The sequence below is a fragment of the Blastomyces dermatitidis genome (genome assembly GCF_000003525.1).
Source record: "Blastomyces dermatitidis ER-3 genomic scaffold supercont1.9, whole genome shotgun sequence".
Lineage (NCBI taxonomy): Eukaryota > Fungi > Ascomycota > Eurotiomycetes > Onygenales > Ajellomycetaceae > Blastomyces > Blastomyces dermatitidis.
Window position 1 is genome coordinate 1,724,499 of NW_025544782.1, and position 140,156 is coordinate 1,864,654.

The 140,156-nt window shown below is 38.4% G+C and overlaps 22 protein-coding genes and 1 non-coding gene across 32 annotated transcripts in view; 13 read left to right on the plus strand and 10 right to left on the minus strand.

Moving 5' to 3' along the window:
• Positions 1-1,580, plus strand: part of BDCG_07646 (murein transglycosylase) — a 3,418-nt gene extending 1,838 nt beyond the window's left edge. The window contains exons 2-5 of one of the 3 annotated variants that reach the window (XM_045423428.1): positions 1-96; positions 179-415; positions 500-561; positions 679-1,580. The exon at positions 1-96 is cut by the window's left edge and continues 456 nt beyond it. In XM_045423428.1, the coding sequence (XP_045278830.1) occupies positions 1-96; positions 179-415; positions 500-561; positions 679-930 (647 nt within the window). In that variant the 3' untranslated portion in view covers positions 931-1,580. Of the gene's footprint in view, positions 97-178; positions 566-678 lie in introns of all 3 variants that reach the window. The other 2 variants (XM_045423427.1, XM_045423429.1) reach the window with 2 other exon arrangements.
• Positions 1,581-1,819: 239 nt separating this feature from the next.
• Positions 1,820-3,475, minus strand: BDCG_07647 (annexin; the record flags this gene model as incomplete). Its single annotated transcript, XM_045423430.1, has 2 exons — positions 1,820-3,240; positions 3,433-3,475. 2 exons carry the CDS (start codon positions 3,473-3,475, stop codon positions 1,820-1,822), a joined length of 1,464 nt encoding a protein of 487 aa, XP_045278831.1.
• Positions 3,476-39,036: 35,561 nt separating this feature from the next.
• BDCG_07648 (cytochrome P450 alkane hydroxylase) lies at positions 39,037-42,095 on the minus strand. Its single transcript, XM_045423431.1, has 4 exons — positions 41,770-42,095; positions 41,129-41,692; positions 40,380-40,953; positions 39,037-40,250 (listed from the first exon to the last, which is right to left on the minus strand). The coding sequence occupies exons 2-4, from the start codon at positions 41,289-41,291 to the stop codon at positions 39,341-39,343; spliced, it is 1,647 nt and encodes a 548-aa protein (XP_045278832.1). The 5' UTR covers positions 41,292-41,692; positions 41,770-42,095; the 3' UTR covers positions 39,037-39,340.
• On the minus strand, positions 42,015-45,559 carry BDCG_07649 (N-acetyl-beta-glucosaminidase). 3 transcript variants are annotated; one of them, XM_045423433.1, is made up of 3 exons: positions 45,259-45,551; positions 42,113-45,189; positions 42,015-42,038 (listed from the first exon to the last, which is right to left on the minus strand). In XM_045423433.1, exon 2 carries the CDS (start codon positions 44,988-44,990, stop codon positions 43,179-43,181), a length of 1,812 nt encoding a protein of 603 aa, XP_045282239.1. In that variant the 5' UTR covers positions 44,991-45,189; positions 45,259-45,551; the 3' UTR covers positions 42,015-42,038; positions 42,113-43,178. The 3 variants fall into 3 exon arrangements, with proteins under 3 accessions (XP_045282239.1, XP_045282240.1, XP_045278833.1); XM_045423434.1 differs by having other exon boundaries at positions 42,113-42,650; positions 42,754-45,551; XM_045423432.1 differs by having other exon boundaries at positions 42,113-45,559.
• Positions 45,560-45,801: 242 nt separating this feature from the next.
• On the plus strand, positions 45,802-48,702 carry BDCG_07650 (nuclear polyadenylated RNA-binding protein Nab2). Its single transcript, XM_045423435.1, has 2 exons — positions 45,802-46,569; positions 46,641-48,702. Exons 1-2 carry the CDS (start codon positions 46,139-46,141, stop codon positions 47,863-47,865), a joined length of 1,656 nt encoding a protein of 551 aa, XP_045278834.1. The 5' UTR covers positions 45,802-46,138; the 3' UTR covers positions 47,866-48,702.
• A 262-nt stretch (positions 48,703-48,964) lies between these two features.
• On the plus strand, positions 48,965-51,660 carry BDCG_07651 (protoporphyrinogen oxidase). The gene is made up of 3 exons (XM_045423436.1): positions 48,965-49,660; positions 49,743-50,420; positions 50,485-51,660. The coding sequence occupies exons 1-3, from the start codon at positions 49,289-49,291 to the stop codon at positions 51,229-51,231; spliced, it is 1,797 nt and encodes a 598-aa protein (XP_045278835.1). The 5' UTR covers positions 48,965-49,288; the 3' UTR covers positions 51,232-51,660.
• On the minus strand, positions 49,053-52,874 carry BDCG_07652 (RNA binding protein Pym). Its single transcript, XM_045423437.1, has one exon. It carries the CDS (start codon positions 52,613-52,615, stop codon positions 51,950-51,952), a length of 666 nt encoding a protein of 221 aa, XP_045278836.1. The 5' UTR covers positions 52,616-52,874; the 3' UTR covers positions 49,053-51,949.
• Positions 52,875-54,174: 1,300 nt separating this feature from the next.
• BDCG_07653 (E3 ubiquitin-protein ligase UBR1) lies at positions 54,175-61,522 on the plus strand. The gene is made up of 2 exons (XM_045423438.1): positions 54,175-60,767; positions 60,865-61,522. The coding sequence occupies exons 1-2, from the start codon at positions 54,505-54,507 to the stop codon at positions 61,130-61,132; spliced, it is 6,531 nt and encodes a 2,176-aa protein (XP_045278837.1). The 5' UTR covers positions 54,175-54,504; the 3' UTR covers positions 61,133-61,522.
• Positions 61,523-61,712: 190 nt separating this feature from the next.
• BDCG_07654 (uncharacterized protein) lies at positions 61,713-63,557 on the plus strand (the record flags this gene model as incomplete). The annotated part of the gene is made up of 2 exons (XM_045423439.1): positions 61,713-61,873; positions 61,976-63,557. 2 exons carry the CDS (start codon positions 61,713-61,715, stop codon positions 63,555-63,557), a joined length of 1,743 nt encoding a protein of 580 aa, XP_045278838.1.
• A 1,752-nt stretch (positions 63,558-65,309) lies between these two features.
• BDCG_07655 (uncharacterized protein) lies at positions 65,310-66,098 on the plus strand (the record flags this gene model as incomplete). Its single annotated transcript, XM_045423440.1, has 1 exon — positions 65,310-66,098. The coding sequence occupies one exon, from the start codon at positions 65,310-65,312 to the stop codon at positions 66,096-66,098; it is 789 nt and encodes a 262-aa protein (XP_045278839.1).
• Positions 66,099-66,491: 393 nt separating this feature from the next.
• Positions 66,492-68,955, minus strand: BDCG_07656 (WD repeat-containing protein). Its single transcript, XM_045423441.1, has 3 exons — positions 68,110-68,955; positions 67,882-68,045; positions 66,492-67,811 (listed from the first exon to the last, which is right to left on the minus strand). The coding sequence occupies exons 1-3, from the start codon at positions 68,633-68,635 to the stop codon at positions 67,008-67,010; spliced, it is 1,494 nt and encodes a 497-aa protein (XP_045278840.1). The 5' UTR covers positions 68,636-68,955; the 3' UTR covers positions 66,492-67,007.
• On the plus strand, positions 68,824-71,379 carry BDCG_07657 (sphingomyelinase). The gene has a single exon (XM_045423442.1). It carries the CDS (start codon positions 69,018-69,020, stop codon positions 70,593-70,595), a length of 1,578 nt encoding a protein of 525 aa, XP_045278841.1. The 5' UTR covers positions 68,824-69,017; the 3' UTR covers positions 70,596-71,379.
• On the minus strand, positions 69,384-74,451 carry BDCG_07658 (thiazole biosynthetic enzyme, mitochondrial; the record flags this gene model as incomplete). 4 transcript variants are annotated; one of them, XM_045423445.1, is made up of 4 exons in its annotated part: positions 72,791-73,373; positions 72,622-72,705; positions 72,003-72,355; positions 70,797-71,920 (listed from the first exon to the last, which is right to left on the minus strand). In XM_045423445.1, exons 3-4 carry the CDS (start codon positions 72,340-72,342, stop codon positions 71,247-71,249), a joined length of 1,014 nt encoding a protein of 337 aa, XP_045282242.1. In that variant the 5' UTR covers positions 72,343-72,355; positions 72,622-72,705; positions 72,791-73,373. The 4 variants fall into 4 exon arrangements, with proteins under 4 accessions (XP_045278842.1, XP_045282241.1, XP_045282242.1 ...); XM_045423446.1 differs by having other exon boundaries at positions 71,247-71,920; positions 72,692-72,705; positions 72,791-72,824; XM_045423443.1 differs by having other exon boundaries at positions 69,384-71,920; positions 72,003-72,705; positions 72,791-74,451.
• BDCG_07660 (uncharacterized protein) lies at positions 73,080-77,228 on the plus strand. Its single transcript, XM_045423447.1, has one exon. It carries the CDS (start codon positions 75,195-75,197, stop codon positions 76,425-76,427), a length of 1,233 nt encoding a protein of 410 aa, XP_045278843.1. The 5' UTR covers positions 73,080-75,194; the 3' UTR covers positions 76,428-77,228.
• BDCG_07661 (retrograde regulation protein 2) lies at positions 76,646-79,840 on the minus strand. Its single transcript, XM_045423448.1, has 2 exons — positions 79,112-79,840; positions 76,646-78,978 (listed from the first exon to the last, which is right to left on the minus strand). The coding sequence occupies exons 1-2, from the start codon at positions 79,168-79,170 to the stop codon at positions 77,277-77,279; spliced, it is 1,761 nt and encodes a 586-aa protein (XP_045278844.1). The 5' UTR covers positions 79,171-79,840; the 3' UTR covers positions 76,646-77,276.
• On the plus strand, positions 78,768-82,957 carry BDCG_07662. 2 transcript variants are annotated; one of them, XM_045423450.1, is made up of 5 exons: positions 78,768-79,732; positions 79,800-80,221; positions 80,294-80,557; positions 80,629-82,299; positions 82,367-82,957. In XM_045423450.1, exons 2-5 carry the CDS (start codon positions 80,159-80,161, stop codon positions 82,382-82,384), a joined length of 2,016 nt encoding a protein of 671 aa, XP_045282245.1. In that variant the 5' UTR covers positions 78,768-79,732; positions 79,800-80,158; the 3' UTR covers positions 82,385-82,957. The 2 variants fall into 2 exon arrangements, with proteins under 2 accessions (XP_045282245.1, XP_045282244.1); XM_045423449.1 differs by having other exon boundaries at positions 80,629-82,957.
• A 1,290-nt stretch (positions 82,958-84,247) lies between these two features.
• BDCG_07663 (uncharacterized protein) lies at positions 84,248-85,332 on the minus strand (the record flags this gene model as incomplete). The annotated part of the gene is made up of 3 exons (XM_045423451.1): positions 84,248-84,555; positions 84,825-85,131; positions 85,238-85,332. 3 exons carry the CDS (start codon positions 85,330-85,332, stop codon positions 84,382-84,384), a joined length of 576 nt encoding a protein of 191 aa, XP_045278845.1. The 3' UTR covers positions 84,248-84,381.
• A 296-nt stretch (positions 85,333-85,628) lies between these two features.
• Positions 85,629-87,914, plus strand: BDCG_07664 (sphingolipid long chain base-responsive protein PIL1). Its single transcript, XM_045423452.1, has 3 exons — positions 85,629-86,333; positions 86,456-86,972; positions 87,105-87,914. Coding segments are annotated over exons 1-3 (879 nt in total). The 5' UTR covers positions 85,629-86,331; the 3' UTR covers positions 87,465-87,914.
• Positions 87,915-87,956: 42 nt separating this feature from the next.
• On the minus strand, positions 87,957-88,054 carry BDCG_17605. The gene has a single exon. It is a non-coding gene; the product is annotated as a tRNA-Leu (tRNA).
• A 67-nt stretch (positions 88,055-88,121) lies between these two features.
• Positions 88,122-90,217, plus strand: BDCG_07665 (proteasome component PRE2). The gene is made up of 3 exons (XM_045423453.1): positions 88,122-88,456; positions 88,568-88,789; positions 88,966-90,217. Exons 1-3 carry the CDS (start codon positions 88,325-88,327, stop codon positions 89,461-89,463), a joined length of 852 nt encoding a protein of 283 aa, XP_045278847.1. The 5' UTR covers positions 88,122-88,324; the 3' UTR covers positions 89,464-90,217.
• On the minus strand, positions 89,887-95,070 carry BDCG_07666 (DNA-directed RNA polymerase I subunit RPA2). Its single transcript, XM_045423454.1, has 2 exons — positions 93,674-95,070; positions 89,887-93,559 (listed from the first exon to the last, which is right to left on the minus strand). Exons 1-2 carry the CDS (start codon positions 94,169-94,171, stop codon positions 90,326-90,328), a joined length of 3,732 nt encoding a protein of 1,243 aa, XP_045278848.1. The 5' UTR covers positions 94,172-95,070; the 3' UTR covers positions 89,887-90,325.
• BDCG_07668 lies at positions 94,451-98,137 on the plus strand. 2 transcript variants are annotated; one of them, XM_045423456.1, is made up of 7 exons: positions 94,451-95,810; positions 95,924-95,996; positions 96,103-96,122; positions 96,194-96,256; positions 96,330-96,401; positions 96,556-96,881; positions 97,184-98,137. In XM_045423456.1, the coding sequence occupies exons 1-6, from the start codon at positions 95,758-95,760 to the stop codon at positions 96,827-96,829; spliced, it is 555 nt and encodes a 184-aa protein (XP_045282247.1). In that variant the 5' UTR covers positions 94,451-95,757; the 3' UTR covers positions 96,830-96,881; positions 97,184-98,137. The 2 variants fall into 2 exon arrangements, with proteins under 2 accessions (XP_045282247.1, XP_045282246.1); XM_045423455.1 differs by having other exon boundaries at positions 94,508-95,810; positions 96,556-98,137.
• A 419-nt stretch (positions 98,138-98,556) lies between these two features.
• Positions 98,557-100,420, plus strand: BDCG_07670 (uncharacterized protein). Its single transcript, XM_045423457.1, has 3 exons — positions 98,557-99,493; positions 99,578-99,691; positions 99,801-100,420. The coding sequence occupies exons 1-3, from the start codon at positions 99,471-99,473 to the stop codon at positions 100,114-100,116; spliced, it is 453 nt and encodes a 150-aa protein (XP_045278849.1). The 5' UTR covers positions 98,557-99,470; the 3' UTR covers positions 100,117-100,420.
• Positions 100,421-140,156: the final 39,736 nt, after the last annotated feature.

The following is a 140,156-nucleotide window of genomic DNA, read 5'->3' on the forward strand; positions in this document are numbered from 1 at the left end:
CTGCAGAGGCTGGCGCTTCGTACCCGCAGACCCCTATGCAAGTTAAGGCTGGTGTGTGGGCTGGTGGTGACCCTACCAACCCCCCTGGAACTATCGGTATGTAATCCCCCCACACAATATCATATATGTGCTAAAGTACATTACTAACATGAACTGATTCTTTTTTCTGCCCTTTCAGAATGGGCTGGTGGTCCAACTGATTACAGCGCTGGTCCTTATGTCATGGGACTCAAGTCCATTGCCGTGACTGACTATTCTACCGGGACTGAATACCGGTACACTGACACAAGTGGCAATTGGGGCTCTATTGAAGCCGTTGGTGGTAAAGTTAATGGCCGTGGAACCCCTGGATCAGGCCAACAGGTAGAGTCTTCAATCCCCCCTGCTGAAGCCACCCGGCCCCCTCCTACCAAAGGTATAATACATCCAAGCGGGTATCCTTGGGTCCCATCTACCACGCACAAACCTAAAAGTACACCCTCAATAACCTCGTATCCAGGGCTCCCCAGTGACTGGATAGTCACCGACTCTGGGAGAGCCTCAACGCCGTCCACGGCTTCTGTGAGTGAGCATTCCCCTTTGCCTTTCGTTATATACGTATACATATACATGTATAACAGTCTCTGTTGTGAGTTCGCATTTTCTAATGTGGCCCGTCTTCATCTTCCTCCTTCTCAGAGAACATCCCAGCCTACTTCGCAGTCGTCGCCTTCATCTTCGGCCTCTTCTTCCGCTCGTGGCCCTGAATCGTCCCCTTCTATCACAGCAACTGGCTTTGTCACCTCACCCACTGTCACCCCTTCACCCAGTGCCACGGATTCAGCCGGCGCCACCGTTGCTCCTGGAACGGGTGCAGCCAATGGCAATTTCCATATGTCATATGGGGTCGCTGCCATGTGTGCCTTGATTGGCGCAGTGGTCGCCTTCTAATAGCGAAGGACATTCCCATTGAACAGTGTCAGCCCCTTCAGAATGAAGTTGAGTGACAGATGACTTGGACCATTTCAGCGGAAACGAAGAGATGATTATATTTATCAATATATTTCAAGACACGACGATCACGACTAAGCTTGGGGATGTTAATAGGCGCCTGGTATGGCGAAGCGGCTTTGTTAAGGAACATAATTTCTTTGGACAACCTAACCTTTTCTTTTGCATGTGGTTTTTCTTCTCAACACAGAATTAATAGCTTAAAGCTTTGGTTTCTATGTTTTGTTTGGGTTTTGTATGGTTTTTTTGTTTGGGTGGTTTGTTGGGTTCGGTTCTGGGCTGGCTTTTGATGATGTTCATTCTTTCATTTGTATTAGATGGGGCCAGGATGCACATAACAACTAACCCCTTTTGCACTCTACACGTATACATAGACGGTGCTCGATATAGATAAGACAGATTTCATTAATGATGAGAAGAACGTTCCTTCATAACTTTCTGCTGCATTGCTTGGACTGGGGTGGGGGTACGAGTGGTGAGTAACCTTAACTTGCTTAATAGGATATGTATGGATAGCATAGCTCATCCCAGGGATGATATCGCGGGTCATCCAAAAAAGTGGACATCGGAAGGTGATGAGAGAGGGACATTCGTTTTCAGCATTTAATTAATAAAGAGCTAGGACAATATAAAATAGTGAATGTAGCCTGTAGTACAAATAAATAAATAAAAATAAGAGAGAGAGAGAGAGAGAGAGAGAAGAAAGTTGAGCAGATAATACGGAAAAGAGCCACATTCCACCTTCATCACGAGTCGATCCTAACCACCCCCTTTCCCCTTTTTTTTTCTTTCCCCTTCAAACTTAAACAACAACAACTACTACTACCACCTACCCCTCTAACAATGCGACCAACACCTTCTCATAATCCCCACTCGTCTCCTTCTCCACAACATCCACAAGACTCTTATCAAACCGCCGCCTATACGCCGCCTTCACCTCCCCAACCCGTCCCCGCTGCCAATGCAACTTCACCACCCGCGCAATCAGCAGCGAATCCCTCGTCCCCATCCCCTTCATGCACTTGTACAGCAACCACGCATCCAGCGCTGCCGCATCCAGCGCCCCGCGCACAATATGCAGCGCACTATACCGCAATCCCTTCCTGTCCGCCCGCGCCCAGATGGCTTTCACCTTCTTTTCGAAGGTGAGGGTTCCGTCCCGGAAGGCCGGGCGGGTGGCGAGGGCCGCCGCGACGGCGCGGAGGTGGTTATCGCTGCGGGTTACGAGGAGCTGGATGAGATCGTTCTCGTGGGAGCCTGGGTCGATGTTTTTGGGGGCTGAGTCGAGCTTGGCCGCGTCGGCTTCGATTAGGGCGTGGTCGAGCGGTTGGGATTCCTCCATGCGCTCGGCTTTGAGGGTCTGGGTGAATAAGGAGAGGTGGGGCCCGCGGAGGTCCGGGCAGTTGCTTAGCCGGGTGCTAAGGTTGGTTTTGTAAGTGTCATGGAAGGCGGTTTTAAGGGCTGTTATGTCTGCATTTGTGCGGCGGAGGAGGACATCATTGAGGAGGATTGAGGGGGAGGTTGAGCTGGAGGCTGCGCCGCTGGATATGCCGGTGGCCTGCAGGGCGTTGTGGAGGTATACTATGTCATTTTTCAGTGGCCCGCGGACAAGGGTGAGGAGGGTGTCACCAAAGTCACGTTTTACTTTGTCCGCGATGATATCTTCAAGGTTCTTGCCAATGTTGTGCCGGTAGGTTTTGCACAGGAGTGTCATCTGGGCAGCATCAGGTTTGGAGAGGACTTGGATTAGTTTGGCTTCATCAGTGTTGAAGCTGCTCAATGCCTTTTTGAGCCCGCGCGCTTCTTCGCTCATGTCACCTGTGGCAATGTGGGATGCATCATAGCCCAGGGAGGGGAGGGCTTTGGTTGGAGCTCCGGCTGGTGCGCTGTATCCAGGTTGCAGTGGGTAGCCCCCTAGGTATCCCGCTGCGGGCGGATACTGACCAGCAGCCGGCTGAGGAGGGTACTGTCCTGGCGGATGAGCACCGTATGGCTGTTGCTGGAGAGGGGCATATGGCTGTGGTTGTCCTCCGGGAGGCAGTGCTTGGCCCGGTGCCACCTGGCCGGGTGCACCAGGGGGATACTGTCCCAGCGGTGGGTAGTAGCCCGCCTGAGGAGGATATTGGGCTTGCGGTAGATAATATCCCTGCGGAGGATATTGCCCCTGGGGAGGATACTGTCCCTGAGTACCATGAAGAGGGGCTTGACTGTAAGGTGGATAGCCATAGCCAGGCTGCTGCTGAGGGGCGGCTAAGTGGTTTATGATAGAATAAACGTAAGCGCGTGTTTCTTATGCGGTTACAAAAGTATTGCTTTTATCATTTGGGTATATATTTGCTTCCAAGGCTAATTTTTTCATCCTCATCCATTCTGCTTGGATATGAGGAGCCTTGGGCTGGTGGATTGCTTAAAGAAAGAACAGGAATAAAAGTAACTACACACGTGCGGGCGGGTTCTGCTGCTGCTGCTGCTGCGATGGATCCATCTTAATCTTCTCTTCTCACAACAAATAACTAGAAGAGGAGTGATGTTGTTGCAGCAGATGGGTAAAGGGGGACGGACGGGTATATCAAGTCTTCGCTATCGGAAATGGCAACAGATGAGTGCGAATAGAATCAGAGGTTAAAGAACTGCGCTGCGAAAACAAAATTTGCTCGGGAAAGGGAATTATGGTTTTATAAAACAAAAATGAGAAGAAATAATGGGCATCCAGGAGCGAGGGTACGAAGGAGCTGAAATAGCTTCCCCCCCCCCCCCCCCCTTGGGCGCAGATATATAAAACGAGAACTATCTTTGTTCTCCCACCCCTGCAAAATGCGCCCGGTCCATTCCCATCCTCTATTTTCCAAAATGCCTACCCTTCGCTCGTCAGGAGCAACCTAACCTGAACCTCTTAGGGAGTGACAAACCCCTCTTTCTCGCATTCTCAGTCCGCACAGCCCCTGGCCAATGATTGGAGGTGAGGGGAGGGAACTTGGAGGGGTAAGAGTTCAGCCACTGCTCGCATAAAACAAGCCAACTGGGCCCTTTCAGCCACATAACCGGGCTAGGCTCAACAGTCTGGAGGGCGGAATTTTGAGTTCTACGCTTGTGAAGGTGGGACAAGGCTGGGTTTTTACTTTTTCAGCTTGATCTTGCCAACGCGGACAATACAAGGAGAAACTATGTAGTTACAGCAGCAGTCTATACGGAGTAGTGACAAATGAGTCGAATGGGCAGATCCGAGCTCGTTGGCAAAAGAATGTTCCCCCTGACTGAGTGCGACCCAGTGTAACTGTAATATCACTATTATCTCCTCTCTCTATTTAAAATGTTTTTGTAGCACACAAGCCTTGATGTGTTAATTATTATAGAGCTAGTCCACATTAAGAAACTGCAATTCTACAGGTGAACTGCAATATAGTAGAATTGAATATTTTCATCATTATTATCATTCTTCTCTGTAAATCATCAATTTAATTACTCTGTAATAATTAATTTTTTTTTTTAAAAAAAAACATAATATCTACACAGTCTTTAAGCTATCTAATTATCTTTGATAAATTCAACAGTTATTTCTAAGAGATATTAAACATGGTTTAATTTTCTCTGAAAAGAGATGTTTTTTCAGTACAGATATTCAATCTCAACTTCTTTAATATTGAGTAGACTGGCCGTCAGAACTATGAATTTCATGATTAGTCTTATTTAATCTGGTCTCATACATTTCTTGATGTGAATTCTGCTGAGACTGACTATTAAAAAAACATATAAAGTGACTATATATCAGATCTTAAAATGAAATCATAACTTGAAAAAAATAAGAAAGTGATCTCATTTAGTCTTATTTAGTCTCATTCTTAGTATAAAGTTACTGTTTTTAGACATTTTAAGGTTTTTTTTAGACTATTTTTAATTTTTTAAAAAGTAACACTTTTTGATAACACTTAAATGAGATTTAAAGTTATTTAAAGTAATAAAAATAATTTAAATTAAGAAGTGAAAATCATAATCTTATTTAGAAAATATAATAAGAGTAAATAGTAAGTCTTACTAAGACAGTATAAGACTACTATCTAATGTTAAAACTATGTAATAAGATTAGTTGAATTGATAATAAGACTATTAAAAAATCTAATTCTGGTCTCAGACATAGTCATACAGTCAGTTTAATATTAAGTAACTTAATACTATTATCTCTGATCTAATATTTGATGAGATGAGCTGAGACTGTAACAGCAGTAGTAGATTGTTTATAAGAAGAGAGATTCTGCTTAATAACTGTAGTAGGCTTTTTTTTCTTCTTCTTCTTTTATTTTTTATTTATCTCTGTCTTCTTCTTTATCTTCTGCTTCATCTCTGTCTTTTTCTTCTTCTTCTTCTCTTTCTTCTTCTTCTTGAAGTTGATAGTTTGATGCTTAATTATATATTAGTTTATATAAGAGGTCTACACTAAATAGATTGATATGATATATATAGATCTTATAATACAAAAGTGAAAAATGTTAAAGAAGGAAAAAAGAGAAAGTGCAGAAATCAGTGATTAGAGTAGATATTTATACATATACGCAGTGAAGCTTCATATGTGATGAAGCTTCAGAGTGAAAGAATAGAGATTCTATAAGTTTTTCAGCTAAAAATTAGTGACTGAAAATCGGAGCTTTTAACAGAAATCTATGAAGTATAATGAAATAGTCTATATAATATAATTGATTAAATGCAGCCTGTCACAGTTTATTACTAATTTGCACTTGAATTCATAATATAGACTAGAGTCACTAGACTGATCACTGAAACTATGAATTTCACATTTAATCTTATTTAATCTGATCTTATACATTTCTTGATATGAATCTCACTGAGACTAATTATTAAAAAAATATATAAAGTGACTACTTATCAGATCTCAAAATGAAATCATGACTTAGAAAAAATAAGAAAGTGATTTCATTTAATCTCATTTAATCTCATTCTTAGTATAAAGTTACTATTTTTAGATATTTTAAGGTTTTTTTTAGACTATATTTAATTTTTCAAAAAGTAATACTTTTTAATAATACTTAAATAAGATTTAAAGTCATTTAAAGTAATAAAAAGAATTTAAATTGAGAAGTGAAAATTATAATTTTATTTGAAAAATATAATAAGAGTAAACAGTAAGTCTCACTGAGACAGTATAAGACTACTATCTAATCTTAAAATTATGTAATAAGATTAATTAAATTGATAATGAGATTATCAAATATTCTGATTCTGGTTTCAGACACAGTCACACGGTCAGTCTACTTACACGCCTTGATTTCTCATATCAAGATGCTATCAGATGACCGCATTAATCATTCAGTCACTGAGACACTTTAAATGCAGTGATTGCAAGATTTTTTTACAGTTATTCTCTGTAAATATAATTCGGAAAAACATGTAGCTGAATAATAACACAGCTGCTTCTGAATACACTTCTAAATATAAGAGACTCTAGTAGTCTTACTAATTATTTATCTTATATATAAGAAGCTGATAGATATTTATAATTCTATATTAACTCAAGTAATCTTTGAATCACATCTGATAGCATGTTTAAAAACTAGTGAGAAGTATAAGCTTCTCAGAGACATAATAATTCTGTTTACAAAGTAATTTATAATTATTATATTAGAGTGATTTTAAACATTTTAAAATAGAAGTATATAAAAGAGTAATAAATAAAAAATTATTTAATTAATACTACTTTACTTATTGAGAGAAAACTTCATACTCTGATAAATATTATATATATGAATATAATAAGATAAAAAAAGAGAAAAAAGATAATAAATACTGATTTAAAAAAGTTTACTCTCTACTCAGAAGAATAAAAAAAAGATTATTATTATTAAAAATATATAAAAATAATATAAATTATATAATTAAAAACAGTATATAATGAAAAAAAAATCTTTTAAAATGAATATTTTTTTTATTTAATATAAATAACACTTTTCTCTGTTATTTAAATTAAAGAGTATATAAAATCTCTCAGAAGATTTATTTAAAATAGTAAAAAAAGTTAATTAAAACTACAGAATCAGAAATAAAACTTTATATATATATAAGAATTTTAAATGAAATTGTAATGAGTCAACGCTGAAAAGACCGGCATTAGATATAGAACTTATGTAACAAAAATACAAAACATTAGAGAAGAAAAAGAGAGAAGATATAAGAGTATAATCAGAGTGAATATTTATACATGTATAAGATAAAGCTCTGAGATGAGAAAATAGAAGCTCTGTAAGTTTTCAGCTGAGAATCAGTGACTGAGAATCAGAGCTTTCAGTAGAAATCTATGAAGTGTAATAAAATAATCTATTAATTAAGTGTAGTTTACTACATTAGTCTCTCTCTTTCTGAAAGTGAGCTTTAAGTAATAGAGTTATGAGTAGACTGACTGTGTGACCGTGTCTGAGATCAGAACTAGATTTTTTGATAGTCTTATTATTAATTCAACTAATCTCATTACATGATTTTAATATTAAATAGTAGTTTCATACTGTCTCAGTGAGACTTACTGTCTACTCTTATTACATTTTTCAAATAAGATCATGATTTTCACTTCTCAATTTAAATTATTTTTATTACTTTAAATAACTTTAAATCTCATTTAAGTGTTATCAAAAAGTGTTACTTTTTAAAAAATTAAAAATAGTCTAAAAAAAACCTTAAAATGTCTAAAAATAGTAACTTTATATTAAGAATGAGACTAAATGAGATTAAATAAAATTACTTTCTTATTTTTTTAAAGTCATGATTTCATTTTAAGATCTGATATATAGTCACTTTGCATGTTTTTTTAATAACTAGTCTCAGCAGAATTCATGCTAAGAAATGTATGAGATCAGATCAAATGAAATGTGAAATTCATGATTCTAGCGGCCAGTCTAGCTGTGAGTATATAGTTATTATTAGACTGACCGTGTGACCGTGTCTGAGATCAGAATCAGATTTTTTGATAGTCTTATTATCAATTCAACTGATTTCATTACATGGTTTTAACATTAGATAGTAGTCTTACACTGTCTCAGTGAAACTTACTATCTACTCTTATCACATTTTTCAAATGAGATCATGATTTTCACTTCTCAATTTAAATTATTTTTATTGCTTTAAATGACTTTAAATCTTATTTAAGTGTTATCAAAAAGTGTTACTTTTTAAAAAATTAAAAATAGTCTAAAAAAAACCTTAAAATGTCTAAAAATAGTAACTTTATGCCAAGAATGAGACTAAATAAAATCAAATGAGATCACTTTCTCATTTTTTTCAAGTCATGATTTCATTTTAAGATCTGATATATAGTCACTTTACATGTTTTTTTAATAGTCAGTCTCAGTGAGATTTATATCAAGATGTGGTTCGGAAGAACGTACGACTGTTGAATAATACCGCGGCCGCTTCCGAACTACTAGCGTACGCGTACAAGTGTAAAGGGGCCATAGCGGCTGCTAATTAAATTAGTGTACAATATTACAATATATAAGAAGCCGGTGTATGCCTGTAATCATACACTGGCTTAAGCAATCTTTGAATCACATCTGATAGCATGTCTAAAAACTGGTGAGAAGTGCAGGCTTCTTCAGAATGTGATAATTTCATCTACAAAGCAATTCATAGTTATCATGTCAGTGTGGTTCTAGAACATCTCAAAAGATAGTGTACAAAGAGCAGTGAGTGAAAGAGCATCTGATTAATGCTGCTTCACTTGTTGAGGGAAAACTTCATGCCTAGGCAAATGCCACATATGAGACATGAATAGATGAGATGTGAGAAAGAAGATGAGAGTGATGAACCAGATTCAAAGAAGTTCACTCCCTACTCAGAAGAAGAATAAAAAGAGAGAAGTGATCATTATCAGAGTCATACAATGATAACAGAAATCATATAATAATATAATGATACAGTAATATAATGATAGACATTGTACAATCAATGAGAAAATCACTGAAATGAATATCTCTTCTAGCTAATACAAACAACACCCTTCTCTGCTACCTGAACTGAAAGGTATACAGAACCTCTCAGAGAGATTACTCAAAGCAGTAAGAAAAGTGACTGAGACAGCTGAATCAGAATTGAAGCTCTGTACACATACAAGAATTCTAAATGAAATTGAGACCTTGTGTACACAGTGACAGACTGAGACAGAAGTCAAACAACAATTGATATTCACTGCAGATTAAGCATTCACTATAAAGAGCTTCACTGATGCAATCACCACTATTAATAAGAATAGAGAAAACCAGATCTTAGGTCTGTAGTGAGAGATTGAACATTTACACAGACAGATAACTACACTGAATCTGAAGATCTCATTATAATTATTCACAACCTCTTCAGAAGTGTACACATCATCAGAGATCACTGCACAGAATGAGAATCTAAGTATGAAATATATCAAGCTGAGAGATCTGCTGAAGCTATCAAGCTTCAATGATAACTGAAAAAATGATGCTGCAATTAGCTGACTAAGTCAGATACAATCATATTATCAGATTGAACATGAACTCACAGACAGACAGTTAATGAAATTTCAACAAGTCTTAAGATCTGCTATGTTTCTACACAGAAAAGCAAAGTTATTATAAATGACTGATGAAAAGATAAATCTCACAGATCTGAAGTAATATTCATTTTCATAAACATGAAATGAGTTTTTCAAGTGAATCTTGTACAACTTTGAGAAAGTAAATATGTGAGATAAGCATTATGAATACTTCACTGAGTGTAGATAAGTGAGTAATCTTACATTATACTTCACACACTTCAGCTTATACTATCTTGTATTGAATGAAGAGCTTTCAACATCTTTCTATTTACAGATCTTCATTCATGATCTTACACCTGAGTTAAGAGCAGAATGAAAATGCTTAATCTCACAGTCAGACACAGTGAAGAAAGCATATAATATTCTCATTGTATGAGAATAAGTGAGTCAATTGTAACAGAAAATACTGCAATCAAGTATATCTCAGTGAAGAACAGATAATCAGACTTCTATAATACAAGTCACATACTCAGACATGATGAATCTAGATCTGAATGTCATTGCTAAAGCATCAAATTCTCTGAAAAAGAAATTCTCTGAGTGAAAACCTTGATATTATAAATATCAAGCTTACTTCAACTGCAGACATTAAAATCATGATGCAAAAGATTGCACTCAGTATACACAGTCAAGAGAAGCAAGAGAGTCAAAAAACTAGCAGAATCAGTGAGCTCAGAGACACTCACTGATATTCTATGAAAAGTCTTCAAAGTGAAAGAGATGCTTATATTAGATAACTCTCTGAATTCTGTGAATGCAAAGAAGAAGCAGGCTTCTGAATGAAATACAGGTGAGAATGATGAAGTGAACACTCATCTCAATACCTTGAGACCTGAAATGTTAATGTATAGAGAGCACTTGAGTAAGAATTAAGAGATAGCTGTAAAAGTGTTAGCAGATACAGAAGCTTCTACACAATATATTAATAATTATATAATCTGAAGATTGAAAGAGGTCTGCTGAGTGAAGAATTCTCAATGTATAAGATTATCTGATAACTGATATTTGATATCACCTGTAAGAGTAAGAGTTCTCTTGCACTTCAGAGAATGATCTTGCTATATTTGAGCATGAGAGCTGCAGAACATGAAATACAACCTTATTCTCAGACTCAATTGATTTCAAAGGTTCAACCTGCAGATTCAATGATGTACATGCTATATATAGTTGACTGATAGAAAGAAAATAGTTCATATGATTCTACTAACTGATATGAGAAGAACATTTCACATCTCTGATATAGAAGGATTAAATCTGCTTACACATTAATAAGTAAAGAGAATGATTTGCAAGATCTCATCTGAAAGCATTCTGTATGTTATACAGAACTCAGAAGTGAAGAAAATCAAGATAAAGAATATACAGAAGGACAAGCATATGAAGAAGCTTCTGAAGAAGTATGAGAAGGTCTTCTGAACAGATCTTTCACTGAAATTGCTGTCAGAACAAGGATTTGTACATGAGATTGACATGAGAGATGCAAAACCAGTCAATCAGAATGCATACTCTCTGTCACAAATGCATCTTGAAGAATAGAAGCATCAGATTACCAACCTTCTAGAATATAGTCTCATACAACTCTTATCAAGCGCGTGAGGCTTTTCAGTCCTATTTATGAAAAAGGCAGATGAGAAGTGACAGATGTGTATTAATTACTGAGCACTTAACAAGCTTATGATCAAGAATGAATATTCACTGTCACAGATTCAACAACAGTTAAATACAGTTGAAAACACCTGATATCTATCAAAGATTGATCTTCTCTCAGAATACTGATAGATTCATGTAGATGAACTGTCAGTCTCATGAACTGTGTTTAATACATAATGAGAGAAGTTTGAATTCCTAGTAATATTATTCAGTCTGATAAATGCATCTGTTATCTTTTAAATAATGATGAATACAATTCTTTATAAACAGAATGAAATCTCATGTCTTATATATCTCAATAACATTCTAGTCTTTTCAAACTCATATGATGAACATCTGAAGTATCTTGATAAAGTGCTTACAACTCTGACAGAGCATAAGCTCTATATCAAATCAATCAAGTGTGTGTTTGAAATGAAAGAGTTGAAGTTCATGAGACATGTAGTGAGTGATGACTGTATACATCTTATCTCAGAGAAATTGAATATTATAGTAAATTAACTGTGACTGAGAAATGTACATCATGTACAACAGTTTCTTGAGTTGATCTCATACTATCACAGGTTCATCAAGGATTTTGTACAAATATCTGTATTACTCTCAGATCTCTTAAGAGAAACAGATGCAAATCTGCAAAAGAAGAAGTTTCATTCAATCATCTGAAATGCTGTGTGTGAAGAGGCTTTTCTCACACTGAGAGAATGTGTAACAACATTCTCAGTGCTTATTCAATCAGATCATGATAAACCTTTCTACATTGAAATGAATGCATCTAAATGAGCTATTGAAGACACTCTTCTACAGATGAGTAAGAACAGCAAGCTGCACTTAGTGATATACAATGGTAGAAAACTATTGAACACTGAGCTCAATTACTCAGTGCATGAAAAGAAATTGCTAGCAATCAAGCACACACTGATGTTATGAAATAGATATATCAATAACAGACATACAACAACAGTGATCACAGATTACAAAAGTCTCATCTATCTACAATCAATGATAAAATCTTTTAAATACTTAGTATATTGAATCTCAGAGTTTCAAGTGTATAATCTTCATATCAAATACTGAAAGAGATTGAATGCAGTAATGTCTGACATAATCAGTTACAGATCTGATTTCATGAGTGAGAGTTCTGTGAACCAGGCATAAGAGATGTTCATGTTAAATACACTGAGAAAATGCAAGAAATTAGAATGAGTGAATGTCATGATCTCTCACTTGAAGAATGACAAGATATCAGATGATAAGTATCTTGTGAAAGTAGTAGAAGAGATGCTTCTGAACTTCAAGCTGAAGAAATTGAGAAAGAAAAACAATGTTATGCTTTACTGTGATCTAGAATACATAGAAACTCTCTATCTAGAATCTTCATTTCAATGTGATTTGATGACTCATATGCACAAAGAATTCAGTCACTTAGAAAGCCCTGAACTCATGAGTGTACTCAAATCAAGAGTATACTGGTCAAGCATAGCTGAGAACATTCAGATGTACACTCACAAGTGCCTGAATTGTCAGGTTACAAAAGAATCTAAGAAAGAATTAGAATATGAGAAAGTATAACATCAGATGAAGTGTATAATACAATCATTTGAATGATGAGAGATGAATCTCATAGACATATTACTGTGAATATCAAATGAAAATCAATGAATAATCACTGCTATTGATTACACTACTGACTGATCAGTCACAAAAGCAGTTTCAGAGATGATAGAGAAGGTGATAATGAAGTTTCTACATGATGAGATCTATGTCAACTATGAAATGCCGCGCGAGATTCTAACTGATAACAGTGCAAATCTTGTAGAAGAAGTGATGAGACATTTCATAAGCCAGTTACAGACAAGACATCATAGAACAACATCATATCATTCACAGATGAACAGAAAGATGAAATGCTTGAATGAAATCTTGAGCAACATGCTGATAAAATATCTAGTGAGCAAGCCTATAAGATTATGAGATGAATATCTCGGCCAGGCACTATTAGCCACGCGAATTCAGCAGTATGCAGTCTTCAAGTGTTCATCATTCTATCTGTTGTATGGATTGCATCTGCGCATTCTGAAGAATGCTTTGGAAAAGGTGAGAGAGAAAGCAGTTGCGGACACAGCAGAAACAGCAGTTGCAGACACAACAGTCATGAACACAGAATCAAGATTGAAAGAGATCAGCCATGCACATGTAAAAGCTAATGAGTTACTCCTGAATCAAGCAATTCAATTGAAAAGAATATGAGACTCACTTGTTAAGAAATTGAGTCTTAAGATAAGAATGTAAGTTCTTGTACATAACAAGAGTTCTGAGAAGTTTTAATCTAGATGATTTGAGTCATATAAAATACTCAAATCACATTCTCTGAGAATGTATGCATTGAAAGAATCAGAGAGATGAGTCTTATGCAACTTAATCAATAATTCATAACTTGTGAAAGTAAAGATGTAAGACCTGAGCAGATTATAATCATTCACAGCACTATCATCAGTGTTGAAAAAGAAGAAACTTACAATTGAAAAGTCTTGTGAAGTAAGAGAAATCATAGATGCTTATAAATCAGATAATCTCACTTATTCTGATCTTTTCACAATTATAAGAAAAGAATGAGAAGAAATGAAGAAATCAGACAAATGTCACACTTTAATAAGTGATGAGACTGTAGTCAGTTGTATGATAACACATCACAGACAGCAGATGCAACACAGTAAAGAGTGATCTCAGAGTGACAGACTTGCACATGAATCAGATCACAGAAGAAAAAGAAATTCAGAGTTAAATTTAACTGTTTACATCAGTTCAATTGCAGAGATTACAGAGAATGAACTATCTGAAACATCTGTGAATATGTGAGATCAAGTCATCTCAATCTCTGAGAACACTCAGAGATCAGATAAGATTAGTTTCAATGAGCTGTTCACTGTAGTGATCTAAGTGAGTGAAGAGAGACAGTATAATGTGTGAGACAGAATCATAAAAGATGAAAGCTGCTGAACCTAGTCACTGAATGCTGTATTATATAGAGATTACATAAGAGTAGTGACTAACAGATAAAGAAAAAGTGTAAGAAAAGAGATAATGAATTGATCATTAACTGTAAGAGTCAGCTGTAAAAGACAAATATTATCATACACATCTCATTCATTTTCATATGTCATATGTTTAATCTATTTTCAATGTCACATCACTCAAAAAAACATTAAAAACAAAGGAAATCTTAAAACTTGAGATCTGCAAGAAATTCAAGAGCTGCAAGCTGCTCTTATAACAATGCTATACATGCCTTCAATTCCTCTATCACTCTGTGTACAACATTAATGTCATTTATCACAAGATTGGCTGGAATGTCAATATAGAAATGTGCATGTATATATGTAGAGAAATTGAAGAAGAGCACAGAACCTGCAGAATCAGAAGTCAGAGCAGAGAGAGCAGAGACAGAAGAAACAGAAGAAGAAGAAGATGCAGAACTGAACAAATGATGAAAGTCACTCAAGATTAAACACTTATGATCTGGTGTGCACATGACCTTCTTCACAGAGAAGAGAGAAGAAGTGATGAGAGAAGCTTGAGAGTGAGAGAAGGTAGTCTCAGCAGTATTATCATCTTCAATTAAAATGACCTCTGATGCCAGAGTAACTAAGAACTATTGTTAGTGTATGAAACTGCAAAAACAGAGATAACAATTACTGAATGAACACCTGCTGGCCTTAGAATTGTACATGTAATTACAACACATACAAGGCTTCTCAGAAAGAGAGAGAGAGACACAGAGAAATACAGGAAGCAGAATGCAGTGTGTGAACAGCTCATTCTCACAATGACATCTCAGACAAGACATACAAGCCTCACACTTATAAGTGTAAAAGAGTATGATATCTGTATTCCTGTTTCTGAAAACATGAATATCTTTTGTCTGCATCATGAAGTTGAATGACAGATATCAGAGAATAGACTGATATGAATCTATCATTCTGAAGGAATTTGTCAGAGCAGATGTCTTCATAATATTGAACTTTACAGTTGTAAAAAGCTTCTTAATGTCTGTGAACACTATGACTTTATACACAGCAAAACTCATCATGATTTCTTCTAAGAATAGGAAAATCAGTGTTAGAAAGAAAAGATGAAAAAGAAAAAGACTTACAATCTTGACACTGTTGAGAGAGAGAGTAATTCTCTGATATGAATGAATAATTGTCTCATTATGAATATTTAAAATAAATGTAATAATCAGTGTCTGCAACTGAGCTTCAGATAGTCATGTTATACATCATCTTTATATAATAAATTATTCTGAAAGTCAGTAAGAAGAGTGAGAGTGTACACACTGAGAGATGTGATTCATTAAGTCTATATAATATCTTCTTGAAATGAGAAGAGCTAGTAATGAAAGCAGAGGCAGTAAAATCAGAGATCACAGGAACAGAGGTAGCGGGAGCGGGAGAATCAGACACAGAGGTAAGTATAGAAGATTGAGAAGCAGCAGAGAAAGAAATAGAGAGAAGAGCAGCAGAGAAAGAAATGACAGAAGAAGTAAGAGAGAATACAGAAGACTCAGTCACACATGACACAGACAATTTCTTCATTATCACATTCTTCAAGTTCTCAATCAAGAATGTAACATCAGATTCACTATCATCAGTGAATGCAGATCTGTCAACATGTGAAGATTTTATATAAATAAAAACAAACATATTAGCATCTGTATCTATGCAAAATCATGTCAGAAAACATGATCAGAAACCTGCTGAGAAGAAAACAGTCAGAGGTGTATAAGAAGATGAAGAAGATGTGTTATTATTCATAATAATACATTGTTTTAACAATCATTAGAAGATAAACAAGTTCTGATCATGTTTCACAACACATTACACTTACTACTAACAAACTGCCTGATATGAGCACTATGATGATACTTGTTATGAGAATGAGAGGTCATTGCCAGAAACGCGTATAATGTGATAGAGAGACAGATGAAAGAAGTTGAACAGAAGAAGAGATAGAAATCTTGAATGAGATAGTGATATTCAATGATGATGAAATGAAGAAGATGATTGAAGAATGAGAAAAGTTAGTGAATAAGTAATGTAATATAGTGAAAGTTTCTTTGTGAGAGTGTATGCAGAATACTAGCTGAATCAGAGATAGATCACACAATTGTGAAACACTAGTGGCAAGCTAATCTGCATGAAGCTAGAGTGTACAACATGGTCATGTGAGTGTGATCAAATCTGGTGAGAGAGAATGTGATTCGGAAGAACATACAATCATCGGATAATACTGCAGCCGCTTCCGAACTACTAGCATACATGTACAAGTGTAAAGGGGCCATAGCGGCCGCTAATTAAATTAGCGTACGATATTACAATATATAAGAAGCCGGCGTACGCCTGTAATTGTACACTGGCTTAAGCAACCTTTGAATCACAAAGAAATGTATAAGATCAGATCAAATGTGATTAAATGTGAAATTCATAGTCTCAGCAGTCAGTCTGGTTATTATTAGTTAAAAGCTGCTGTTTCAGATAGTACAGAGTCTGAAGTTCAGATTAAATAATTATAACTAACTTATTTTACAAGATATTATCAGTTACAGCTGCAGAGTCTTTTATTAAGAATATTATCAATCTCTTATTCAAGTTTATTAACTTCTTCTATAATTTCTGATGATTATTAGTCAGAAGTCAGTTAAGAAGAGAATGAGTTAGTAGCTGTGACAGACTGCATCTGATCAATGATATAGACTATTTTATTACACTTCACAGATTTTAATCACTTTATTCTTAAATGTGTACACTCCGATTCTCAGCCGTTCTCAATCACTGATTCTTAGCTGTTATAAATGTGTATAGATTCTTCTACTCTGAAGCTTCACTGCATACATCATTACATACATGTATAAATATTCACTTTAATCACTGATTCTCACACTTTCTCTTTCTTTTCTTCTCTAATGTTTTTCTCTTTGTTATATAAGATCTATCAATATAATACTGATCTATTCAGTGTAGGCCTCTTATACTAGAAAAACATTCATTGTCTTCTTATTAGAAACAATTACTCACTGAGATATTCAAATGTGTAATAATGTGTAAGAAATATAGAAACAGTTAAATAGTTAAGCAGATACTGAGTTCTTAGATAGAAGCTTACTCATCAGTCACTCTGACTCTGTAATAAAATCTTATAAAGAGAATATTAGTGAAAGATCTGAGAGTTCTGACACTCAGATATATGAGATATTTATACAATTACACTTCTTTAGATTTCATTAATATCATATATCTGATAAAATAATATAATCATGTTTAATAATAATATAAGAGAATTCTTGAATATGAGAATAGAAGTGATATCACAGTGACTCTGAGTAATGTTAAAATTATAACAGTAATAGATAGCAGATATACATGTAACTCAGTAACTTTAATACAAAGAGATTCAATAATTAACTCATATGATTTCAACATCTACAGAATTGAATACAAAAGTACTGAAAGAATACTTAAATACTTCTGCATATTTCAATACTTCTGATCTCACTCTCTACTCATCATGAAGAATGAAAATGCTTGCAAAACTGAGTGTAGATGAAGATGTCATTGATTCATTAATTAATCAAGATTGATATATCAATGAATAATTGAAGAATCATACAAAATAGAAGTTTTATTCATGAATAAAAGCATGTGAATCAGTGTTGCAAACATCTGATAATATTATGAAACATCTTGATATTCTGTTCTGAGACACTGCCATGCAACAGAAGACATTAAATTGATTATAGAGTATTTAACAGAGAAACACTTCTCTTATAATATTCATCCCTGATTTTGATATCAAGATTCTAGAAGCAGATGATCAATCTTGAGAGAATCAAATGAAGATTAGTATACTTAAGAAGATATTAACTTTCAAACTCTTACAGACTCTTATAAGTGTAAATGAAGACTCAACTTATAAAGGCTTCTGTACACAGCTTCAGACATTGAATGATCATCTTATCAAGCTCAAGAGTATACAGAACAGTAATAGAAGATATTACATCTGAGTCACTTATACATCTGTACTAAAGAATAACAATGATGCAGATACTATGAATTGAGTAGACTTAAATGTCTACACATAAGCAAGAATCTCTGTTATTTAAACAGACTTCTGAGTTTCTGAGATCACTTCTGAAGAAGTTGTCAATCAATATTAATAAGAAGTGTGTATCAACTGTAACTGATCAGAGCATATTACTTTCAACTGCTGATCAGCCTATGTATCTTCTTACTCAAGAGATGAATTAGCATCTGTTCACATCAATCACATTTAGACTGGTCACCGGAATCATGAATTTCACATTTAATTTCATTTAATCTGATTTCATACATTTCTTGATATGAATTCTGCTGAGACTAATCATTAAAAAAACATGCAAAGTAACTATATATCAGATCTCAAAATGAGACCATGACTTAGAAAAAATAAGAAAGTGATCTCATTTAATTTCATTTAGTCTCATTCTTAGCATAAAGTGACTATTTTTAGACATTTTAAGGTTTTTTTTAGACTATTTTTAATTTTTTAAAAAGTAACACTTTTTGATAACACTCAAATGAGATTTAAAGTCATTTAAAGCAATAAAAATAATTTAAATTGAGAAGTGAAAATCATGATCTCATTTGAAAAATGTGATAAGAGTAGACAGTAAGTCTCACTGAGACAGTATAAGACTACTATCTAATGTTAAAACAGTGTAATGAGATCAGTTGAATTGATAATGAGATCATTAAATATTCTGATTCTGATCTCAGACACGGTCACATGATTAGTCTAGATACAAGCATATGCAAGAATATGCAAAGAATAAGAAAATATCAGACTTTATCAATCTTGATAAATCTAATATCTTCTCTGAACTAGAAGAACCTCTGAAACCTGAGTATTCAGAAGAAGTCACCGCGGAGACTAAGATAGTATATAATATCAAGATCACTGCATTAAAAATCAAATATATAAAATATGAGAAATTGAATGAAGATATGACAAAGATATAAGATGTTATATAAAGAACAGTGAATATCACAGAGTTATAACATGTATACAGTGAGAATAGACTGACTGTGTGACCGTGTCTGAGATCAGGATCAGATTTTTTAATAGTCTCATTATCAATTCAACTGATTTCATTACACAGTTTTAACATTAGATAGTAGTTTCATACTGTCTCAGTGAGACTTACTGTCTACTCTTGTCACATTTTTCAAATGAGATCATGATTTTCACTTCTCAATTTAAATTATTTTTATTGCTTTAAATGACTTTAAATCTCATTTGAGCATTATCAAAAAGTGTTACTTTTTAAAAAATTAAAAATAGTCTAAAAAAAACCTTAAAATGTCTAAAAATAGTAACTTTATGCTAAGAATGAGACTAAATGAGATCAAATGAGATCACTTTCTCATTTTTTTCAAGTCATGATTTCATTTTAAGATCTGATATATGGTCACTTTACATGTTTTTTTGATAGTCAGTCCCAGCGGGATTCACGTCAAGAAATGTATAAGACCAGATCAAATGAGATTGAATGTGAAATTCATGGTTCCAGCGGTCAGTCTAAGTGAGAATAATAATATGAAGAAGATTATTTATTTATTAAGAGATTATCTCTTCTTCACAACTGCAGACTATCAAGATAATGTGAGAACCTGATATCATGATCTCTGCAAAGCACTGAAAAACAGAGACATAGAGAAGTGATTAAATGACTGATCTCTCATTGAAGATAATATCAAAGAGACAGATATAGATGAACAGTTCAACTTAAAGAAAGATTTCTTAAATGTGAATCTAGCTATTAATGCAGATTATACACAAGCATGAACTAAGAATGTCTGATATGATAAAAATGTCATATCTTTGATAGAGTTAGTTAAGAACTTCAAGAAACAGTATAGAGAAATGAGTATTCTTAAAGAAGATAAATTTATAAACTTCACTACTTTTAATGAAAGATCTCAGCAATCATTATCAGTGATATTCAGAAACTGCATCTGCAGAGCCTGTCACTGATACACTCAGTGCTACTATCTCAATTCATCAAGGAAGTCACATGAATGAAAGGAAAATGAGAAGAAGAGAACTCAAATTAATCAATCTTTTAAAAATCAAGAATTGAAGAGATGCATTGATTATATGATATCTAGAGATTCATTCATAAATACAGATATGATAGATGTCAATGAAGCAGTTTTAAAAGAAATGATTCTGAAGTAATCAGATTATCAATCTATTGATCAACAGATCTGAAAAATATTAATGAACTCTTTAAATTCTCACTTCTATCTCTGAAACTTCTGGATCTTTGATACTGGCATGAAACAGTATATATGCAATAATTGGACACATTTCCTATTCTTTACACCTGTGAATGAGAATGTGAAAGTCTATACAGATAATTTCAGCACTAAAGTTGAAGATTATAATACTGTTAGAACAATCATGATAAATGAAGCAGATAAGCATAGACTGATCACTGAGATTATGAATTTCATATTTAGTCTCATTTGATCTGGTCTCATACATTTCTTGATATGAATCCCGCTGAAACTAGCTATTAAAAAAACATGCAAAGTGACTATATATCAGATCTTAAAATGAAACCATGACTTGAAAAAAATAAGAAAGTGATTTCATTTGATTCTATTTAGTCTCATTCTTGGCATAAAGTTACTATTTTTAGACATTTTAAGGTTTTTTTTAGACTATTTTTAATTTTTTAAAAAGTAACACTTTTTGATAACACTTAAATAAGATTTAAAGTTATTTAAAGTAATAAAAATAATTTAAATTGAGAAGTGAAAATCATGATCTCATTTGAAAAATGTAATAAGAGTAGACAGTAAGTTTCACTGAGACAGTATGAGACTACTATCTAATATTAAAACTGTGTAATGGAATCAGTCAAATTGATAATAAGACTATCAAAAAATCTGGTCCTGGTCTCAGACACGGTCACACGGTCAGTCTAGATAAGCAGTTCAATGTCAACCTCATTAATGTGACTTACATTCCGAATTTTCATTCAAATATCATCACATGAAAACTGTGTTTTCATATAGAAGATATCTATTATGATGAAAAAGACTTCAGATTGTGAAAATGTGCAGATAATACAATCTTTGCATGTATTGAAGTATTTGAGAAGTTACTAGTTACAGAATATAGTAAAATAGCTGTTTTCTCAACTATCTCAGAAAAATTCACTACTCAAGCTGCTGCAGCTATCACATCACACACTTCTAACATTACTATATCTGAAAAAATGATATCTTCAAATTCTTCAACTTCTACAAATTCTTCTTTTAACCTGTTAATACGCATAAAACCTTCTCAAAAACCTAAGATCTCTATAGCTACTCAGTCTACATGATATAAGAGATTAGAACATTCATTGAAAATTATCATTTAAAAGCTTGTAAATGATGCAACTGATGTTTAAATTATCAATCTAGAAGATACTGCAGATGAGCTTATCACTGAGCTTTATAAACTCTACTATCTATCTAATGCAAAAAATTAAATATCTAGATATTCTTATATTAGATTATGAATATCATTTGAATATCTACACGCGGATATCACACATGACTCTACACAGTGCTATAATGATGAGTGTTATCTCATACATTTCATGTGTGATTATCTTCATTTTCATATAGCTATAACAGCTATCTGAAAATCAGAAATCTGAAAAGCTTTTAGATAAGCTATCAATTGAATTAAATATCAATTCAACTGTACTATAAAGATCATTCATATTAATAATAATACTGCAGTAAAGAAAGCAGATGACTTCATAAATTAAGTGAATAATGAAGATCTAGAGATGAAGTATTCTTCAGAGTATATCTATGAGTAAAATGATACAGCAGAGTGAGCAGAAGCAATATTAATAATAAAGATAAGAACTCTACAGATAGAATTTCTTCTGATATAATCACTTTTTCCTGAGATTGCACTTACTGCAATCTATCTAGTGAATTAAATCCCTACTAGAATTCTAGATTGAAAGTCATCTTTATAAGTATTGAAAGAATTTCTACAAATCAAATCTTACTTCTGCACTTGTCTTTGAATCTACAGATATCACATCTGTGTAAAGATACTGAATAAAGTTCTCAATAGAAACTGCTCTCAGAAGCTAGATCTCTGAGTATATATTAAATATCTAGTTGAATATGATTCTACAAACATCTATTAAATTTGAATTTCACACTTAGAATAAGTGATAAGAGTAAGAGATGTGATGTTTAATGAGAATAGAAAATTCAACCCTGAAGATTTCTATATTGAAAGACAACTAAGAGATTGAGTATTTAAGAAGATGAAGCTTCTACATATGAAAGTTTGAGAATCATTGATAACTTCTATTAATCAATTGAAGAAGATTATAGACACTGCAGATATTGATGTTTTCTGTCTCAAAGAAAATGCTCAAAGCTCTGAAAAAATAAGAAAGAAAAATAATAAGTATAACAATTCTTTCTACACCAGATTCAACACCAGAGTCAACAGATTTCAATGTTAATATTAATACTTATTCAGCTGTGATAGATAATTGAACATGAAACATTGCATCTAGAGCTCATAATATCAGTACTAACTTTGATAAAGCAAATATCATTGATAACTACAGAATCTGAAAACACAGAGCTGCTCATTTTATAACAGTTTTAAATGCTAAAAACAATCTATTTCAAATGATCAATAATGCATTCTCTTATTCACATTTACACACAGACTTTAATAAGTCTCAAAATTTATTTTCTAATACTGTTTTTACTGTTATTATTATTATTATTATTATTCTTCAATTATAGATGTATACAGTCAGAGACTATGACATCTACCTGAGAACTTTTAGTTCTCAGGGTTTTTCCTATATCTGTAAAGTTAACTATTATACATTCATCAATTTCAGATATGCAAAATCAGAAAATTCCAGCTCAGAATACAAAAACTGTTTACAAATTGCAGTGTTTTAACATCTTCTGATACTTTGAAATCATTTGACAATATCATGACAAAGGAAAAGAGAACACAGTCTTAAAGATAGACACATTAAATAGATAGATAGAAAGAAATTGAAAGGAAAAGATAAAGTAAAGAAAGACTGTAACAAAACAAATTATTAAAAGATAGTATATAGCTGTTTTAACAGACTATATCTGGTTGATTTCCTCCTCTTCATATTCAGATAATTCTGAATTTAGTCATTTTCTTACAGCTGCTTGAGTTTCTGATAGAAAGTCTATTAAGTATTTAATTCCTGTCTCAGTTGAGAATAAGAATCTCATATTTAATTGATTTAAATCATACTTCTCTTTCAATCTGGCTCTGAGACTATTGTATAATGCACAGTGCATTACAATATACTCAGGATTCTCATTTGTATTGCAGAATGAGTATTCTATTGAGTCAAATCTATCATCAAATCTTTGTATATAAGATTTGAAATAGCCATGTTCTAGTTTCAGCTGTATTATAGATGAGAATATTTTCTTTTTACATTTAATTGAACAAGATTTCCACTTGAGTTTTATTTCAAATCTTGAATAATGTATACTCTTCTTTTGTTTCTGTCAGCTTTCATTTCACTTATTTAAACAAGATTCTTTTATTTTTCTCTTTATAAAAGATCAGGACACAATTTTTTGAATAGATCTGCTTAATTCTGCACTCTTTTTTACAGCTGAATCAGTCAATTCATTGCTATGAATATTCATATGAGCAGGAACTCAGTGCAGATGAATTATCAGCTTTGATATTCTTCTCTTTTGAATTTTCAAAACAGAGTTTAAGATCAGTTCAAGATTCATTTAATTATTATGAATCTGACTATTTCTAAGTCTTTTTAAAGCAGCTTGACTATCAGAGAATATTCATATCTCTTTCAAACAATTTTCTCTTTTATGAGATTTTATTTCAATGAGTCTGAAAGCTTTCACTATTACAAATAGTTCAGCATCAAAGACTTCACATTCACAGCCTAGATTTCAGAAATCTGAGATAAAATTGATATTATCTTCAGTATAAGCAATGCCTGCGCCTAATTTATTCAAGTTCTCATTTTTTGAGTCATCTGAATAAATCAGAATAGAGTCTTTTATATTAATTATAGAAATTCTCTTCAAATGCTGTTCATATTCTTTCTCTTTTAATAGTTCATTTATTTGTAAGTCTATAAGAGATTCAAGCTTTTCTCTTCAGAGAGATAACTTCTCATGATCAACTTTTTCAATATTTAAAGAAGAAAATTGATTTTTAATCAGAGAGCATAGTCTGTACAGTTGAGAAGACATTTTCTTTGAAGAATTATTTTCATTTCAATCAAGAAATCTATTTCAATCCAGTTCATTTCCAGAGTTAATTGATGAAAATGAAGAAGAGACTCTTTCTCTGATTATATGATTTGAGCTCATCTTTACAACTCTCAGAGTATAGTTCATACAGGCCTTTTCAAATCTAATAGCAGAAGAAGGAATTGAAGCTTCAATTTCCATTGCTTTAATAGAAGATGATTTGAATGCTCTCAGAATTCTTCTCAAGACTCTGTTTTACAGACTTTGAAAGAGTTCAGTGAAATTCTCTTGATTATTTCATCAAACTTGAACTTCATAATCAGCTACTGATGTAATACAGGCTATATATAACTGTCTCATAGCCTGAAAGAATAGACCTCTCTCTGTATTTGATAGTCTGATTATGTTGTTTAATAGTCTTTCTGCCTTGACAGTTCTTTGTTGAATGTAATATTTAAAATTCAACTTGGAGTTTAATCATACTTCTAATCATTTGACATTTACACTGGGTTTAATCTCTCTATTTAAAAGAGTTAGAAATAGTTCTTTCTCATTGAATCTAGAAAAGAAATGAATTAACTCAGTTTTATTCATATTAAATTGAATTTAATTGATATCTGCTCTAATAAAGATTTCCTTTGCAGCTTCTTCAATTACTTTCAAATTCTCTTTAATAGTTTTTAAGCTGTAGACTAGATCAATATCATTCACATAACTCAGAGATCACACTATTCTCATATTTCTATTTTTGAATAGATATGCAGTGTATATTGCAAATAAAATGAGTGAGATTGAAGATCTCTGTGATACTTCTATTTTTATCTCAGTCTTGTCTTGTTTCATTTCATCAAAGAAGAGTTGTATAATTCTTTTAGATATAAAACAGTTAACTCATTTTATTAGAGAAAGTGACAGTTTTAATATCTTCAATGTCTGAATTAACTTTGACTTTGAAACATGATCAAATGCTTCTTTTATATCAATAAAAACTGCAGTTAAGACCAGACTCTTATGCTTTGCTATTTGAATATTATAAACAACTGAGAGAACAGTATCAATTGCAGAACACTGTTTTCTATCTCTCATTTATTCACTGAATAAAAGAGAATCATCTATAGAGCTTATAAAAGATAGTTGAGTAGCTATTATCTTTTCTAAAACCTTTTCTAGGCAGTTCAATAGAGATATTACTCTATATGACTTAGAAATTGAAGTTTTTCTATTAGGTTTTGCAAGAATCACTTCAGTGGCTTCTCTCCAGCATTCAGAATGATATTCATTTTTCAAGAGATTGAAAAAGAGCTCAAAATATTCATTTCTTAAGTAGAAATATGTATTTTGAATAATTAAGTGATTAATTGAATCAGAACCTGCAGTAGTTTTAACAGAACTTGAGAAGATAGCTGACTCTAATTCATCTTGTGTAAGATCAGATCATTCCCAGTCATTTTCATCAATGTAGTTGAGAAGTGATATATTCTCTTTCTCTGAATCTGAATCTGAATCTGGTGAGTTCTGAAAGAGAATTCTCATGAAAGCTTGACATTTTTTCTCAAAAGAGTTTGCTATATATGATTCATTCTGAAACTCATATTCTAAGACTGGAAGTTTTGCTACACTTCTTGTTTTAGTATAGTTAAAAGCTTTAAAAACTTCCTTCTCTTATACTTCTTCAAGAAATTTATTCTAGCAGTCTATTTTAGCTCTTTTAATATCTGAAAAATATTCATTTCTGACAGCTTTGAACTCTTCATCAGATATTACATCATTCTTTCAATCTCTTCTAGCAGTAGCTAATTCTTTTCTTTTAGATGAGATATTCTCATTTCATCAAGGTTTTGAATACTCAGAAGATTTTCTCTTTGAAATATTATCTCTAACACTTGTTAGAATAATAGATGTAATAAGCTTCACTCTATTCTCAAGCATTTCATTTGAGATATCTTGATCAGAATTTCAATATAGCTCATTCTATCTTTCAGATTTTAACAGTTTTATACTTTCTTCAACTGCTTCTCAATCTGCTTTTTCAAAGTTATACTGATTAGAGAGAAGAGGATTTTCACTTATTTATTTTTCACTCAGTTCAATATCAAATTGAATAATCTCATAATCTGATTCTGATGTCTCATTTAAATTAATAAATCAGTTTACAAGTCTTCTTTTCATTAGATTTTATGATATGAAGATTAAATCTATAATAGACTTCTGTTTCATGCCTTTTCTAAAGAATGTTTGTTGATCAGACTTATTAATCAAATTCATTGAATGCTCAAAGATTCATTCAATCAGATTATCAGCTCTTACTGCTGTCTTGCATTCTGAATTTCATCAGAGATAATATGCATTGAAATCTTCTGCAATTATAGAGTTTCTTGATGAAGTTATATTCAGAAATTCTCTATCAATTATTCAGATATTGTTATTTTTCTTCAATGACTTTTCATTATAGATATTTATGAGCTGTATAGTATTAAACTCATTTTCTTTATCTATAATATCACTCATCAGAATATCAGAGTCAGACATAATATCAAATCTTAGATTAAATTAATATCTTGATCTCTTTCTTTCATAGATCACTACTCTTGACTTTATCTCAGATTTTTGAGGTAGAAAGCAGTAGTAGCTTGAATGAGAAATGATGTAATTTTGCTCAGCATTAAAATTCAGTTCCTGAAGTAGTATAAAATCAACTTTTTATTCAAATGCAATTTGAAGACAAGAATAAATACAATTTGAGTTTCTATTCACATTATTTTGAATGAATGTGATTTTTGAAGAGTTTTTAAACTTTTTTTGTTGTTTTTATTGTATATTCATACTAAAAGAGAGTAGAGTAGAATCTAATCACTATTATTAGATAGTAGATTATAACTATTTTGAAAAGTAGAGATCTCAACTGCTTACATTATATCTAGTTTCTTATCAGAGTCATTTCTCAATTCTCTAATCTTGACAGAAGTTTGAGAATTCAAATTCTATTTACATTTAACTGAAGAATTGAAGTTTGAAGATTTAGATAGTTGAGAGTTTCTTCTTTTTGAGCTTGCAGTTGTAAGTCTACTGGCTTGACTCTTCTCTTCAGTTCTAGATTGACTTTGAGCTTCATCTTTTCTCCAGTTCTTTTGAGTTCTAGAAGTAAATATACATTCTTTTGAGCTAGATGCATGTTTTTCTTTGCAATTCAAGCACTTAAGCAGAGTATATTGATAAATTTCACCTCTTTTTGAGCATGTTTCACATTTATGCTCACTAGTTTTGTGATCTCTGGCACAGAATGCACATTTTGAGTCTCTAAAACATGAGATTGCAAAGTGTTCATATCTTTGACAGTTTGAACACTGTGTTTGAGCTTTGAGATTCATTCTTGAGTCTTTGTATTCATGAACTCTCATTTTCAAATCTGCTACTCTTACTTCAGAGATTTTTGACTGTTTAAGTGTTTTTATATATACTAGAACAGAGGCATTTCTTCTGCTTTGTCTGAACTCAATTGAATTTAGTCATACAGGCTTCTTTCTCAGTTGAATAGAGTTGTATTCTTCTAATTTATTTTTGAGAAGTAGTATTACTTCTTCACAGTCAAAAATTTCAACTGAAATATTATGAAGAATGAATTTGTTTCACTTTTCATCTCTTTCAGATAGAATTATTGTGTTTAGCAAAGATTCTACTGCTGACTTTCAGAGATTCTCATTCTGAATAAGGAATTCAGCACTGAATTCAGGCATTGTAGTCAGAATAATGAAGTTTTCAAAGAATAATAACTCAATTGAAGCTATAACTGGTTTTTGAACTTCAATATCAGTCATCAACTGAGAAAAGAACTGCTGATTAATTTCATTTCTAATTCTGAAAATGAGATTTGAGTTTAGCTTGTTTCTTTGCAGAATGTCCTGGTTTGAGACTTTGAGAATAAGTCTTCTATTTCTGAAGATTTGGAAGTTTTTCTCTTTTTACATTTTCTTTTTCACTTTTCTATGAATAGAGACATGAGCAGTATTCTTCTCAGTTTTCTCAGAATTATAAGCAGGTTTTGAGACAGCAGGTTTAGAGACAGTAGATTCAGCTGCTTGAGCATATGTTTTCTTCTGATTCAAAGAAGAAGAAGAAGTAGGAAAAAAGAAAGAAGAAGAGCAAGATGAAGAGTCAGTGATTGTACTAGAAATTTTCAATGTTTTTGAAACTGTGTTTGAGATTTCAAGTTTGAACTTGATTATCTTCTGTAGTTGTCTAGTCTGAGCATGAAGAATTAACAGAACTTCTTCATTCATCTCACTCAGACACTGCTTTTCAAGAATCTTGCTTGCTTTTTCAAGTTCCTGTATTTCAAGAACTTATTGTTTCTCTATTTCTTCTTTCTTTCTTCTCTTCAGAATTTCAATCTCAGGAATAGCATTTGAGAAAGCATCTTTTTTCACATCAACTGAGTGTACTTTTGAACTCATTGTTCTTACTCAATGAAAAGTTGATCAGACTAATTCAATTGAGATATTTATTAAACTCTTTTGAATTGAAAAGTTGGTCAGACTGTTTCAATTAAGAGGTTTCTAAGTCTGTTTTCAATTGAAAAGTTGATCAGACTATTTCAAAAGAAGAATAACAGACTTTTGTGTATAAAACACCTGATTTTTTTCACACTAGTTCAGTAACTAGGTTAGATTTTTGAAGAGAATCTAATAAACTTAAATTGATTTTTAAGATAAATCAATAAAATCTTTACAATCTCTTTCTTGAGATATAGTGAGAAAAAGTATGATATCAATTGATAGTAAATCAGATGATATGACAGTTTTTAAGAGAAAAACTGACAAAAAATAAATCAATTTTTTGCAGAGAAATTGATTAAAACTATTCAATTTTATTCTAAATCATTCAATTCTCCTCACACAACAAGTGTGCAACTCAAATCAGTTAATAAAGAGTGTAAAAAAGAATTAAGTATTAATGAAAGCTCTTCAGTCACTGAAAAAGTAATTCTTACTTAGAAGAATATGAAATTATGACAGAAAATAACTCTGTTTTTAATTCTTTGTAAGAATATTGTGTAAAACCCAGAGAAAAACACCTTACTTTTTCAAGAGAAGTAAAAAACTATTTCTGAAATCTTTTTTTTGCATTAACTGCTGCAGAAGAATGAGATAGAAACTGCTAAGATATGCACTACTAGACTGGCCGGCGGGACCATGAATTTCACATTTGGTCTCATTTGGTCTGATCTCATACATTTCTTGGCGTGAGTCTCACCAGGACCAAGCCTTAAAAAAATCTGAAAATGGACCATTTCTGAGAGAAATGACGTGAAAAATAACCAGATTTAATTCAAGAACAGTGAAATGAGAGTAATTTTTCAGAATAAACTGTGAAAGATAATCATTCTTTCAAAATCAGAATGAGACTGAGACTGAAGATTAAAATCAGTCTCATTCAGTTCATTCAGTGATTGCTTATATAATCAGAATTTGATAATGATTATTGATAATGCTTATGAAACAACTAAATACATTCTTGTGTAAGTTTATTCTTCACTTTCTCATGAAAACTACACTTCTCTGATATACTGTGATCAGAGGTATTAAACTGTCTGATAATTTCATGTTTTACAATCATGAGTTTCTTGATTATTTCTCCTTGTAATTATCTCTGATAATAGTAATAAATATCTTGACTTGAGTTGAACTTTCACTTCATTTTCACCTCTGTCAATGAAATTGTCAGAATATTATATATCATCAGTGCAACAGTTAAATATGTACTCTTAACAATTTTTCATAACTCTAGAATTGATTTGATGTGTAAATTCATCAGATCATCTTGAAGATAGCAGTCAAATTCAGTTTTATAAGCATGTAGTTTTGCCTGATTTTCAGTTGTAATCAATATATGTAAGTTCTGTTTCAAAGTTAGTATTATAGTTCTATGTAATATAAAGTGTTATCAAAGATTATTACTTACTAGAGAATTATATTTCACTATCTTCACATCTCAAACATCTGCTCATTCAAATCTCTGATAGTTGACATTGTAGTAGTCTCAGACTAATTTGACATATAAGTCTCATTTCTCCTCTGTTCAATCTTGAGAAGTGTAGATATTAACTTGATAAGAGAGATCTAGTAGAGCTGCTACAGTATAGTACTCTGTAAAAGATTGTTTCATTTTACTGTAGTAATATGCCAGTTTATCTCTTATAGCAACAATAGCCTGCGCTATAGCATCATCTCAGACTGAATTTCTTTTTGAGTGATTTAACTGCTTCTCAAGATGAGTAAATAAACTGTTATACACTCATCAGACTGACTGCAGTATTGATGTACAAGTGATTGAGACTGTCTTTATTGTCTTATAAAACTGAAACAGTAAATCAATCATATATTTCAACTGAGTTTACTTTATATCAGAAAGTTTCAATATCTGAATCTTTTCTCAATCAGAGTATTGCACTCAATAATCAATCACTGAATGCAATTGAAGAGCTCAAACAGTCATCTTATATGTTGAACTTTATCATATTCTAACATTCTGTATCATATTCAGTGATGTGACTGATTTGTTTATTTATTGAATATCATGAAATTGTTATTATTGTTTAGAAGAGGTACAAATCACATTAACAATGTTTCAAATCTATGATATTTAAATTATTAGTCAATCTATTCAAAATTAACAGTAGCATTACTAAAAAGCATTATCAAAAAGCAATATTAAAAAGTGTTGTTAAAAAACATTATCTTTTGTAAAGTGAATGCAAAAGTTACTTGAGTAATCACTTTCATCTCATTCTCATTTCAAGAATCAGTTATCTTATTATTCTTCATCTTGATATTAAGATTCTTTATCAGTGTTTGTATCACAAGTTGAACCACATGAGCAATGCAGAGAATATGACCTTATTTATCATTCCAGGAATACAAAGTTAATTTTTGCTTCAAGCTCTTCATCATAGTATAGTTATTCACAGCATTATCAGTTATAATTGTAAGAAGACTGAGACTAATATCTCAATAGTCATTTTTAATCACAGTCATTAATATCTCTGTTATATAATTCTCAGTATGACTACTGATCAATGATTCAAATCTAATTAATGTCTCTTAATAAGTTCAGTTCTCATCAATGTAATAACATGTAACTTTTATAAATACAAGATTGTTTATACTAGTTTATGCATTCACTGTGAGAGACACTCTTTGATGATTCTTCAACTCTGATTCTAGATATTGCATATTGACTTTGTAGTGTATCTCAAGATTGAACTGAAGACAGAATCAATGTGAAATATGAAGATTTAAATTAAGTATTTGAAGAAGTGTTCAGAATTCGGGGTTTTCAATTGATCAAAGAGAAAGATTCAGAGATATACATATATAAAGTAATTATTCACAGAAGTTATCAGATAAGAGTTGTGAAATCAGAGTATTAATACAGAGTTATTTTCACATAATTTTCTTCAAATTAGAAAGTTAGTGTTATTAAAAATCATTATCTGATAGAGTAACTTATCAGCTTAATAGTAATTTTCTGATTATTTTTCTTTTATTGTCTGCATTCTGATGACTTCAGATATTGAGAAATTTCTTCAGAGTCATGATCAGTTTATAATAAATGTTTCTGAATAAAGTTGCAGTGATTGCAGTAAAGAGATGACTCTTCAGTAATCTGCAATGCAATCTGTTAATAATTATTTCATAGTTCATCTCAATATTTATATTGAGTTTTTCATAAATTTCATGATCTGAAATCAGATGTGAAGAATGAAGTAATTATTTATCATGATTGAAAGAGAGTATTCTGTGTTGAATTGTAAATAATATAGACTTTGTGATTCATAGTGATTTCTTAAAGAGTTTATGAATCTTTAATAGAAGTAAAAGAAGTGAAAGAAGTGAATTCAGAAGATATAATAATAATTTGAGAAAGATGATAATTTATTTTCAATAACTGATCACTGATGTATGTAAGAAGAATTAATATAAGAGAAAATAATCTTATTTCTTAACTTAGTTATAATTTTAGTACTAACTCAGATTGAATATCATTGATGTATAAAAGTAAATAAACAATCTTGATTAATCTCTGTTATATTTCTTGAAATATATTAATATTGTGAAAGAGAGTGTTATCAAATTATATTATCAGATAATATCATTAAAAATATATTAATATTGTAAATATCAATGTTGAAAAAATATTGATACTTATACATTATAGTGATTTGTGAATCATGATAGTTAAATATATATATATATATATATCATTTCTGACTTGATTACAACTTGTACAATAATTTTTGAAAACTCAAAATCAATTTTAATTATTAATAATTAAAAACTTAAACTTATAACTAACTAATATAAAAAGAAAGAAATCTACTTCTTCTCTTTCTCATTCTTCTTATCATTCTTCATAATTCACTTCTCATTCTTCTTCTTCTTTTTCTTCTTCTTCTTCTTCTTCTCCTTATCTGAGATGATAATTATCTCAAAATCTCTCTTCACTGCCTTCTCAGAGAAGAATTCTCACTGCTTCTTCTCAGTCAGGTCAACCTGTGTCTCAAAATCCCGCATTTCCTGGTCTGCTGCCTCAGGTTTCATTTCAGTAGTAAGCAGATTGACATGCTCAGAGAGCAGAGCTGTCTTCTCAATATTCTGAATCATGAAGTGCATTCAAGATCTGAACAAGGCCTTAATTTCCTTCTTCTCTGTCAGCTTCTGCTAATCAATTAGAGAACAGAAGTATTATCAAAAATTGTTATCTTTTAATAAAAAACTTATCAGTTTTAGCTTCTTTACTTTCTACTTTAATATCTTCTTAATCTTCTTCTGTCACTGCTTATTTGCAGTAATACTCTTCTTCTCTCTCTCTCTCTTTATCTTGATCTTAAATCATTCTCACAACTTCTTCTGATTTCATCACTACTGTATAAGACTCTTCACTGTCTTTTTTTTCAATCTCTCACAGGCAGTGCTATTTACATTATTTCTATACTTAGTTCAGTCTAAATCTATCAGAAGTGTTACTTAAAATTGTTATCATTCTACTCTCTTACAGAGTCTCTTCAAAGCATTATAATATGTCTTACAATCTGTCTCTCTGCGCTTGAACACCTTCTTCTTCTCTTTCTCTAATCTGTGACAGTGCTCACGCGCCTTGATGGTCTGCAGAACCGCAGAATATTTGAAGAGAAATAACATGATTGATTTTGATGAGTATTGAGAGAGAAGGTGAAGACAGGCAATGATATGATAATAATGATAATAATAATAATGATGATAGTGATAATGATAGTGATGATAATAATGATGATAATGATGATGATGATAATAAAAGAGAAAGTGCATCAGAATATAATATTGACTTATCAAACATAAAGAGATAAAGAAACTATTAACAGCTTTCAGAGATATACAGAAACAGCTACAGTGTTACATAGTAACATTATCTTCATTCAATGCATATACTATTGATATTCTTTGTATACATTTATCATATAATCTATATCAGAAATACATGCAGAAAATAGATCTTTATTACTAGAGAGAATGATTACAGTGATTCTCTATTTTTATATTATAAAGATAAGTTATTCTCATTTCTTTCTTCTCTCTTTTCTCTTCTTCTTCAATTCATCACTAAGTTCAAGCTGATATGAAAACTATTAAAATACTCATAGAAATCCTCAAATTGAAGAGTATAAACTAATCAAATTTTAAATGTAGATGAATCAAATTAATTCAATAATACTAATTATTCATTTTCTTCTTAATAAAACAACAGTTGCATCTTCTTCTTTCTCTCTCTTAAATAAAACATAGCTCATGAAAAGTGAGTATCACGCCAGGTCATAATAATCAACACAGCCTCAGCATGCAGAGTTATATACACACAGTACATGCTGAACTGAGAGACTGTGTGAATTGCAAACTGACAGCAGTATCTCAGAAAGAGCTGTGCAGTGTGAGAAAGCTGTAACTCTCAGTTACATATGCAGAGAGTGAATCACTGTAGTAAGTGCATATGCATTACATAGAAGTAACACTTTTTAGTAACACTCAGTCTCTGATATCATGAAAATAGAGTCTCTCTGTGAGATCTGTTTTTATCAGAAGTTGAAGAATCTTATATTTCTCAAGATCATCTTTATACATCTTATCTGTGAAATTGATGAGAAGAATCATCAATTTCAGTATTCTGTTCTTAATGTTATTCAAGTGACAGCAGAGTTCACTCTGACCACACTTTTTAAGTGTATATTTTCTAATTATTCATATTTATACAGATATATACTGATTATTTATTAGATGATGTTAAGATAATAACTTATTACAGCTGTGTTACTCTCACTGTAAGAGATACATAGTTGATAATGAATATTACAAAGACTCTGAAAAGTGAGTATTTTAAGAGTGCTGTGACTCTGCAATCTTGATTTTTTTTATTTTTATTTTTTATTTTTTTGTTTTTATTTTTTGTTTTTTTCTTTTCCTTTTCTTTTTTTTTTTAAATGTGATTTTTTCTTGTGTTTATTTTGTTTTTTGTTTTTTGTTTTTTTTTGTATTTTATATTTTTTTCATAATTAAAATTATATGAATTATGATCTGTGTTCAGAAAAGTAATGATATTTAATAATACTCTCTATTGAATTTTCAACAAATGAGTACTATGTTATGATATTATGTAAGTGAGAAGTGATTTCATAGTCTCATTTAATATCATTCTCAATAATGAGATCAGAATGAAAATGTGACTAAGAATTCAAATATATTCTTTATTCAGAACTAGATTTTTATTTGAAAAGTGAATCTGAGATCTTTAATATTTGAAATAATGTGATTTGAAATTAATGTGATGAACACAAATCATGATCAGAAGTAATGCTTTTAGATAATATGATAACTGTAAAGTTTGATTCTGATCTCAGACACGGTCACATGATCAGTCTATACACTACTGTATACTCTCTATCAAGACTTTCCCTCTTCAGAGTCTTGATATTATAGAGAATATAAGTCTGTTTCTATATAATAATGTAAATATTGCCAGCAGGATGTAGAGAAACTGGTTATTTATATCTCAAAATAAAAGACTTTATCAATGATTATATTAATATAGAGTTAATTCTCAAATTCAATAGAAATCTAGTGTTGCTGTTCTCAATCTCTTGCAGAATCTATTGAATATTGAGGTATTAAAACTAGATTTAATATATCTCACTATGCAGGGATCAAAGGCTCAGTCAGATCTTGAGATATACTGATTTTATAGTTGTCGTGTCTGCTGATTATGTATTGAGTACAGTTGCTGAGGTATCTTTTTGTACTTTTCTGTCGGGGATGGGCCAGATTGAGAGGGGTGGTACGAGGGTGAGACTTGGCGTTGATGTCTAGACTCTAGATACACTGAAGACAGACCGCGGAGGTTGCACTTCAGAAGTGGCCATTGGTTATGTGCTTGATATTATCGCCGAGGTATCTTTTTGTATTTTTCTGCCGGGGATGGGCCAGATTAGGAAGGGCGGTACAAGGGTGGGACTTGGTGTTGGTGTTTTGGAACATCAAAGATGGACAGGGTTTTCGCGGAGGTCGCTCCTCAGATATCTCCACAACTACAGATTGGGGATCTTCCAAAATCGAGAAGATTGATGCATATGGCTAGGTCTCTTCACCTTACAATTTGTATGGCAATTTGGCCCGGGGTTGTGGTGTGGTAGGGGAGAATGGGGGATAATCCCACGCAGGAGTTCCGAACGACGTCTGGTTCACATTTGGCTGGATAACTCCACCACCACACGGGGTATGCGGTCGGCGATGGGGTCAAAATGCTTGTATGATCGAGGGCTTTTTGATGGATCTATCGGCGGGTTCTTATTCGAAAAATCGAGCGAGTTCGTGGTGGAGCGGTTGAGTGAAGCAGTATTGTTTTACTGTTATTAATAATACAGCTACATCAACAGCATTCATATCAACTTTAAGAATTTATAGATCTTAACTGTCAAATTCATTAAATCACTGAGCAGATGTTAAAAAACACTCACATTATAAAGAATTTAAAAACACTGTTAAGTGAGAATGAGATAGTATATCTCTGCAGAATATATATAAAATTACTAGTAAATTATAGAGAAATATTTCAGTTATTTCTCTATAATAAGTATTCATCTATAAATTTAATGATGAAGGTTTTCTTTTGAAATACAAAGCTTATATCTGTGTATATAAAGATCTTCAATCAATCACAGATCTCACTATAAAAGCTTATATACTAGCTATCAGAGATCTCTGAATCTTATTAACTTTAACTGCAGTATTAGATCTAGATATAGAACAGCTAGATGAAATTAATGTCTTTATTAATAGTGATATTAATGAGTTAGTATATGTGAAACTATCTGATAAATGATGAAAGTTGAAGAGAATATAAAATTTGAAGTGTATAAATCATGTACTAAAACTTTTATAAGCACTATATAAATTATATAAATTATCTCTTCTCTGGTTAAATGAACTATCTTTAATATTGAGAATACTAGACTTTATCTCTATATCAGAGAATCAATATCTCTTCTTTAATAATCAATTAATTATCTTCTTCTATATAAATGATATTATTATTCTATTGTGATGAGAAGATTTAAAAGAAAGAGATTAACTAATTAAAAATCTTAAAAACATCTACAAGATCTGATAAATAAGAGATTTAAAATAATTTCTTAATATGTGAATAATATATGATTATCTTAATTTAAAGCTCTGACTATGTCAGAATGTCTATATTAATAAGATAGTTAATATATATTATCTTACACATGTCTGTAAGATATATATCTCACTAACTGATACTCTGTTAAAGTCTTTTAACAAGTCAGTCATATCTATAAAAATTCATTATTATTAATAATGTATCAGCTTCTGCATCTACTCAGCAGTGATAACTTACTCTAATATTATATATATAGTGAGTAAACTAGCTATATTCATAATAAATTCATTAGAACATTACTTATCAGAGATGAATAGAATAATATTTTATCTATATAATATAAAAAATCTCACTATTTAATATAATAATAATATTGACAGATCTTTATAACTTAATCTCAAATCTGAAATTATTAAAGCTGTCAGTAATATCTCTTTTCCAGATTATCTGAATCACTGCTCTATATAAGAATATATCTTCAAACTATTCAGTGAGACTGTTGATTAAAAATTAAATAGATAGATAATTATAACTATATCTATTACAGAAGCTGAGCTTATTATTATTTTATAAGCTGATAAAAAGTCTATCTGATGAGATAGATTCTTTTAACATATTTAATTTAAATCTGATTACAAGATCTGTATTTAATGTGATAACTGTCAAACTATTAATATTCTTATGAAGAAAGATCTCTCTATAATCATGAAGCTCTGTCATGACTCATATTAATATATATAAAAGCTGACTCTGAGAACATGTTCAATTCAGTGATATTACAGTTGATTAAGTGCCTACAGCTCAGATGCTAGTGAATGACCTCACTAAGGCTCTGCCATGCCAGAAACATATGAAATTCATCAAGATGCTAGGCCTAGTTGATATATCAGATATTATCAAGATATAAGCAGAATAAATAATCTATCTTGATGTAATCTTTACAGATTCATCTACACTCTTTATACTACAGATTCATCTATACTCTTTTTGTTACAGCTTCATTTACACTTTCATTTACATGTTACATTTGCTGAAGAAGGTGTGTCAGAAAAAAGAGATTATACACTACTGAACATTATCAATATTGTATTACTACAATGTTTCTCATCATTATCAGCTTACTATAACACTTGTCTAATACTTACTTATACTAGCTCTCTTGGCTCACACATATATTTTACTATAAATAGCTCTATCTTTTGTATGAAATAGATATATTAGAGAGTGTACAGATAATATAACAAGCAGATCTTGATACACATAAGATTCATATGTCTCCAACATATTCATCCGTGACACCCATTCCGACACATCGAATCCTGCCTCGTCACGGTATATGGTGCCCTCCTTCTGGATTGACCCAAAGAAAGTGTCTGACATGGATGAAAGAATTTATATGGATCATATGTAAACTGAGTGGTACCTGATACTGATAGATTGCTCGTATGGGCAAATATGCGAGGCTGGATGTCGCTGATATTGGGGTCAACGTCCTAGGTTATATACTTCCGTAAAAGCGAACCTCAACAACTCTTGAGAAATCAGCTAGCCAGGCTGTGTTTTATAGGCCGTCGGAGGGGGATATTGGATCACGACATATTGCTGGTCTTAGACAGCAACTTCTTCCCACCTCTAGAGCCTAGGGTTCTCGATTGCTGGAGCACGCCAAGTAATCTACATGGTGTTCAATTAAGTAGAGTCAATATTTCAGATGTGGAGCAAAATTGTTTATCACCAGGGATGCTATACGCATACGCATAGTACGGAGTAGTATGTTGAGAGATAGGATTATGTGGAATTAAGCTTTTACATTGAAAAACATCGAAAAAGCCGAATGGCTCCTTTTATATTTTGTTATTTATTTATTTTGCCATGAGAAGATCATATATACACGAAAAAGGTATGATAAACCCAGGTTGTTCGTTCACTCAGTAAATCATCCCCTTTACTTCTGCAAAGAAGTTTCGCACCTGCAATTAACAAGAAAAGGGCATCCCCCCCAAAAAATCCATCCGTAGAACATCAACTAGACATCAAGTACCTATCTACTCCACTCAACCCTCCCCTTACAAATATCTAACTACTCCCCCTTATCCCCCTTCACAAACACCATATTCAATTCCTCACCAGGGCTCAACGTCACATCAAACTTGAACGGCGGATCCTGACCCACAGGCGCCGCCCCAACAGCCTGAATTTCACTGAAATTCTGCAAGATTCTCGCAACCGTATACCCCATCTCCAACATAGCAAACTGCTGTCCCAGACAGATGCGCGGCCCGCCATTGAACGGAATGAAATGCCACGGCTTCGGTTGCCAGCCTGACGTCCACCGCTCTGGGATCCAGAGCAACGGGTCGAAGTAGGGGATGGACCGCTTCTCGTCGCTACCTGTAGTTGCTACCCCCATTCCTAGTGCGGGCGGGGGCGGGGGCGCGTCGTACAGATCGCGCCGCCGCTGCATGTTCATGGTCGAGTAGAGGATGCGCGTGTTGTTGGGGATGCCAATGGGGGAGCGGCCGTCGGGCCCGCCGCCGCGGGGAAGGCTGGTGTCTGTCAGTGCGTGGCGGACGTTGAAGGGCACGACGGGGTACAGGCGCATTGTCTCGTTGAGCACGGCGGTTAGGTATTTCATCTCCTTGAGGTCGGAGTAGCTGGGTTTACGGCTGGTTCCGAGACGGTCGATGACGTCTGTGCGGAGTCGGCCGACGACTGTTGGATTGCGGGAGAGCTCGAAGAGGCAGAAGGAGAGGGTGGCGGCGGTGGTGTCGCGTCCTGCGAGGAGGATGGCGACGAGTTGGTCGCGGATTACTTTAGGATCCTTGGTGAAGCGGGCGAGGGCGTGGAGGAAGGTGTCCTTTTTGGAGAGCTTCTTGTCGAGTTCTTCGGTGCTGAGAGTGAGGACCTCGTCGATGAAGGGTTGCATGAAGTCGTCCATTTTCTTGAGATTTATGCGGAACTCTTTGCGGGATAATAGGGGGCTGATGGGTCTACAAAAAGGGGGGAAATATTGGGTTAGCTAAACAAGCAATAGAAACACCCCTTTCCTTCTCCCTTTTTTTCTTAAAATATAAAAATTTTAAAATAGATCAGTGAGCGCAGGGCATGTTCCGACTTACCCAGCTCTAAACAAAGTCGACTGGCGATGGAGGACGTATTGGAAAGACTCTGCGAATACAGTTTTCGGGTCATCCAAGCTATCAACACTCTGGCCGAGGAGGTAATCCGTGGCTGCATCGAGAGTAAAGCGGAAGAACAGTGCTGCGACATCGACAACTTTTCCTTTCCCAGGCTTATTATTATTCCCTTCTAGATAAGGAATGAGTTTCTGGATGTGCTTTTCGAAGTTCTCCGTATCGACAATTCTATCCCTTGCAAACATGGGTCGGATCAGATGGCGCGATCTGGACCACAGCTCGCCGTCCGTAGCGAAGATGCTGTCACCCAGGAACTCCCTCCATTCTTCGTGGAAGCGCTGGCCTTTCCCGTAATCAGCAAATTGGCCGGTCAGGACAGCCTTGATGTTCTCTGGGTCGACGGTGTATATAGCACGGAAAGTAGAATTCCCGTTTATCTCTAGAGTAGATGACGGATCACCGTTGGGTAAAGGTAAGGCGGCAAGCTGGTCCCGCCAGAATTTAAGCTCCTCTCTCTTTCCTGCCGCCTTGAAAGATTTATATATGAAATCGAGGCCTGCATAAATTTTTCAACGTTAGCGATTTAGTTTTCACTTCCCCACATATTGATATGCTAGTACAAATAATTCTCCATCGCCCCTCTCCGCATGACAACTCTTTATCATATCTCCAACGTACAGGATGGAAATAACAGCAGCAACTATTTGAAAAAATCGAACATATTAACTCACCTACTGGGAGGTATGTTGGAACAACCGGGGCATGTGATCCCAAGCGCCTAATTTTGCGCTCGATCTGGATTCTGCGAATCCAGTACACAATGAAGGAAAAACCAAATATGCCCACGACAGCCCTCGCCGGCGTTAAGTTTTGGATCAACTCCGCAACAATCATCTTCGCAGTGGATGTGCTCCCAGCACTTCAAACACTTGTATATATATTTACTTCCACGGCTTGGGGAAAGGTGAGACTTTTCAGGCGGATATTGGAATGATATATGTTCCACACGCACCCTTATCGGGTCGTCCACCTATAGGGGGGGGGAACCCTATGCCCCGCCTTCGTATGGCTGGGGGTGATTTCAGACCAAGACAGCAGGGAGAGAGAAGAGGTTTCAATAATTAGAGACGGTGTTTTGCACCACTGCGGAACTATTCCGGCCGATCCAAACGAAATAGAGTCTAGAATGATACCTCCCAGCTCTATCAGACGGGCGAATCTCGGCACTGGCGAAGGGGAGAGCTCCTTGGACATGAAGAGAATGGAAGGAGAAGAAAGAAGGAAATGACAACATCCTAATAATCATCCTATAAGAATATATATCACGGATGGATCAGACAGAGGTCCAACAGCGGGGGAAAAACCATCTCACCGGGCCGGCTTAACTCCACATATCGGCTTCACAGGGGGTTGACGGAGACTGGCTTGCTTGTTGATGTTCACAATAAATAATATCAATTGGATGCATTATTATTCCCGACGAAAGTGAGGTCGGTTCGGTTCTCATTCGTTTTTCTCCACCTCAACTCCTAGTTAGTTAGTAGTTACACGTATCAACTTTCTCCTCCTTTCAAGCAGCTTCCTGTTGCTGGACGTACTCGTACTCGATTTCGCTCAGCAATAGACCAGACGCTATGTACTCTATATGTTGTCAAAAGTGATTTTTCTTTGAATCATGCATATGCGCGGGCTTTTCGCGGGTTATTCATGCTTACTCCTTACTACATATATGCACGCTTGCTTGCTTTGCTTTGCTTTGCTTGCTGAATGGTCCATTTATTAGAGTGCTTAACTACAGTTCGCCTACTACCTAGGGTCATCTTATCGCTGGCACATACATACGGAGTACACATCTACATGTCATTGAATGAAGGCCAAATCAGGCGCATCCGATTCCTAAAATCTTAAGAAAGACGTTGCCATGAGTCTACGCGGCGTACATAATTTACATGGTCAAAGAAAAGAAGAAACAACTTTGATATCATCATTTCATGTTCCCCAGATGCAGTCTCGTACCAAAATCCTCACACAAACCCAACCCCTACCTAGCAGCCGGCGGTACCTCCTCGCGCACACACAACTAAATGTCCCATCCCTGAGTAAGTTTGAAGGCACGGCCTGCAAAAAAGTACGCCGGGGGTGCTTTGGCTCGTTTAGCCCTTCCCCGCAAACCCACGATGGTGAGTCGTGACGCCGTACGATGTGCCCAATAATTGGCTGGAGCAGGACTAACCAAGACGCGCTAAAATGCTTCTGTATCGAGGCCTCGGTGTCAGATGAAGATTCTGGGGCTCTGGGACGGGGACCGGGGGAATGTTGATGTCCGGGGTAAAAATAATTTTGGTGATGGTTTAACCTTAGAATAATATCCATGATGGACGTGGAAGTGCGTCTGCTGGAAGTTCTGCCCCTGTCTATTTAAATGTTTTTTTCCCCAATGGCTGAAGGGGTGTGAAAGGTTGTGTTTATTATTTTGTGAAATAAATTAAAAGTTGCCTGACGGCACATATTTTTATGATTGATTGGTGGTGGATATTTTCATCCTTGTTTCATTCATTCATTTCCCTCATAGACATTTCTTTTAGCACGTGAAAGATTTCCTCGAGGACTCGCGGGGTTACAATTATTCAATTTAATTCTTCATAGCCGAAAACCAGTAACTGGTCATTACCCACACGCCCCCACCACCACCGTTTCCTCCCCCCAATATGGACGTCTTCAAAAACCCTAAAACGTCACAAGTGAAACCCGAGGAGGGGAAATCCCAAATTCCGCTCCACTTTACAACTCGCAGCTCCCCTCCCTCATGAGACAATACGTCATCTGTGCCAAGCTGGCTCCAACACCCAAATCGATCACAGCGCGCTCGCGCCATTCGCTCAGGCGATACGACGCATCCTGAATCTGATTCGTGGTCCGCGGCCCGCTCCAGAGTACCTCTGCGGCTGCGGCTGCCCGGGGCCAGACCATCATGTCAAGGACGATCGGGTCAACGTGCTCCGACCACATGTGCGTCTCCCCGCCTTCAATCAGATGGTGCAGATCCTCTGAAATTCCCTCCAGGGGGTTATACATGTACATGTGCTTCCAGTTCTTTTTCGGGCTGCACCAGTCGAGGAAGGGTTCTTTGATTGCGGTCGAGCCTGGTTTGGGGTTTACGTAGATTCCCTGTCCACAGTCGAGGTACCAGGCGTCGCCGGAGCCGAAGATTGTGCGGTATCCGCGGTCCAAGAGATGTTTGACGGCGGATGAGTTGCGCCATGCTTGTACGATTATATCGGTTTTCTCGGTTGGGGAGGGAGAGAGTGTTAGGTCCCAGTCTGCCACGAGTTCCTCCCAGACAATTGGCGTGAGCCCTGCTTCGCGGATGGCGGTGTGAAGACGTGTTACGACAGCTTGAAGTAAGGGGCGGAGGACGGCCTCATCGCTCGACCCGATTGCCTCTTCGAGAAGATATGTATTGAGATTGAATTCATCACCTCCCGTGTGGAAATAGCGGGTAAATGGCGAGACGCGAGGAAGCAAATCTGCCATCAGCTTGTCGAGGAACTCATCTACGTCTGACGAATTTAACTTGATTTGCCCGCTCGGGGGTTGGAGCGCGTACTTGTCCCATTCATCGGCTAGGAAGGCGGACACCAGTTCGGGAAACGCGTATCCAATCGAGCCCGTGTGGCCGGGCATGTCGATTTCTAGGAATACTGAAACACCCCGTTCGAGGCCATAAATTTGGATATCCGACAGCTGGGAAGACGTCAATATTAGACTGGGATGGTAGGCCCCCTTGGCCGCTAATTCAGGTATGGAGGGGATATCCAACGGCCATGATTGGGAATCCGTTGCGTGGATGTGAAGACGGTTCATCTTTGCAGAAGCCATGGTATCAATTGTTCGTTTAATATCCTCTGGCGTGTACGCGTTTCTAGATATATCAAGGTTCAAGCCACGGTGACTCCATTTAGGGGCGTCCGATATGGAAATGGGTGCGTACGGGGTATATACCCCCGGCCCCGAAGAATGTGCATAGAACAGCTGGCTAAAGGTTTGGAATGCACGGATAGTTCCGATGGCGGATTTTGTCGAAATAGTTGCTTCGCCAGTGGCAGATATTTCAATCTTGTAGCTTTCGTCTTCATGTATGTAGTCTCGCGTTTCCGCCCCTGGCTTGCTTTCAGAGCCTTGGTTGATGACTACTTGGCGGATAACTGCATGTTGTCCATCCAAGGCAGGTTCAAAGGTGCTATTCCGTGGATGGAATTTCCAAGGTACGAATTTGGTGCGGTATATTTCTTTCCCAGCGCGTTTAATAGCCTTCCGGACTACTTTAGCAACACTTGGAACAGGTATGCCTGTAGCCTTAGGTTTTCTCAACCAGGGTGTCTGGAAGAAGTCTAGGACTTCCGCCAAGTCCACATATGTAGAGAAATAATCCACATCTCCAGGGGCGTTGCCTGCACAATTAGGCTGGTAGGAGAATTCCGCAGAAGAGGCGAGCCACAAGGTTGTGTTGCCATGCTTGAACTCCTGCGGCTGAGGCCAGAGCGCCAGAGAAAAGGGAACGACAGTGAGTAAGGTCACAAAAGAGAGCAGCATTGTGAGATAAACGGCGACGCTGGAGTGGAGAATGTCTGGCAGTACAAAGGGAGAAGAAGAAATGAATGAGGATCACAGCTGGTAGTACTTGAAAAGAACGACGCGGAAGAGTCAACAAAGATTACGTTTATTTCTCTTCAAACGGGCGATCAGCTTAATTCTTGTCAGAAGTAGCTGCAGTCTCACTTATGGAAGTGTCCTGAAGAGGAGAATCCTCAGTGAATATCACACTTCGTTCGCCAATTCTCGTCGTACTGGCAACACTTACGAGGAAAAGGAAGGGTGAAACACATGCTGTATAGCAAGCGGGAAATTCAAGCTGGACAATAGGATACTTTGCTGATGCATCTCCCCAATTAATGTAGGATCCTTAAGTAGCTACATATGCATGCCACTTGGGTGGAACCGGTGGGAGGGAACTTATGGAGCCATCACAATGAAACACTGCATTACATCTTAGAGTTCCTTTACAAATGAATGAAATAATGAAGACACATAATCTGAACCAAAGCTAGTGATTGAAGATACAAAGATGTACCTAGCATTGGAACTGTTTTGAAACTTGAGTCTTACAAAAAACCTTCCAACAAGGAAATTGGAACTTCTGATTACCTGTCTAAAACCACTCCCACTAATACCTTTGCTGGGTTAAGTTAGGGGTTAGAATAACCTTGAAAGGGCCTGGGAGGAACCCTGGAGCTTGAATTGACAAAGACGGAATCCGAACTAGCGTGATTAATTTTAAATGGGATCAATCGTGGTCGTGCCTGACTCAACTCTGACTCAGCATCCTGGATGACGTTTGTGGCTTCTTTGTGCTGCCGTAACATGTCCCAATCGGGCAAGTCTCGACTTCACTGCGAACTTTCACCGTAAGCTTTTATTCAACGACGCCATGTTGAGCAGTAATAAGTTCACCATCCTCAATATTCATCGTTTGCTGCGGACCCTCCTACTCCGGACGCTCTCGATGCTGCAAACCTCTCTGCGCCTATTACATACCAAATAGAGATATTGCCCCCCGTCATTTACTTTACCCCCGTGCTTCTCCACCATTCTTCTATTTCACAAGGCCTCTATCCCGTCCACCCTTGCCACATCTCTTAGCTACCGGGTACTATCTCCACACGAACGCGCGCTCCGCGACCATGTCGGTTTCCATCAAGCTCGGAACTCCCCTTGCAGAGGCCCTTAACGAGGCCGTGCAACCGAAGCTAGTGGAGGTGGGTTGGAGCACCGGCGGGGGCGACGACTCCGCGCTCGCAGAATACGTCATCCTGATGCTTGTAAACGGGAAAACTCAGGATCAAATTGCTGCAGAGCTTGCAAACGACCTCCTAAGCCTAGGCCCGGAAGATACGGAAGCGGTTGATTTTGCGAAATGGCTATTTGAACAGGTCCATGAACTAAACAACAAGATAAATGGGGCCCCGGAGAAGACAGCGCAACAGGCCCAGTCGCAAGCTATTCCTTCCATTTCAGAGCAGCAGGACAGCTCATCCTTACCAACCGGAATGGGAGATATGGGAGATTCTGAAATGGGCGGAGATGTCACCAACGCGGTGCAGGATGGTAATATGTACGATGCCGCTTCCTACCTCTCCTTTTGTTAATTTTCATCTGTAGCTAATTAATTTTGAACTTGGACAGTCCCACTGGTCCCAAAGCTGCCCGAAACCTCCGACACCAGCAGCAAGGCGGACGAGGCCGGATGATGGGGCAAATAAATAAAGCTATGGACCGACCGAATGAGTCAGTTCTGCACAGGGTACGCAATCACCAAGGTTCAGAAAGAATCAACAGTCACGCGAGAGATCTCCCGAAAGGCCCAAGAGGGTTTCAGTGGAGAAACGGACGTATGCTTCCGGGAAGGACTAGCGCCCCGATGGGAATGGGAATGGGAATGGGCATGGGCATGGGCATGGGAATGGGAATGGGCGGCGCTCAGATGCCAAACACGGCACCAGGAATGGTGTCGTTGAGTCCTCAACAACAGATGCAGATGATGGCTATGCTAGAAGAACAAGCTCGAATGATGGCTCAGATTATGCCCGGGATGGTTCCACCGGCGATTAACCCCGCATTTCAGAGCGGCCCGCCTCCGGGCCAACAAGGACGCTCCCTGTTTGAACGAGCGGAGATCAACCCGAACCCGAACCAGCCCTTCGGTCGACCGGAGCACGCGAACGGCCATTCTTCAAAATTCCACCGACCAGCTGCAAACGTCGACGTTGAAATGGACACATCACAAGGTGCTCCAGGTTCTTCCATGGACGTTGATACTGCACACGAAACCCAAGCCACAGAACCAGGCCCCAACACTGTTTGCCGATTTAACCTGAAATGCACACGGAAAGACTGCCCTTACGCGCATCAATCCCCCGCCGCCCCTGAAGGCATGGTCGTCGACGTGAATGACGAATGTCCGTTCGGAGCAGCATGCAAAAATCGGAAATGCGCCGCCCGACACCCTTCCCCCGCCCAAAAGATCGAACACCAATCCGAAGAACTCTGCCGATTCTTCCCACACTGCACGAACCCAAACTGCACATTCAAGCATCCGAGCATGCCTATGTGCCGAAATGGCGCGGACTGCACGACACCAAATTGCAAATACACACATCTGCAAATCTCCTGCAAATTCAACCCGTGTCTTAACCGGATATGCCCGTATAAGCATGCGGAGGGCCAGCGGGGCGTGTTTGCGGATAAAGTATGGAGAGCAGGTGATGATGCGAAGAAGGAGCACGTTAGTGAACGAAGATTCGTGACCGATGAGGATGGGGAGGAGGAGCTTATTAAGCCTGGGACTGCTGCGGCCGCCGATACATCCATCGATGCAGACGAAGCGAAGGGCCACGAGATTTTGACTTGATACACCTCCTTTATAATTTTCCGGTTCAATTTCGTTTTCATTTTATATATATCGCGGGTTTTTTAATTTCCTAACCGCCACCCCACACCCGTGCGGCCGCTGTTTACCACCTGTTTATAAAGACCACCATATTTTGAGAATCTCGTTTTCCTTCTTGATTTCTTTCTTCCCGGGGTTTCCTTCTTCCTTCCTTCCTTCCTCCCTAACCATGTATTCAACCTTGCCTCGCTTCCAAGTTTTAACTGGGGTTGTACCCCCTGGCATGATCGGCGTTTGGATAAGGGGTGCTGCAGTCGAGGGTTTTTTTTTTTTTTTTTTCCCAAAAAGGGGGATTTCAAATGGTAATATGGGGAATATGGGCGTTCAAACATATTGGAGAATGATGAGAAGTTTTTAGATCATGTATGATTATTTTATTTTATTTTTATTGATTTTCTTCATTCAGAAACGGGGTTTTCTCTTTCATGAGGAATGAAGTTTCCTTTTCCTTTTCCTTTCCCCATTATTTTTATATATAACTACGGAGTATAGAAGGGATGTTTCATTATCCTCTTACCTAACCCCTATTTTATGCCATCTCGTCCGATGAAGAGGAAAGAAACAGATGGCCAATAAATTTAGTATCAGATGAACCGTATTTGTTCAACTACTACTCCGTACGCGGAACATCGTCTTGAAGCTTATTAACTCTTATTTTGTATGTCAGATTTGATTTTGTACGAGGCGTTGATAACCTTGCAGGCTATGTAGTAGCAAAATATATCCTGGAGAGTGAATAACAATGGACGTTCAAACGGATTTCTTTTCTTTTTTCTTCCCCACAGTACATCACTGTGCACATTATTATTATATTCTCTGATTTTTTACAGCAACCCAGAAAGTTCTGTGCTTTGAGTTTGTTTCGCTATTCGACCCCTTTTGAGGCCCTGACAAGTTCCTACGTTACCAACTTGGCTCAGTAATTTTTTGCTCTCCTCCTACCCCCACGGCCCGCCCATAGGACATCGAGACGGTTTCTTATCTGATTGAGTTCTATGTATGTATGTAACATCTTCTACATAGTGCTCCATAAAATCCTGTCACCATTTCCCCTGCAATCCGAGCCTGTCTGGCTTCATCCACATTACCCTCATTTATTTGGCCGGGGTTGGCGATGGTTTTCGAGATGATTTGGTAAACATTTAGCATCTGGAATTACGATTTTCGGATTGTTTGAAAGGAAGTATAAAAAAAATACCATGAACAGTAGAGTTTTTGGAACTCCGATAGAAATAATGTGCAAAACATGGGGAGAGATTGAGGCCCAGAAACCTAAATTTTAGCTCATTTCCAAGACCAGCAATCGCCGCAAACAAAACTGCCCGAGCCAGCAACCCTCAAGGACTGAGGCCACAGTACATAAATACCATAATTTCTCATTGCCATGCGTCCACGATGTTTACATTGCCGCACCATAGACGAGCTATGGGCGCATGCTCGCCCCGGAATACGGCCATTGCCTCGGCCTAGACGATTAATCACATCCCGCACAGCTCCAGTTCGACGCTTCACCTCCGATCCGAGCATACATCAGAAAAACGTTGCTGTAATAGGGGCCGGTGTTACTGGCCTGTCAACTGCATTCCGTCTCTCTCAAGATCAAGATGCACGGGTTACACTTTATGAGAAGGCTCCGAAGCTTGGTGGTTGGTTGCAATCGGAAATAATCGATGTTGATGGTGGGGAAGTGCTCTTTGAATACGGACCTAGAACACTCCGCGCGGGATTGGAAGGCAGCATGTCGACGTTGGAGCTGGTAAGATAGCGCACAAATCCCCATTCTGAGTTTACCAAAGATATTCTCGAAACTAATGTGTATGTCATTGTGAGCGTTTTAGTTATTCGATCTAGGCCTCAAAGACGATATTATCTCAACCAAGACAGATTCCCCCGCTGCCCGCAACCGATACATTTACTACCCAGACCACCTCGTGCGTTTACCGGGTCCGTATCCCGGCGCTGGCGTACTGGGAAACGTTATTATGAATGTTATGCAACTAATTTCAGAGCCCGTGCTCAGGAGACTTGCGATGGAAGTGATTTTGGAGCCTAGACGGCCCGTCCGCGACCCAGCAATATCTGACGAGTCCATCGGCGATTTTATCAAGCGCCGTTTTGGGCCGAACGCGGCAGATGTTGTTGGGTCTGCGTTTTTCCATGGCATCTATGCTGGCGATCTATACAGACTCAGCGCGCGGTCGATTTTGCGCGTCGCCTGGGATGAGTTCGAGCTCTCTGAACGAGGGTTTGCGACGGAGTTGATGGATCAGGCTAACCAACTAAAACTTTCTATGCCATATGATATTGCCATGGCTCGTCGGTTGGTTGAGAAGGAGAAATATAATGAGATTCGTCGGTTTGCAAAGGGTAATAATGTTTTTACCTTGCGGCGGGGTATGGGGCAGCTCTCCACAGCATTAGAGTCGTCGTTAAGGGGTGCATCGAATGTGGAAATTAAGACGGGTGCCGAGATTAAGTCTATCTCTAGGAGGGGGGAGGATTCAGCATCTATGACTGTACGTCAGATACCACACCCGATTCCTCTCCATTTCTTGCTAACCGCATGTCACTATTCTATAGGTTGGCCTTGATGATGGTACCGCTTCCGACTACGACTATGTAATATCCACGACAACTTCCGCAGCCCTCTCCCAGCAACTCCTTGCCTCAGGAACGAACCAACCTCCAACATCCGTAACCGACCTTCTCGATGAAAATGACTACGCTGTTACCGTCATGGTCGTCAACCTCTACTACAAAAACCCAAATCTAATCCCCACCCGCGGCTTTGGCTACTTAATCCCACGCTCTGTCCCCTTTGATCTAAACCCCGAACGCGCACTCGGCGTTATCTTCGCCTCAGATAGTAGCGCCGGGCAGGACACTGCCGACCCTCCCGGTACAAAGCTTACCGTCATGCTTGGCGGTCATTGGTGGGATGACTGGCTCCTCTCAGACCTGCCGAATGAAGAGAGCGCCATCGCCATGGCCAAATCGGTGCTGGCGAGGCATCTGGGCATCGCTGACGAACCTGTTGTTGCCAAAGCGCGGTTGCAGAGGGATGCGATTCCCCAGCCGACGATTGGACAAGTGATGCGGATGGAACAGCTGCATGACGCTTTGGAGCGCCGGTTTGAGGGGAGATTGAAGGTTGCTGGGGCGTGGTATACGGGTGTTGGGGTTAATGACGCAATACGGGCTGGGAGAATTGTGGCCGCGGCGACGCTAGAGGGGCGGGACGGGACTACGGGATTGGAGAGATATACATCAGAGAATTTTAAAGGGAGGTTTCCTGCTTTGAAAGTGCAGGAGGAGGAGGAGGAGTGAGTGTATGATTATTTGAGAGGGGTTTCTTCTTGTGTGATGTATATTAAAGGTGGAAATACATATGGTTTTGGTCTTCTTCTCCATTGCGGCTTCGAGCTGAACTTATTGTCAGATAGAAATAGAGATTAAAATTCATATACCCCTTTTTAGGCGCGAAAAGTCCGATTCATTGACTATATGCCACCGAGATATCAGGGTACGCTCTTGTTCGTACCTGTATTGTTTGCCATCTCCTATCCGTCGATATTTCCCCTGGGTTTGTTTCTTGGTGTTGCAACTATTCATTCAATTGCATGTGCATAGCCCTTTCAAGCCCAGGACTTCACTCATATTATTCACCATCAAAATGTATCCCTCCCCAATCTCCACATCTGAGTTGAACTTGTCTCTCCAACATGCAATCAGAGGCCCTTCACAAATCGGCATGGCTAATGGTAAGAATGGTAAGAATGGTGTCATGCCGGTAATGGTATCGATGGCCTGTCGACAGGGTGCGTAGCTGAGTCCACACAACGATGGCATGAGGGTTCTGTCACACCGTTCGGGTGCTCAACTTCGTATGATAGTATCATAGGATCTTTATCGTTAACTCCCCCTCTTTCCTCCTTCGAAGGCGTCCCGAAAAACATCCGTCGCATACCACCTTCAAAAACGAAAATTTTAGAAAGAAATCACACAAGAGTACCGTAGCCTTCGCAGACAGGATATTCCCGGCCATTCAGGGATTTAGATCCCCACTCGTCTTCTTCTTTTCCCCCTCTGTATCAAACCCCAACGCATCCAATTGCCTCACCAACTCCTGAATCTTAATAACTTTCTCAAACTGCTCCGGAAGCAGATTCTCGCCATTATCCTTCTTCTCCCTTAGCTCCCTTGCCTGCCTCAGTTTTTTGCGTAGGTTGCGCGCTTTCCTCTCCTTCTCAGCCTCAGCGTTCAGAACGGTGTCGGTGCCAGAGCTAGGTTTTTCTTCTTCCCTCCTTTCTCTCCAATTATCGTTCCCCATTGCCTTGTTTGTGGTCGCTCCTTCTGTCTTTCCAGAGTTTGTAGTCATATCATTCTCGCCCTCCGCAGCCTTCGCCCTTCGCTTTGCCTCCCGCTTCTTCGCATTCTTATTACTTGCAGCCGTAGCTGTAGTTGAATTGGTAGATTCCTCTTTTAAACCCTCTGCACCAGGAACACCGCCCTTGCCGCGATTCTTCCACACCTCAGCTGTACGGTTTTTGTACACCTGGATATCCTCGGGTGGTCGGTAGCCGGGGCGAATTTTGATTTCACGGCGCTGGGAGCCGTCAGGGCGTACGGAAGCGGGAATGTGGCGCTCGCCAGTTAAGGCATTGACTGTTATTCCTGAAGAGGAAACGGGTTCTGTTTCCGGCTTTGGCATGGTGTGCAAGACGAAGATGTATATATACGTGGTATCAGGTGGTGTTGTGGGCGTGGGCGTGGGCGTGGGCGTGGCCCTCCTCGCGAAGGGGTCGGAATGAGAGTTCAGACAGAGATACTTATATTAAATGGATATACGCGTCCAGCAATTATGAATCCAATGGAGTCAGAGTCAACAGCAGCTTCACCCTGCCAGCGCATGTGTTGTTACGTGGAGTGAAAGCACTGGTGGTATGTATATTCGACTCATTGGATGTTGCTTTTTCCTGGTTGGCAGAATCCAAGGCGGAACCTCGGCTGGGCCAATCACCGCCTGTTTATTTAATTCCCGACGCCGTTCCTCTTCTTTCCTACATTCTTCAACCTGCGAATAGATCGAGTCTACACATCCAACTTGTCGCATAACTATCCTCTGACGCAATTGTGGCCCGCATAGCAATTTCCTCGTCGAAACCTCATACCTCTCTCACCATGGCTGGAGTATGTGATACCCCAATTCCTTAGCCAAAGCTCTATTCCCACGTTTGTCCACTAGATGGATTGTGCTAACACAAACACCCTACATTTCCACAGATCTCCGGAATGATATACAAGCAAGCCCTCCCTGCATCCTAACTCTCTACACTTGCAGACTATACCGTCTTCTAGCTGGATGAAGCGCTAATCTTCAACCCTTATTTAGCTCCCTCTTCCGACGGAATACCACGTTCCTGACGTCGATGTTTGTCGGAGCCTTCGTGTTTGAAATGTACGTTGATGGCTATGTTTATATGAAGAAAACTTGAGCTTTTGCGCATATTGGGTGGGATTGAAGCTGACAATTTCTGTCCTTGGTTATTAAAATAATAGAGCATTCGACACCATCAGTGACCGGATATTTGATTCCATAAATAAGGGTGTATGTACACAACTACTCGGCTTCCCCAGTTTGACCGATTCTAGGACTTTGATTGGCTGATTTTGGCACCTGTGTACAGAGACAATGGAAGGATATCCGACACCAGTACATTCAGGCGGCTGAGGAAGAGGAATAGACGAGGGAAAACTGGAAGATATTGATTTTAGAGGTGTGCTCTGTTCTCCTCTGGAAAGAAGCTTGACTTGGAAGTGAGAAGGAATTGTACTGTACATGTACAAATTAGACCCTGTGGCATTATACAAAAATTCATATATGTTTTTGACAAGATACGGGTCCGCCATGTGTGGCCATCTGAGCTGCCCTTCAATCGTACTTGAATAAAATTGTAGTAGCTGAGAATTAGAGCCTGCGAGCTCTATATTGATCGCTCTTCCCTTGTATGGAGGAACTATGCGAGTGGCGTTATCGGGACCCTCCGTGGCTAACAGCTAAACAAAACTCAGAACATGAACGTACCTCTGGGCGAGATCCGTAGCCAACTCAGCGAATTATTTTTGAATTTAGTGCATTTGGCGCATATTTAGAGCAAGTAAATAATGTAGGTGGTGTTATGCTGCGGTGTGGCTGCTTACTGTTCTGATAGACTTAAATAAATATTGATACCAAAACATCATATGGTGGGGAAGCAAACAAAGTAAATACTTGACTTGATATCCAATCCAACATCAACCATCAACAAACGCTTTCACCAACTCCCATCGCTTTCATAGTTCTCTTCACTGCCTATTACTGTTTTCCTTTTGCAGTTAATATCCTCAACTCTTAGTTATTCATTTGCAAACTTTTTCTCACTTTCTTCATCTTACGCCCAAACTCTCCGAGTCCCCTCTTTCGCCTCCCCACCACCAACCACTCAACCCAACCGGACATACGAAATCCACAACCTCGCGGCACCATAATTTTAAGTCACGGGACAATACGATATAAATGACCTTAACGAAGGTGAGATAAAAACAACATACAGCAGTACCATGTTGTCGAATCTTGAACGGAGACTCGGCCGGGCTCTGCTGGAGCATCCCTCCCGACATGGTTACCGCTACACTAAGGAAGCCAGCCAAGACCTCCTCGAGCTCCTCTTCCACTCCCTAACTGGCTACAATGAAGAATATCTCCGCCTGCTCTTCCCCGACGGCTTTGCAGACGGTAAATGGAAGTTGTCTGAAGTTCAGGGTGCCGTTGAAGGGGCTGAATATACCGAAGCTGCACGTGGGAAACGGTGCGGGCACATTTTCAAAAACGGCGAAGCTTCATACCATTGCATGACTTGCTCTATAGACGATACATGCGCGCTGTGTACGCGCTGCTTCGATTCTTCAGATCATACGGGCCACAAGTATTCTATTTCGTTATCTAGTGGGTATAATGGGTGCTGTGACTGTGGCGACGAGGAGGCGTTTAAGGTCCCTGTTCTATGTGCTATACATACGGAGATGCCGCAGGACGTTGAGGGGGCAGGGAAGTCGTCGGCATCGTCGTCTGCTGCGCAGACGCCTGCTGAATTGGTGGAAAGTGTTACTACAACGATCAGCAGGGTTTATGACTATTTCTGCGATGTTATCTCGTGTTCTCCAGAGCAACTGAGGCTTCCAAAGACTGAAAATGGCATCAGGGAGGACGAGGCGGCATCGAGGCTATCGGCAGAATGGTATGGTGGGAGTGATCCTGTCGAAGAGGAGCCTGAGTTTGCACTTGTCCTCTGGAATGACGAGAAACATACTGTTACCGAGGTTGCGAATCAACTGTCGCGTGCCTGTCGAGAGGGGTCTAAATTCGGGATAGAGAAGGCCAACGAGACTCATGAGATTGGGAGGAGTGTGGTGAGATACTCGAAGGATTTGGAAAGCCTACTTTCGGTGTCGAAGATCATCGAGCAGATTAGGGTTACTGTCACGTTAAGATCTGCGAGAGATACGTACCGAGAGCAGATGTGTGGGACTATTATTGAGTGGCTTTCTGATATTGCGTCCTGTTCCATTGGAGAGGACAATCACCTGCTCAGGCAGACTGTGTGCGATCAGATGATTCAACCTTGGAGACTTGGAAGCAGTGCATCAAATGCCGACATTGGGAAGCACGGTATCTATGATAACGAGGAGGAGGATAGGTCGAGGAATTACTCTGTACGAGTTGCCATCGTTCCCGGGGGGGCCCTTGTGCAGCTTCCCATGACTGCTGATGATCTGAATCTCGGTGATCAGGACGCAGGGGAAGAAGACCAAGAAATGGATGGAGAGCAGGATGACGATAATGGAATTGAGGGTGATGGGGATGAGGAGATGGATGAAGCCGAGCACGTTCGGCGTAACCTGGGACAAGTTGTAGAAGCCATAGAAGCAAGGGCAAACACTATTAATGCCGACGCTGAAATGGCGGACGACGACCTGGAAGCCGAGGAGGCTACTTTCGCTGGATATCCACCACCTCCACCCCCACCCCCACCACAACAGCCTCCTCAGCAAGCAGTTGACCAAGGCATTGATACCCCCATTGCACCTACCGGCCCTGGCAGTGAGGGTTCTACGGGTTCCGTTTCTGGTGGAAAAATCAATATTCCTCAAACTCCCGGCGTGAGATGCGAACCTTCTGAGGGAGCACCTTCTTACTGGGAGATTAAGCCTCGGCGATTTTACCATAATGAAAATCTAACCCCCTATGAAGATTTGCGGAAGAGGACAAGACTTGATTGGATTATCCTCTTCGACTTGAGGCTATGGAAGAAAACCAGGACGGACGTTCGGGAACTATGCCTAGGTACCGTCGTCAACATACCGCAGTTCAAACGCATCCTCGGTCTGCGGTTCTCTGCTTTATATACCGCTCTCGCCCAGTTGTATCTGATCGCGGATCGGGAACCAGACCATTCTATCATTAACCTTTCTCTACAACTATTGACAACCCCTTCTATAACCGAAGAAATTGTCGAACGGGGGAACTTCTTGACGAATATTATGGCTATTCTTTATACCTTCCTTACCACTCGCCAGGTCGGGGAACCCCAAGATGTTAACCCTAACGCGACTCTCTCAATAGACACTGGCTCGGTAACTAACAGACGACTATACCATTTCTTCCTTGACCTGCGCTATCTCCTTCTATCTGATCATGTCAAGAGTCGGATCCGTAATGAGCGTCAGTATCTAAATCAGTTCCTGGACCTCGTTAAACTCCCGCAGGGCATTTGCCCGAATGTTCGCGCAGTCGAAGCCCACGTTGAATATGAGACTGAAGGCTGGATTGGGGCATCTATTCTGATGCGCGAAATTAATCGCTTGTGCCGTCTGTTCTGTGAAGCCTTCCGTAAAAACGAATCGGAAGAAGACGCTGCTCACATCTATGATGCAATAGCTACTGCCGCTTATTCAACGATGGTTAACTCACTAGGGGTGGAGCAACATCGCTTTAACCAAGCTGAGATTAAAGACTACGTCCGCTTCAAGTCTGTTTCATACGTCGAATTCGAAAAAGACGCTTTCCAGAAGGTTTCGCACCATCGAATCGTCGAATTTGCGGTGGAGCGCGGTGCGATCAGTTTCCATCATGCACTCCATTATACACTCTCCTGGCTGTTGGAATGTGGACGGGATATGTCACAAGATAAAATGAGAGATGTGCTACTCCGCACCGCGGGGATGGTTAAATCTCAGCAACTAGTCGATACGCCCATCCCAAATCTTAGTCTGGATGATATTTTACTCACCATGTTTGATTACCCCTTGCGGGTGTGTGCGTGGCTCGCACAGATGAAAGCTGGGATGTGGGTGAGAAATGGGCTCAGTCTTCGACATCAAATGGGTCAGTATCGCGCAGTTACCACCCGTGAAATGGCATTTTATCGGGATCTCTTTTTGCTGCAGACTGCTTTTGTCGTTTGTGATCCTAGTAGGTTTCTTGCGAGCATGATTGACCGTTTCGGTGTTGGGGACTGGATGCGAGGCGGCTATGCGACTAGACCTGGCTATGACGATGCCAAACATGTGGATATTCTGGAAGAGATGATTCATTTAATGATCGTCTTGGTCACCGATCGAACGTCGCTGACAGGCGTGGACGATGGCGACAATGCTCGGAATAGTACTATGGCTAGAGATATTGCGCATGCACTATGTTTCAAGCCGCTGTCGTATACTGACTTGACCATTCGCATGAGTGATAAGTCTGGAGAATCGGGCAATTTACAGGAGGTGTTGGCTGAGGTCGCTACGTTCCGTCCCCCTGAAGGCATGAATGATACAGGCACTTTTGAATTGAAGCCTGATTATCTCGATCTCGTGGATCCATACTGCACATACTATACTAAGAACCAGAGAGAAGAGGCCGAGAACTCATATAAGCAGTGGATGGCGAAGAAGACAGGCAAAGATGCATCGTCAATTGTGTTCGAGCCGAAACTTCGCGTGATACGGTCGGGAGCCTATGTTGGGCTTTCTGACTTTACCCAAACTCCATTGTTTGCTCAAGTCATTCATCACTGCCTGGACTACTGTTTGACGGCCGATACTGTAACCAAATCAATCACTGTCACGAGGATCGAGACACTTTTGCATCTGGTCCTTCACCTGATTCTCTTAGCTACCCTCGAAGATCACGTCCTTGAAGATGACGCGCATGACAATGCTGCGGGACAACCTGACTCGACGGAGTCTTTCATCTACCACGCTCTGTTCAGGACCAAGTTTACTAAAACCGCGGAGATAGGCATTATCGGCTTGCTTCAAAATATATCAACGGTGCCTGAATTTTCCTCCTGTGGACCAAAGATTCGTCACATTTTGAAGAAATTTTGGCAGAAGCGCCCAAAGTCTTATGCTGCTGCCACAATTGCTCTTAAATTTCCATTCGATAATATCGAGACTCCATCGCCGGCTGTCAGGACGGAGAGCGAGCTCGAGCTTAAAAAGAAACAAGCACTCGATCGACAGGCGAAAGTGATGGCTCAGTTCCAGCAGCAGCAGCAAAACTTTTTGCAGGCACAGGGTTCTATTGACTGGGGCGAGGATGATGATATGAGCGAGACTGGAGAGCCGAGCATTCTCAGTCCCACCGAAAAGAAGCTGTGGAAGTACCCAGATGGTCGATGTATTCTGTGCCAGGAAGATACTAACGATTTGCGCATTTACGGAACCTTCGCTTTCATGGCAAATAGCAGACTTTTCCGACAAACTGACATGGAAGACTCGAGTTATGTTGGAGAAGTATTGAAAGTCCCTTCGAGTCTCGACCGTTCTGCCGAGAATATTCGTCCCTTTGGTGTTGCTAGAGAGAATCGAAAAATGATACGGAGCCTTGATTCGACAGGGGGTGAAGTAATTACAGAAAAGCAGGGTTTGGGTAAAGGCTTCAAGCCGAAGCACACAATAGAAGGCCCCGTTACGACGGGTTGCGGACATATTATGCACTACCACTGCTTCGAGGATTATTATGCCGCCGCGCAAAGGAGGCATCAACATCAGGTTGCTCGCAATCAACCTGAAAGGTTACGTCTCAATGAATTTGTGTGTCCACTGTGCAAGGCTCTAGGAAATGCCTTCCTACCAATCATTTGGAAGGGCAAGGAGGAGTCCTACCCTGGAGCGTTAAGCACGATAGACTCTTTCGATGAATTCTTGAACGAAACCCTGGTGTACTCTGTGACTAGATTCCGAAATCATGCTCTGATCATGGAGAGTGATAAGCTTTATTCTTCGGGATATCAGGAATTGTTCGTCGATTACGTATCTAAGAATTTTATAACCCCCTTGTCCCACAAGGTGAATCAATTGGCAACACCCACCCTTCCGGAACTGCTATCTTTCCCACAACCGACCAGGCTGCAAATGCCAGGCCTATACCCTCCAGCAGATGAAATCACCTCCATGGAACCTCCCCCTACGCAACCAACTACTATTTCCACCACGACAGCCAGCGACTCCATGGTCGCGGAGCTTGTTACTATCTACAAAAGGCTGAGAGATACCATCCGCACCAACGGAATCCAGTCACAATTCGGGTATCAGGGGAATGTATCGGACGACCTTATCCATACTGACGTCCTGCTCAGAAGCCTTGGGCTTTCCATTACAGCGGCGGAAATTGCGCAACGGGGTGTTGGATCTGAAGGTGGCACCACGTTATTAGCTCAAATTCCGCAGATGACCTTAACTCACCTTCGTGTTCTATCGGAAACTGCTTTTTCGTACTGCTCAATCGGAGGACTAAACACTACGACGACAAATAAAACCGTCTATGAATTTAGGGATATGCATCGACGGAGACTCTGTCAGCTATTCGTCGGGCACCCGGAACTGTCAGGTTTATCTGACCTAGCTTATGAAAACAAGTCCATCGAACCGTTACTTCGGCAGGATAGTTTCGTGTTCCTTTCTGAATGCTCGCTGTGCATAGTTCCTGTGCTGAATCTTGACATTCTCCACGTCGTTCGTCTGTGCTATATCGCGGAAATCGTAAAGACCTTCCTAGGATATATTTTGCAACCAAAGGGCTTCCTTGAAGTGTTGGAAAATCATGGTTCGGAATCATCTACAGACGATGATCCCATGGGCCCACATGAATCCTTGACGCGTGCTATGTTTGATTGGCTTGTGAAGACGTACCGGGCGTCATCAGTCGATAGCACATTGCCTGAGGAAGGAAGCTCCTATCTTCTTAAGCACGCTGAGGACGTCTCGATCGAAACGTTGAAGAGCCTCCGGCGACTAATTGACATATATGCTCTCCCTTTCCTCCGAAAAGCCGTGATTTTACTCCATGTTCAGTTTGGGGTCGAATTCCCTAATACCGGTTCCGACTATAACGACTTGGCAGAGATTGACCGCCTTGCGACGCTACTCAATCTTCCATCCATCGATAGCATTTTCGATTCGCTGGTCAAGAACGACGGAGAAGATAACGAGAATTGCATGGCGCAGCTAGTTTCTGGGTGGATTTCGCATTTCATTTCCTGGTTGCCTGAAACGGACGATGATGAACAGGAGGAGCAGCAGGAGCAACAAGATCAGCAACAACTGGCTACCTTGTCACTTCCGCACCCTGCGATTTTCGAGCTAGTGGGCCTTCCCAAGTATTTTGACACCCTTTTAGACGAGGCTACGAGGCGCCGTTGCAAAACTACTGGCAAAGAACTCACGGATCCAAGCATTTGTCTCTTCTGTGGTGACATCTTCTGCTCACAGGCCGTTTGCTGTCGACCTCTGGGTGATCGGAAACTGGGTGGCTGTAATCGTCATGTTGCTAAGTATGTACAATTTTTCCCACGTTTCCCGCATGCTCAGCTAATTTCAAGCTTGAATTCGTGCCCAAGTTACTAACGATTGCTTTTGTAATTATAATAGATGCGGTGGGAACATCGGCCTCTTCATCAATATCCGCAAATGCATGGTCTTGTTCCTCCATAACAAGAGTGGTTCCTGGCATCATGCCCCTTACCTGGATATTCATGGCGAAGTTGACCCAGGTTTCAGACATCATAGACGCCTGATATTGAATCAGAAGCGGTATGATCGGCTTCTCCGCGACGTGTGGCTGGCGCATGGAGTACCTGCCGTGATTAGTAGAAGGCTAGAGGCAGAGATTAATAACGGGGGATGGGAGACTATCTAAGTTTTGCATGTTGCTATGTTTGGGATTGGAAATTTGGAATTGAAACGCTTGGGCATGCTGGGCATAATATGTTTTGTGATTGAGTCATGAATTTCTCACCCTCTTTTGGTTGAACAGTGCAAACCGTTGGATTCATTTTTGGTTTGCGTTTTCATTTCCCCCGTTTATTTTTCGGACGTGCTCTTCGTTTTTATTGTATTAACTAAGAAAGCTTTTAAGTGAATATCCTTCTTTGTGTGCTCTACCTGTCACTCTTCTTCCGGTACACTTATTTATCCATTCGATAGTGCTTAATCCCCCGTGTATCTATCACGATATGTAAGGCAAGGACGAGATTGTTGATTACGTAATCCAAATCGCCTCGCGTCAAGCTCGGCCGAAGCTCCTCAAACCATCTTCATCTACAAAACAGCAAGGCCATACATAACCCGCTTACGTTTACTGACACTCAACTGGTTTCTTTTTATTTTTATTTTTCCCTTTTTACATGAAACGTAAATGATGTGGTTCTTTTGAAAACTTTTTAAATAAAGAGATACAAGATCACTAAATCATAGCGGGCTGTGCGGGCTGTGTGACCATGAACAACGAGCAATTTCGTCGCCTGCTCTTCGAAAATCAACAGAAAAAGGGCCATGACGCTTCACCTACCAACCGGACATCCCCTGTTGGCGGGGATTCAACTCGCTCAAAGCCAGCAGCTTTGGGATCTAAGATGAGATCGAGCATTCCCATGACACCGTACGCATGCCCCCCCATACCCACAGTTCAAGCTCTGCTGCCCAGGTTGCTTGCGTTGAACATCTAGGACTAACATTTTTACTGTCGTCTTTACCCATGCAGTCGATCAGTTACCGGCGTAGATTTTGCACGCCAATTAGCCGAACATCGCCGTGAATCGCAACCATCCCTCGCAAAGAAATTCAGATCGTCCGCTGCTCCTAAAGGTGCAAAGTTGGCCGAGGGATACCAGGATAGGACACTTCTACGACGGGCAGGCCAGGATGAAGCAGAGAATGCTAAGGAAGGTGGTAAGGGCGTTCGTGGAGATGATGATCTAGAGACCAGGATTCGAGCGTTGGAAGATATGGTTAAACTTGGCCAAGTCGATCAGCCTACGTTTGAGAAACTTAGGGAGAAGATTGGGGTTGGAGGCGATGTGAAAAGTACGCATTTGATCAAGGGGTTGGATTGGAAATTGTTAAGGAGAGTTAAGGCCGGAGAGGATATAAACGCACCCCCTCCTAGCGGGCCTGAGGGAGACGTGTCGGGGCAACCGCAACAGGAGACCTTTCAGGATATTGATGAGGAGTTTGACATGGTCCTTGCAGAGAAGGAGAAGGAAGTGAAGGAGCCGGCGCAGAAGGTTGAGAAGGTTAAGAAGGGGACTATGTCTTCTTCAACCCCAGATACTGGCAGGAGAATGACACGAGATGAGATTTTGAAGGAGTTGAAAGCTTCTCGGGCCGCTGGTGGCGTGCAATGTACCCCCTCTGAGCCTCCCGCTCCTCCGCTGGGTGAAAAATTTAAGAAAATAGGAACAAGGCCTGAGAAAAGACGATGGATTGAAAAGGATGAACACGGCAGACAACGAGAGGTCCTGCTCACTACTGATGCTGAGGGGAAGACAAAGAGAAAAGTTCGATGGCTTGATAAATTGGGTGATCATGCGCAGAAATCTTGGGACGGTGGGCTTTTACCAGTTGACAAAGACGCGAAACCACTGGGTATGGATGTCCCTGCTGAAGTTCTGTCGCGGGCGAATGCAGCCGCCGCTGTGGAGGAAGAATACGACGATATTTTCCAGGGAGTCGGGAGGGACTATAACCCGCTTGCCGGTGGAGATGATGAGGATGACGAATCTTCGTCTTCTGACGAAGCAGACGATGGAGCGAAAGAGAAAGCTTCGCTGCCTCATCTGGATGTAGCCAAAGAGAGCTACGCACAGCAGGAACCAACCTCCCCTAAACCAGCAAAACCCCGGAATTACTTTGCTACGTCTTCCACCGTCCAAGAAGACCTAGAAACTGCGACCAAGCCTACGCCTATTTCTGCCGACCCAACAATACTTGCAGCACTAAAACGCGCAGCAGCCATTAGGCAGGCTGCTCCAGAGGCCCTTGGTGATGACGCTGATTTGGATCAAGAGGCTGCTCTAAAGCGCAAGAAATTTTTTGAAGAGGCCAAGAGACGAGAAAGAGAAGATGCAATGGACTTGGATCTTGGATTTGGTGGAAGTCGATTTGGGGATGAGGAGGATGAGGAGGGTGGGTGGGAAGCGGAGGGACGCGGCGCGGGGTCTAAAAGGAAGAGAGGCCCGAAGAAGAAGAAGGGCGACAAGGATAGCGTAAGTGATGTGATGAAAGTGCTCGAGGGGAGACGCCAAGGTGAAAAAAAGGGGCCATCATCCAAAAGTGGTGGTTGAAAGAATAGTGCTTTCGCGCACTCAATACTTTCGGATGTTGTGAAGCAATATCCATGGAGACATCCAAGGAAATTTTCCTAGATTCTTCAATGCAGCTTTTGATTTTACTTTTGGATACTGCGGTGACCTTTTTGATATCTTCAACAAATCCACAGCATTACTTAAGCGGGCAGCAGTTACATGTAGCATGTGCATGTTATTGACGCGAAAGACGCCTGGGTTATTGAAGATTCGGGGGACCTTTCTACAGAAGACTTTGTTCCGGCAACAGGCAACTGCTTTCAATACGAAGCATTTATGGTGCTTTTCATATTGTGCAGCACTGCGCAGGTAGCCCGAGGCTAAAATACGGATGGCTACTTCCAACGACCCCTGATTTTCACGCCCGTCAAATGATACTATATTCGGGTACTCTCCAGAGACAGTGTTGCAGAATCATCTACCAGTTGCCGAACAGGCACACGTGCAGCATACAAAGCCTTTGATTCATTCCCCCTCAACGCGGCAATGGTGCAGAAATCACTGTTACAGTGGGGATGCACTGACATATTAGCCCGGCGGTATTCTTCAGCTCACCAAAATGTCCTGCACTATAATCTCCACAATTTACGGATAATATACTTTCACAGGAGGCTCAATACATACCAATGAGATTAAGATCCCAAAGTGTTGGCTAATCAGGACAACTTGAACAGCACTATTTCATGCAGCTTCTTTGATTTTCCAAAGGTTGCTTTTCTTTGTTATGGAGCTACTGCCTGGTGCCCATATTGAAACAAATTTCTCGCGTCTAGGATTGATTCATGCGCTGTCAATCGCGGTTGCCGCTGATTTGTCCTGCAAAGATCGGCGCACATCATTCTTGGCGTCTTGGCTGCACGTGGGTAACAAGGGTCAATGAAATAAGGTTTTGGCGCTATGCCCGCTTTGGATTACGTGCACCGGTACCTGAGCAGCCATGTGTCGAGGCAGTCTTGAGCCTCACGACGAACGAGGCACTATTTACGAACCCATTTGCTGTCCACTCCAGAAGGGATGGATTTCCCCGAAATAACCTTGGATTACACATTTTTAGAACTATCAATTCCTACCACCCTTGCCATGTTCATTCGCTACCGGGTTTAAGGTGGACTGTGGTGTTGCGAATAAAGTACCCAGAAACAAACCATATCTTTGTCCAATGTGCGCCCGAGCTTTGGATAGATTAAGAGCGACAATAAAAAACGTGCGTCTCCTCCAAAACATCCGGAGACATCCTAACTAGGAACGCGAGGTCTAGCCCTTTTTATGACTTTGCCAGAAACTTGCATTTCCTTCGCGCCTGCAGGCTCCTCCTTTTCGTCCACTAGCATATTTCGCTACCATGTGCGAACAGCCCTAAAATGCCTGCGTATCGTGTTAGTTTTGGTCCCCAGCAAGTGGATCATCTATCACTAGCTCTTGGCTCTATCCTTGGTACTCCCATCAATCGCAAGATGACAGCGGATTACGTTCTACGGCACCTTTATCTACAAAGGACCCATCGTGCATCGCACATAAATAGCAGCGTATCCCGTTCATTTTCCATCTCCCAATGTCGCTCGCACACCACCAACCCAACGATAATTTTCCTCCTAATCGAATTTAACATATTCTTGTGGAATTTCGCTCCTTTTCATTTCAGGTACGCAAAAATACATTCTCCACCCACCACGAGAAACAGGAGGTTGCCTTTTTTTGGTCTTAATCCCGATTCTGACTCGAATTCAAGTCATGGTGTCGTTCAAATCTCTCCTCGTTACAAGCGCGCTGGCTTGCGCTGTTTCCTGCGCCCCTGCAGCGGATTATTACACTATTGCTGCTAACCCAGGTTCGGGAAAACGAGGCCTTGCTTACAACAATATTAACCTCCTTACTGCATTCGAGGGAGGTCCCTTCTCCTGGTCCTACAACTGGGAACCCAGGCCTGGGGGTTACACCGCCGGCATTGAATACGTACCCATGCTTTGGGGTCCCAGGGGCTACGGATCATGGAACGCCGATGCGGAGGCAGGAATTGCTGCTGGTAGCAAGAATCTACTCGCTTTCAACGAACCCGATATAGCCTCACAAGCCAATATGTCTCCAGAAGCTGCCGCGGCGGCGTATCAGAAGTACATGAACCCGTACGCAGCTAGAGCCCGCCTTGGCTCTCCAGCCGTTTCCAATGGGGCCCCTCCAAAGGGCCTTGGCTGGATGCAGGGATTCCTGGACGTCTGCGCCGGAAACTGCAAGATCGACTTCCTTGCTGTCCACTGGCACGGCCCTAGTGGAAATGTGGATGATTTCAAACGCTACGTTAGCGAGGCAATCGCACTTGGCCAGAAGTATGGAATTGGCACTGTCTGGGTTACCGAGTTTGAAGGCCAAGGGGATGAGGAAGCGCAGGTCAATTTTCTGAAGGAGGTGCTTCCATGGTTGGATTCGAATGCGGGCGTGGAGCGCTATGCCTCTTTCTTCGTCGATAATCTTGTCAAAGGAGGCGCTTTGACTTCCGTCGGCAAGGCTTATAAAACGATCTAACGGAGAACTGGCGATTTTTCCTCTTCGAAACCTAATATCTCTGTACTAGGGTTTTAGAGGTGTGGACCGCCACGACACTTCTCGGTTTGTCTCGGGATATTTTAGTTAAATTGCAGTTCATTATTATTATTCCCTGATTACTAGACTCAATGGATGGTTGGAAGGTAAAGTCTATTCTTATAGTTATTCCTGTATCTACAGTAGTCATACTCTTATATACCCCCCAAAATACGATAAATTTTAACTTGTGGTTTTTAAGATGAATTGACAGTAAGTTAAATTAAACCCAGTTATGTGAAAAGCTAAACACACTGTATACGCTGCGTATATACACATCTATGGAAACAGGCTCTGTTATTTAAGGTTTAGGAGTAATTTACAAAATTTATGATTGTTTTCCCTCATTATTATATCTATTATAAAGGGGTGGCGATGGAATCTCCAACTCTGGAGACCTAAATACATACCTGCAGCCCAGATGTTGCATGATCAACACACCCAAAATAAGCTATATCACCTGTCTCGCTGATTTGTTCTTAGAAACTCGCAACTGGGGTGGACAGGGATGCATTTTTGACTGTTTGGGCCTAAACTGGCCGGAATGAAAATGAGGAGATGCGCTTTTTTTATTTTTATTTTATTTTTTTCATTCTCTTAGCTCAGCTCATTATGTAGGGCTTATATACTCGACGCTTCTAGCCTTTGTGGCAGTAACTAATTATTCCCGACGTTGACGTTTAGAGAATATCCCTGGGCGATGGTGTTTGAATGTTTGAATATGCATCTTGTAAAGCAGCGGAAGTTCATTGCTACACGACATGCGGCCAGCCTCATATCTTGCCAGGTAGGGTTTCATAAAACATAAATTTCTGAAAAAAGAGAAAAAGACGCTCCAAAGCAAAAAATTCATTATCTCATAGCAGTATCACCATCAACATCCATGTCAAGGCCGGCTTCGCCTTTCACACGTGCTTCATCTTCCGGTGGCTCACATTCTGGAAGCTCGCCCACTGCCTTGTTCTGATCTTTCGACCCTAAAAGCGGCTCCTCCTCCTCCCAGACTCGTATAGTCCTGTCCAAACCACAGCTTGCAATTAGCCGCCTCTTCCCAGAATGATGGGTGTCAACGCCCAAGACAACATCAGAATGCCCCTCCAGCTTCTGCAACACTTTTTTATTTACCACGTCCCAACAGAGCACCGCCCCATCCTCACTGCCGCTGGCTGCAAACGCCACAACCTCTCCGCCAGGCGCACCATATACCCCAAAAGCACCTGAAAGACTATATTTCTTGTTTTTATGCCCTTGGTATGTCTTGATGCATCGTCCCTCAACGTAATCCCACAATCTAACGCAGTCGTCATGCGTCCATGCGAGTACGTACTTGCCATTTGGTGAGAATTTGACAGCTGAAACGGGCGGGTTGTCTTCGTGAACAAGCGTGCGGAGACATTGCCCTGTGGCAGTGTCCCATATGCGGATGAGGCCGTCACTGGCACATGAGACAATGAGAGTCCCGTCACGCACGACGTCGACACCAGCAACGGGATCGGAGTGGGCTGGGAGTGACCGCATTACCCGTGCGGATCGGACATCCCATAGATACACAGCTTCGTCATACGAACCGCTGACAAGCATGTTTCCTTTCGGAGAGAAGGCGATGCAGTATATATAGTTGTGGTGGCCGAGAAACGGGTTGGGATGTGGTTTTCCCTGCGAAAATTAGGTCAATTAGCACATGAAATACACCTGGCAAGGAAGTGCAATTGGGGCGAAAACTCACAGTTGGGACATGCCACAATCTAATAGACTTATCATCAGAACCTGATGCTATTAAAGCTCCGTCCGGGCTCCATGATATTGTGGAAATGCCAGCCAAATGTCCTTCGAAGGTATGGATAAGTCGTCCACTGGCTGTATCCCATATTTTTATCGTAGCATCCGCAGCTGTTCCCAATGCATTAGAACCACAAAAGTGATAAAAAAGATTTCATCCAAGTTTTATCCTTACAGCAACTAGCGATCATAGATCCATCAGGAGAGAATTTGACGGATGACACTCCTAACTGGTGACCTTTCAAAACATACTTTTCTCTGTAGTATAATCGCTCGGGCTTGGGTGGAGGAGATGGAGGTAGCGGTGTGGGCGTTGGCGATGAAGGGAGTTTGACCGAGCGTTCTCTATCTTCCCCCTCAAGTGTGGCATCCTCAGATTCATCCCCACGGTCACTCTCTTGCGGACTACTTCCTCGCGAGGATGCCATGCTATTTATTCCTGACCTCCGTCGCCGCCAATAAGAGCTGGCATTTTCTGCGAGTTCATCTGGGCTCCCTGACGCGCTGCGGCTGCGGCTGACGGAATTATTTCTTTTGTATCCTGCAGACGATCTGTAAGAATTAGGAATTTCTCCATCCCAGCTTTGTCTCATCCGCTCAACCTCGGAGTTGGCTGCGAGCTCGTCCGAAGAGGTTTCCGGTGTTGAGGTGTAGCCGTTCTCCAAACGCCGCTTTTTCGAGGGATGACTTTCTTCAGCCATACTGAATAAGAAAAAAATATATTACCGACGTGAAACACAGCAACACTCTGCAAATGAAAGACGGGTGCGGCGAGTGTCCTGGGCTCCTGGTGAATCTGCGTTGAATCTCGCCGGATGCCGTTATGTTACTGAGATGAATGTACGCGATTCTGCCGCCAATCAAGGCGCCCAGAACAGAAGGCGGTGGTCGGGCGCATTCGTCCGAACGGAGTACCTCGATGGCTTTGCAGTTTTACAATCGCTGGCAATTATATGACTGCACAGTAGGGAACTATTCGATCTTATCTTGAATTTGTGCTTTATTGGAACTTCCCATGTTTGTTTATGCCGTCTCCAGATTTGCCTGTTCCAGAATTTAAACCGGCATTTTCCAATTTCCACGATGCTCCCCGAGAACAGCGACGAGCTCCCAGAGAAGATAAACATCCTCACCCTGAACTGCTGGGGTCTTAAATTTCTTTCCACATACCGTCGCGAACGTCTTCTTGAGATTGGGAAACGCATAGCCCGCTCCGATGATCCGCCACACATCGTTGGTCTACAAGAATGCTGGACACAGGAGGACTACAGCAACATCCGCAGAGAGACGCGGGAGATCCTCCCATACGGCAAGTTTTATTTCAGCGGCATATTTGGCGGTGGTCTGGCTATTCTCTCAAAATGGCCCATTGAAGAAAGTACCATGTACGAATATCCGTTGAACGGTCGCCCTACTGCATTCTTCCGGGGTGATTGGTTTGTTGGCAAGGGGGTCGCATGCGCTAGGATCCGTATTGGACCTTCGCCTACTGATACTGCGGAAGTCTTCTGTACACATCTTCATGCGCCCTATGAAAAGGAACCGCGAGATTCCTATCTCTGCCATAGAACAGCGCAGGCGTGGGAAATTGGCAAATTAATGAGGGCCGCTGCCGAAAGGGGGCATCTGGTCATCGGGCTAGGGGATTTTAACATGCTTCCACAATCCTTTGCTCACCGACTCATTACTTCGCATGCACCAGTCAAGGATGTATGGATCCATCTACACCCGGACTCATCTATTGGCGCAGCGGTAGACGCCGTCGAAATGGCCAGGAAGAAGCCGGTCCCATCTGCTGATTTCAATATCATCGAAAACGGAGCTACGTGCGATGGTATTTTCAATACGTGGCGCTGGAACAAATCACAGCAAAAGAGGCTCAAGCGCGAAGGTCATATAGAAGTCGACGGCCAACTTCCTGACCCCCTCGGGAAACGTCTCGACTACATATTCATCGGAGACGGCGCGTACAGCAACTTCTCCTCGCCTAGGAAATGGACCATTGTCTCCGCCCGTGTATCCATGATGGAAAGACACCCAACCCTCCACTGCTCACTAAGCGACCATTTCGGCGTAGAAGCCACAATCACGCTAGATGTAGCCAAAGACGACGATAGCGAGGAAGACCTGTCTTCGTTCCTCCCCATCCAAAAACACATCGAGTCCATCCGATCCAGGTCCTCCGCGTGCATAACCACACGCATCACCGCAGAAAACGCCAGGGACCCAAACGCCAACCCGAAGTCGACCGCGAGTGCGGCCGTAGCCCACCAACAACAGCAGGTAACGCGCATGGCAGGTATGTACGACCAGATCCTCCATATGATATCCGCCTACACCGGCCGAGAGCGATTCCAGCGCCGTGCGCGCCTTGGCCACTTTATTGTCTCCCTGGTCATCACCATCGCCTGCTTGGTTGGTGTATGGTGGTCTCCGCACGCGTTTGTCTCGTTCATTCTCTGCCTGGTTAGTTCCCTGAGCCTCGTCGCGGGGACCATTGATGGGTTGATTGGCGGCTTGTTTGTGAGCAGTGAGTTACGGGCGCTTAAGGAGTTTGAGTGGGAGATTCGGAATGCGAGGAGGACTGTGTTGGGGTTGGGGTTGGATATTGAAGAGGAGCATAGATCGCCGAAACCGGTACAGAGAGGTTGGTGTCCCTGAGAGCTTTGGAAACGGAGCGGCGGAGGTTCTCTACTCCTTGTTTTCTTTCTTCGTCGTATTTACCCTTTCTCAAAAACTTCTTTTTAATATTTTTGATGGATGATATTGATCTAATATTTCCGTTTGAGTTTCATGAGGAATGTTGCCATTACTTTTCGTATATGATTATATGATTATGTGTTTTATATATCAGATTTCCTAATTGCGGACGGATGCATTTCTAGTATCCAACTGGACTGTGGGTGGGTGATTATGTGAGTCACGTTTTGTTTCTAGTTTTGGTCATGTTTATTTCCTAAGCCCCTCCCTATATACAATTAACAATTGGTGGGAATACGAAAGGTGGGCACCTCTTGCGTTTATCTATTCTACATTTATTTTGTTATGTGGGCAATTTCGATACTATTGCAAGTTTTTGACTATCAATGTCCAATGCACTCATGTACATACATTAATATCACCTCCCTAAGGGGAGGGACGAAATATCTGCTTTAACGACAGTAAAGGGACTCTGTGCCGGCCCATGAACAAGCAGACAAGCATTTAATACATTTTTATCCTCCCATGACGTGTTCGCATTATTTTGGAAGACTCCTTCCGTTTCCACTTTCCCTTCGCCTCCAGCCCTTTTCAGGCTTTGAAGGTCAGAAATCAATACCCATTCGGATCAGCACACTCTCTCTTTCGCTCCTCGAAAACTTCCAGCGCAACCTCCGCTGCACGCACTCCACTGAGCATCATGGCCGAAAAGATCGGGCCCATACGGTGCCACCCGTCAACCTCACTCAACTCCATACCTCCAATAATCAACCCCTTGGTCACCTCCCGAGTATTCTTCACAATCGCCTCCTCGGCCGAGTTCATGTCCAGCCCGCGCATGCCACCCAATTTCTCAATTGCAGACATGGACACGAGGCGCTTGGCGCAGAACGCACCGAAAGGGCCATCGTGGCCGGTAGTACTAATGACCAGAGGTGCGTTGATGGTGTTGGGGTCCATGCAGGAGTGGTCATCGTGGTGAAGAGTCACGAGTGTCCAGTTGGTCACGACACCAGCAATGCGAACACCCTGTGTGTCGCCCGGAATTGGGGACGGGCGAGTGACCAAGTCCTCAACACAAGTGGCGTTGAAGAGCTTGATGTTTGGGAAGGAGAGGACCTTAGAGAGTAAGGTGGAAGTGAAAAGAGCAGCATGCTTAATCACGACCATGTTGGGGTTGGAGGGTTCCTGTTCGTACGGAACCCCCAGGTCATCAAGGAAACGGTCAGCCGGCTTGCGGAGGACCATGGCGGAGAACAGTTGGCCACCGAGCCACGCACCACCGCCTGGCAGTTGTGTTAGCAAGAAAACAATGTGCGACGATAATAATCTAATTTTGGTTCTTGATTACAACAACGGTAAACGTACCAGGGGAAACGGAAGCCTCAATGACGGCAATTTTCAAATCCGGGCGTGCCTTGCCCAGGACATAGGCAGTGCTGAGACCGCAGGATCCAGCACCGACAATCACGATGTCACTCTCAGCATAGGTGTCCAGATCCTTGAAGTAGCGGCGCGTCATAGCGCGGGAGACTTGGCTCTCGCGAATATGGCCGAAGCTAAAGTCATCCCATTTTCCAGCAAATTCATCCAAAATGGTGCCGGTATTCGTAAGGCTCCCATTGGTGGTGGTGGTGGGCTTGTTGGTTTTGGTAGCAAGAACAGCTGGAGGAACTACCACGTCGTATGTTGCAGATGGAGGAGACATTTTTCAAGAGATACTATATGCACCATGTTAGGAGTACAGTTCGGGGTTATGGGGGTAAGGGGAGAAAGAAGGCATGATCCTTTCGCTGGTATTATCCAGATCAAGTTATGACCGTATGATTTCAGAACGAAGCCTCAGAGCCTTCCCGTAGCATAACAACATCTCTCTTTTCGCCCTTTAGTGGGTTGGGGTCGAAGAAGAGGTGGATGCGGCTATTCGCGGGAGGGGTGAGGGAACGAACACCGGTTCATGCACAAATGAGTTACTCCATTGAGATACCTTGATCATGGTTGGACATTGTCCCCAGCTGAGGAAAATTCATGGCTTCCATCTTGTGTGAGAGATGTACCAGATGAACTTGGTCTGCTGGGGTTTTGATAACTAGCACACATTAGCAAGGCCGGCCAATGGCGGGGTAAATTTCAGAAGGGTGGAAGAGGGATCTGACCAAGTCAATGCTATAAGTACAGTTCAGCTTCGGATCAATTGGGTGGATTAGGTTACGAATTCGGTTGTCGAATAATACCAATACTGGGGATGAGAGGTGTTGAGTAGAGATGGAGGAGAATGCCGGATTTGTTGGGGAAGTGGGAGGTTTATATACCTGCGCCGCGGAAAGGAGGGGTTGTGCTGAGTCAGCCCGGTGAGGATTGCTGCAAACTTGTGACTCTGGTGACTGGCCAGAACAAACACACGCAAATAATACCAAGTGGGGGTTATCACTCATTCAAGTCAATAGTATTGGCAAGAAGAGCTCAAAGGCATCTTTTACCGTGAACTCTACTTGGCGCCTTTTCGGGCCGGGAGAGGTAGGTTGTCCCGAAGTCGGCATCACCACTGCTACTCGTTGCGATATACGAAGGGGATTAGGGATTATGGGCTTGGACATTAATTAGTACAGCTCCCGAGCATTGAATCACTCTCCGCTCCAGGGCCGGAAGTTCGTTCGGTGTGTGAAATCCGGGCATCACAAGGACCGACTCGACTGGAAGGAATTTGAACCTCCTGAGGCTCTCCAGTTTCAATTCGCCTCTATACCTGAGATAGGGAAAAGATCAAGTTTTATATAACCAGGTCTACTACTGCTACCCTCCCTTGGTTTAGTGGCTACAGCGGATACTGTGGGAAGATTCCGTGAAATCTCTGGGCTGCAAGAGGCAACATATTGCTTATTTTTCACTCGGTAGCGAGCGGTGCGTGGTTTATCCGGGGTATTGTATTCCAACATAGTAAGTTACATAAGGTATAAATCATTGAGCGAACATAAGGTACCGACTGCTATTATGCATGCAAGCGATATTTCAAAAGCCATAAATACACTGATCATACCTCAAACGTAAGAACTTATCGAGTTGATCTCATTGCGGGAAGTTTCGTCGGCTGGGAATCAGGATCCTCCCTCCCCTCTGCCCTTGAGCAATGGTGCGAAAAATAAAATCAGGGTACATCTATGCAGCACTCATAGAGTAAATCCCGCCCCTATCCTTTGCAAATTGCATCGAGGGACCGCTCACTGGGGGAATATCTTGGATCGCTGAATCATCTCAGCACTCTCCTTTCGCACCAATGCGCCCTCGTGAGAATCATTCCGCAGCTTCCGGGCCTAGAGCTTAACATCCCCAAGGAAGCTGCTGACGGCCTCACCATCTCCAACATGAAGTGTGACCATGTCAGTCTGCTTGTGAGACTACTCCTTTGCCCCATCGTGGCAGAAGGTGATCATGGAAGATGGGTTGTGAGATTGCACCATCCTCAGGGAGGAGATGGAGGACGCGGATTTGGGCATCGAACCTGGCCAACAACGAGGAGCACAGAAGAAATGCTAGGGTAATATATCCACTTTATGAGACCTAGCAATGATTGTGTGGGTTGGACACTGTCGGGTTGCGATTTCCAGGTCTTAACTCCTTCGGCTGTGCTCCTAGAGTTGGATTTGGCGGGGAGGGGCTTATTGTCTGTCTCCTCCTCCATCTTGAGTTTCTCCTATAGGAGGAACTTTACCATTCAGATGGTACTTGTTGTATCCATAAAGCATTCCGCATCAGAAAAAGTTTCAATTGAGGATCTATCAATATTATAATCGTGGATTGCTATAATGCTGGTTGTACGAATAACTCCTCCTACCCCTCGATGATGTCATTGTGAAGGATGGCGTCGAGCCTGTGATTGGTTGAATTGCAGTCGACTAGTTAAAGTCTTCGAAAATTCTCCTAGGTCTTGGCATATGAAAACAACAACATTGATGACAAAACACCATTATTACTACGCTAGACAGTATGAACGACGCAGTTTGTATACAGATCTGGCATGATGCTCTGGTTATGATTATTTATTATCTACGTGCATTGCTGAATGAAGATATCCTGATTTCCTATTTTAGCAATATATTCTAAATATATACGTTGATGGCTGCCTTACCCCTACCCGAACCCAAGAGAGCCAATATCCCCCTGAATATTCTATACGGAGCATTCCTTGAAGATAACCCACGCCATGTATAGCAGATCTGCTACATGTTGGTACCTACCCTCCAGTGAATTTCCCTAGAGAGTGTCATTTGAATTCACAACTATGATATTTCTTTCCTTCCATCACCCGTCTCCAACATGGACTGGCTCTATAAATATCAGTGTCCAGTGCAGCGTGTGTGTCTTTTTCCGCCGTTCTCTTCCTTTCGCAACTTCTTCGCAACCACAGGTTCATTTTTTGAATAGTTTCAAGCTTTTCTTGGATACCCTTATTCCTTTGCTACAGTTTACCAAGGTTCCCTTGTTTAGTAGTTACTCGCCGAATTATACTATATCATCATCTATTGGAGCATCTTGATACCACATCTATAATAAGGCTTTACGATGGCTGAGAAACAACCTACTACCGCTCCGGCTATCCCGGTTCCCTCTGCAGGCCAAGTTCCCTCCACGCCAGGAACAAATGAAGCTGTTACTAGATCTTTAACTGACAACTCCCTACCCAGAGAAGCAACCAGCATCCAAGGCGTGGCAGACGATGTCCTAGCAGAATACAACGCTGCCCTTGCTGCAGATCCCTCTCTGCGATCGGCTACACCAAATCAAGAGTGGGAAGACTATGAAACGATTCTTGCCCAGAACCCTGAGCTCATGGCCCCTATCGTGGCTAACAAGACAAATATATTCTACACGTCCAAAAATAAATGGGAATGCGGCCACGAAGGCCCCGAGATGCCAACAGACATCGAGAAGGAAACTGACGACGACGACGACGATGGAAGGGAGTCTACCACTCTTATTAACGAATGTCGAGGCCTGTGCCCCGACTGTCTAGACCCTGACACAAACCCAGCTCTGCACAAAGAAACCATCGTCGACGGAAAAGTGTTCTACATGTCTAAGGATAAATGGGAATGTGGCCATGAGGGCGAGGAGATTCGAACGGATATCGAGCAAGATTCCCTTGACATCCAAGCTGACAAGCCTTCTGTCCTTATCAATGAAGTAAAGGGCATTTGCCCTACATGCATGGACAAGTGGCATAAGTTGGAAAGCGGGGATGGGGAGGACGGCGGAGACGAGCGTGGTGGTCCTTCTGCTGGCCCGGCTGGTACAGCTAGTAGCAACCCCCCAACGTACGACGAGGCCCTAGAAGCCAATGGCCAGTATGACCAAGATGATGAGGAGGATCGCTTGATTTTCCAAGTTGGATTGTTGGATCTAGATGATGGTCCAACCAAAGGTAAAAATGCTGAGCGCGGCGGTGCTGCGGCTGAATCCCCTGGAGTAGAGGACGCTACGCCCAGTGGATCGGGCTCCCGAATGAAAGCAACTGAAGACGCTGGTTATGAAACCAGAGCGTCCACGGTCTATGACGACGATGATAACCCTGACGACGGATACTACAACAATAACCCTGTCGATCAGAGGGGCTATGATGGTAATAAGGACGCCAATTATCACTCTTCCGGAGGCGAAGAAGAGATCAGTGGCCGTAAACCCCACGTTGAAATTGAAATCGACTCTAATGCCCAAGTGGCCATTGAAGTGGAAGTCAATCCCGGTATTGACAGTGTCAAAAATGCTGGGCCGGAGCAGAAGAAGCCTGGCCAATGAATGGTCTATCTACCAGTGAATAATTCTGTTGACTTTTGTTGGCATATGAAGAGCCATAAATCTTTGTTTTTTTTCATGCACTTTGATATTTTGTTTTCTTTTCGGGGAATTTAGGCTTGCGTCCTGGTACTTTTTTACCTGCGCTGGGTAAAATAAGTATCCGCCTGCTCGTTTCTTGTTTCATTGTTTCATTTCATTGTTTGTTTATTTGGTTTGTTCTCTTTTTCACTTTTTGGCCTTTGGCTTGAACTTGAGACGCCTCGTTCGTAGTTTGCAAGTTCTTACGTTTTACTTGGTTAAATACACTCGGTTTTACTCGACTTGTTGAATTTCCCCCCAATCTCCGTGCGGTCATTTTATGCGCTGGGAAAGATTCCCCTCCCACCCGTCCTGCGCAACCAAATCAACCCATGTGAATTTACGCCATTACTCTATGGAAGTAGTTTATTTGCCTCCAGTGCTGGAGATCTCGCACCTGCTGACATGCGACACGCTGTTTTCCAGATTTGGGGTATGACATTTTTCATTATCATACGTTAGGGGAATAGTTTGACATCCGGGTTTTGTTATCATCGGCATATTACAATAGTTAACTACTTGCTGGCCATATTATTGATAAGCGTTCACAAATATAACCACAAGTTTGTTCACCCCTCAGGTTCCTTTTTACAAAGAATCGCCCTCCTCGGAGCGCAATCCTAACCGAAACCAACTTGCTTTCAGAGCCTTGGTAAATCAAACTATAAAACATATAGAATAGGTCGAAAAATGATCCTTACCCGTAAAAAGAAAAGAATAAATAAATACAACGTACCTACCCTACCATGCATTATAACCAAAATAATCGTGTCACAACCCCTCCACAACCTTAACCCCAACCTTGATCCCAAAGCGCCCGTGCCCCTTTTCCTTCGGAAGCCAATGCTTCCTCTTCCCAATCTTCTCAATACGCTTAACTCCAACCGCCAAGAATTTCTCATCCGTAAACGCACCCTCAATATCACCATTATCCTCCCCGTCCCCACGATCCCTGCAGGGAATCTTAATCGTCAACTCAATCCCAGCAAGCTTTTTCTTCTTCCCAAGCCCAGTGTCCACGCAGCGCACTTGGAAATCAGCCCGTGGACCCTGGTGCGGAACTAGGCCGGCGGGATAGATACTGCTGACAAACGCCGTCACGCGCCCGATATACCGGCACCACCATGCCTCTTCAACCGAGAGGATGCGGCGGAGTCGGTAGAGGAATGTTTCGTGCGGAGAGGGAAGGTCGCCGGCGCAGCTGTCGTATAAGACAAGAGCGAGGGCGGCGCGACGCTCGTGCGAGAGGCCATGCGTATAACAGAGGAGGCCGGTTGCGGTGGAGTTGAGGGCCGCGGAGGCGCGAGTTTCTTTGGTCGCGGACCCGTGGGTATGCATGATATTTGCGACGGCGGAAATGAAGTCGAAGTTGAAGAGGGGGGGAGGGGTGAATTCCTTATGTGTCAAGTTCGTCGAGAGCTGCGGCAGAGCGCGGAAGATAAGTTCGCCGATTTGAGAAGCGGATTCTTTTCTGTATGGCAACGTTGCTGTGACGAGGGGGTCCTGGAGACGGATTTCCATGGGTAGTTTGTCAAATAGGAAGCCCTCGCGCACGCCTCCTTGGCAGAAACGGACGTCTTTGATTTTTGGGAGGGCGTGGGAGAGTGCATGGATGAGGAATGCGACTGCGGGGGCTTGGGCTCTTCGTCTGTCGGAGACATGGGATATGTCGACTACCTCTGACGCAGCCGCCAGCTTCTCTAATGGCTTTGTATTTCTGAAGGACGGGAAGGGCACCTTAAAGCCATTGATGATTTGGATTGGGTAAGGGTCAATATCTGACTGGTTCATGAGTAGGTAGCCCCAGCCCCTGAACCCGCCTCCGCTGAGATAGAGGTCAAAGCCACCGTTTTTCCTTGCGTCATCGACTATTTCTTTTGGAATGTCGAGGTCCTTGTACGCCTGTCTGAAATTGGTTGTTATTTCCCCCGACAGTTTTTCCAATGCATCATCTCCAATTTGCTTGGCCTCTTCTAACTTCTTCGTCAATGCTGCCGCACCATATGGGAAACTGAAGCCCCGCTTCGCTTCCGCTCTCGGCGACATCCAAGTGATCTGAACACTGCCCCCTCCCAGATCCATTATAAGACCCTCCACCACCCCAAGGCTACTTGCTATACCTAGAGATCCAACCCTACCTTCTTCTTCTCGTGAAAGCATTTGAATCTCCCAGCCCGTAGCTCTTGTCACTCGATCTCTAAACTCCTCAGAATTCGGCGCAGTCCGAGTGGCCTCGGTAGCTATAACATAAATGTTCGATGGCGGGACTCCAAAGTCAATGCATGTTTGCTTGAATCGCAAAAGAGAGGATACAACCTCCTTTTGTACCTTTTTGGAAATTGGATGTCTTTGGCCGCTTCCTTTCTCGTGTTGTGCATCGTATAGTGAAATACCCGCACGATCTTGGAAGAGTGTCGGCATTATCCTGGCGGTTGGCGGGGTAAGATCCGAGATTGAGAAGCGGATGCCATTGCTAAATTTGCGAATTAGCTACTGGATGATGCAACTACAGTAACTTATATAGTATATAGTATATGGTTTAGATATACAATATCTCGGTCCAATCTTGGCGCCAGGGGGGGAATAGAATGGAGTGGCAAACATACCTTCCCATGTCCACAACGCCATGGTAGTATCTGTTCACTCCCTTCGATAGGATCTGCATATCTGGTGTTAATCAATCCCAGCGTAGGACAGGGCCTTGTCCTTGATATCTCCTCTTAGTTTATCTGGCAAGTTGAATTTAGATACCGTGTATGCAGAGCAGAATGAGCTGTTGATAAAAGCTGAGTTTGCAACTTTCAAGGGAATTGTTCAAAGTCGTCAGCGTCACTGCCCCACCACCATATTAATAGCAGGTTTGCAGCACAGCTCCCTCTCGCTTTCCAGGAGCTGCCGGTTTGCAAGCTGACATCCAATTCCCAGACATCCTTTCGACATCTGTAAGGCAAAGTCAACAGTGACTGAAAAATAGGCGACTGTCATGCTCGAGTCTCATTCGTTCGTATTTCCACATCCCGTGCATGGTGAACTTCTCTTACAGCGATCAGCTCCAGCCACTCATACTAGCTTCTGGTCAATCAACCATAGGGAGCACTTTTTACTCTTTACGCTGCGTACTCCAAGACGGATCCCACTCAAAGATTTGATTTCTCATTGGAATATTACTGTGAATTGTCGGTAGAGAAATCGCACTAATTGAGCCTATGTTGAATCATTTATACCAGGTAAATAATGTTTACAACTTCTTTACTTGAAATAGTCATTGGGCATAGAAACTGACATTATCACAAGATGCTGCAATATCTACACATTATTATTGAACAGAGTTCTAATATCACAGATACACGCATAGTATATATATACATATATATTGTATCGTACAACTTTTTGGAGGCTGAAAAGCATAAATGCCAAGACAATTTCACGTGAATCGTAAACTAGCCAGCTTAGACTAGTGTGCTCTTGGCAGGGATCAATTGCTTAAGATCCAAGATCGCAATCAAATATCGCGTTGGTCGCGTCCAGCATCGATCACTCCCTTCCAGTATCCCCAGAGCCGTCGCAAGGGACTTCTCAAATTATCTTGCTATTGTCACATGACGGCTCGCGCTTACTCTACTTTGTGAGGTTTCATTATCAGATCCGCCTGAATGAGCAGGCAAAGTGCAGCCGCGAGGATGGCTGATCCAGCGGGAGGGGTGCCGCAACAGCTGGTAGGATAATCTTGCGACCAGTGGAAATATGGTGCCTCTGAGATACCGTGAAAACTAATTTACTGGTCCCAGTTGCCCCATATGCACCTCGTTTCGAACTATCGGTATCCCGTGATGAACAACCTGTCCCACGATACCGCCGTCGAATACCTCATATCTGCTCCTAAGGTTGTTCGAGAGCTCCAGACCGTGCATTGGATGTTCCTTGATGGCCCGCCTGACGGGACCGTGATGCTCGTCTGGCAGCCCTTGAATCATTTGGGAACGACTTTCGCCAGCGATGGATATGTGTGGGCTGATGCTGAGCTGCTCTACAGCACGGAAATAAGAGGCTACGTAAGGATATGCCAACTTTGATTCTCCTATGCCTCCATTTTTTTTCTAATACCTCATTTTTATTTATATAGAATTTGGAGTTATATCTTCAACGTTGCGGATACCATCCCCCCAACGAACAGATAGCTACACATTGCCGAAAGCGGTACCGCCTTACCCCAACCAAAAACCCCAATGCGAACGTTCTGCCATGCGATCCGTCGTTATGGATAATTCACTATTCCAAAGCGCCCGCCGGAGATCATATACCTTCGAATCAGATTCCAGCCACGCTCCAGATGCAGAACATCCTTGCCCAAAGACGTTTCCTTCAAAGCCAGGGACAACTTGTGCGCAAGGACTTCATGCTTCACGACCGAAACAGCTGGCCTACCATCAACCTCCCCTCACAAGTGGGACAACAAAACTTTGCGCAACAAGGCGCACCTTACACCAACCCCCTTCTAAGCCGGCAGCAATCTGGCCCATTTTACCAACCACAACAAGGACAGAACTTACCAGGCCCTCAAAGTAAGCAGTCAAGATCCAGCCGCACCGCCACCGCCGCAGCAGCTATGGCAAGCGCTGCTGCAGGGGATTATTCGCTGGAAGAAGAGGAGGTCTCCACAGGAGACCTGTTGGATACTATTACTCCAAGGGATATCAGCAAGATGAGATATCGCCATCACCACGAATGGATGGATGAAATTTTTGGCTCCCCTTACAGCGTAAAGCAAATTATGCCAGTGGATCTAGGATTGGGTCGGAAAGGAGAACTTGAATCTTTAACGTCTGGGTTCTTTGATGCTCCTACGGGGCCGTCTCTTACGCAAAAAGAACTCTCCGCTCCTCGCTCGACTGGGAAGATGGAGCCTGGCAAAGCAGAGGACTTTACCCACGCTGCTAATCGCAGGATTTCTGAAATCACTGGAGAGATTGAAAAAATGAAGCAAAAGCACGCGAAGAGACTGGAAAAGATGAAACGAATCACACTCTTGAAGGAAGCCGAACTGGCGCTCCGTGATGCTTACATTGACCCCGAAGACGTGGGTAACGAGTTTTGGAGAGTTGAGGGCCACTTGGATATCTCCGCGAGAGAAGAGTCCCCTCAGATTGAGTATTCCGATAATCGCCCAAAGACGAGGGTTGATGATATCATCAGTAACCTCGAGAAAACCTTGGGGAAATCGATCGTGCCCGTTACGGAAGTTTCCTGTATTGAGGAAGGGGGTCTTCAGAAAAGAGTCGCACCACCCCAAATCCCTAGTAGCGCCGCTGTGAGAGACGTTGACATGGGCGACGCCGGCATCAGCTTACCTGGGGAAGCAGCTGATTCCGCGCAGCAGCAACCATCAGGCGGTACCTCAGCAGGTCCGGTGCCCGCCCCTGTAACTGCTCCAACCGCTCGGCAGACTAAGGATGAAAAAGCTTCCACTCTTCCACCAGCTACTCAAACTGTGTCTGCATCAGGGCCATCATTTCCATCCGAGCCTTCCAAACCAGGTCCTAGTGTTGATGTCGAGATGGGTGGGATTGAGGTTGCAAAAGCTCATCCCACTACCACCACCGCAGGAGGCCAAGTAACGGGCGAATCAATGGTCAACAAGGAAGAGAATGCGGCGCCGCAGGATACTAGTGTTAATGTCGCTGCCGCTATAGAAGAACCGTCTACCACTACAGAATCAACGAGCGCAGGAGCAGCAGCAACAGCAGCACCGATACTAGCACAACCGCCAGCAACTACAACTACAACACCAGCAGCAGTAAGTGGAGCCGACACACCAATCAGTGGAATCCAAGGATTAACCCCGGCGGCAAATACCGACCTAGGCGAAGCCAGCGCGCTAGAAACAAGTAATTTTGACGATGCGACTGGATTCGGCAATATGGATTCTGCCGGCGATGCGCTGGCGGCGTACAGTGAGCAAAACGATGAGCTAGGGATGGGGGACCTTGATAATTCCGCATTTGGGGAGGCTTTCCATGCGTCGGAGGCGGAGCGTGAGCAGCCGCGGGACAATGAAAATGAGACCGGAGAGATTTCATGATTTCATTTCATAGAATTTCTTTTTTGCCGGGATGGGGATTTTCTCATTGTTGGTTGGGATCTCTGCGCTTTTATGTATGAATATGAAAATGAAATGGGTGTGGAGTATTTTCGTTCCGTTTTATTCATTTGCTTCGCTCTCTCGATTCTTCTTGTTTAATTTGTTTTGATATATACCTTTTTATGTTTTGTTGCAAAAATAAATGTCCAGGGTGAAGGTATGGTATGGGGGTGTTTAAGGTCTAATCTTTTTTCATCTTCCTCGCTTTATAATTATTTCATTTCTACTTACTATTTATTATCTTTGTGGCATTATTTTCACGCATTTTGCGATGTTCTCTTCAACCTCAATACAATACATCTTTATATTACCATTTTTGTCTACTTTGAGCGCTCTCCCCACCCGGTAAATCCATAAATGAAAGCCCATCGCAACCGCAAGAAGGCGGTAAATTTAAACGCGATCCGTATCAACAATCCTCTGGTTACAAAAGTTCCAATCATACTTAAGCCCTGCTGATATTGGTAATTTAATATTGGTAGAATCTTTATATAACTGTGGCTCATAAGATCATTCTCCTCAAAACTGTCACGTAACAATACCTATGCACCCGCGTCATGTGACCACTCTGTCCTCGTCCGCATGCACCTATCACAACCAACTCCCTCTCAGCTGTCACTGCAGCGCAGCCACACCCTCCTTGATGTCATCGCAGAGCCCAAGACGGGTGTGTGTGATGGGACCTGCATGACTAACATGATGGTGGGCGGAAGGGGGAGATGACATACTCGCGGTTCAGCGAATACTAGGTAAGAGATGTGTGTGGCTACGGAAAGTGGAAACACGAACAACTTTTTCCCTTACCGGGCCGGCTTCACTCCCTCTTGCAGCATCCGATCGATCGCTGATGATATCCCGATATTTCAGGGCGTAGCGAAGAGATGCGACACACTGCTCATGGCATGTGCTGCTTCACTTTTTGCAGAGCAGAGCCCTGCGTCTACTCTCCCATCTCCGGGCAACGTGATACCGGTCCCCTCCACTCTTCTATAAAAAGGGTATCTATCATACTCAGAAAAACGAGCAGGTGTTCTCCTGGTGGGGGCCTTCGAAGTGTGAAATTGGATGAATGGACTGGGCACGCGGCTTGCCCTCTTCATATATAATGGCATAGCACATGGACAAATTTGTGCTATGCCGTCCCTCTTTTTTCTTGCGTCCTGTTTCTTTTCCTGTCATTACCTCTCTATCTTTTCTCTCTTTTCAACTGACAGCCCATTTGGACTATCTTAACTACTGCTTTGTTAAGACGAAATCTTCAAGAACACACACACATAACACACACTGTGCCCAGTTTCGTGGTTGTCTTGCGAACTTGGCGGTTCTTGTTTCTTGGTTTATATTCTAGCCCACAATCTGCTGCGAATCGGTGCGCCGAGTGAAACACATCTTCATTGTTTTTACTTGATAGATGGCCTACAATATCATGACGCTTTGACGGTGTTAGTTTGATTCAAGAGCTAGGTGAGGCTTATTGGGTTCTATTTATTACCTTACTTCACGATATCCTATGGCCTCTTTGGGCGTTTCTACATAGCTTACAGTGCTTGTTCCTATACCCCCATCTGAGACCCCTATATATGCGCTAGAATATTATCCTCTACTTTTCTGTGCTCAAACTGACCCTTTTTATCAAGGTTCAAAACTACAACCGCGAACAGCGACCTGACACAAAGCTCCAGAAGCGTTGACCTGACGAACGAATCCATACTTCACTTACCACCGCTACAGCTAATCCTAAGAACAGAAGAGAGCCTTGTCTCTCTCAGATATAGCTACAATGTGTTGCTGCCGCTCCTGCTCTAGTTCTGGTTCAAGCTCCAGCTCTAGCTCCGGATCCAGCTCCAGCTCCAGCTCCAGCTCCAGCTCCAGCTCGAACTCCAACTCCAACTCCCGCTCTCCATCTTGCACCTGCCCCAGGCCCAATCCGTGTCCAAGGCACTCTCATACCTCCTGCCCTAGGTCCTGCAACTGTTATTACTACGTAAACCCTTCCCGGAGCATTCGCACCTACCCCATTTCCTCCCTCTTCTGCCGGCGCCGCACGCCGATAATATGTAGCCGGCCGTACACCGAATGCACTATATATCCAATTTCTCCACGACCGATCACCATCTATCCCGGATGTCCGCCGCGGAGCAGGCTTTCGTACTACTCCAGCTACAGGTGTAGGTGCAGACCTTCATCTCTATTGAGTTGCAGGTGTGGGTATTGATCGAGAGGAATCTGGGGGTATGCTGGGGTTGTGTGTTAATATTGAGAGAAGACCCGGCCCTTGCGAGGAGAAGGGGAACAAAGGAGAATGCAGGGCCTGGGGCAGTGTTGTGGGTTAAGCTCAATACCCAGACGGGTGTAGGTTGGCCCTGGAGAGATTCAGAGTGCTGGGATGGCAAATCTGGTGTGCCATCGCCCAATGCCCACCGCAGCTTTGGGAAGCGAGGCCTTTTACCATTAAACACCCACTGCGCATAGCCCAGCTTCCTTCCACTGATGAATAAATTGAATGAGCGTGGAAGGGAGGGGTTACATGATTTTCGACGGACGTGGCTACGGGATAATACACACTGCTTCCGGTGATCCGTATTCAACATACCGACACAGCCCAGTTTGGAAGTCCAAGTAGGAATAGGCATGCAAATTGCCCTTAGGATTGCCTACTTCCCTCGCGAGAAGAGTGTGCGAAAGCATCGGCCGATTCTAGCATTGTGGGTTTATACACATACAACCACCAGTGGGTGATGTTTGTGGTTGTTTTAAGGGGTATTTTGGGGGGACATGGAGCGATTCTGTTCGTATGATTGCTGTTTTCTTGGACATTGTTTGGGTTGATGAAGAGTGGAAGTCAAATTGAATTGAAGCTTAATCTTGTGTTTGCATTCTCGAGTGATGATATGTATCGTAACTTAATTTGATTTTAGTAACCCATTAACTCCTTTCCCTAGTTCAATTTTCTTCAAAGATAACATCATATTGTATGGTCCCGTGTGAGTGTGAGTAAGGTCTCTTCCTGTAAATCGCGGCACCAAAACATCAGCAATTAACTTCAGAGCGGAACTAGGCGGTTAGAAAACAACCACATTCCCTTCCTCTCATTGATCAATCTGCAATAGATCCGTACAACCTACAGAGCATATAACGAATTAACGCAATGAACTCCATGGTTAAGTAATCCGGATTCACCTTAGAGCGTCATGGTACCCCAGATGGGCAACCCATCGGCCATATGACACAATCCGTCACCACTAGAACGCAGTCCCATAATGCATACCAATTTCTTTTGCCCTCTGAAAGATGTCCAGAACATCATCAGGTCTTTGTGACGTCAGCAACCAAGGCAAATTGACCTGTGCCACCGTTCAACCAGAAGGAAACACCGAGGTGATGGGGATGGCAAAAAGGCAGCCATGAAGAAGGAGAAACCTGTTGTTTTGCTCCATTGACAAGTTATTTCTCAATCTCACTGGTGGTTTCCTATGACTTTTGTGGTTAATCCTCTAATCCAAAAAGCATCCGTCGCCTCAATTGCGTTTCGTCTCCAGTACAATCGATACAACATCAACAGAGGAGAAAAGGGCAGATCTGGGGCGAAGAACACCAAATACGTTACTCCCACCTCGCTCATACCCGGTATTCGATACAATTGAAGACACAAGCCTGCCTATAATAAAGTAATATATCTTAATTGAAATGTGAGAGACCGAATCTATCTTCCCATCCTTTCTACGTTGATCTACTACCCCCCTATACAAGGAGTCCGTTAAAGAAAAATCCATAGATTTCTAACGAAACGGAAAACAAATTATATATACAGGTACCGCTCACGCTCCATTCGCAGCAGAGGCAGTCAAGTCATGGATCGCCCTGTCAAGCACCGCTTCAGCATGGCCACCTTGCGTGGCACGCAGCAACCCGAGCTATGTCGCAGGCTCTACAAGCTCATCAAGGCCGAAAACCATGCCATCGGCTCGTACGAGAATGCAGGACGGGACCGTGTCTCCATTGCGTCGCAGCTATCAGACTGGGGTGAATCCACAGGCGATAATGCTGTTTCCGACATTGCCGATAAGCTGGGCGTACTACTCGCGGAAATGGGCGAGCAGGAAGACCTGTATGCGCAGTACCTGGAGGATTACCGTAACGTGCTGAAGCAGATTCGCAATACGGAGGCTTCCGTGCACCCCGCCAGGGAATATAAGGCGCGTGTTGTCGATGATATCCAGAAGCAGAAGTTGAAGGATCCGAATAGCCCCAAGTTGGTGAACTTGGAACAGGAGCTGGTCAGGGCGGAGGCACAGACTCTGGTAGCTGAGGCACAGTTGACGAATATTGTAAGTTTTGACAATTGATTTACTTGATCAACATTCCCTCCCCCTCTAACCACCCATTATCCCCCTCTCTTTTCTTACTGAGAGTCGTTCATTTTAACTGGCAGCAGCTAATCAATTCTTCCCACACTGCAGACCCGCCAAAAGCTCAAGGAAGCATTCGACATTCACCTGGCCGCCACCATCGAAAGGGCAGAGAAGCAAATCATCCTCGCCCGCCATGGTCGTCGACTTCTCAATCTTCTGGACGACACCCCGCTCGTTCCCGGAGATACCCGGGGTGCTTATGAGCAAATGGATCAAGCTCGCCAGGTCCTCAATGATGCCGAACAGGACCTACGAGGTTGGGAGCCCAGCCTGGAGCCAATCCAATCCTCCGCAGCACGCATGGGAACGAATTTGATGCCTGTTAGCCATGTCAATGGTGAAGAGGAAGAGTCTTATCAGAAGGAGTCGGCTCCTGCGTCTTCGATGCCGCAGCCTGTCGCTGCTTAATGGAAGATGTTGGGAAAGGAATGGGCGCTTAATGGCTCTTGGATTTATTGTTTCTTTTGTTTAATCTGCATTATGCATTCTTATGTGTAGGTAAGTATATCCGTGTGTATGCCGCTGAAATTATGATTTGGGTATTCATCGTATCAGTTCAAACCAAAAATTGAAAGAAGGGAGGAGGGAGGGTTTTGGCGATGAAAATAACACCAGAAAAACAAAACCAACAATAGTTCCTGTGACTGGTGGTATTTTGTTGTGTCTTTTCACTGGAGTTTTGGAGTGGGATTGCATATGCTATATTTTATTAATTAAACTCTCCCCAACTAATATGTAGTTTTAATAGTCTGTAGTCCAGTGATAGTTGAAATGTTATTCTTCACAGGATCGTTCTGCTGAAGTGTTCTTCTGCTCATTTCCATACCCAGTGGCTGCTACACAGATCATGATCATACATGGCACAAGCCAGGAAAGAAAAAAAAAAAGAAAAAAGGATAATGGGGGCAGCGCGGTTCGAACGCGCGCGAACTCACGTTCACTGCAGTGTTTCCGGAAAAACTTAAATGCAGCGCCTTAGACCACTCGGCCATACCCCCGAGTTTTAACTTCCCCGTGTGACCCTCTACGGCTCTGTCAATGTATATGGCTGGAGAGAGATAAGTCATGTGACACAGGCAGCTGCCCAGTGACGCGCTTCCAAGCAAACTTCATACTTCATCCCCAAAAGCTCAACGAAGCTCCAACCCTCAAGATACCTGTATACTACGATCTCGTCCCTTTTTCTTCGTTTTTCTCCTCATTTCATTATTTTCTGTGTCCTGTGTCTCTTCTCCTCCTGCTTAGAACCCCTTTGCTTTCTCCTCATCATGGATACCCTCGTCGCCCAATACGCCCGGCCTCAGGTCAAGAATGAAGGCTACTCCCGGACCGAAGAGCAAGAGTTCACAGAGGCATTGCCGCCTCTATCTCTAAAATTCGCTCTTCCTCCAGTTGATAAAGTGAGTCTTTGTGGGCCAGTGTTGCGAGCTAATTGAATGTTATCTTAGACTGCCCCTATTTTGCGCCTTTTATATCCTCTTTCTAACTGTTCGCATTATCTCTCCATCTAGCCTGCCTCCTTCCTTCGAGCCGTAACCGACGACCATGCCAACCCAGACTGCCCCATTAAAATCGCTCATGGCACCACGACTCTTGCGTTCAGATTTAAAGGAGGGATCATCGTGGCGACAGATTCCAGAGCTACCGCTGGTAACTGGATAGCTAGTCAGACTGTGAAGAAGGTTATAGAGATCAACAGTTGTCTGTTAGGGACTATGGCTGGTGGCGCTGCTGTATGTACTATCATTATTCTTACTTACATCCTAGTTGCTCTAGGGACCCCGTATTTCCTATTATTGCCCTTGTTGCTTGGGATTCTGCTCAGCTTAGCAATCTGGCCAACTTCTGTTCTGGGCTGCTCAACTAGAGAGAAACATTGACAACTAACTACTCCCACCCTGTGCCGTAGGACTGTCAATACTGGCTCGCCTATCTAGGCATGCAATGCCGTCTCCACGAACTCCGCCACAAACGCCGCATATCCGTCGCCGCCGCCTCCAAGATCCTCGCCAACCTCGTCTACAACTACAAGGGCATGGGCCTAAGCATGGGCACCATGTGCGCCGGCGTAACCCCGCAAGAGGGGCCTGCGCTCTACTACATCGACTCAGACGGAACACGACTGGCAGGAAATCTCTTCTGCGTCGGCTCTGGCCAAACGTTTGCATATGGCGTGCTCGATGCCGAGTACCGATTTGACCTGACGGATGAAGAGGCGCTGGAGCTGGGCAGGCGGAGTATTCTCGCCGCGACGCATAGAGATGCTTACTCCGGTGGCTATATCAATCTGTACCATGTGAAGGAAGCCGGGTGGGAGAAGCATGGTTTCAATGATACCAATCCTATATTCTGGAAGACGAAGTTGGAGAAGAATGAGTTCTCGAATGTTACGGGAACGTTGGAGTAAAATGGGGGGAGGGCGTGTGTTTGTTTTTCTTCGGTTTTCCTTTAATGATATTGAGCGGCTGCTCTTCTGTTGCTTCTACCACTTTGTGATAAATTTAGCTTGCAAGAAAATTTAAATACGGTAGAATTTGGCAATCGGCCCTCTTCCATTTTTCCACTCCACCTCCTGTTCATTATCACCCTTCCCCCAAGCATCATAGGTCTCTCCCTACCCTTTCTTAAAGAACCTTATCACGCAGTAAGGTTCAGTCTGCGGAGTACCCAGGTCACACCGTCCTTCATCGAATTGCTGAAAGCCCCTGATAACCCCCCCCCCCTCCCCATCCAACTCGAATGCTGGAGAGGGGCTAACCATTCACACAGAACCTATGTCCGTTTTACTATCCCCCGCCGCTTCGGAAACTCTGGGGATGTCCGTTGAGCCCGTTAAAAAATGAACGAGCAGGGAAGGGTAAGTTTAATAGGGGGGCTAACTCCTCTTCACTAAAACACTTTGTATTGGGTCTCCCTCTATCGCTACGGAGTAGATGTTCTGCGGATTAATATTACTTGATCAGCTGGTTACATAGACGGGTCGTTCAGATGATTGGGAGCAAGGACATGGAAAGGACCACTGTATAAGAAAGAAACTATAGCTAGATACATGCAAGATCGTACGCAGAGAGATATTTTTCGCCAGATATGAAGAGAAAGCGACGGTGATGAAAAGGATTCCAGAAATAACACAAGATGCAATAACATATCTAGCTTCTTACGCCAATTACAATATCTCCTCCATATTTTTGTTTTTGTTTTTTCTTTCCGTTATTCCAAGGGGCGATCCAAACCCAGTCCTTGAACCGCCATCTCACTGTCATGGAACCTCAATTATTAACCTTAAATGTCATCCTGATGCCCATAGCCGCCAGCTCAACATCCAAATACTTCAACACGCCCGGCACGGCAACAACCGTCGTATCATCTCCACCAACAAACCTCTTCCCCTCTCCGTCCTCCCATACTTCAGCTCGGGGGTCATCGAAGATAGCTTCCCTCGCGCACCGACGGCAGCGCACAATCCCCGCAGTGCCACCCAACGCACTCACAGCACCACCAGGCCTCGCCAGACCTGATGACGACGACTTCGCGACAGCAGCCATAGCCGGGTTTTTACTGGGCGCCATGAGCTTGGAGACAGCAACCTGCGTTGACAGGAACGAGCCACACGTCCTGCAGATCCACGAGCGCGTGGTGTCCGAGCAGTTCATCAGCCGGTCTTGCAGGAGGAAAGCGGCGCCGTGGGCAAGGAGTGAATCGCGCTCCATCTCTCCGACACGGATACCACCACCTTTTGCACGGCCCTTGACGGGCTGCCCTGTCAATGCGTTCACGGGACCCGTCGTCCGCACCTGGAATTTGTCGTTCACCATGTGTCTGAGACGTTGATAGTAGACGACGCCTAGGTAGATGTCGGCGGCAAACTCGCGGCCGGTTATGCCGGAGTACATGGGTTCGTTGCCGTGGAAGTTGTAACCGGCTTTGCGTAGTTGTTCGCCGAAGAAGTCGCCTGCGGTGTTCTCTTCGGAGAATCGGAACGGCGTGGCGTCCTGCGCGAGGCCGTGGAGAGCGCCAGCTTTGCCCGCGAGGGACTCGATGAACATACCGATTGTCATTCGGGAGGGGAAAGCGTGCGGATTGATGATGATGTCGGGCTGGATGCCAGTTTCGGAGAAGGGCATGTCGATTGCAGGCCACAGCTGGGAGCAGACACCCTTCTGCCCGTGGCGGGAGGAAAATTTATCTCCAATGAGTGGTTTTCGAGGGATGCGGAATTTGACGCTGAGGGCTTGGCAGGGGTCACCACCTGTTTCGGAGCCAAGGATGCGGACGCTGTCAACGTAGCCCTCTTCGGTGTCCTTGTACTTGAGGAAGTGAGTTTGTCTGTCAATGTTGACGTAGGAGTTCGATACCGGGTCGAAGCGGACTGTATGCCATGCAGCGACGAGGCTGCCTTCGGTCACACGGGCGCCGATGTGAGGGAGACCATCTTCGTCCAGAGCATCGCGCCATTCTCCTTTAACAAGACCGCCCGGTGCGAACCCAAATAGTTTGCTAACCTCCCGTCTCGCCTTACCCCGGCCACGAGATTCCTTGTCATCAAGGGAGTATATTTTTGTTTTGTAGATTGTGCCCCACCCAAATCCTCTGTCATGGGCAGATTTATTGATAATCATAGCGTCGTCCATGTCGTAACCAGTATATGACAACACAGCCACAACAGCATTCATGCCGTTAGGGAAGTTGTCAAGTCCGTAGCTATTATAGAGAGGGCTCCGAACAACAGGGCTTTGCCCGGTTTGTAGCCGGTAGAGTTTGTTGTCGGTACGGTATTCCATAGATGATCCCGGTGTTCCCATCGCCTGCTTACTCATTTGGCATTGGTACATATTACGGGGAGATTGGTTGAAGTCGGAGAATGGAGTCATGTTGGCGACAATCGAGAGGATGTGTGTAGGGTCGAATTCCACATGGGTAGATACGCCGGATGTGATATCGGACGGAAGGCAGGCAATTTCCATGTATGGCTGCTCTAGCGGGCCAACATAGTCAAGTTTGTCCAGCGGGAGGTATTTGACTGGCCGTAGCATCCTCGCACATTGGGAAAATAGATAGATGCCTGGGTATTGCCCCCGATTCGAGTTGGGAACATATCCGATTTCAAGTTCCACGGGAAGACTTCGATGTCCCTCAACCTTCCAATACCGCAGAGTGTCAGAAATCATGCGAGCCTGTTTCGGGGAACAGTAACCAAGAATTCGCCCGTCCAGCTGGACTACCACACTCTCATCCAGAGCCACGGAGGACTCAGAGGTCACTCCTAAATTCGATATCACTTGAGGGACGCCGGAGACATCCAAGTTACTTGTTGCGATTTCACACTTATGGGCGAGATGGTTTAAAAGTCCGCAGGGACTTCCGTCGGGTGTATGGACTGGGCAAAGGAATCCCCAGCTCTCAGGGAGAAGCTTACGAACGGTGGTCGTTTTAAGCTGCGCGAAAAAGCTTCCTCTGTGTATCATTCGGAAATGGCTGATGAACCGGTAGAAGTTAATTTTCTCGGCTATAACAGTATAACCAGATGGTTGTTGTAGGTCAAGACCCGTTGGACTGACGAGGTTACCGGTGGAGAGGAAATACTCCAGCGCACCACCAATATTTTCATTCGTCCTGGTCACAATTCTACTGAGGAATTCCTTCTCAAATCTTGGATCTGAGAATGGTGCATTTTGATTTCTGAAAGCCCAATCACGCGCAACAGGGCCGAAGGATCTCAGCCATTCCTCGAGGCGCTCCTTCAAGAGCATCCCGTAGAGAAAACCGCCAAGAAGTACTTCTTGGTTTGAAATAGCGTCAGGGTTATCCGGAGCGCAATCTCCCGCCACCAGGGTATAGAGCTTCCTGATCATGAAAAGTATCATATTGAACTTATCATTGTCTTGAGACTCAGTCACATTTTGGTTACCGAGATGTGGTAATACGACCTTTCGAAGAAATTCCGTGCCCACGGCCTCATCCGGCATATCTGCAGGCATTCCCAAAACAGGCCGGAATTTCTCTCCAAGGTAAGCTCTCGTGTCGTCCCTCCCATGAAGTCCATATCCTTTGTACGTCCGTAAAAGCAGTTCGACTCGATCAGTAACGAAGGAGTTTTGAATTCCCTTAGATCCTTCACGGCCAACTAACCGCTCGAAAATGTCCCGGTCATTCGTTTCTACCAGTGCTTTCAATATCATCGCTACCGGGACAAGGAACTCATTTTTCCTCCAAGAAAACCGGAATGTCACATTGCCGTCGCTGAGGTAATGTAAAACGTTCGTTTGAGAAGTCTGATCAGGCCTAACGGAACGGATTTGAATACCGTATTTTGTATATGTTGGGCCACGTTTCGTGAAAGAGTTACGGACGATGGCCATGGGAAAATTCCTTCGCCCAACAATCAGCATTCGAATGAGCTTCTCGTTTCCATTGACAATGAAATAGCCGCCAAGTTCTTCAGATTCCTCCTTTCGTTGGACAAGCTGTTCCGGGGAAGCCTTTTCGAGGTGGCACCGGTTGGACTATAGAACAGTTTTCATTGTAAATTGAATGTTTCGATCAATTAATAAAGAAGGGAGGATTACAAACGGAAGAAACGATAGTGCACTTCCAGCATTTTGGGACTGTATCCTTACCCTTAGCATGATCGGAACCTGGCCTAGTTCTCTGACCGACTCTTTCCACTCGCCATTGTTCACCTTATACTCCAGTCGCGCTCTTAATCTGCCACGGTATGTTGCATGTCTCTCCCGACACTCTGAAGGGTAGATTTCTCTGTTCCGTGTACTGAACTTGTTTGATGCCGGAAGCATAGCCTTTTCAAGGAACAGCTCCGTAATGCGCACGGAGAGCTTGTTTCTTCGGGGTGCCCGTCTCCCTTCCTCCAGCCTAGCCCGCTTCTGCTCCAGTGTTTCCGCATCACCGTCCAGGAATGACTTGGTGCCAATATCCTTTATTGCAGCCTCTAAGACTTTGTGGTCGTCAAATAGGGCATTGAAGGAATCGATATGGGGTCGGATGGTTGCTGAGAGGGACGGATATGCGGTCTGATCCTTGGGGGGGTTTCGGAATAACCGCTCACGGCGGAGAGTGTCGTACTCGACTGACCATTCTGTAGCTGTAGAGGGCGCCATGGCGGGGTAAAACAGAAGGGATTAAACCCAAGCCAAAATGCAATTGAAGTAGAAGGGAATATCCGAAGCGTAGAGAAGTCACAGGGAGTGCGAGCTCAAGTGCGAGCTCAAATGCGCCCTGGGGTTGAAACGCTAAACTTTTTTTACGGCTAGAGTGCAGCCGCCATGACGAGTGGAACAGCTCGAAATTAATATTTGAAATATAAAACGGGAGGCCAACTGCCTGAGTGTCTCACACTTCGTTTTCCTTTTTATTATTTTTTGCTCTGATGAACTGCTCCCCCAAGCTCGTGGTCTATTTTTCTTCCCCTTTCGAGGTTCTGCCGGAGTGAAATTTTTCGAGCGAAGCTAACGAACGCGGACAGCTATCATCACGTGGAGATAGTGAGAAGGTTACCAACCTCCAGCCGCCAGCATCCAGCCAGCATCCAGCCAGCAGCAAACGGAATCAACGACCACAAATATGATTGCCGTCAACCTCGCCAACCATCAAACCAGCCAATAGCCTCCGCTCTTCTCTACGATCAACAGCAGCGGCAGGGATTGAGGGAAATACACAGAGAAAAAGAAAGAAGTAAAAATACATTCTGTCCCAGCTTACCAGCTTAGCGCCGGCTGGGCTCTAGTTTCTCCACCACCCTCGCTGCTTCCAACACCAATCCGTCATTCCGCGTGGGTGGGCTTTGCGCCGGCGGATGCGCACTGCACACTGCAATAATCTGCATAAGCCAAACTACGCAAGGAACGGTAACAGGGGACCAGGGACTCTTAGTTAGGGTCGAAACGCCGCCCGCGAATCCCAGCAGCAACTCCTCACACCCGGCGTCAAAACACCATTTTCGGTCATGTGTACACAGGCGTACTTCGCGCGGAGGTGATGCAGCCATAAAAGTGCGAAACACTTTGTACCCATTAATTGATTGCCTGGAGAGAGGAAAGCTCTCTATTTCTCACTTCCCCTCTCTCTTTTGCTGGTGAGGAGCTTCTTCCGAGAGTCTACGCATTGCTGGCAGAACAGAGGATTAGGTTGTTTGCTAACTAGTTTATTTCCTTCCATTCCTCTTTTTTTCTTTTTGAAATATATATATCCATCTCTTTGGTTGATTTATCTGCCTGGTTGCATTTTTTGCCATTTAGCTTTTGTTCAGGTGCCTTGTGTGTGATTGTTTACGTCGGGTTTATTAAATTCTTTCGGGAGGTTTCTGCCTGTCATCTGGGGTTTTGTACTCCATCCCCAGCCTTGGATGCGAAATTATACCTCTCACTTCTGTCCCAAGGATAAAAGGAACGCATTTTCGTCATTATTGTGTGTGCTTTGTCCTGCAGATCCATCTCTTACCCTTCTTAACAGACGCCACACCCCACGACTAAATTTCTTGGTGTACATATTTCTGTACACACCACGATAATATTCACACACACACACACTATCTTTACTCATTTCCTCCGTGGGTTTCTCACACAAACGTCGCAAAATTATCGTGAGCCGGGTTTTCCTACTTCCAAACCTCTCTCGTTGCTTCCTAGATACCGCCTACTACCTCTTGGATATCGGGACATCACTGCTATTCGTCCATAGCAGATCCATGATGGCGGGCTTCTTCAAAAGTATCTATGACTGGTTGCTCAGAAAGTTTTGGTTAGTTTGCGGCTCGAGCATCCGTGTGCGATGGGTTGCATCTGGCGGGTGCATAACATCATCAAGCGCTGCCAGATCCCATGGCCATGACAGCATAGCTAATTAGTCCTCAGGGCAACCGAAATGGATGTGACGATGATCGGGTTGCAAAATGCTGGAAAGTCGTCATTGTTGCGGGTTTTAGCGGTGAGGCAATGTTTTTCTATCAGCAGTGATAGCAAAATCTCATTCTGTTGTTTTATGTTGTGCTATGCCTTGCTATGTTTTGCTGTGCTAACTGAGATGGAACCAGGGAGGGGAATTCACGGTAGAGTATGTTTTAAGGGAGGGTTGAGGATGTCTGTTCGTCGATCTACCATACTTCCCACTAACACCGCCCTCAGCTCTATTCCCACCATCGGATTTAACACCGCGCGGGTACAGAAAGGCCATGTCACACTAAAATGGTCAGCTTAGTCCATATGGATATATCTCCACCATTTCACCCTAGGGCAACCTTCTTCTAACAGAAGTATATAGTTGGGACCTTGGAGGTCAGCCCAGATTCAGGCCGATGTGGGAACGGTATTGCCGCGGCGTCAACGCCCTGTTGTGAGTGTTAATTCGTCTAGTTATCCCCGTTTCCCCAGAAAAGCTGCTCGTCTTTCTCCGGTGAGGCCGATGCTGTCAAAGAAACATCATCAGGAACTTTAGAATTGACCTGTCCCCCCAAACTAAAATAAAAAATAAATAAATAAAATAACAGATACGTCGTCGACGCAGCTGATAAGGAAAAGCTGCCCACAGCCACGGAAGAACTTCACGATCTCGTGAGCAAACGGTCCCTCGACGGCATCCCACTACTGGTCCTAGGCAACAAGTCCGATCTCCCCAACAAGCTCTCCGTCGACGAATTGATTGAAGCCATGGACTTGAAGTCCATCATGCATCGCGAAGTGAGCTGCTATGGGATTAGTGCCAAAGAGGAGACGAATCTCGATGCCGTGCTGCACTGGTTAATCGCCCGATCAAGCAAGTGAAACTCACCATCACCATACCCGCCCGCTCCTCCGCTCCTCCTCTTATCCCATGGTATGCCGATATTTTTTCTATTTCCTGTCCGAATTCAAACTGGCAAACCCCAAACCCCATCAATTTATTTTCCATCTCATCGAATGTCTTCGTTGTTGTTTCTTGCCTTTAGCTCCGAATCTCGCCCTCTCTCTCCTTTTCTTGTTTCCTTTCCTTTTCCTTTTCTTGCCATATATCGTTTTTCCCGGACTCCATGCATCCATTGTATTTTCTTTTTCTTTTGTGTTCCCAGTTCATCCCGGACCGTTTGTAACGATACTGACGCTTTCTCTTCCGTACTTTCTTCCTTCCTCCTTTTCTAGCAATTTCTCATTCCCCCAAAATGCATGAGGTGACGTATTCAATTAATTCTCCCTCCCCCTAAATCCCCCTACTACCGGCCAATGGGGGTTGCCATTCCATTTCGCTCCTTTCATTATATCTTCCATGTTCTCCCCTGTTAATCGCCGTCTATATTTATTTGCCTCTCTCGCCCTCGTCTTCAATGGATATGTTAATGGTAATCTTTGGCATAAGAAGCAAGCGGGTGAGCGGTTTTCTGCTTTTTTTTCTCGTCTTTTCCTCACATTTTCTCCGCTGTTCCTTCTACCTTGTTGTCCTCGTTGCATTTTAGCTTTTCTGCATTTAGGGCTTTTGTTTTTCTTCTTTCCTTTTTGGATGGGTGTTTTTACCGTGGTCGGCACGACGACACATTCGTGTTAGGGAGGATAGGAGAGGAAGGCTGGTGAAAAGATCGAGGAGGCTGCCGTATGCAATGGCATGGGGCTTGACGCTAGATGTCGGATTGTTGGCTGGTTGTCTGCATCCATACTGGTAAATTGAGATCTATCATTCTTATTTAGTTTCATCAAGTTTTTATTTTTATTTTTATTTTTATTTTTATTTTTATTTTTTTTGGTTCCTCATTATCACCTGTCTATCCCAGAGATATATGCCAGGAGACGAACGAAGATGGAGAAGGGGGAATAACCGCTTATCAGTGAACAAGAAAAAAAAAGAAAAAAAAGTGGATTGAAGATCATTTTTAATCTGGCAACGGGGAGCGTCAGCATAATAATCTGCCATTCGGAGGGATTGTCGCTTTGTACGCAGCGTATGGGGAAAGTAAGTAGGGAGGTGATGAAGGGTCAACCAACACCCGTTGGACAGACAACAACAGTGAACAAAAAAGGAAAACCAAAATGGAAAAAAAGAAGAGTCAATTCTAAACAATTTCGATTACATTTATATCTATCTATCTACCTATCTATCTATCTATATATATATATACTGCCCCGTCCAACACGTATGTATGAACAACTCATCAAACAGCCATCTCAGCAGCAGAGCACAGACCAACTGATGCGTTGGCAGTGCATGAAAAATGGCCAACCATCCAATCCATGGATTCGTAAACTATCCAACCCCAGTCAGTTCAAGGATATAAAGGGAAAATGAGTGTCTGAGAGTGTGTGCCCCCCACTTGCCACACAAACTATTAATATTATTACATGTGATGTGACAAGATGGCGATTGGCATACAGAGCACTACTCCACATATAGTTAATTGATCACACCGCCAAAATGAGATATGTGATCTCTGTAGGTGGCTCATGTGGGATGAGACTTCCCTTGACCCCGGGAGCTTTGGTTTTCGATGGGGAGAGGCCAAAATATTGGGATATACTGTACATTTTTTATTTTTTTATTTATTTATTTATCTATTTATATTTATATGTTTTGCCATGTCAAGGATGGATGTCTTAAATAGGAAGCACTGAAATGCGGGTATGTTGTTTCAGGATGCGACTAGGCCTGAACCTCCCCTAGCGTTGCAGATGGAGTTACTATTACCCGTTCCACCTTATTTAGCCTGGATTGGGCTACGTCCGTGTTTCGTTGGCAGCCCTACACTACTCTGCGGATAAATATAGAAATATAGATATAGATACGCGTATGGACTGCTACGGGCGAGAGGGAAGCATGCATGCCTTATCCTATGATATAATGGAATCAACTCTTGGCAAGTTCCGTCAACGCCCGAGGTTTCCGCGGCTCCTATTGGTTCCAAACGGTGTCTTCGGTGCCAAGGAGGACCTCCGTTTCGCACCTTGCCTAATATGGAAGTCATTGACGCGGGCTGGGCGGTCGGAGATATGTCGGCCCGGCCGCGGCTCAGCCACACTGCAATTCGCAGACAAGAACAAGAATGGCTGCTTCCGGCTTCACCTCGATTCTCTATCTAGCTCCTCCTCCCCTCCTCCTCATCAGCAAGCAAGCAGCTATCACCCATTTCCATTAGAAAACACCCTGCCTGCCATCATCAATCTCGCTCACGATCTCTCTTCTCTTCTCTTCTCTCCTCTGATTGATTGATTGCAACCACACCATCTCCAGAAAAGCGCGATAGTGCTTGAGGCTGGCCCCGATCCAATAACCCAGCCACATTCCGTCATCAGCATCTCATAATAAGCAACACTTTTCTACAGCAGTTAATCAATCATCTATATTTATAACCCCTACTCCACGACAAGCCAGTCTCCCTTACTTCATCCTTTCCCTTTAGAAAACAGATCCTTCTCTCATCTCGGAGACTGTCCCGTCGCAAAGATGCATCTTGCTCGTAGATATGAGTGAGTCGGAACTCCTGCCTCAAAACCTCCATCATTTCCAAATGTATCAATTGAATGAAAGTTCTAACACACACACCCCACCAGCTGCTACGAGGAGTTAGGACGTGTCTACTGCAGATCAGCCTGGAGCGACTGGGGTCGCTGGGTTGCCCTAGTCATCGTCGTTCTCGGTGCTTTCCTCGTCTTCCTCGCCTTTGCGTACGTCTCTCGTCTCCCCCTCCAACCTTCCTCGTCCGCATTTATTGGATCCACTCTCCCAAAAGTAAAATAGGAAAAGAAAAGAAAAGAACTGACGACAAACCAACAGTTGCATCTCCTCCCGCCGCCGCCGCCGTCGCGGCCAACAACCCTTCCACGGCACAGGCTGGGCCGCCCAGAACACTTTCTGGCAGCAACAACAACAACAGAATCAACCACCCAACATGCCTCCGCCCCAATACACGCCGAATAGCGGCTACTACGGTCCCAAGCCTACTTACTTTGGCGGCCAGCAGCAACCGCAGCCACCCTACCAATATCCACCACCGCAGGAACAAGGCGTCGAGCTGCAAACGCCGCAGAATGTCCATCGGGCTGGGGAGCCCGTTTATTCGCCGCCGCCTGGGCCGCCTCCTGCGAAGTAAGGCGGTTTTGGGAAGGGAATAAAATTTAAGAAAAATTTTAAATCATTTTTTTTTCCTATTGAGAAAGAGAGGTAGAAGGTATTATGAATTATAATACTCTTAAAAAATTCCCTTTCTCTCTCTATTCTCTCTCTTTTTTTTGCCTTCTGAAGTCATGACTCATCATAGCATCTGAGAGTTAGTTAATTTTTGATTTTTACTTGCATGACATTGTGTTTTCCTAGTTTATTGTTTTTTTTTTTTTTTTTTTCTTTTCTTATTTAAGTAGTTAATGAATGAATGTATTTAGAATTGAAGAGTAAGAATTATAAGTTATAAGTTAAACTCTTGAGTTTTCTTTTAATCTATTAATTTATATATTTAAGAACTGATTAATTTTAATTCACTTTCAACTTCACTTTTTTCTTAATACAAAAATATAATTTGAAAAAATATTTAATTATTAAATAATAATACAGCTGTTTTTAAATATATTTATAAATGTAAAAAGTTTTAACAGCTTTACTTATATAAAAAGTTAATATATATTTATAATTTTATATAAATTTAAATACTTTTAAACTATATTTAATAATATATTTAAAAATCAGTAAAAAATACAAGTTTTTCAGAAATATAATAATTCTATGTATAAAATAATTTATAATTACTGTATTAAAGTGATTATATATATATTTCAAGTTAAAAATATATAGAAAAGTAATAAATAAAAAAATATTTAATTTAATAAAAATGTTTTTAAAGTAATTAATTAATATTATAAAAAGCTAACTATTATATAATTTTTTATAAAAAGTTTATAGTTACTGATATAACAGGCTGCGTCTGATTAATTATATAGAGTATTCTATTACACTTCACAGATTTTAACTGCTTCATTCTTAAATATATACACTCTGATTCTCAGTTACTCTTAATCACTGATTCTCAGTTATATACACTCTGATTCTCAGTCACTCTTAATCACTGATTCTCAGCTGTTATAAATATGTATAGATTCTTTCACTCTGAAGTCTCACTGCATATATCATCACATACATGTATAAATATCTACTTTAATTATCAATTCTTACACTTTCTCTTTCTTTTCCTTCTCTAATGTTTTTCTCTTTGTTATATAAGATCTATTAATATTATATCAATCTATTTAGTGTAGATCTCTTATACTAGAAAAACATTCATTATCTTCTTATTAAAAACAATTATTTATCAAGATATTCAAACATATAACAACACATAAGAAATAGAGAAATAGTTAAATAGTTAAGCAGATACTGAGTTCTCAGATAGAAGCTTACTTATCAGTTACTCTGACTCTGTAACAAGATCTTATAAAGAGAGTAAGATTTTATAAGAGAATATTAGTAAAAGATCTGAGAGTTCTGACATCTCAGATATATAAGAATATTTATATAATTACACTTTCACAGATATTATATATCTGATAAATAATATAATTATATTTAACAACAATATGAAAAAACTCTCAAATATGAGTATAGATATGATGTCACAGTAGCTTCAAGTAATGTTAAAATTATAATAATAATAAATAGCTGATATGCATGCAACTTAACAACATCAATATAAAGAGATTTAACAATTATTATAATAAGAAACTCATACAATTTCAACATCTACAGAATTGAATAGAAAAGTACTGAAGAAACACTTAGATACTCTTATATATTTCAATACTTTCAATCTCACTCTCTACTCATTATGGAGAATGAAAATACTTATGAAACTGAGTGTAGATGAAGATGTTATTAATTCATTAATCAATCAAGATTAATATATCAATGAATAATTGAAGAATTGCATGAAACAGAAGTTTTATTTACAAATGAAAGCATATGAATCAGTATTGTAAATATCTGATAATATTATTAAATATCTTGATATTCTGTTCTGAGACACTATTATATAACAGAAAGTATTAGATTAATTACAGAGTATCTAATAGAGAAACACTTCTCTTATAACATTTATTTGTAAGAAATCCCGCTTCTCGCGGATTCTTTACTTCTATTCCTATCTCTTATGTAATTAATAGAGCTAGCAGCCCTTGGCTACACACAACTATATAGACTGGAGTTCATGAATACTATTTATAACTCAGCTTGAATACTATTATACATTTGACCTGTATATTTTATCTTTCTACTGTAAATACTTCTAGTAGTTAACAGTATATATCATATCAAGCTGCAAACACCTGAATAATCACCTGTGAGCACTTATTCTTACATTTCAAGCTCAGTCAGTCAGCAACTGCTTATTATGACTGAAAGAACTAGAAACTTGCATACTTCAATCTCTGTGAACTCTACTGCAGACACTCAGAAGCAGTCACTTGAATTATAAATAACTCTTATAAAAGAAGTCTCAGAGAACTTATCAATCACTTATAGAATATCATTCTCTATATCTGTAACAGAGAAACTCTTTAAATTCATGAATAAATCAATCTTAGTGAAGAATATTCTTGAGCATCTTTTACAGAATCAAGCTATTTTTCTATAAGAAATACTTACTGCTTACAAACACTCTTGAACTAAGTCTCTAGACATGATCTTCAGAGATACTTATGAACTGAAAAGAAACTTTCTTAAGTTATAATTACTTAAGATTACTTATCAAATCATAATCTATAAAAGCTTTTACAAGTTTGCATTTGAAATTGACTTACAAGTCTGACTATATGACATGAAAGATGAAGAAACTGTTATCTATATAATAACAGATCTCTATTACACTGAAGTCAAGAACTGACTGAATTATCTAGAGAATGATTATAAGAGATTCTGCTAATCTGTTCTCAAGATCTATCTAGAGAATAAGTTAAGAGACTTTATAAGCTGAACAGAGAATATCTGAGCTGTGATTATTAATATTAGAAAAAGAGGTAAGAAATCTGATAAAGACTACTTACAGTACTTCATAGAATTATAATATGAATTGAGATCTGTGAAAACAGAGCTCTGAAATAAGACCTGAATGATAATATTTGTAAAGAGACTGAATAAAGACATGCAGAATAAGCTCATTGAGTAAGACTCTAAGCTCTTGACTCTGAAGAAACTGATAACTCTCATTTATTACTTATAAATCACTGTGAGAGTCACAGATCTGTAGAGAGCAGATCACTGATCAGTCTCATAAGAGTCAGAATAACAGAGAACAGATTTGTTAAAAAAAGATGATAAGACACAGAGAGATTTATATCTGACTACTGAGTAGAGAGAGAGAGCTTTATAAGCTTCTGTGAATAGAGTGTATAATAGAAAGATTAAGAAAAAGAAACTCTGCTTCATCTATTCTAAATCAGAACATCTCTGCATAAACTGTTCAGATAAATTAAAATAGAAATTTGAGAAGTTATAGACAGAGTCAGTAATAGCCTTCTTAAGAGTCTTAAAGCTGACACCTGAATCTGTTACTCTCTCAATGAAAATACTTGCTTATAGAGAGAAATCATGTCATAGTACTACTGCTCTGTAAGTATGAGAAGTATTGATAAACTCAGAATCTCAGGTCACTGTAATATTTCTAAATCTCACAGAGTAAATAAGCTGAAAGATGAAAACTGAAAATCTACTCTTATAATAAACAGAATGTGAGAACTCAGACCTGAGAACTGAGAGACTTATGAGAGTTATCTTTGAATTACAAGATCTCTCTGAAATCTGAAGAAGATTTGTGAAAACTGTGATTATTATAAATATCACAGATAACATGTACTTGAGACTTGTATAACTTTAAAGACACAATCTGCACATAGCTGTCTGTAAGTCAGATTTATACTTTCAATCAGTGTTAACAGACTCACTCATAGAGATAGAATCAGTTAATACTGTAGAGTTAATTAGAGAAGACAAGCTCATCTATGTAATGACTTTATAAGTGTCTGAGAATCTCACAGACATGAAAACTGAGCTTCAGATATCAGAGAAATACTGAGATCTCACAGAGATATTCAGCTCAGCTAAGACAGCTGAGCTTTCTTCTCATTATAAGAAGAATCTAGTAATAAATTTAATAGAAGAGTAGAAACTCTTCTGAGAATCAATCTATAAGCTCTCTCATTATGAGACAGAGGTCTTACAGATCTATATAAAGAAGAATCTGAAGAATGACTTTATTTGATCTTCACAGATCTCTGTAAAAGTCTCTGTGATATTCATGAAGAAGAAGAATGAAGATCTCAGATTATATGTAAACTACTATAATCTGAACTCTAAGATAATAAAGAGCTGTTACTCTCTGTCTCTGATTAAGAATGTGATCAATCATCTCACAGAAGCTGTCATATTCACACAACTGAATGTAATCAATGTATATACACAGCTGTGAATATAATCTGAGAATGAATAAAAGACTGTCTTTAGAACTGCACTGAGATTATTTAAATATCTAGTAATATCTTTTAATCTGACTAATATTCTCACAGTATTTCAGTCTTTCATTAATAAAACACTTCACATATATCTGAATATCTTTGTGATAATATATCTGAATGATGTGATGATATACTCTGCAAAGAAAAAAGAACACACTGAGTATATGTAAGAATAAGTGCTCGCAGGCGATTATTCGAGTGTTTACAGCTTGGCGTGATATGTACTGTTAACTACTAGAAGTATTCACAGTAGAAAGATAAAATGTAGAAGTCAAATATATAATAGCATTCAAGCTGAGTTATGAATAGTATTCATGAACTCCAGTCTATATAGTTATATATAGTCAAGAGCTGCTAGCTCTATTGATTATATAAGAGATAGAAATAGAGATAAAGAATCTGTGAGAAGCAGGATTTCTTACATATTCTTCTCTCTCTAAGGCTTTGTCTGTGAAGTCTTTCACTGAGTGACTTCATAGAATCAGCTCAGCACTGCAGTGATACTCACTAAAAATCCTTCATATCTATAAAAAATCTCAGTGAGGAAAAATCCCTTGTTATTATAAAGAAAAAAGAGTCTGTCACTCAGTTTCTTATTCTGTAAGATTCTTTGTGACTTACAGATTCTTCTCTAACTATCACACAGATTCATCTCATATCTTTCATATAGAAGAGTTCTAGTTGACTCTCAATCATTTTCATAAGATTCTTGTGTGATCATTACACAGATTCATCTCACAGATGAATCACTCTCTGTGAGATCATTCTTATTAAAGAGAAACATTTATAAGTTAATCTTTCACTCATTCTTGTGAATCATTATTCTTTGACACTGTAGAATTATGAGGAATTTTTCATTCTTTCATCAACTCTGTAGAATTGTAGAATCAAGATATTCACAGTCTGCAATCACTCTTTATAGTCATATAGAAAGATTCAGGTCTGTGATTCATAATCACTCTTATTTACTAGAGTGATCTGACTGTTTCACAGAATCACTCACAGTGTAAGCAAATCTCTCTAGAGTAGTATAAATATCTCAGATCTGTCTGTAAAATCTCATCTTCTTTTCTCTTTTTCTGTAATAGCTCTTATTCTTACAAACTGTGAGTATTCTCATTCATTCACAGAGTGTTTTCATTCAGATGACAGAGAGAGAGTGTTTCTAACAATGTCTGTATATTAATTCAAGAACTTCTCAAGAATAAAAATTTTTCAATTTTAACATCTTCATAACAATATCTGACTGCTGCTGAGCTTCTTGTAGATGTTTCTGTGACTTCTCTGATCACTTTTTATCAGCTGATGAAGTGAGGACACTGCTGCTCATAACTGTGTCTTCACTTCTCTCAGCTCTGTCATCACACCTGATCTTCAGGCCAGCAGCTTATCTCATCTCTTTCTCAGACCAGTCTCTGACTTCAAGTAGTGCAGTTTCTCTCTTTGCTGTAAGTCTTCTTATAAGTAATTTCTTACAGATTCTAGCTGACAGTTCTTGTAAAGCTCTCAGTGTTATCAGTGTCTTCTGTGACTCTGCAGATCTATGATCACTCTCTCTCTGCCTGCACAATCTCTGATCAGGTATATGCAAATATGTCTAGATTCTCTATCAATGATTCTCACATCACAGTGCACTTCTGCAATCTTATTATCAATGAGAGATGAGTTTCTGAGTACCTGCAAAATCCAGGTAATTAAGGCAATGTGAATGTTATGAATTTGTGATAAGAGTTAATCTGAGTAGATGAGCTCTCTCTCTGTATCTTAATTATTTCCAGACTGAATACTTCAGTATAACTGAAAGAGTGAACACAGCTTTGTAAGAAATATCTGATCACATACACAGATAATCAGTTCTCAAGGCTCTGCTGCAACTGTATATACTCTGATATCTGACTTTTCTGAAGTCTGTACATTTCTGACAGTCTTCATATCAAATACAACAATTGTCTGTACTACAGATATAATACTCTCTACTTCTTTGAAGAGAAAAATTAATAGTTATAAGAGAATTGAGTGTTATGAGTATTAAGAGTATGAGTGTGAGTTTTCTTTATTTTTTCTTTATTAATCTCTAAATTATGTTTGTGACTCTGTTTATTTTCTGTTTTTTAGTTTTTATAAGAACATGATTTCTTCTTCTCTTGTATACACTGCAGACTGTTCATTTCAGTAGAAACTCATCATCTTATAGACTAGAATTTACAAATGACAGTGTTAATATCTTTATTATAATCAGATTCTTAGTGAAGACTGTGTCATTCTGACTTATCAGAATTTATAATATGAAAGTTATGTCTCAGCTTCTGCAGATATCTTATCTGTCTGAATAATTCTTAAGTAAACTCATTTATCTTATCAGAATACTCTTGTCACTGAACCTTGAATCAGAGCTTGTAATCTCACTTCTCTGAGTTAATAATCTCTTTAATCTGATATTCTCTTTCACTCTCTAGTACTTTGCAGATAGAGTGATAAGTCACAGAGTTCTCTTCTGAGAATTTCTTATATTTACAGAGTAAAGAGATATGAAAAATATTATATATCTACAACTTAAGTGACAGTTTTAATCTGTAGAACTGTGAGCTAACTTTCTTCATAATCTTATAAGACTCTGTCTGTAAGAGATTCAGCTTCTTACTGAGTCTCTATATAATAATGTTTTCTAGACTCAGTCAGACTCTATCATCTTTCTTGAAACTCTTTATAATATGCTTGAAGTCATAGTATCTCTTCTGATACTCTTGAGTCTTTCTCAAGAATTTGCAGGCTTTCTTCCAGATCTTCTGAATTCTCTCAGCCTGTTCACAGATATTATGACACTCTATAGTATACTCTTACAGATTTATCAAGATCATCTGTAAATAAGTCTCAGTGAGCATCTCAAAGAGAGTTTTATCTATACTGACATGCTTTAAGTTATTGTATATAAACTCTGTGAGTGATAATTAATACACTCAGTCATTCTGATTGTAATTGATAAAGCACTGCAGATACTGTTTTAATATACTTATCAGATATTCTGTCTGATCATCTATCTATTAATGAAAAGTCATACTTAGATCTCATAAGATCTTCAGTATAATTATCAGATCAGATCAGAACTCTTCTATAAAGATTAATTCTTTATCTGAGATAATGTTTACAGACAACTCATGCAACTGAATCACATCACAGATGAAGATATAAGTCAAATTCTTTGACTTCAAGTTCTTGTGAGTGAGTATAAAGTATGCTATCTTGATGAAGTGATTCACTATTATCAGCACACTGTCAAAGCAGGCATCATATATGTTCTTACTTTCAGAGAGACTCACAAGAGTATTCATTTCTAGCTATTTTCAAGATTTCTGTGAAATGAGTAGAGAAGTAAGTTCTTTATATGATCTGAACTGCACTATCTGTGAATTCTGATAAATAGTATAAGAATTCACTATCTTCTTCATAAGTTCTCACATCTTCAGTCAGAAGTATTTTCTTATGAGCAACTTATGAGTTCTAGTATCTGTAAAATGACTCACTAGAGAAGAGTTATAATGCCTTTTAATAAGTTCTATATATAGAAACTTATTCATAGGCATATAAATCTAATTCTCTCTTCATAAGAGATTATTTATGTCTCTTCAATTCTTTGTTTCTGCAGGGTTGATCTCTGCTGTAAGCAGTTTCTAAATATACTGAGTATATTCATTCTTCAGTTGCAGTTCAGATAATCTGAATAGAAGATCTTATAAATACTTATACTCTGTTTTCTCTTATATCAGGTCTTCTGCAGTGCTTCTCAAAGCTTATAAACTCTTCAGATTATAGATATTCTTTTCAAGAATTCTCACAGAGATTTTCAGAGTGTTGACTCTCAGTGTTATAGAGAGTAGTTATACAGACTTCTTCTCTCTCTCTTCTCTCTTCTCTTACAGAGAATTGAGAGACTCTTCAGTCAATCTCTTTACAACACTCAGTCTGAGTATTTTATGAAGCTTTTCTATCTTCTCTAGCTTCTCTATGTCTGTTATTCTGATCTTCTTAATATAGTCTGATCTGTGAGAGAGTCTGTCTGCTGAGTTCTTAGTTTCCTTAATATGTTCTATCTTGAATCAGAACTCACTCAGTCTCTGAGCTCAGTGAATCTGCTGCTATAAGAGTTTCTTGATTGAAGTAAACTGTTGTAAGCTATTATAATCAGTTCTAATAGTAATCACTATCACAAGGCTCTTGAAGTAGTGATATCAGTGATAGAAGAATTTCACTATTATAAGAAGCTTCTGATTATGAATGCTATAGTTGATCTCTGTAAGTTGCATCTTCTGTGAGAAAAAGATCACTGAAACTCAGTTCTCATTTGACTGTAGTTATGAGACTATTTCTGAAATTATAAAGAAGAAGATATCTGTCTTTAATCTGATTAAGAGTAAGAGATTAAAGTGAAACAGCATCACTGTGTCTGTGAATATCTGTTTCAACCTTGTAAAGACTCTGTAAGCTTTTAAAGTAAGAAAGTTCTTACAGTTCTTTCTTCTTAACAATCTTTTCATTCTCTGTTTATGAGATGACTTCTTCTTATTTTCATTCTTCAGCATGTCTGTAAGAGTCAAGAAGATTCTTGTGAATGCAAAGATAAATCATCTATAGAAATTCACAAAGCTCAGAAAGATCTGAATCTCATGAATACTAGTTAACTCTGATTATGATAGAATAGTCTTAATCTGTGAAGATTTCATCTGAATATCATCTGCAGTGATTATATATTCTAGAAAATTAATTCAGTGAGTACTGAAGTTGCACTTTACAAGCTTAATATACAGTTCTGTCTCATCTAAGATCTTCAACATACTTTGTATATACTCAGTATGTTCTTTCTTCTTCACAGAGTACATCATCACATCATTCAGATATATTACTACAAAGACATTCAGATATATGTGAAGTGTTTTATTGATAAAAGACTGAAATGCTGTGAGAATATTAGTCAGATCAAAAGATATCACTAGATATTCAAATAATTTCAGTGCAGTTCTAAAGACAGTCTTTTATTCATCTTCAGACTGTATTCATAGTTATATATATACATTGATCACATTCAGTTGTGTGAATATAACAGCTTCTGTGAGACAGTTGATTACATTCTCAATCAGAGACAGAGAATAACAGTTCTTTATTATCTTGAAGTTTAGATTGTGATAATCTACATACAATCTGAGATCTTCATTCTTCTTCTTTATGAATATCACAGAGGCTTCTGTAGAGATCTGTGAAGATCAGATAAAGTCATTCTTCAGATTCTTCTTCACATAGATCTGCAAGATCTCTGTCTTATAATGAGAGAGCTTATAGATTGATTCTCAGAAGAGTTTCTACTCTTCTACTAAATCTATTACTAGATTCTTCTCATAGTGAGAAGAAAGCTCAGCTATCTTTACTGAGCTGAATATCTCTGTAAGATCTTGATATTCCTCTGATATCTGAAGCTCAGTTTTCATGATTATGAGATTCTCAGACACTTGCAAAGCTATTATATAGATGAGCTTGTCTTCTCTAATTAACTCTACAGCATCAACTGATTCTATCTCTGTGAGTGAGTCTGTCAATACTGATCAGAAGTATAAACCTGACTTATAGACAGCTATATGCAGATTGTATCTTTAAAGTTATACAAGTCTCAAGTACATATCATCTGCAATGTCTGTGATAATCACAGTTTCTATAAATCTTCTTTAGATTTCAGAGAGATCTTACAATTCAAAGATAACTCTTATAAGTCTCTCAGCTCTCAGATCTGAGTTCTCACATTCTGCTTATTATAAGAGTAGATTCTCAGTTTTCATCTTTCAGCTCATTTACTCTACAAGCTTTAGAGACATTACAGTGACCTGAGATTCTGAGTTCATTAATACTTTTCATACTTGTGAGACAGTAGTACTGCAGTGTGATCTCTCTCTGTGAGTAAGTATTTTCATTAAGAGAGTAACAGATTCAGGTGTCAGCTTCAAGACTCTTAAGAAGACTGTTACTGACTCTGTCTGTAACTTCTTAAATTTCTATTTTAATTTATTCAGACAGTTTGTGCAGAGATATTCTGATTTAGAATAGATGAAGCAGAGTCTCTTTTTCTTAATCTCTCTGTTATATACTCTATTCACAGAAGCTTATAAGACTCTCTCTCTCTGCTCAGCAGTCAGATACAAATCTCTCTGTGTCTTGTTATCTTTTTCTGACAAATCTGTTCTCTGTTGTTCTGACTCTTACAGAGCTGGTTGATAATCTGCTCTCTGCAGGTCTGTGACTCTCATGATAATCTGTAAGCAGTGAATGAGAGTTATCAGTTTCTTCAGAGTCAAGAACTTAGAGTCTTACTCAATGAGCTTGTTCTACATATCTTTATTCAGTCTCTTTATAAATATCATTATTCAGATCTTGTTTCAGAGCCCTGTTTTCACAGATCTTAATTTATATAACAATTTTATAAAGTGCTGTGAGTAGTCTTCATCAGATTTCTCATCTCTTTTTCTAATATTAATGATTACAGCTCAGATGTTCTCTGTCTGACTTGCAGAGTTCTTCAACTTATTCTCTAGATAGATCTTAAGAACAGATCATTGAAATCTCTTATAATCATTCTCTAGATAGTTCAGTCAGTTCTTGACTTCAGTATAATAAAGATCTGTTATTATATAGATGACAGCTTCTTCATCTTTCATATCACACAGCTGAGCTTGTGAGTCAATTTCAAATACAAACTCATAAAAGCTTTTATAGATTGTGATTCAATAAGTGATCTTAAGTGATTATAACTTAAGAAAGTTTCTTTTCAGTTCACAGGTGTCTCTGAAGATCATGTCTAGAGACTCAGTTTGAGAGTGTTTACAGATAGTAAGCATTTCTTGTAGAAAAATAGCTTGATTCTGCAGAAGATGCTCAAGAATGTTCTTCACTGAGATTGATTTATTCATGAGTTCAGAGAGTTCCCCTGTCACAGATGCAGAGAATGATATCTCATAAGTGATTGATAAGTTCTCTGAGACTTCTTTCACAGAGATTATTCATGATTCAGATGACTGCTTCTGAGTGTCTGCAGTAGGGTTTGCAGGAGTTGAAGCACATGAGTTTCTAGTTCTTTCAGTCATAACAGGTGGTTGCTGACTGACTGAGCTTGAAATGTAAGAATAAGTGCTTACAGACAATTATTCAAGTGTTTGCAGCTTGATGTGATATGTACTGTTAACTATTAGAAGTATTCACAGTAGAAAGATAAAATGTAGAAGTCAAATGTATAATAGCATTCAAGCTGAGTTATGAATAGTATTCGCAAACTCCAGTCTATATAGTTGTGTGTAGTCAAGGGCCGCTAGCCCTATTGATTACATGAGAGATAGGAATAGAGGTAAAGAATCCGCGAGAAGCGGGATTTCTTACAGTATATATGAAGTGTATTAAAGATTTTAGATGAGACAGAACTGTATATTAAGCTCACAAAGTGCAACTTCAGTGCCTGTCAGATTAATTTCCTAGAATATGTAATTATCACAGATGATATTCAGATGAAATCTTCACAGATTAAGACTATTCTATCATAGCTGAAGTTAACTAGTATTTATGAGATTCAGATCTTTCTGAGCTTTGTGAATTTCTATAAACAGTTTATCTTTGTATTCATAAGAATCTTCTTAGCTCTTACAGACATGCTGAAGAGTGAAAACAAGAAAAAGTCATCTTATAAATAAAGAATGAAAAGATTGTTGAGAAGAGAGAACTGTGAGAACTTTCTTACTTCAGAAGCTCATGAGATCTTTACAAGATTGAAACAGATATTCATAAATACAGTGATGCTGTTTCACTTTAATCTCTTGCTTTTAATCAGATTGAAGACAGATGTCTTCTTCTTTATAATTTCAGAAATAGTCTTATAACTACAGCTAAATGAGAACTGAGTTTCAGTGATCTTTTTCTCACAGAAGATATAATCTGTGAAGATTAACTATAACATTTATAATCAGAAACTTCTTATAATAGTGAAATTCTTTCATCACTAATATTACTACTTCAAGAGTCTTGTGACAGTGATTACTGTTAGAACTGATCATAACAGCTTATAACAGTTTACTTCAATCAAGAAACTCTCACAGCAGCAGATTCACTGAGCTCAGAGACTGAGTAAGTTCTGATTCAAGATAGAACATATCAAGAGAACTAAGAACTCAGCAGACAGACTCTCTCACAGATCAGACTATGTTAAGAAGATCAGAACAACAGATACAGAGAGATTAGAAAAGACAGAAAAGCTTTATAAAATACTCAGACTGAGTATTGTAAAGAGATTGACTGAAGAGTCTCTCAATCTCTTATAAGAGAAGAGAAAGAAGAGAGAAAAGAAGTCTGTACAACTACTCTCTATAACACTGAGAGTCAACACTCTGAGAATCTTCACAAGAATTCTTGAAGAGAGTATCTATAATCTGAAGAATTTGCAGACTTTAAGAAGCATCACAGAAGACCTGATGTAAGAGAAAACAGAGTATAAGTTTTCATAAGATCTTCTATTCAGATTGTCTGAACTGCAACTGAAGAATGAATATACTCAGTATATTCAGAAACTGCTTACAGCAGAGATTAATCCTGCAGAAATAAAGAATTGAAGAGACTTAAATAATCTCTTATAAAGAGAGAGCTGAATTTATATACCTGTAAATGAGTTTCTACATATAGAACTTATTAAAAGATATCATGACTCTTCTCTAGTGAGTCATTTTATAGATACTAGAACTCATAAGTTACTTACAAGAAAATACTTCTAACTGAAGATGCAAGAACTTATGAAGAAGATAGTGAATTCTTATACTATTTATCAGAATTCATGAGTAGTATAATTCAGATTATATAAAGAACTTACTTCTCTACTCATTCTGTGAGAACCTTGAGAACAGCTAGAAATGAATGCTCTTATAGATCTCTCTGAAAGCAAGAACATATATAATACCTGCTTTGACAGTGTACTGATGATAGTGAATCACTTTATCAAGATAACACACTTTATACTCACTCATAAGAACTTGAAGTTAAAGAATTTGACTCATATCTTCATTTATAATGTGATTCAGTTGCATGAATTATCTGTAAATATTATCTTAGATAGAGAATCAATCTTTGTAGAAGAGTTCTGATCTAATCTGATAACTATACTGAAGATCTTATGAAATCTAAGTATAGCTTTTCATCAACAGACAGATAATCAGATAGAATATCTAATAAGTATATTAGAATAGTATCTGCAGTGCTTTATCAATTACAATCAGAATGACTGAGTGTATTGATTATCACTTACAGAGTTTATATACAATAACTCAAAGTATGTTAGCACAGATAAAACCCTCTTTAAGATGCTCACTGAGACTTATCTACAGATGATCTTGATAAATCTATGAGAGTACACTATAGAGTGTGATGATGTCTGTGAACAGACTGAGAGAATTCAGAAGATTCAGAAGAAAGTCTGCAAATTCTTGAAAAAGACTCAAGAGTATCAGAAGAGATACTACGACTTCAAGCATATTATAAAGAGTTTCAAGAAAGATAATAGAGTCTGACTGAGTCTAGAAAATATCATTATATAGAGATCTAGTAAGAAGCTGAATCTCTTACAGATAGAGTCTTATAAGATTATGAAGAAAGTTAGCTCACAGTTCTACAGATTGAAACTGTTATCTGAGTTATAGATATATAATGTTTTTCATGTCTCTTTGCTTTATAAATATAAGAAATTCTCAGAAGAGAATTCTGTGACTCATCACTCTGTCTATAAAGTACTAGAGAGTGAAAGAGAATATCAGGTCAAAGAGATTATTAACTCAGAGAAGTAAGATCATAAGCTCTGATTCAAGATTCAGTGATAAGAGTATTCTGATAAGATGAATAAGTTCACTTAAGAATTATTCAGACAGATAAGATATCTGTAGAAGCTGAGACATGACTTTTATACTGTGAATTCTGATAAGTCAGAATGATGCAGTCTTTGCTAAGAACCTGATTATAATAAAGATATTAACACTGTCATTTGTAAATTCTAGTCTATAAGATAATGAGTTTCTACTGAGATGAACAGTCTGCAGTGTATATAAGAAAAGAAGAAATCATATTCTCATTAAAGTTAAAAAAACAGAAAATAAACAGAACTGTAAATACAATTTAGAGATCAATAAAGAAAAAATAAAGAAAACTCATATTTACATTTTCAATATCTGTAATACTCAATTCTTTCACAACTACTAATTTTCTTCTTCAAAGAAGCAGAGAGTATTATGTCTGCAGTACAGATAATTATTGCATTTAGTATAAAGATCATCAGAAATGCACAGACTTCAGAAGAGTCAGATATCAGAGTGTATACAGTTGCAGCAGAATCTTGAAAGCTGACTGTCTATGCATGTGATCAGATATCTCTTATAAAGCTGTGTCTACTCTCTCAGTTATACTGAAGTATTCAACTCAGAAATAATTAAGATGCAGAGAGAGAGCTCATCTGTTCAGACTAACTTCTATTATGAATTCATGACATTTGCATTGCCTTGATTACTCAGATTATATAAGTACTCAGAAACTCATCTTTTATTAATAATGAGATTGCAGAAATATGCTGCAGTGTAAGAATCATTGATGACAAATCTAGACATATTTGCATATGTCTGATTGAAGATTATATGAGCAGGAGAGAAGTGATTGTAGACTCATAAGATCACAGAAGACACTGATAATACTGAGAGCTTTGTAAGAACTGTTAGCTAGAATCTGTAAGAAATTACTTATAAGAAGACTTACAGTAAAGAAAGAGACTGCACTGCTTAAAGCCAGAGACTGATCTGAGAAAGACATGAGATGAGCTGCTGACCTGAAGATCAGATGTGATGACAGAACTGAGAAAAGTGAAGATGTAATCATAGATAATAATATCTCTGCTTCATCAGTCAGTAAAAAGTGATCAGAGAAGTTACAGAGACACTCATGAGAAGCTCAGCAGTAGTCAGATATTATTTATAAAGATATTAAAATTGAAAAAATTTTTTATTCTTGAGAAGTTCTTGAATCAATATACAGACATTGTCAGAAACACTCTCTCTCTATTATCTGAGTGAAAACACTTCATGAATGAATGAGAATACTCACAGTTTGTGAAGATAAGAGCTATTACAGAAAAAGAGAAAAGAAGATAAGATTTCATGAACAGATCTGAAATATTTATACTACTCTAAAGAGGTTTACTTGCATTATAAGTGATCTCACAGAACAGTCAGATCACTCTAGTAAATAAGAGTGATTATGAATTATAGATCTGAATCTTTCTATGTAACTATAAAGAGTGATTGTAGACTGTAGATATCTTGATTCTACAATTCTACAGAGTTGATGAAAGAATGAAAAATTCCTCACAATTCTACAGTGTTAAAGAACAATGATTCACAAGAATGAGTGAAAGATCAACTTATGAATACTTCTCTTTGATAAGAGTAATCTCACAGAGAGTGATTCATCTGTAAGATGAATCTGTATAATGATCACACAAGAATCTTATGAAAATGATTGAGAGTTAATCAGAACTCTTCTGTATGAAAGATATAAGATAAATCTGTGTAATAGTCAGAGAAGAATCTGTAGGCTATAAAGAATCTCATGAAATAAGAAACTGAGTGACAGACTCTTTTCTCTTTATAATAACAAGAGATTTTTCCTCACTGAGGTTTTTTATAGATGTGAAGAGTTTTTAGTGAGTATCACTGCAGTGCTGAGCTGATTCTATGAAGTCACTCAGTGAAAGGCTTCACAGATGAAGTCTTAGAGAGAAAGAAATATATAAGAAATCTCATTTCTTACAGATTTTTTACTTCTATTTCTATCTCTCATATAATCAATAGAGCTAGCGGCTCTTGGCTACACACAACTATATAGACTGAAGTTCACAAATACTATTTGTAACTCAGCTTGAATACTATTATACATTTAATCTCTACATTTTATCTTTCTACTGTGAATACTTCTAGTAGTTAACAGTATATATCACGCCAAGCTGCAAACACCTGAATAATCGCCTGCGAGCACTTATTCTTACATTATTTCTGACTTTGATATCAAGATTCTAGAAGCAGATGATCAATCTTGAGAGAATTAAATAAAGATTAGTATGCTTAAGAAAGTATTAACTTTCAAACTCTTACAGACTCTTGTAAATGTAGACAAAGATCAGACTTATGAAGATTTCTACACACAGCTCTGAATATTAAACAACTGTCTTATCAAGCTCAAGAGTATACAGAACAGTAGTAGAAGATATTACACTTCAGTTACTTATATATTCACACTGAAGAACAGTAATGATGCAGATATCATGAACTGAATAGATTCAAATATCTATATATAAGCAAGAGTTTTCACTGTTCAAACAGGCTTCTGAGTCTCTGAGATCACTTCTGAGAAAGTTATTAATTAACATTAACATGAAGTATACATCAAGTGTAACAGATTAGAATACATTGCTTTCAACTGTCAATCAATCTATGTATCTTCATACTCAAGAGAAAGATCAGTGTCTTCTCATTCAAAGAATAAATCAGTGTCTGTCCGCGCTAATCACATTGCAGTGAAGAAAGATTCAGAAGATAACTATAAGAATATTCTAATAAAACAGGGAAAAGATTAGCTTCTGTTCAAATTTATAAACAGAAGCTTAAAGAGATCAGACAATAATAATTTGAAGAGAAAATAACAATGAATGCAATTCTTATATCTACTGTGATTGATAATATGTATAATATAAAAGTTATGATAGATAGCAGTCTATACTACTATACAATGATAAAATCTTCAGTTGTAAGACATTATAACCTTCAGTATATTCTCTTATAAAAACCCCGACTTCTTGCAGAATTTGATGATTTAAAAGACATTTGTACTCATTACATGATGAAGTTAATCATAGATGTGAGAGAATATCAATATGAAGATATCTACATATATGAAGTTGATAATCTTGATTATAATCTTATATTAGAACTTATCTGACTATCTGAACAAGGCATCTTGTTAAACACTTAAAACAGAAGCTTGATATTTCCTAATAATGATAGAATTCATGAAGATGATATTTACAAGATTATGAATCTGATACAGATCTCTGTCAACATGTATAAAATGCTCTGAAAAAGAAGTTGCTGATAATAGAATTATGTGATAATCTATTCTATCAGTCTGATCAATATTAAAAAGACTCTAGAAAAGTTATTCTATGTTATAATAACAGATTCTTGTACAAAACTCTCTGAATAATATCATGAATATCTAGATATCTTTCAATAAGATAATATTATAAATATACCTCTCTTATGAGGTTCTGAAGTGAATCACAGTATTGAGTTAGAGAAAAAGAATGATAAGAACTCTGAACTGTTATGAGACTCTCTTTATAATATGTTCTGAGATGAACTTCTTCTTCTTTGAAAGACACTCAATGATCTATTAAATAAAGAATTCATACATATTAGTAATTCTTTCATCACAGTCTCTATTCTCTTTGCAAAGAAATCAGATGAAGAACTCTGATTCTGCATGAACTATTAAGAACTGAACAGAATAATAAAGAAAGATCACTACTCACTATCTCTTATCAATGAAACTCTAGCTTGCATTGAACAAGCTTAATAATTTATAAAACTAGATATCATCACTGTATTTCATAAGATCTGTATCACTGAAGAAGACAAGTGACTTACAGTATTTCAAACATAATATAATCTTTTTGAATGAATAGTTACCCTCTTCAGACTGACTAATGCTCTCAGTACATTTCAGAAGTATATTAACTGAGCACTATGACATTTTCTTGATAAATTTATATCTGTATATCTCAATGACATTCTCATCTTCACTGATGAGTTTAGGAAAGAATATCAAGAACATGTACAGAAGATGTTATAATAACTATGAGAAGCAGAACTACTGATAGATATTAACAAGTATGATTTTAAAGTCAAGAGTATTAAATATCTGAGATTTATTATAGAAGCTGATAAGAGAATTCAAATGAATTCTGAGAAAGTCTTCATCATTCTTGAATAAGAAGTTTCACATACTGTGAAAGATATACAAAGCTTCATCAGATTTACTAACTTCTATCAGTGATTTATATAAAACTTCTCAGATATCATGAGATCACTTACAGAACTTATTAAGAAAAACTCAGTATTTCAGTGATCAGTGAACACTGAAGCTGCATTTACACAGATGAAGAAGATGTTCATTAATACTTCTCTGCTAATAATATTTAACTCTGATTATGAGACAGTTGTTAAAGCTGATTTCTCTGACTATATAATAGAAGAAGTGATATTATAATATAATGATAAAGATATTCTACAATTATATATCTTCATATCTAAGAAGCTGAGTCCCACTGAATGCAATTATAAGATCTATGATAAGAAACTTCTCATAATTATACACTGTCTAGAAGAATGAAACTCTGAACTCTGAAGTATTTTTAAATTTGAGATAATCATAGATTATAAGAATCTCAAATACTTCACAATAATCTATAAACTTAATGAATAATAGATATGATGATCAGAGTTTCTAAGATGCTTTCATTTTATAATACACTACTGTCTCAGCAGTCAGAACTTGATAACAGATGCTCTCTTATAATGAGAATAAGATATGTTATCTGATGTGACAGATACACACTGAATGAATTAAGAACACTGACTCTTAAATCTGAAGATATTACTTGATCATGATAAGATCACTTATAACACTATATATACTTCACTGATCAGAACACTCTTCAGATCTACACTGAATGAATTATGATATATAACAGCTCAAACTGATAAACTTCTTTAAGCACTTACTAAAGCAGTATATCAAAAAGTAACCTGATTTCTCCCAGAACTATGTATAAGAATCAATATCTTAGAATATTCAATCAATGATAACAACACTCTGCAATTCTGTGAATGATACTGAGTCTCTCACTCTAAATTCTTACACATTCAGATAATGCAAGAGATGCATGATTTGTATATAACTGATTATTCAGATTATAAATAACTGTATAAAATAATCTTCTGAGAGTTCTACTAGTCTGAGATATTAAACAGTATTAGATACTTTATTTGAAACTGCAACTGTTGTTCTTTTATCATCTTATAAAAGAACTGTAGAAAAGATCTACTGAAATCACTTAATATCTCTGATAGAATCTGATGAGATGTGATAATTAACTTTTCTATTAATCTCTCTAAGAGTAAAGATTATAGAAACATTCTGATCATTATAAATCAATTGAGTAAAGATATAATATTAAAATCTTGTAATAAAATAAATACTGAACAAGTCACTGAAGCTTTTCTACAGAGTCTATTCTATCAGATGCATGAATTACTGAGATCTATAGTATTGAATCAGAACTGTCAATTCATGAGCACTCTCTGAACAAGAATCTGTCAAGTTCTCAAGATTACACACTGTCTGTTAACTATCTATCATCTCAAGACTGATGATATATCAGAACAGACAATTCAGACTGTAAAGAATTATCTCTGTAAGTTCTGTAATCACTTATAAGATGATTAATATGATCTGCTTCTAAATGCAGAGATCACTATCAATGAATGAGATGTCATTTCAACAGGCATAAGCCTGTTCTTTCTTATATATGATTATTATATAGAGATGTTGAATCTTCTAGAGATCACACAGTTCACACTGAATCTCTGCAGTTCAATTCAGATCACTGATAATATAGTAATAAAGCTCTGAGATATCTGTGACTGAGCAGAGGTCTTTATAGCAACTGTGAAACAAGATTAAGAGAATTAAATCAATGTTCACTGAGACTCTGCTGAATAATATAAGATAGAAGACTTGATGTGATTAAATCTTAAGAATATACAGATTACATATTCATCTTATACACTGAATTACCATCATATTAAGTATAAAGTAATAGAAGTTCTAAATAGTCATAACTACTGTCTTAACATATCATCAGAGATTTATGATATCTTTCACACAAGCTTGCTTTATTACACTGTCACTGACTCATTTTCTTCTCAACTGACTTTCAACTGACAGCTGTCAGATATTATAGAAGAAGATAATAAGCTTGAGTGAGAGATTGAGAATATTTTCAATGAGAGATCTCACAGCTGCAGCTAATAATATCTTATAAAATAAGTCAGTTATAATTAACTGATCTGAACTCTGAGTTCTGTGTTGTCTGAAACAGTGATTCTTAACTGATAAGAACTGCTTCTGAAAGAGAGAGACTGATGTGATAAGCTGTACCTGATTAATTATATAGACTATTTCATTACACTTCACAGGTTTCAATCACTTCATTTTTAAATGTATATATCTCAATTCTTGATCACTCTTGATCACTGATTCTCGGCTGTGTACACTCTGATTCTCAGCCAATCTTGATCACTGATTCTCAGCTGCTGTGAACATGTATAGATTCTTTCACTCTGAAGCCTCACTGTGTACATTATCACATATGTGTATAAATATCTACTTCAATTGCTGATTCTCACACTTTCTCGTTCTTTTTCTTCTCTAATGTTTTTCTCTTTATTATATAAGACCTATCAATATTATACTGATCTATTCGGCGTAGGCCTCTTACAACTGATTATATAAGTTAATTACTATAGTAACTTAGAAAGTATATAAGTAAAAATAGTTATAATATAATAAAATTGAAATAGTAATTAAGTAGTAATATTTTAACTGACTGTGTAATCATGTCTGAGACTAGAATCAGAATATTTAATAATCTTATTATTAATTCAACTGATCTCATTACATAGTTTTAACATTAGATAGTAGTCTTATACTGTTTCAGTAAGACTTACTGTCTACTCTTATCACATTTTTTAAATAAGATTATGATTTTCACTTCTCAATTTAAATTATTTTTATTACTGTAAATGACTTTAAATCTCATTTAAGTATTATTAAAAAGTGTTACTTTTTAAAAAATTAAAAATAGTCTAAAACAAACCTTAAAATGTCTAAAAATAGTAACTTTATACCAAGAATGAGACTAAATGAAATCAAATAAAACCACTTTCTCATTTTTTTCAAGTCATGATTTCATTTTAAGATCTCATATATAGTCACTTTACATGTTTTTTTAATAACTAGTCTAAGCAGAATTCATGCTAAGAAATGTATAAGATCAGATTAAATGAGATCAAATATGAAATTCATGATTCTGATGATCAGTCTACGGACAACAAGTCAATGATACATTAACAACTATAAAATCAGTATATCTCAAGATCTGACTGAGTCTTTGATTTCTGCACAGTGAGATATATTAAATCTAGTCTTAATACCTCAATATTTAATAGATTCTGCAAGAGACTGAGAACAGCAACACTAGATTTCTATTGAATTTGAGAATTAACTCTATATTGATATAATCATTGACAAAGTCTTTTATTTTAAGATATAAATAATCAGTTCCTCTACATCCTGCTGATAATATTTATATTATTATATAGAAACAGACTTATATTCTTTATAATATCAAGACTCTGAAGAGAGAAAGTCTTGATAAAGAGTATATAGTAGTGTATATCTTAACAGTTTCTATCTCATTCTTCTGCAGCAGTTAATGCAAAAAAAAAGATCTTAGAAATAGTTTTTTACTTCTCTTGAAAAAGTAAGGTGTTTTTCTCTGGGTTTTACACAGTATTCTTACAAAGAATTAAAAACAGAGTTGTTTTTTATCATAATTTCACATTCTTTTAAATAGGAATTACTTTTTCAGTGGTTGAAGAGCTTTCATTAATACTTAATTCTTTTTTACACTCTTTATTAACTGATTTGAGTTGCACACTTGTTGTATGAGAAGAATTGAATAATTTAGAATAAAATTAAATAGTTTTAATCAATTTCCCTGCAAAAAATTGACTTATTTTTTATCAGTTTTTCTCTCAAAAACTGTTATATCATCTAATTTATTATCAATTGATATCATACTTTTTCTCACTGTATCTCAAGAAAGAGATTGTAAAGATTTTATTAATTTATCTCAAAAATTAATTTTAGTTTATTAGATTCTCTTCAAAAATCTAACCTAGTTACTGAACTAGTGTGAAAAAAAATCAGGTGTTTTATACACAAAAGTCTTTTATTCTTCTTTTGAAACAGTCTGACTAACTTTTCAATTGAAAATAGACTTAGAAATCTCTTAATTGAAACAGTCTGATCAACTTTTCAATTTAAAAGAGTTCAATAAATCTCTCAATTGAAACAGTCTGATTAACTTTTCATTGAGTGAGAACAATGAGTTCAAAAATACACTCAGTTGATGTGGAAAAAGATGCTTTCTCAAATACTATTCCTGAGATTGAAATTCTGAAGAGAAGAAAGAAAGAAGAAATAGAGAAATAACAAGTTCTTGAAATACAGAAGCTTGAAAAAGCAAGTAAAATTCTTGAAAAGCAGTGTCTGAGTGAGATGAATGAAGAAGTTTTGTTAATTCTTCATACTCAGGCTAGACAACTACACAAGATGATCAAGTTCAAACTTGGAATTTCAAACACAGTTCAAAAAACATTGAAAATTTCTAGTACAATCACTGATTCTTCACTTTACTCTTCTTCTTTTCCTACTTCTTCTTCTTCTTCTTCTTTAAATCAGAAGAAAATATATGCTTAAGCAGCTGAATCTGCTGTTTCTAAATCCGCTGTCTCAAAACCTGCTTAAAATTCTGAGAAAACTGAGAAGAATACTGCTCATGCTTCTATTCATAGAAAAGTAGAGAAAAAAATGCAAAAAGAGAAAAACTTTCAAATCTTCAGAAATAGAAGACTTATTCTCAAAGTCTCAAATCAGTAGACTGACCGTGTGACCGTGTCTGAGACCAGGACCAGAATTTTTGATAGTTTTATTATCAATTCAACTGATTTCATTACACAGTTTTAACATTAGATAGTAGTCTCATACTGTCTCAGTGAGACTTACTGTGAACTCTTATTACATTTATTAAATAAGATCATGATTTTCACTTCTCAATTTAAATTATTTTTATTGCTTTAAATGACTTTAAATCTTATTTGAGTGTTATCAAAAAGTGTTACTTTTCAAAAAATTAAAAATAGTCTAAAAAAACCTTAAAATGTTTAAAAATAGTAACTTTATGCTAAGAATGAGACTAAATGAGATCAAATGAGATCACTTTCTCATTTTTTTCAAGTTATGATTTCATTTTGAGATCTGATACATAGTCACTTTGCATGTTTTTTTAATAATTAGTCCCAGCAGGATTCACGCCAAGAAATGTATGAGATCAGATTAAATAAGATTAAACATGAAATTCATGATCTCAGCGGCGAGTCTACAAATTAGAATATATTGCAGAAAAACAAGCTAAATGCAAATCTCATTTTCAGAATTAGAAATGAAATTAATCAGCAGTTCTTTTCTCAGTTAATAATTAATATTGAAGTTCAAAAACTAGTTCTAGCTTCAATTGAGTTATTCTTCTTTGAAAACTTCATCATTCTGACTACAATGTCTGAATTCAGTGCAGAATTCCTCATTCAGAATGAGAATCTCTGAAAATAAATAGTAGAATCTTTGTTAAACACAACAATTCTATCTGAGAGAGATGAAAACTGAGACAAATTCATTTCTCATAACATTTCAGTTGAAATTTTTGACTGTGAAGAAGAAATGCTACTTCTCAAAAATGAATTAGAAGAATACAATTCTATTCAACTGAGAAAAGAGCCCGTATAATTAAATTCAATTGAGTTCAGATAAAGTAGAAGAAATGCCTCTGTTCTAGTATATATAAAAACAGTTGAATAATTAAAACATCTCTGAAGTAAGAGTAGCAGATTTGAAAATAAGAGTTCATGAATACAAAGACTCAAGAATGAATCTCAAAGCTCAAACATAGTATTATTATTATTATTATTATTATTCTTTCATTATACTCATATGCAAGCGGAGCTTATGATGAGTTCTTGCGTGATGTTAAATACAGGTCAAGTGTTGGTTATACAGGAGGAAATACAGGTGTTGAGACCACGCCAAGATAACAAGAACATAGAAAATACAAAGGAGTGACAATTAGATACATGCGATAATAACTTCCCAGCTCAGGAACATAGAGCGATTTTATTGAAGCGATTTGTACACCTCTGTATTTATTAGAAACCTGAGGTGCTTGGGTTCCGGATTTAATGTATCCCCTGCGGGTTTCAAACCCACGCGCCTTGGTTTCCCACGCCAAGGCGCTACCAGGTGGCTGCATTAACCATTCGGCCACCGGGGCTCAAACATAGTATTCAAACTGTTAAAGATACAGATACTTTGCAATCTCTTATTTTAGACACTTAAAATGTGCATTCTGTGCTAGAGATCACAAAACTAGTGAGTATAAATGTGAAACATGCTTAAAAAGAGATGAAATATGTCAGCATACTCTGCTTAAATACTTTAATTATAAAGAAAAATATGCATCTAGTTTAAAAGAATGTATATTTACTTCAAGAACTCAAAAGAACTGAAGAAAAGATAAAGCTCAAAATCAATCTAGAACTGAAGAGAATAGTCAAGTCAGTAAATCTGTAACTACAAGCTTAAAAAGAAGAAACTCTCAACTATCTAAATCTTCAAACTCTAATTCTTCAGCTAAATATAAACAGAATTTGAATTCTCAAACTTCTGTTAAGATTAGAGAATTGAGAAATGACTCTGTTGATAAACTATTATTATTATTATTATTCTTCAATTATAGATGTATGCAGTCAGAGACTATGACATCTATCTAAGAACTTTAGTTCTCAGGGTTTTTTCTATATCTGTAAAGTTAACTATTATACATTCATCAATTTCAGATATGCAAAATCAGAAAATTCCAGCTCAGAATACAAAAACTGTTTACAAATTGCAGTGTTTTAACATCTTTTGATACTTTGAAACCATTTGACAATATCATGACAAAAGAAAAGAGAAAAAGAACACAGTCTCAAAGATAGACACATTAAATAGATAGATAGAAAGAAATTGAAAGAAAAAGATAAAGAAAAAGATAAAGTAAAGAGAGACTATAACAAAACAAATTATTAAAAGAGAGTGTATAGCTGTTTTAACAGACTATATCTGATTGATTTCCTTCTCTTCATATTCAGATAATTCTGAATTTAGCCATTTTCTTGTAGCTGCTTGAGTTTCTGATAGAAAGTCTATTAAGTATTTAATTCCTGTCTCAGTTGAGAATAGAAATCTCATATTTAATTGATTTAGATCATACTTCTCTTTCAATCTGGCTCTGAGACTATTGTATAATGCACAGTGCATTACAATATGCTCAGAATTCTCATTTGTATTGCAGAATGAGCATTCTATTGAGTCAAATCTATCATCAAATCTTTGTATATAAGATTTGAAATAGCCATGTCCTAGTTTCAGCTGTATTATAGATGAGAATATTTTCTTTTTACATTTAATTGAACAAGATTTTCACTTGGATTTTGTTTCAAATCTTGAATAATGTATACTCTTCTTTTGTTTCTGCCAGCTTTCATTTCACTTGTCTAAACAAGATTCTTTTATTTTTCTCTTTATAAAAGACCAGAACACAATTTTTTGAATAGATCTGCTTAATTCTGCACTCTTTTTTGCAGCTGAATCAGCCAATTCATTGCCATGAATATTCATATGAGCAGGAACTCAGTGCAGAATGATAAACTAGATAGAATGCAAGCAGTTGAGATTCCTGCTTTTCAAAATAGTTATAATCTACTATCTGATAATAGTGATTAAATTCTACTCTATCTCTATTCTCTTTTAGTATGAATATAAAATAAAAACAACAAAAAAAGTTTAAAAACTCTTTAAAAATCACATTTATTTAAAACAATGTGAATAGAAACTCAAATTGCATTTATTCTTGTCTTCAAATTGCATTTGAATAAAAAGTTGATTTTATACTTCTTCAGAAACTGAATTTTAATGCTGAGTAAAAATATATTATCTCTCATTCAAGCTACTACTGCTTTCTATCTCAAAAGTCAGAGATAAAGTCAAGAGTAGTGATCTATAAAAGAAAGAGATCAAGATATCAGTTTAATCTAAGATTTAATATCATATCTGACTCTGATATTCTGACGAGTGATATTATAGATAAAGAGAATGAGTTTAAAACTATACAGCTCATAAGTATCTATAATGAAAAGTCATTGAAGAAAAATAACAATACCTGAACAATTAATTGAGGATTTTTAAACATAACTCTGTTAAGAAACTCTATAATTACAGAAGATTTCAATACACATCATTTCTAATAAAATTCACAATGCAAAAGGGCAGTGAGAGCAGATAATCTAGTTAAATAAATCTTTAAACATTCAATAGATCTATTTAATAAGTCTGATTAATAAACATTCTTTAGAAAAGATATGAAACAGAAATCTATTATAAATCTAATCTTCATATCACAAAATCTAATTGAAAAAAGACTTATAAACTGATTTATTAATTCAAATAAGACATCAGAATCAGATCATGAGATTATTCAATTTAATATTGAACTAAGTGAAAAACAAATGAGTGAAAACTCTCTTCTCTCTAATTAGTATAACTTTGAAAAAGCTGATTGAAAAGCAGTTGAAGAAAGTATAAAACTGTTAAAATCTGAAAAGCAGAGTGAGCTATATTGAAATTTCAGTCAAGATATCTCAAATGAAATGCTTAATAATAGAGTAAAGCTCATTACATCTATTATTCTAATAAGTGTTAGAGATAATATTTCAAAGAAAAAGTCTTCTGAGTATTTCAAATCTTGATGAAATGAGAATATCATATCTAAAAGAAAATAATTAGCTACTGTTAGAAGAGATTGAAAGAATGATGTAATATCTGATAAAGAGTTCAAAACTGTCAGAAATGAATATTTTTCAGATATTAAAAGAGCTAAAACAGACTACTGAAATAAATTTCTTGAAGAAGTATAAGAAAAAGAAGTTTTTAAAGCATTTAACTACACTAAAACAAGAAGTGTAGCAAAACTTTCAATCTTAGAATATGAGTTTCAGAATGAATCATATACAGTAAATTCTTTTGAGAAAAAATGTCAAGCTTTTATAAGAATTCTCTTTCAAAACTCATCAGATTCAGATTCAGAGAAAGAGAATATATCACTTTATAACAATATTGATGAAAATGACTGAAAATGACCTGAACTTATATAGAATGAATTAGAGTCAGCTATCTTCTCTTAAGTTTAATCAAAACTGCTGCAAAGCCTGATTCAATCAATCACTTGTTCATTCAAAATACATACTTCTACTTAAAGAATGACAGGGTTTTGATAAGAGAATACGACATCAACAATTCAACCGCTTCACCACGAACTCGCTCGATTTTTTGAATAAGAACCCGCCGATAGATTCATGGAAAAGCCCTCGATCATACGAGCATTTTGACCCCATCGCCGACCGCATACCCCGTGTGGTCGTGGAGTTATCCAGCCAAACGTGAACCAGACGTTGTTCGAAACTCCTGTGTGGGATTATCCCCCGTTCTCCCCTACCACACCACAACCCCGGGCCAAATTGCCATACAAATTGTAAGGTGAAAAGACCTAGCCATATGCACCAATCTTCTCGATTTTGAAAGACCCCTGATCTGTAATTGTGGAGATATCTGAGAAGCAACATCCGCGAAAACCCTGTCCATCTTTGATGTTTCAAAACATCAACACCAAGTCTTACCCTCATACTGCCCTTCCCAATCTGGCCCATCTCTGGCAGAAAAATACAAAAAGATACCTTGACAATAATATTAAGCACATAATTAAGACACTTCTGAAGTGCAATCTCTATGAATACTCTGTCTGTCTTCAGTGTATCTAGATATCAATACCAAGTCTCACTCTTGTACTGTTTCTCTCAATCTGACTCATCTCTGACAGAATAATACAAAAAGACACCTTGACAACAGTACTTAATATATAATCAGTGAATAACAAGTTAACAGAACAAATTAACAGTATATTAATAACTATAAATTCAGTATACTTCAAGATCTGACTGAGTCTTTGATCTCTGTACAGTGAGATATATTAAATCTAGTTTTAATATCTCAATATTCAATAGATTCTGTAAGAGATTGAGAATAGCAATACTAGATTTCTATTAAATTTGAGAATTAACTCTATATTAATATAATCATTGACAAAGTCTTCTATTTTAAGATAAAAAGAACCAGTTTCTCTACATTCTGCTGACAATATTTATATTATTATATAGAAACAGACTTGTATTCTCTATAATATCAAGACTGTGAAGAGAGAAAGTCTTGATAGAAAGTATATAGTAGTGTATATTTTAGCAGTTTCTATCTCATTCTTCTACAGCAGTTAATGCAATAAAAAAAAGATCTTAGAAATAGTTTTTTACTTCTCTTGAAAAAGTAAGATGTTTTTCTCTAGATTTTATACAATATTCTTACAAAGAATTAAAAACAGAGTTGTTTTCTGTTATAATTTCATATTCTTTTAAGTAAGAATTACTTTTTCAGTGACTGAAGAGCTTTCATTAATACTTAATTCTCTTTTACACTCTTTATTGACTGATTTGAGTTGTACACTTATTATATGAGAAGAATTGAATAATTTAGAATAAAATTGAATAGTTTTAATCAATTTCTCTGCAAAAAATTGACTTATTTTTTATTAGTTTTTCTCTCAAAAACTGTTATATTATCTGATTTATTATTAATTGATATCATACTTTTTCTCACTGTATCTTAAGAAAGAGTTTGTAAAGATTTTATTGATTTATCTTAAAAATCAATTTTAGTTTATTAGATTCTCTTTAAAAATCTAACCTAGTTACTGAACTAGTGTGAAGAAAATCAGATGTTTTATATATAAAAGTCTTTCATTCTTCTTTTGAAACAGTTTGATCAACTTTTCATTTGAAAATAGATTGATAAATCTCTCAACTGAAACAGTCTGATCAACTTTTCATTTGAAAATAGATTAAGAAATCTCTCAATTGAAACAGTCTGATCAACTTTTCATTTGAAAATAGATTAAGAAATCTCTCAATTGAAACAGTCTGATCAACTTTTCATTTGAAAATAGACTGATAAATCTCTCAATCAGTTGATGTGAAAAAAGATGTTTTTTCAGATGCTGTTTCTGAGATTGAAATTCTAAAGAGAAGAAAGAAGAAAGAAATAGAGAAATAATAAGTTCTTGAAATACAGAAACTGAAAAAAGCAAGTAAAATTCTTGAAAAACAGTGTCTGAGTGAGAAGAATGAAGAAGTTCTGTTAATTCTTCATACTCAGACTAGACAACTACAAGAAGTGATCAAGTTCAAACTTGAAATTTCAAACACAATTCAAAAAACACTGAAATCTTCTAGTATAGTCACTGACTCTTTTTCATCTTCTACTTCTTCATCTTCTTCTTCAAATCAGAAGAAAATATATGCTCAAGTAGCAGAATCTGCTGTCTTCAAACCTGCTAGTTCAAAACTTGCTCAAAATTCTGAGAAAACTGAGAAGAATATTACTCAGATCTCTGTTCATAGAAAGAAAAAAAAAGAAATGTAAAAAGAGAAGAACTTTCAAATCTTCAGAAATAGAAGACTTATTCTCAAAGTCTCAAATCAGAAGAGCTTGTAAAAGAACAAGCTAAACTCAAATCTCATTTTCAGAATTAGAAATGAAATTAATCAGCAGTTCTTTTCTCAGTTAATAACTGATATTGAAGTTCAAAAATCAGTCATAGCTTCAATTGAGTCATCTTTCTTTGAAAATTCTATTATTTTGACTACAATGTCTGAATTTAATGCAGAATTCCTCATTTAGAATGAGAATCTCTGAAAATCAGCAATAGAATCTCTACTGAATACAACAATTCTATCTGAGAGAGATGAAAAGTGAGATAAATTCATTCTTCATGATATTTCAGTTGAAATTTTTGACTGTGAGAAAGAAATACTACTTCTCAAAAATGAATTAGAAGAATACAATTCTATTCAACTGAGATAAGAGTCTGTATAACTTAATTCAATTGAGTTCAGACAGAGCAGAAGAAATGCCTCTGTTCTAGTGTATATAAAGACACTTGAATAATCAAGAATCTCTGAAGTAAGAGTAGCAGGTTTGAAAATGAGAGTTCATGAATACAAAGACTTAAGAATGAATCTCAAAGCTCAAACACAGTGTTCAAACTGTCAAAGATATGAACACTTTACAATCTCTTATTTCAGAGACTCAAAATGTGCATTCTGTGCTAGAGATTACAAAACTAGTGAGCATAAATGTGAAACATGCTTAAAAAGAGATGAAATATGTCAATATACTCTGCTTAAGTGCTTTAATTGCAAAGAAAAACATGCATCTAGCTCAAAAGAATGTGTATTTGCTTCAAGAACTCAGAAGAACTGAAGAAAAGATGAAGCTCAAAGAGAATCTAAAACTGAAGAGAAAAGTCAAGCTAGTAAATCTACAACTGCAAGCTTAAAAAGAAGAAACTCTCAACTATTTAAGTCTTCAAACTTCAATTCTCCAGCTAAATGTAAACAGAATTTGAATTCTTAAACATCTGTTAAGATTAGAGAATTGAGAAATGACTCTGATGATAAACTAGATAGAATGCAAGTAGTTGAGATTCCTGCTTTTCAAAATAGTTATAATCTACTATCTGATGATAGTGATTAGATTCTACTATATCTTCACTTTCTTTTGATATGAATGTACAACAAAAATAATAAAAAAAGTTTAAAAACTCTTCAAAAATCACATTTATTCAAAACAATGTGAATAGAAACTCAAATTGTATCTATTCTTATCTTCAGATTGCATTTGAATAAAAAGTTGACTTTGTACTTCTTTAAGAACCAAACTTTGATACTGAGCAAAAGTATATTATTTCTCATTCAAGCTATTACTGCTTTCTTTCTGAAAAATCTGAGATAAAATCAAGAGTAGCAATCTATGAGAGAAAAAGATCAAGATATCAATTTAATCTGAGATTTGATATCATATTTGACTCTGATATTCTAGTGAGTGATATTATAGATAAAGATAATGAGTTTGATACTATTCAACTTATAAGTATCTATAATGAAAAATCATTGAAAGAAAACAATAATACCTGAACAATTGACAGAGAATTTTTAAATATAACTCTCTTAAAAACCTCTATAATTGCAGAAGACTTCAATGCACATCATCTCTGATGAAACTCAGAGTGTACAAGAGCAGTATAAGGAGATAAACTGATTTATTGATTCAAATGAAACCTCAGAATCAGATCATGAGATTATTCAATTTGATATTGAACTGAGTGAAAAACAAATGAGTGAAAATTCTCTTCTCTCTAATCAGTATAACTTTGAAAAAGCTGATTGAAAAGCAGTTGAGAAAAGAGTAAAACAGCTGAAATCTGAAAGACAGAGTAAGCTCTATTGAAATCAAAGTCAAGATATCTCAAATGAAATGCTTGAGAATAGAGTAAAGCTGATTATATCAATTCTTCTAACAAGTATTGAAGAAAATATTTCAAAGAAAAAGTTCTCTGAGTATTTCAAATCTTGATGAAATGAGAATATCACTTCTAAAAGAAAGCAATTAATCACTGCTAAGAGAGATTGAAAGAATAACTTAATATCTGATGAAGAGTTCAAAGCTATATGAAATGAATATTTTTCAGATATTAAAAAAGCCAAAACAGATTGCTGAAACAAATTTCTTGAAGAAGTATAAGAAAAAGAAGTTTTTAAAGCCTTTAACTATACTAAAATAAGAAGTGTAGCAAAGCTTTCAATCTTAGAATATGAATTTCAGAATGAATTGTATACAGCAAACTCTTTTGAGAAAAAATGTCAAGCTTTTATAAGAATTCTCTTTTAAAACTCATCACATTTAGAAGAGAAGAATATGTCATTTCATGAATATATTGATGAAAATAACTGGGAATGATCTGAGCTTACATGTGATGAACTAGAGTCAGCAATATTCTCAAGTTCAATTAAAACCGCTGCAGGGCCTGATTCAATTAATCACTTGATTATTCAAAACACATATTCCTACTTGAAGAATGAATATTTTGAGCTCTTTTTCAATCTCTTAAAAAATGATTATCATTCTGAATGCTGGAGAGAAGCTACTGAAGTAATCCTTGCAAAATCTAATAGAAAAGCTTCAATTTCTAAGTTATATAGAGTAATATCTCTGTTGAACTGTTCGAGAAAAATTCTAGAAAAGATAATAGGTACTAGATTGTCTTTTATAAGCTCTATTAGTGATTCTCTTCTATTTAATGAATAAATGAAAGATAGAAAACAATGTTCTGTGATTGATACTATTCTCTCAGTTATTCATGATATTCAAGTAGCAAAGCATGAAGGCCTGATCTCAACTGCAGTTTTTATTGATATAAAAGGTGCATTTGATCATGTTTCAAAGTCTAAGATGATTCAAACTTTGAAGATGTTAAAACTGTCACTTTCTCTAATAAAATGAGTTAATTATTTTATATCTAAAAGAATTATACAACTATTTTTTGATGAAAGAAAATAAGATAAAACTGAGATAAAAATAGATGTATCACAAGAATCTTCAATCTCACCTGTTTTATTTGTAATATATACTGCATATCTATTCAAGAATAGAGAGATGAAAATAGTGAGATTTTCAAGTTATATAAATGATATTAGTCTAGTCTACAATTCAAAAACAATCAAAGAGAATTTAGAAGTGATTGAAAAAGCAGTAAAGAAAATGTTTATTAGAGTAGATATCAATTAAATTCAATTTAATATGAATAAAACTGAGTTAATTCATTTCTTTTCTAGATTCAATGAGAAAGAACTATACCTAACTCTTTTAAATAGAGAGATTAAACCCAGTTTGAATATCAAATAATTAGAAGTATGGTTAAACTTCAAGTTGAATTTTAAATATCATATTTAATAAAGAACTATCAAGGCAAAAAGACTATTAAATAGCATAATCAGACTATCACATACAGAGAGAGGTCTATTCTTCCAGGCTATAAGACAGTTATATATAGTCTGTATCACCTCAGTAGCTGATTATGAAGTTCAAGTTTGATGAAATAATCAAGAGAATTTCACTGAACTCTTTCAAAGTCTATAAAATGAAGCTTTGAGAAGAATTCTGAGAGCATTCAAATCATCTTCTATTAAAGCAATGGAAATTGAAGCTTCAATTCCTTCTTCTGCTATTAGATTTGAAAAGGCCTATATGAACTATGCTGTGAGAGTTATAAAGATGAGCTCAAATTATATAATCAGAGAAAGAGTCTCTTCTTCATTTCTATTAATTAACTCTGAAAATGAACTGAATTGAAATAGATTTCTTGATTGAAATGAAAATAATTCTTCAAAGAAAATGCTCTCTCAACTATACAGACTATACTCACTGATTAAAAATCAATTTTCCTCATTAAATGTTGAAAAAGTTAATCATGAGAAGATATCTCTCTGAAGAGAAAAGCTTGAATCTCTCATAGACTTGTAAATAAGTGAACTATCTAAAGAAAGAGAATATGAACAGTATTTAAAGACAATTTCTACAATTAATATAAAAGACTCTATTCTGATTTATTCAGATGACTCAAAAAATGAGAATTTGAATAAATTAGATACAGGCATTGCTTATACTGAAGATAATATTAATTTTATCTCAGATTTCTGAAATTTAGACTGTGAATCTCAAGTCTTTGATACTGAACTATTTATAATAGTGAAAGCTTTCAAACTCATTGAAATAAATTTTATAAAAGAGAAAATAGTTTGAAAGAGATATAAATATTCTCTGATAGTCAAGCTGCTTTAAAAAGACTTAGAAATAGTCAGATTTATAATAATCAAATGAATCTTGAACTGATTTTAAACTCTGTTTTAAAAATTCAAAAGAGAAGAATATCAAAACTGATAATTCATCTACACTGAGTTCCTGCTTATATGAATATTCATAACAATGAATTAGCTGATTCAGCTGTAAAAAAGAATTCAGAATTAAACAGATCTATTCAAAAAATAGTGTTCTGATCTTTTATATAGAGAAAGATAAAAGAATCTTATCTAGACAAGTGAAATGAAAGCTGACAGAAATAATAAAAGAAGAGTATACATTATTCAAGATTTGAAACAAAATCCAAGTGAAAATCTTGTTAAATTAAATATAAAAAGAAAATATTCTCATCTATAATTCAGCTGAAACTAGAACATGACTATTTCAAATCTTATATACAAAGATTTGATGATAGATTTGATTCAATAGAATGCTCATTCTGCAATGCAAATGAAAATTCTGAGTATATTATAATACACTGTGTATTATACAATAGTCTCAGAGTCAGATTGAAAGAGAAGTATAATCTAAATTAATTAAATATGAGATTCTTATTCTCAACTGAGATAGAAATTAAATACTTAATAGACTTTCTATCAGAAACTCAAGCAGCTACAAGAAAATAGCTAAATTCAGAAATATCTGAATATGAAGAGAAGGAAATTGATCAGATATAGTCTATTAAAACAGCTATACACTATCTTTTAATAATTTGTTTTATTACAGTCTCTCTTTACTTTACTTTTTCCTTGCTATTCTTTTCTATCTATTTGTTTAATATATCTATCTTTAAGACTATGTTCTCTTTTCTTTTGTCATGATATTGTCAAATAGTTTCAAAGTATCAGAAGATGTTAAAATACTGCAATTTGTAAACAGTTTTTGTATTCTAAGCTGAAATTTTCTGATTTTCCATATGTGAAATTGGTAAATGTATAATGATTGACTTTATAGATATAGAAAAAACTCTAAGAAGTAAAAGTTCTCAGGTAGATGTCATAGTCTCTGACTACATACATCTATAATTGAAGAAGAATAATAATAATAATAATAACTGATAATGCTGTGAATAACTACACTATGATGAAGAGCTTGAAGTAAAAATTAACTTTGCATTTCTGAAATAATAATCAAGGTCATATTCTCTACATTGCTTATATGATTCAACTTGTGATATAAACACTGATAAAGAATCTTAACATTAAGATGAAGAATCATGAGATAACTGGTTCTTAAGATGAGAATGAGATGAAAGTGATTACTTAAGTAACTTTTACATTCACTTTACAAAAGATAATGTTTTTTGATAACACTTTTTAATATTGCTTTTTAATAATGCTTTTTGATAACACTAATGTTAATTTTGAATAGATTGACTAATAATTTAAATATCACAGATTTAAAACATTACTAATGTGATTTGTATCTTCTCTAAATAATAACAATAATTTCATGATATTTAACAAATAAATAAATCAGTCATATCACTGAATATGATACAGAATGTTAGAACATAGTGAAGTTTAATATATAAGATAACTATTCAAACTCTTCAATTGCATCAGATAATTAATCATTGAGTATAATACTCTGATTAGAAAAAGATTCAGACATTGAAACTTTCTGATATAAAGTGAACTCAGTTGAAATATGTGATTGATTTACTGTTTCAGTTTTATAAGATAATGAAGACAGTCTCAATCACTTATATATTAATACTACAGTCAGTCTGATAAGTGTATAACAGTTTATTTACTTATCTTGAGAAGCAGTTGAATCACTTAAAAAGAAATTCAGTCTGAGATAATACTATAGCACACACTATTATTACTATAAGAAATAAACTGATATATTACTACAGTAAAACTGAATAATCTTTTACAGAGTACTATACTATAGCAGCTCTACTAGATTTCTTCTATTAAGTTAATATGTACACTTCTTAAGATTGAACAGAGAAGAAATGAGACTTATATATTAAATTAGTCTGAGACTACTATAATGTTAACTATCAGAGATTTGAATGAGTAGATCTTAGAGATATGAAGACAGTGAAATATAATTCTCTAATAAGTAACAATCTTTGATAACACTTCATATTATATAGAACTATAATACTAACTTTGAAATAGAACTTGTATATATTGATTATAACTGAAAATCAGGCAAAACTATATGCTTGTAAAACAGACACAGAATCACCACTTTATCACAAACTCACTCAATGTTTTGAATAAGAACCCGCCGATAGATTCATTGAAAAGCCCTTGATCATATAAGTATTTTGACCCCATCGCCGACTGCATACCCCGTGTGGTGGTGGAGCTATTCAGTCAAATGTGAATCAGATGTTGTTCAAAACTCCTGTATGAAATTATTCCCTGTTCACTCCTACCACACTACAACCCCGGGCCAAAGTACCATACAAATTGTAAGATGAAGAGGCCTAGTCATATGCATCAATCTTCTGGATTTTGAAAGATCTCTGATCTGTAATTGTGAAGATATCTGAGAAGCAACTTCTGCGAAAACCCTGTCTATCATTGATGTTTCAAAACATCAATGCCAAGTCTCACCCATGTACCGCTCTTCTCAATCTGGCTCATTCTCAGTAGAAAAATACAAAAAGATATCTCAGTAATAATATTAAGCATATAATCAACAGACACTTCTGAAGTGCAATCTTCATGAATACTCTGTCTGTCTTCAGTGTATCTAGACATTAATACCAAGTCTCACTCTTGTACTGTCTCTCTCAATCTGGCTCATTCTCAGCAGAATAATACAAAAAGACATTCTGATAACAGTACTCAATATATAATCAGTGAATAATAAGTTAATAGAACAAATTAACAGTATATTAATAACTATAAATTTAGTATACTTCAAGATCTGACTGAGTCTTTGATCTCTGCACAGTGAGATATATTAAATCTAGTTTTAATATCTCAATATTCAATAGATTCTGCAAGAGATTGAGAATAGTAACACTAGATTTCTATTAAATTTAAGAATTAACTCTATATTAATATAATCATTGACAAAGTCTTCTATTTTAAGATATAAATAATCAGTTTCTCTACATTCTGCTGACAATATTTATATTATTATATAGAAACAGACTTATATTCTTTATAATATCAAGACTCTGAAGAGAGAAAGTCTTGATAAAAAGTATATAGTAGTATATATCTTAGCAGTTTCTATCTCATTCTTCTACAGTAGTTAATACAATAAAAAAAAGATCTTAGAAATAGTTTTTTACTTCTCTTGAAAAAGTAAGGTGTTTTTCTCTGAGTTTTACACAATATTCTTACAAAGAATTAAAAACAGAGTTATTTTCTATCATAATTTCATATTCTTTTAAGTAAGAATTACTTTTTCAGTGACTGAAGAGCTTTTATTAATACTTAATTCTCTTTTACACTCTTTATTGACTGATTTGAGTTGCACACTTGTTGTGTGAGAAGAATTGAATGATTTAGAATAAAATTGAATAGTTTTAATCAATTTCTCTGTAAAAAATTAACTTATTTTTTGTTAGTTTTTCTCTCAAAAACTGTCATATTATCTGACTTATTATTAATTGATATCATACTTTTCCTCACTGTATTCTAAGAAAGAGTTTGTAAAGATTTTATTGATTTATCTTAAAAATCAATTTTAGTTTATTAGATTCTCTTTAAAAATCTAACCTAGTTACTGAACTAGTGTGAAGAAAATCAGATATTTTATATATAAAAGTCTTTCATTCTTCTTTTGAAACAGTCTGACTAACTTTTCAATTGAAAATAGACTAATAAATCTCTTAACTGAAACAGTCTGATCAACTTTTCATTTGAAAATAGATTAAGAAATCTCTCAATTGAAACAGTCTGATCAACTTTTCATTTGAAAATAAACTGATAAATCTCTCAATTAAAACAGTCTGATCAACTTTTCATTGAGTGAGAAAAATGAGTTCAAAAATACACTCAGTTGATGTGAAAAAAGATGCTTTCTCAGATGCTATTTCTGAGATTGAAATTCTGAAGAGAAGAAAGCAAGAAGAAATAGAGAAATAACAAGTTCTTGAAATGCAAGAGCTTGAAAAAGTTAGTAAATTCCTTGAGAAACAGTGTCTGATTGAGATGAATGAAGAAGTTCTGTTAATTCTTCATACTCAGACTAGATAACTACAGAAAGTGATTAAGTTCAAGCTTGAAATTTCAAATACAGTTCAAAAGACATTGAAAACTTCTAGTATAATTACTGACTTCTCTTCACCTTTTTCTTTCTCAAATCAGAAAAAAACATATGCTCAAGCAGCAGAATCTGCTGTTTCTAAACCTACTGTCTTAAAACCTGCTCAAAACTCTGAAAATACTCAGAGGAAAAATGCTTATACTTTTCTTCATAAGAAAGAAGAGAAGAAAATGTAAAAAGAGAAAAATGTTCAAATCTTCAGAAATAGAAGACTTATTCTCAAAGTCTCAAACAGAGAGATTCTGCAGAAGAATAAGCTGAACTCAAATCTCATTTTCAAAATTAGAAATGAAGTTAATCAGCAGTTCTTTTCTCAGTTAATATATGATATTGAAGTTCAAAAATCAGTTATAGCTTTAATTGAGTCATCTTTCTTTGAAAACTCTATCATTCTAACTACAATGCCTGAATTCAGTGCGGAATTTCTTATCAAAAAAAAGAATATCTGAAAATCAGCATGAGAATCTCTGTTAAATATAACAATTCTATCTGAGAGAGATGAAAAGTGAGACAAGTTCATTCTTAATAATATTTCAGTTAAAATTTTTGACTGTGAGAAAGAAATACTACTTCTTAAAAATGACTTAAAAGAATACAATTCTATTCAACTGAGAAAGAAGCCTGTATAACTGAATTCTATTGAATTTAGACAAATCAGAAGAAATGCCTCTGTTCTAGTTTATATAAAAACACTTAAACAATCAAAAATCTCTGAAGTGAGAGTAGCAGGTTTGATAATGAGAGTTCATGAATACAAAGACTCAAGAATGAATCTCAAAATACAAACACAGTGTTCAAACTGTCAAAGATATAGACACTTTGCAATCTCTTATTTCAGAGATATAAATGCAGTTTTTATGCTAAAAATCACAAAACTAGTGAGTATAAATGTGAAATATGTGCAAAAAGAGATGAAATATGTCAATATACTCTACTTAAATACTCTAACTGCAAAGAAAAGCATGTATCTAGTTCAAAAGAATGCATATTTACTCTAAGAATTCAAAAGAACTGAAGAAAAGAAGATTATTATTATTATTATTATTATTATTATTATTATTCTTTCATTATACTCATATGCAAGCGGAGCTTATGATGAGTTCCTGCGTGATGTTAAATACAGGTCAAGTGTTGATTATATAGAAGAAAATACAGGTGTTGAGATCATGCCAAGATAACAAGAACATAGAAAAATACAAAGAAGTGACAATTAGATACATGTGATAATAACTTCTCAGCTCAGAAACATAGAGCAATTCATTGAAGTGATTTATACACCTCTGTATTTATTAGAAACTTGAGATGCTTGAGTTTCAGATTTAATGTATCTTCTGCGGGTTTTGAATCCACGCGCCTTGGTTTCCCACGCCAAGGTGCTACCGGGTGGCCGCATTAACCATTCAGCCACTGGGGCGGAGAAAAGAAAAAGCTCAAAGTCAATCTAAAACTGAAGATAATAGTCAAGTCAGTAAATCTACAACTGCAAGCTTAA

Bases quoted from the DNA above. Each gene is read 5' to 3' on its own strand.
- BDCG_07648 (XM_045423431.1), bottom strand. From the start codon at position 41,291: ATGATTGTTGCGGAGTTGATCCAAAACTTAACGCCGGCGAGGGCTGTC. The intron at 40,954-41,128 runs GTGAGTTAATAT...AAATTTATGCAG, and splicing joins TCCAACATACCTCCCAGTAG to GCCTCGATTTCATATATAAA. The intron at 40,251-40,379 runs GTAAGTCGGAAC...CCCTTTTTGTAG, and splicing joins TCGACTTTGTTTAGAGCTGG to ACCCATCAGCCCCCTATTAT.
- BDCG_07649 (XM_045423432.1), bottom strand. From the start codon at position 44,990: ATGCTGCTCTCTTTTGTGACCTTACTCACTGTCGTTCCCTTTTCTCTG.
- BDCG_07650 (XM_045423435.1), top strand. From the start codon at position 46,139: ATGTCGGTTTCCATCAAGCTCGGAACTCCCCTTGCAGAGGCCCTTAAC. The intron at 46,570-46,640 runs GTACGATGCCGC...GAACTTGGACAG, and splicing joins GCGGTGCAGGATGGTAATAT to TCCCACTGGTCCCAAAGCTG.
- BDCG_07651 (XM_045423436.1), top strand. From the start codon at position 49,289: ATGCGTCCACGATGTTTACATTGCCGCACCATAGACGAGCTATGGGCG. The intron at 49,661-49,742 runs GTAAGATAGCGC...TGAGCGTTTTAG, and splicing joins GCATGTCGACGTTGGAGCTG to TTATTCGATCTAGGCCTCAA. The intron at 50,421-50,484 runs GTACGTCAGATA...ACTATTCTATAG, and splicing joins AGGATTCAGCATCTATGACT to GTTGGCCTTGATGATGGTAC.
- BDCG_07652 (XM_045423437.1), bottom strand. From the start codon at position 52,615: ATGCCAAAGCCGGAAACAGAACCCGTTTCCTCTTCAGGAATAACAGTC.
- BDCG_07653 (XM_045423438.1), top strand. From the start codon at position 54,505: ATGTTGTCGAATCTTGAACGGAGACTCGGCCGGGCTCTGCTGGAGCAT. The intron at 60,768-60,864 runs GTATGTACAATT...TAATTATAATAG, and splicing joins TGTAATCGTCATGTTGCTAA to ATGCGGTGGGAACATCGGCC.
- BDCG_07656 (XM_045423441.1), bottom strand. From the start codon at position 68,635: ATGGCTGAAGAAAGTCATCCCTCGAAAAAGCGGCGTTTGGAGAACGGC. The intron at 68,046-68,109 runs GTAAGGATAAAA...CATTGGGAACAG, and splicing joins ATCTATGATCGCTAGTTGCT to CTGCGGATGCTACGATAAAA. The intron at 67,812-67,881 runs GTGAGTTTTCGC...TAATTTTCGCAG, and splicing joins GATTGTGGCATGTCCCAACT to GGAAAACCACATCCCAACCC.
- BDCG_07657 (XM_045423442.1), top strand. From the start codon at position 69,018: ATGCTCCCCGAGAACAGCGACGAGCTCCCAGAGAAGATAAACATCCTC.
- BDCG_07660 (XM_045423447.1), top strand. From the start codon at position 75,195: ATGGCTGAGAAACAACCTACTACCGCTCCGGCTATCCCGGTTCCCTCT.
- BDCG_07661 (XM_045423448.1), bottom strand. From the start codon at position 79,170: ATGCAGATCCTATCGAAGGGAGTGAACAGATACTACCATGGCGTTGTG. The intron at 78,979-79,111 runs GTATGTTTGCCA...TCGCAAATTTAG, and splicing joins GGCGTTGTGGACATGGGAAG to CAATGGCATCCGCTTCTCAA.
- BDCG_07662 (XM_045423449.1), top strand. From the start codon at position 80,159: ATGAGCAGGCAAAGTGCAGCCGCGAGGATGGCTGATCCAGCGGGAGGG. The intron at 80,222-80,293 runs GTAGGATAATCT...TACTGGTCCCAG, and splicing joins GAGGGGTGCCGCAACAGCTG to TTGCCCCATATGCACCTCGT. The intron at 80,558-80,628 runs GTAAGGATATGC...TTATTTATATAG, and splicing joins GCACGGAAATAAGAGGCTAC to AATTTGGAGTTATATCTTCA.
- BDCG_07664 (XM_045423452.1), top strand. The intron at 86,973-87,104 runs GTAAGTTTTGAC...CCCACACTGCAG, and splicing joins AGGCACAGTTGACGAATATT to ACCCGCCAAAAGCTCAAGGA.
- BDCG_07665 (XM_045423453.1), top strand. From the start codon at position 88,325: ATGGATACCCTCGTCGCCCAATACGCCCGGCCTCAGGTCAAGAATGAA. The intron at 88,457-88,567 runs GTGAGTCTTTGT...CTCTCCATCTAG, and splicing joins CTCTTCCTCCAGTTGATAAA to CCTGCCTCCTTCCTTCGAGC. The intron at 88,790-88,965 runs GTATGTACTATC...CCTGTGCCGTAG, and splicing joins CTATGGCTGGTGGCGCTGCT to GACTGTCAATACTGGCTCGC.
- BDCG_07666 (XM_045423454.1), bottom strand. From the start codon at position 94,171: ATGGCGCCCTCTACAGCTACAGAATGGTCAGTCGAGTACGACACTCTC. The intron at 93,560-93,673 runs GTAAGGATACAG...ACTGTTCTATAG, and splicing joins AGGTTCCGATCATGCTAAGG to TCCAACCGGTGCCACCTCGA.
- BDCG_07668 (XM_045423456.1), top strand. From the start codon at position 95,758: ATGATGGCGGGCTTCTTCAAAAGTATCTATGACTGGTTGCTCAGAAAG. The intron at 95,811-95,923 runs GTTAGTTTGCGG...ATTAGTCCTCAG, and splicing joins TGGTTGCTCAGAAAGTTTTG to GGCAACCGAAATGGATGTGA. The intron at 96,123-96,193 runs GTATGTTTTAAG...CACCGCCCTCAG, and splicing joins GGAGGGGAATTCACGGTAGA to CTCTATTCCCACCATCGGAT.
- BDCG_07670 (XM_045423457.1), top strand. From the start codon at position 99,471: ATGCATCTTGCTCGTAGATATGA. The intron at 99,494-99,577 runs GTGAGTCGGAAC...ACACCCCACCAG, and splicing joins CATCTTGCTCGTAGATATGA to CTGCTACGAGGAGTTAGGAC. The intron at 99,692-99,800 runs GTACGTCTCTCG...ACAAACCAACAG, and splicing joins CTCGTCTTCCTCGCCTTTGC to TTGCATCTCCTCCCGCCGCC.